At 34.8% G+C, this 124,871-nt stretch overlaps 12 protein-coding genes and 3 long non-coding RNA genes across 33 annotated transcripts in view; 8 read left to right on the forward strand and 7 right to left on the reverse strand.

The window, feature by feature from the left end:
- The window catches only part of LOC131011809 (peroxisomal ATPase PEX1), a 10,061-nt gene extending 9,565 nt beyond the window's left edge, over positions 1-496 (forward strand). For both annotated transcript variants that reach the window (XM_057939654.1, XM_057939657.1), the window contains 2 exons: positions 1-27; positions 124-496. The exon at positions 1-27 is cut by the window's left edge and continues 258 nt beyond it. In XM_057939654.1, coding sequence (XP_057795637.1) covers positions 1-27; positions 124-162 — 66 coding nt within the window. In that variant the 3' untranslated portion in view covers positions 163-496. The remainder of the gene's footprint in view (positions 28-123) is intronic.
- Positions 497-4,014: 3,518 nt separating this feature from the next.
- Positions 4,015-10,642, forward strand: LOC131011810 (UDP-sugar pyrophosphorylase). Its single transcript, XM_057939658.1, has 17 exons — positions 4,015-4,325; positions 4,429-4,533; positions 5,230-5,346; positions 5,667-5,807; positions 6,014-6,113; positions 6,376-6,503; positions 6,585-6,656; positions 6,749-6,813; positions 6,908-6,968; positions 7,080-7,197; positions 7,858-7,982; positions 8,153-8,229; positions 8,842-8,947; positions 9,061-9,120; positions 9,293-9,373; positions 9,753-9,992; positions 10,145-10,642. Exons 1-17 carry the CDS (start codon positions 4,221-4,223, stop codon positions 10,310-10,312), a joined length of 1,869 nt encoding a protein of 622 aa, XP_057795641.1. The 5' UTR covers positions 4,015-4,220; the 3' UTR covers positions 10,313-10,642.
- Positions 10,643-14,640: 3,998 nt separating this feature from the next.
- Positions 14,641-15,424, forward strand: LOC131011811 (probable calcium-binding protein CML44). Its single transcript, XM_057939659.1, has one exon. It carries the CDS (start codon positions 14,875-14,877, stop codon positions 15,319-15,321), a length of 447 nt encoding a protein of 148 aa, XP_057795642.1. The 5' UTR covers positions 14,641-14,874; the 3' UTR covers positions 15,322-15,424.
- A 3,596-nt stretch (positions 15,425-19,020) lies between these two features.
- Positions 19,021-19,933, forward strand: LOC131011812 (probable calcium-binding protein CML44). The gene has a single exon (XM_057939660.1). It carries the CDS (start codon positions 19,305-19,307, stop codon positions 19,788-19,790), a length of 486 nt encoding a protein of 161 aa, XP_057795643.1. The 5' UTR covers positions 19,021-19,304; the 3' UTR covers positions 19,791-19,933.
- Positions 19,934-22,553: 2,620 nt separating this feature from the next.
- On the reverse strand, positions 22,554-22,925 carry LOC131009637 (glycine-rich cell wall structural protein 2-like). The gene has a single exon (XM_057937050.1). It carries the CDS (start codon positions 22,923-22,925, stop codon positions 22,554-22,556), a length of 372 nt encoding a protein of 123 aa, XP_057793033.1.
- Positions 22,926-31,952: 9,027 nt separating this feature from the next.
- On the forward strand, positions 31,953-35,166 carry LOC131011813 (probable methyltransferase PMT10). Of its 2 annotated transcripts, XM_057939662.1 has the most exons (10): positions 31,953-32,462; positions 32,568-32,638; positions 32,818-32,940; positions 33,024-33,294; positions 33,620-33,730; positions 33,814-33,973; positions 34,052-34,309; positions 34,373-34,495; positions 34,564-34,641; positions 34,733-35,166. In XM_057939662.1, exons 1-10 carry the CDS (start codon positions 32,159-32,161, stop codon positions 34,929-34,931), a joined length of 1,698 nt encoding a protein of 565 aa, XP_057795645.1. In that variant the 5' UTR covers positions 31,953-32,158; the 3' UTR covers positions 34,932-35,166. The 2 variants fall into 2 exon arrangements, with proteins under 2 accessions (XP_057795645.1, XP_057795644.1); XM_057939661.1 differs by having other exon boundaries at positions 31,953-32,638.
- Positions 35,167-37,356: 2,190 nt separating this feature from the next.
- On the forward strand, positions 37,357-40,709 carry LOC131011815 (probable methyltransferase PMT10). The gene is made up of 9 exons (XM_057939663.1): positions 37,357-38,178; positions 38,650-38,793; positions 38,871-39,141; positions 39,271-39,381; positions 39,513-39,672; positions 39,761-40,018; positions 40,098-40,220; positions 40,287-40,364; positions 40,431-40,709. Exons 1-9 carry the CDS (start codon positions 37,609-37,611, stop codon positions 40,627-40,629), a joined length of 1,914 nt encoding a protein of 637 aa, XP_057795646.1. The 5' UTR covers positions 37,357-37,608; the 3' UTR covers positions 40,630-40,709.
- Positions 40,710-41,493: 784 nt separating this feature from the next.
- Positions 41,494-44,936, reverse strand: LOC131011816 (uncharacterized). Its single transcript, XM_057939664.1, has 5 exons — positions 44,486-44,936; positions 42,920-43,058; positions 42,662-42,693; positions 42,006-42,092; positions 41,494-41,809 (listed from the first exon to the last, which is right to left on the reverse strand). Exons 1-5 carry the CDS (start codon positions 44,726-44,728, stop codon positions 41,684-41,686), a joined length of 627 nt encoding a protein of 208 aa, XP_057795647.1. The 5' UTR covers positions 44,729-44,936; the 3' UTR covers positions 41,494-41,683.
- Positions 44,937-52,119: 7,183 nt separating this feature from the next.
- On the forward strand, positions 52,120-55,958 carry LOC131011818 (uncharacterized). 12 transcript variants are annotated; one of them, XM_057939679.1, is made up of 6 exons: positions 52,120-53,018; positions 53,324-53,554; positions 53,645-54,360; positions 54,470-54,629; positions 55,033-55,115; positions 55,639-55,958. In XM_057939679.1, exons 2-6 carry the CDS (start codon positions 53,422-53,424, stop codon positions 55,711-55,713), a joined length of 1,167 nt encoding a protein of 388 aa, XP_057795662.1. In that variant the 5' UTR covers positions 52,120-53,018; positions 53,324-53,421; the 3' UTR covers positions 55,714-55,958. The 12 variants fall into 12 exon arrangements, with proteins under 12 accessions (XP_057795662.1, XP_057795661.1, XP_057795665.1 ...); XM_057939678.1 differs by having other exon boundaries at positions 52,120-52,580; XM_057939682.1 differs by having other exon boundaries at positions 52,120-52,580; positions 53,386-53,554.
- Positions 55,959-56,323: 365 nt separating this feature from the next.
- On the reverse strand, positions 56,324-57,384 carry LOC131011820 (NAD(P)H-quinone oxidoreductase subunit M, chloroplastic). The gene is made up of 2 exons (XM_057939683.1): positions 56,684-57,384; positions 56,324-56,603 (listed from the first exon to the last, which is right to left on the reverse strand). Exons 1-2 carry the CDS (start codon positions 57,116-57,118, stop codon positions 56,424-56,426), a joined length of 615 nt encoding a protein of 204 aa, XP_057795666.1. The 5' UTR covers positions 57,119-57,384; the 3' UTR covers positions 56,324-56,423.
- A 24-nt stretch (positions 57,385-57,408) lies between these two features.
- LOC131011817 (uncharacterized) lies at positions 57,409-65,322 on the reverse strand. 4 transcript variants are annotated; one of them, XM_057939669.1, is made up of 9 exons: positions 60,791-65,322; positions 60,510-60,660; positions 60,339-60,432; positions 60,054-60,128; positions 59,118-59,208; positions 58,741-59,011; positions 58,617-58,659; positions 58,440-58,543; positions 57,409-57,965 (listed from the first exon to the last, which is right to left on the reverse strand). In XM_057939669.1, exons 1-9 carry the CDS (start codon positions 65,227-65,229, stop codon positions 57,597-57,599), a joined length of 5,637 nt encoding a protein of 1,878 aa, XP_057795652.1. In that variant the 5' UTR covers positions 65,230-65,322; the 3' UTR covers positions 57,409-57,596. The 4 variants fall into 4 exon arrangements, with proteins under 4 accessions (XP_057795652.1, XP_057795651.1, XP_057795650.1 ...); XM_057939668.1 differs by having other exon boundaries at positions 59,118-59,211; XM_057939667.1 differs by having other exon boundaries at positions 60,306-60,432.
- Positions 65,323-68,318: 2,996 nt separating this feature from the next.
- On the forward strand, positions 68,319-69,976 carry LOC131011821 (uncharacterized). Of its 2 annotated transcripts, XR_009097118.1 has the most exons (3): positions 68,366-69,047; positions 69,561-69,668; positions 69,802-69,976. It is a non-coding gene; the product is annotated as an uncharacterized LOC131011821 (long non-coding RNA). The 2 variants fall into 2 exon arrangements; XR_009097117.1 differs by having other exon boundaries at positions 68,319-69,668.
- Positions 69,977-73,832: 3,856 nt separating this feature from the next.
- On the reverse strand, positions 73,833-78,082 carry LOC131011822 (protein kinase STUNTED). Its single transcript, XM_057939684.1, has 10 exons — positions 77,573-78,082; positions 77,248-77,345; positions 76,511-76,760; positions 75,720-76,406; positions 75,390-75,638; positions 75,140-75,303; positions 74,975-75,054; positions 74,749-74,896; positions 74,506-74,655; positions 73,833-74,429 (listed from the first exon to the last, which is right to left on the reverse strand). The coding sequence occupies exons 1-10, from the start codon at positions 77,727-77,729 to the stop codon at positions 74,151-74,153; spliced, it is 2,262 nt and encodes a 753-aa protein (XP_057795667.1). The 5' UTR covers positions 77,730-78,082; the 3' UTR covers positions 73,833-74,150.
- Positions 78,083-88,221: 10,139 nt separating this feature from the next.
- Positions 88,222-91,353, reverse strand: LOC131011823 (uncharacterized). Of its 2 annotated transcripts, XR_009097120.1 has the most exons (3): positions 91,055-91,353; positions 89,099-89,177; positions 88,222-88,502 (listed from the first exon to the last, which is right to left on the reverse strand). It is a non-coding gene; the product is annotated as an uncharacterized LOC131011823 (long non-coding RNA). The 2 variants fall into 2 exon arrangements; XR_009097119.1 differs by lacking the exon at positions 91,055-91,353 and having other exon boundaries at positions 89,099-89,880.
- Positions 91,354-97,953: 6,600 nt separating this feature from the next.
- On the reverse strand, positions 97,954-99,612 carry LOC131011824 (uncharacterized). Its single transcript, XR_009097121.1, has 2 exons — positions 98,831-99,612; positions 97,954-98,234 (listed from the first exon to the last, which is right to left on the reverse strand). It is a non-coding gene; the product is annotated as an uncharacterized LOC131011824 (long non-coding RNA).
- Between the last annotated feature and the right edge of the window lie 25,259 nt (positions 99,613-124,871).

A 124,871-nucleotide genomic window follows, 5' to 3' on the forward strand; every position in this document is an offset into this window, starting at 1 on the left:
GATTCAAAGAGATCAGCCGCTGCACAGGTCCTCTCCCTCTCTCACCTTCTCCTCTCTCTCTGCCTACATATCTCTAACCATGACATCTGTGTGGTCTTATACATTATTGTAAACTATGTGCAGTCGAGAGATGCGAAAGGTAAACGTGCAACGTTAGCTTAAACTACTTGGAGTTCAGGGGGGAACGAGCTGCTATGGTACATATGCAGAAATCATATGCAGCATTTATACAACTGAGTTCGATTTAGAAAGTGTTTGATGGAATTTGAACTCAATTTCAGTTATAAATTCACTTATTTTAATTTAGCTTCTGAAGAATACCAATGGGAGCAAAAAAAAGTAATTTTATTGGAATGAACACAACAGTATTGACAACGTTGTAGCTTATTGTTTCAGTACTAATTAGATGGAATATTTATCGCTCGAGTTCATACTCACAAATATCATTGTAATAAACTGTTTCACTGTGTATAAATAGAAATAATAGATTGTATTACCACCATCCCCAATAGTATACAATAATGACGATCATAAAAGTATACTACTATTATTTTTCTTTTTTTGGATACAATCTCAATTTCTTTTTTTAACCACAACAATTTATTTTTATATGATTTCATACTCGACGATCATTTATTTTTATATGGTGTGATCCTTTATTCGTATAAAATATATCTATCAGAATTTTTATCAAGTACCCAACCTAAAATAGTACACTACTTGTGATATGCCCAATCATGAATAAATGTATAGAAATGCACTGGAAAAAGACAAAACCATTTAAAATACAGATGTGACTAAAGTTACAACTTGATTGGTTAAATATGATTTATAGTCATTGTCTTTCGATGGGTTTGGCACTGATTGTTTTTCTTTTAGCTTCGATTCCAAGCCACTTTTCTGGTGAAGAATAATAAATAATTTAACGTGGTTTAAAAGGTAAAGAAGGGATGTTCCCAGGAATATGCCAGCTTAGGTGCTTCAAGTGAGTTACAGTCACCAAATTATTGTCTTTTGTCGAGATTTTCTACGTTTATAATCATAAATTATAAAGTTGTATATATTGCATACTCCATTCGTTCCATAAAAACATGTATCATATGAGACGGTATGAATTTTAAAAAATCTTGTAAAATATAGTGAGTGCTGAAAATATTTCATATTAATTGTGATGTTTAGTGCTGAAAAAGGCCATTTTTTATGAAACAAATGAAAAAAGGGAAAATATATATTTTTATGGAACGAACGGAGAATAAGAGAGCATTAACAGAACATGTCAGTAAAGATCCGTGACCTTTTTCTGCATCTTTTACTGTATTCGTGTTACGTCATATTCTATGGTGTAGATAAATGTTTGAAAATAAGTAACTAAATCACTACTCTTTTGGTACACAATTTTTGATTTCTAAGTGACCTTTTATTTTTATATTTATTGCAAATTAATGCCTCGTGGAAATTTCATACCGCCAAATAACAACGCGTCAACGCCTCCATTTTCACGACTCCCCACGAAGAAGATGATGCATGATATGAGCCAATCTAAAGATGATTATATATATATATATATATTCAGTTCAACTATTTCTATACTCTCTCACAAAAAAAAATTAAAATAAATAAATAAAACTATTTCTATACTCTGCGAACATGATACGTGTATGAATTAGGAAATTATGAAGACGTCCACAACTTCTACCGATGCCCCAATTGTCAATGTAATGGCGACAATTAAAACTAAAATCAAGATTGGTTATCATTCTACCGGACTAATGCGCCACGATGCGCTCGGCCGTGCGCTACTGCACCGTTCCGACAGCATTCTGTGGCGTGTCGGTGTGGTGGGAGAGAGAAGGCGGACGTGTGCAGACCACGTTCACTACTAAAAAAATATATTCCCTTCGTCCCATAAGAGTATGCACTCTTTTTCATTTTGGGATGTCCCAGAGTGCGCACTTTCCGTTTTTGGACTCCTTTTTTCACTAATAAAAGTGGGGCCCTTCTTTGGTTCTTCCACTAACAACATACTCACCTAACGTTTATTGAAACTCGTGCCATCAACAATCATGCACACTCTTATGGGACGGGGGAGAGTACTATATACTCCTCCCTCCGTCCCACAAATAGCTTTAAGAAAAAATTGTGAAGTGTATTGATAGTGAAGAAAAAATGTTATAATTATTATTCGAAGTTGTGAAAAAGTGTTATAATTAGTATTGAGAATGGTGAAAAGTGAAAAATAAGAATAAATAAAGTGTTATTAGTGGTGGAGTAGTTGTCCAAAAATGGAAAGAAAGAAAGATGAAGTTATTTGGGGGACGTCCCAAAAAGAAAAAAGAGAAAGTTATTTGTGGGACAGAGGGAGTATATGAATTCGAAATTTGATCGTTTATTGCATCTGTTTTTTTGTTATTTTTTATTTTTTTATTTACTTCTATAAATACCACTTATTTCTACTTTATTTCAGACATCATTTTCTTCTCAATCTTCATACAATCTTCTTCTCTTTAGCAAAACATCTTCCCAATCTTCTTCTGAATCAAGCGGCAATGAGCAACGTGCTATCCAATTCGCTCAATTTGTATCGCAATTTTATGAAATTACAAACATCGTTGGTCCATCGGAAAGCTCTCCTAGGTCCATCGGAAAGCTCTCCTAGGCAAAGAAGGTCGACGAAGAAAGCTTACATTTGTCGTGATTGTAAAACTGACGCTCAACGATTTTATTTTAAGTATTTTATTTTATATAATTAGTGTAATGTTTAATTTTAATATTAATAAAATATTAAATTTTAAAATAAAAGAGTAAAAATAGAATAAAATGGAAATGAGAATTATAGAGCCACTTCATAGAGCCTTCATTAGAGATGTTTTGATAAAACATTCCACTAACGAACCCAAAACAAAAATTACTCAAAAATAACTAAAACAAAGGTATTAAAACAAATCAACAAATAAAAGCACGCCTATTGTCCATCATTTATGGTCGCAAATCCGATTTGCGATACTAACTCACGGTTTTAGTTGATGCTATTTCAACAACCATCTATTCAAAGTTGAAATTTCTCTATGTGGCATACACACGTGTTTTAACGAATGTGTTTTGATTAGTATTACGAGTTGTTATAAATTTTGGTAAAACTCAACTTGAGAGATAGTGAGCTAATTTGCACATGTATTTAAGATTTAATTAATCATGATTATCTTTAATAATCATGATTAATAATAAAAAAAAAGAGTGTGGTAGAGTGGAGAACACGAATTTTAATAAAAAAAAATGTTGACAAATGTAAGGGCCCATCAAATTATAAAAGTAAAATGTGAGTATTTTGTAAATATTGAGTGAAAATGAGGTTTAAAGTACTCCATCTGTCCCATGAAGCAAGACCTAGTTCTTTTCGCCACGGAAATTAAGAAATTGGTATTTTGTGTGTTAAGTGTGGTAGATGAAAAAGTGAAAATGTGAATAAAGAGTAAATTTTTGCTATTTTTAGAAACTGGTCTTGCTTCGTGGGACAGACCAAAAAGAAAACTTTGTCTTGCTTCATGGGACGGAGGGTGTATAAACGAAGTTTTTAAAAAAGAAAAACACACAATTTTTGTGGACGGATACACAATCTTTGTAGACGGAGAGAACAATATTCATTAAATAAGTGAAGTATCTTTTTGAGACATTCCAAAATAGAATAAGGGACTAATTTCATGGGATAAAGGGAGTATTTTTGAAGTGAGATTCTTTCTCCACTCACAGTACAATAATCATTTTTATTAAAATGCGTACCGTCTCTTACTAGAATTATTTTTTATCAAGGTAAGGAGTATATATTTTCATATAATATATAGTATATATGTGCATATTTAAATATTTATTTATATGCTTAATTTAATTTAATATAACTATTCAATTATATATTTAATTTAATTAATCAAATATCACAAAATTGCTATTAAAAAATTATTCTCTATGTCTAAATTCAATACGCTACAAGACTTTGGTACGGATGTTTATCAATGAATAATTTTTAGTAAAAGTTAAATATACATGATTCTAGTAGAGGTTAATAATGTTCGAAACCGACCCGACCCGACCCGGACCGATTCGATTCGCGTCTCCGTGAGTAACTAACTCTCCGCCTGTCTTCTAAATCTGTATATACAAACACTACTCTCTCTGTTTTAGCATAGTACTCTTCGCATCATCTTATCCCACCGGAATCTGACGTCATGGCCACCGCTGCCGCGGCCGCGCTTTCCAAACTCTCCATAGATGATTTGGCCTCCGCCGCCCCCAATCTCCACAAAAATCTCTCCCTCCTCTCGCCTGAACAGGTCCACATTTCTGTCCGGATCGTTGAATTATATGCATATAAGGCTGAATTCAATTGAACTTTCGCCGGATGTGGTTTATAGATGCTGTGTTTTGTATGTACAGGTGGAGTTGGCGAAGATGCTGTTGGATTTGAATCAGGCTCACTTGTTCGAGCATTGGCCCGAGCCCGGGGTTGACGATGATGACAAGCGTGCGTTCTTCGAACAGGTCGTTAACGAGAGTCTTGTATATCTGCGTTTGTATTTTTTTACTTGTTTTGCTTAATCCGCAACGGGAGATGAGCTCAAGTGTGATGATTTTGCGTGAGGGGAGTTTTGTAGTTGGGATCTCGATTTGAGTTGGCTTTTGAACTTCGGGGTGAACCTTAGGTTTGGGTTTAGCTTTTTGTTTCTTCTCCAATGCGGAGATCAGATTTCATCACTTTTAGTTCTTTCTTTAGTTAGCCTCATTCATTCTCTCTCCCATTTGAACTGTGAAAAGACTCGTACTTTTGGTTGAACATGTTTTGGTGGCCAATCTATTGTATCTTTTCAGATTGGAGCTGGATTTTTATTTTGTCTAGATAATTTCATATTTTGATGTAATTAGACTAAAATTTCGATCTTTTCACAGTGTACTATAGTGTTGTTAGTGTGTGTTAAGTCTAACTCTAACATTTGATTGTGCGTATAATTCTTCAAATTTAGATCAAGAAATTGACAACATGAATATTGAACATTTATACTGATATGATTTCTAAATGATGCCTATAGTTCTACATTTTTTTCTAATGTTTTGTTCCTCTTGAAAAATGCTCCATTTCTTATTCTTGAAAAAAAAAATCATGAGAGCTGATCTTTTCGTGTTCGTTGGTTTTGATAAAATTTCTGGCACTTAGTGTTTCGTCTTTTAATGATCTTCTAGGTTTCTCGTCTTAATGCAAGTTACCCTGGTGGCCTAGCCTCTTACATCAAAACTGCTCGGGAACTTTTGGCAGATTCGAAAGCTGGAAAGAACCCCTATGATGGATTTTCTCCTTCAGTAAGTTAGATTTTCCTTGACTAATATGCTATGTTGACTTATGCAGATTCATTTTATTGTCTCTGGAATTTAAGAGGAACCTTTTGTTTTCGTTACTTTTTTAATCTTAACTGGATTTAAATATATTTCCTCTAAACCAACTGCCAGGTTTTTTTGAGAAATCCCTAGAACTGTAGATTTTGTTTTCCTCTTCATTTGGCAATGTGACTTGCTTTATCCCTTAAATCTTGAGAGCATCTGTACTCACTTCATATTGGTTTGTCTTCAGTGTCTTCAACAGAAATTTTCTCATGTCGTGCATGCTACTTTGAAAAATGTAGGTACCATCAGGGGAAATTTTGACTTTCGGTGATGAAAATTTCATTCAATTTGAGAACGCGGGTGTCCGCGAGGCAAGGAAGGCTGCATTTGTCCTTGTTGCTGGGGGCCTTGGAGAGCGTCTTGGCTACAATGGTATAAAGGTAAGACAATAGTGGAAGTAGCACAATAGTTTCCATTGATTTATGCAATGGTTTCGGAGTTAATAATTCAATTTGATGTTCTCATTATGAACTTTTTATTGAATGTAGTGCTTATTTGTATTGTCATTAAGAAACGTTTCATGTTCTTATAACAGGAACTAATCAATTTCAGTTCATTTGACCAACAAATATTCTTCCCCTTGCAGGTGGCTCTGCCGTTAGAATCTACTACAGGGACATGTTTCTTACAGCACTACATTGAATCTATTCTTGCCTTGCAAGAGGCGAGCTGTAGGCTAGGTGAAGGTTCGTGTATGAAAGTTTTATCTAAGGAACTTAAAATGATGGAATATCAATTCTTAAAACATTTTATATTGAATATCTCTTTAACAGTGATGTTCTCACACCATGCTTTTCCACACTTCAATAATATTGTACTATTGTCTATTTCAAGCTTCCTTACAGTTCTCCTGGTGCCAAATTGGTTAGACATATTAGAAATGGTGCCACATAGACATTGCTATGTGTTTCTACCTTTTCATTATTTTCTACCTTCTTATAAATGTAGGTGAAGGACCAACTGAAATTCCTTTGGCCATTATGACATCTGATGATACTCATTCACGTACTACAAAGCTTTTAGAGACGAATGATTATTTTGGGATGAAACCCTCACAAGTAAAATTGCTGAAGCAGGTGATTTTCTGAGAAAATATATAATTTAGTAAGGGTTAAACTGCTTCAAATTGACTTCTATTCCTCCTTTGGATATTCCAGGAGAAAGTTGCTTGTTTAGATGATAATGATGCTAGGCTGGCTGTGGATCCAAATAATAAGTTCAAAATCCAGGTGCCTTTTGCATATCGATATGAACCAAATTAATGGACTTGCTTATTTCAGAAATGTAATTGTTATTGGGTTTTTGTCCTATTTTTCTATAGACAAAGCCTCATGGTCATGGTGATGTTCATTCACTTCTCTATTCTACTGGTCTCCTTAAAGAATGGTATGCTCATGGATTTCTTGTTTTGATGCTAGTGGTTTTTTCCCCGCCATGTTCAAATCTTAAGTTATGGTTCACCCTCTGTTCTAAATTCCAGGCACGCTGCTGGACGGAAATGGGTTTTGTTTTTCCAAGATACTAATGGTCTTCTTTTCAAGGTTCGGATGAAACATCAATTTTTGGCGCTAATTATTCTTGTCATTGTGAATAGTTTTATGAATGTTATCTTCCTGCTTAATTTGTTCCCTTTTTCTGATCTTCCATTACAGGCAATTCCATCTGCATTGGGTGTGAGTTCCATCAAAGAGTACCATGTTAATTCTCTTGCAGTTCCCCGGAAGGCTAAGGAAGCTATTGGAGGAATTACTAGGCTCACCCATGAAGATGGTACACTATTTTGATATTTTATGCTCATGCAGGGTGAGATATATATATAAAAAAAAATTAAAAAAAAAAACATATACTTGCATTGTGAATTAACTTTTCTGCAGCCTGTTTTTGTTGCTATTTCTTCCAATCAAAGAATAGGCAATATTTTGCCAGTTACCATGCACTGTAACACATCATCCACTATTCATGTTACTGGATATTTGATTCCAGATTGTCTTTAGCATTAATTGAGATAATTTTCTTTATGTACCCAGTACCCTTATTATGCTATTGTTATGTGAATGTAAAAATTGTAGATAACATGCCTCTACTAACCACATAAAAGAGAAACTAGAAATTTAATGCATAATCTCAATGAGATTAACCATGAATAAATGCATAGTTCCACAGTTTATTATTTATATCTTATCTTTTGACAATAAAATATTGTTATTTCACCTTCTGTTATACTGTACAGGCAAGTCAGGCAGTTTTAAATTTCATTACTGCTGAACAGTTAAATTCTCTCTTTATAAATGTGAAGAGGATTGTGCTACTGTTTATTATTACTTGACTGCTCTCAAGCACTTCAAATAATTTTGATTTCTACCATAACATTATTTAGAAACTGTGTCTTATACCATTGTATTGATACATTGAAGCATGAATTGTGGTCAGGGAGGTCAATGGTGATCAATGTGGAATACAATCAACTTGATCCATTGCTGAGAGCTTCAGGGTATCCTGATGGTGATGTGAACAATGAAACAGGATATTCTCCATTTCCAGGCAACATAAACCAAGTATATATATCATCTAAAACTATTACCCATGTCTTTGTTATACTATCTCAGATGATCTAGTAGTGTTAGTGTGATGAGTCATATGAAATCATGCAGTTTTCGCTATTGACTATAGTCTACCTTTGGCATATCAAGTAATCTGAATATTTGATTTACTTTTTCTTATGCAGTTGATTTTTGAAATTGGCCCTTATCTGGAAGAACTTTCGAAAACAGGTGGTTCTATCAAGGAGTTTGTTAATCCAAAGTAAGCCATCTATCTCCTATATCGTCTTTATAGTCAATGCGATCTTTAGCAAGGCAGATTAGCTACTAGCCTTAGCAAGCATGGTCAATGCACATTGATTATAGTCTCAGCTTCAAGGGGCCCTTCTGGGCTCTTGTGAACTTATTGGGCATAGCCATGCAGATTGCATTAGGCTGATGGGCTGGGCAACAGGCAATTATTAATTCCATAATTATTAAGTCTAATGTCTTCTAAGGCTAGTAGCTAATATGCTTTGATAAAGGCACATTGACTATAGTCTCTGCGCAAGATAATTTGAATGAATATATTCTACCTCATTCGTGTGTTTCATCTAATGAAATAGGAATACAAAAATCTGATATGAGTTTGCCTAATTTCTTCATTATGTTGGACTCTGTAAATCAGTAATTTTCATAGACACAACTTAAATACGGAGTAATAAATAAGTGTGAACGTGAGACTCATGAATGTTGTTGTCTTATTAATTATTTGATCTTCACTTATCTGCAATTGGTTATCTCGACTGGTCCAGTGATCCACCAAGTGTGGAAATAGTTACGACTTATTTGTGCCCTAGTTTATGAGTTGTTAATGATTTACTGTCTGCTTCAGATACAAAGATTCTACTAAAACTGCTTTCAAATCATCTACTCGGCTTGAATGTATGATGCAAGATTATCCTAAAACACTGCCACCTTCAGCTAGAGTTGGATTTACTGTAAGCATAACTTCAAAATTATATATTTGTCTTTAAATTTTTTCCTTTGTTCTGAGTGCCCTCTGCTGTAAGTTCTGGTTTTGTCATAACAAATACTTGTTCATACCACTCAGGTAATGGAAGCTTGGCTTGCTTATGCACCTGTCAAGAATAATCCTGAGGATGCGGCTAAGGTACGATGCATGAGGATAGGCAATTCTTTCCATTAATTCCCTTTGCTAATTATCAGTTATCTTCAATAATTTTTCTTTGCAGAAACTCTTCTACAAAATGTACTCTTAGGTGTTTCATGCATGATATAACTTGAAATTGTTTTTGGATCTCACTTGTATTTGCGTTTTTAAGGTACCTAAAGGCAATCCATATCACAGTGCTACTTCTGGAGAGATGGCTATATATAGGGCAAACAGCCTTATTTTGAGAAAGGTATTATACTGAAAACTCCTGCATATATGAAGGTTCATATGTAAACTTGTTTCCTCTACCATGGAGCAACAAAGTGCATACTCTTACGATTTCTAGCTGTTACAAATTGCGACAAGCATGAATCACTGTTTCACCAGATGGTCATTGTTTCTTACATCATTTTTTAAACCTCATTTTATCTTAGGCTATTTGTCAGAATTTTTTCTCTAATTTTGTATGCATAAGCAGATGTACCAAGAGAAACAATGTCTTATACATAACTGGATTTGCTATTTAGTTCTGTACCCATAAGTATCTTAGCTGAACCAAAGAATGAAAGCTCTTCTCGTTACCAATGCTTTGTTTGAGCATGCAATTGAACATGTTGTTGCATGAACAGGCTGGCGTCAAGGTAGATGATCCAGTTCAAGATGTATTCAACGGGCAGGAGGTGGACGTATGGCCTCGTATTACATGGAGACCTAAATGGGGGCTTACATTCTCAGATATCAAAAGCAAAGTCAACGGAAACTGTTCCATTACAGGAAGATCTACCATTGCCATAAAGGGCCAAAGCATCTTTCTCCAGGATCTTGCCTTGGATGGAGCTCTAGTTATCGATGCTGTTGATGGTGCTGAGGTATGTTAACAGTAATCTGACAACGGCCAACAACAGCGGCCCTTATTTACAAGATCTATTCACATTTGGGTCTCGAGTTATGAGCATCAATACGTGTTACTTTTTTATGAAATGAGGAACCGGAGTCTGATAACTGGGCATTCTCTCAACAGGTTAAAGTGGGAGGTAATGTCCACAACGTGGGATGGACCCTTGAAAAAGTCGATTTCAAGGATACTTCAGTGCCTGAAGAAGTGAGGATCAGAGGTTTCAAAATTATCAAACAGGAGCAGTTGGAGAAAACATACAAAGAGCCCGGAAAGTATTCATTAAGCGCCTGAGATCTGATTCGGAAACAGAGGTCTGTCCACAACTTTTTGCATGATTCAATCTTACTTTATATGATTTTTGTAACATTATATCAAATAAAATTATTGGTGCTTCTGCAACTTATCATTTGAGTTAAGTGGGATTTAGATGATTCATGCTTTTGAACATTGAATAATGGAAGCAAATTAGACCCTATCTAGGATGACTACAAGAGTTTACATATCATTTCTGTGATATTTCTTGATTTTCGTGTAGCTTAGCTCGGTCCACTTGTTTAAGAAAAAGTCTAATTTTGCAATTGACTTGTATGATATTGAAATGTCTGTGGTGTTTGTGTTTGATTGATTCCGCTTACTAGTTGTGGTACACTCATTTTACTTGTTAAAATTCCATATCGTATTGACTTTACTAGTCTGAGTTAAATATACAAAAATCTCAAGTTTGATTAATTTATTATTCTCGAATTCGAATTTGATTTTCAGAATTCGAGGCTCGGAAGCTTGTCTGAATTTAATCGAATTTAAGTGAGCTTTATAACTCGTTAGAAAAGTAAATAATGTTGTGGGATATCTATAATCTATAAATTAGTGAACAGATGTAAATATTTGGAGTTAGTTCACATCCAATTTAAGTAGCAAGCATATTCACAGGGTTGATTTGTTAGGTGAAATTTCAGTAAAACGAGTTAGAATCATTGAAGCTTCGTATGGCCATTTGGAAATGGAATAATCCCAAAAACATGACTCTTGAATGAAGTACGTAGCTGGGGACAATAAAGATTCAACTATGCAGAAAAACGAGTTGTTTGCTTTTTTGACAATGTTCATGGCCTGAAACTCTCAGGAAAGCACCCTCGACTGTTACATGCAAAATGGTCATAAATTTACGAATTACTCTCTCCGTCCCACGAATCTTGCACGTTTTCCTTTTAGGATCATCCCACAAATCTTGACACGTTTTCATTTTGGGTAATAATTATTACATTCTCTCTCATACTTTATTACTTTTATTACTCTCTCTCTCTCTCCTACTTTATCACTTTTATTACATTTTCTCTTCTACTTTATCACTTTTATATTTTATTAACTACACACTTAAAACACTAATCTACAACTCCTTAATTCCCGTGCCGAATCCAAATGTGTCAAGATTCGTGGGACGGAGGGAGTAATGCTTAATATGTTTGATTAAAAGATGTCATGTACTATCATATACGGTATCGATATAATGTCCGGTTATTAAATGTATTACTCCCTCCATCCCGGCTATTTTGAGATCTTTTTTTTTTTATACGAGAATTAAGAAAGTAATGTTTTGTGTGTAGTTGAAAAAGTGAATAAAGGGTCAAAATTTTTGTCGAATAAGGAAATGTTTCAAGATAGGTGGGACGCCCAATAAAGAACATGTTTCAAGATGGGTGGGACGGATGGAGTATTATATTACCAATAACATATAATGTTCACCATAGATAGTTTTTAGTCCATTAATAAATCAAGGGTTATTGGCCTATAAATACATAAACTTTTAGCCAATTCATGAATTGAACATAAACTTTAATTTTGATTTGATACGTAAAATTTCAAATTGTTATGTACCACAAAACCAAATTCCCCAAATATAAATCCATTTCAAATTCAATTAAGCTAAAACACAACTCAAATTTAAGCTTAAAACAATTCTCTTCAAAAATTTACAAAAAAAAAAAAAAAAATGGAGTTCATATTTCGTGATAAAATCATTACAAATTGAAAATTTGTGCATTGTCATATCCAAATTAAAGTTAGTATGCAATTCATGAATTGGTTGAAATTTTATATCTTTACAGGTCAATAGTATAATTTTGTTTTGTATTACTACCTTAAGAGATGATATTGTAGAATTCCACAAATTTATATAATCTTTATCATAATTCTTATTTTATAAAGAATCGTGTGTTTTAAAATAAACAAGATATCAAAATATATATTATTATAGATATTACACACCTTTATTGTCCATGACAATAGCAAATGACCGTAATATTGTAAGTTGAGTTCCAATGAGTGTCTTTTGTGGATGTTTGTTGATAAATCTAGAGAATTTTCGTCAAATGTAGACAGATTCTATAATTTAGGGTTGCGCGTGACAGATTTTGTAGTCCATGATTTAGAGTGGAAGTTTAAATCGTTGGCGTGACGTGATTTTTTTTTTTTTAGGGATGACATTTAATTAATTATTGAGCGTTGGATGATAAGTTGAACTAACTTGGAGCGTTGATTTTTAATTAATTAGTTGGTCAATTATCAAATATTCAGAATTAGAAGGTTCTCTGTGACATAGTCCACGTTGACTTGTGAATTTCATTAGCACCTTCCATTAGCCCACAGCATATATATATAGGATCCTGTAGATTCTGCTGCCTTTTAATTTTCCATTAACTTATTTGACGGCGTGCCGCCCACTTAACAAGATTTTTTTTTCATTCTTGAGCCTAATTTAATACAGTTTTCCAATTTGCAAGGGAGTCTAATTTATCAATCATATATGGTTATGAACTTATGATGATCTAAAGTTTTAACATATTAAATAATGGGTACACCTACATAGACATTCCTATGACGTTTAACTCTCTATACTCGACAATGGATTAATCAAATTCTCGATGTCTCAATTTCGGTGCAACTAACGCCCGCTTAACTTCGTTAAATATTTTAATTTTTTTCTTCTTCTTTTTTTCGTAAATATGCGTAATGGCCTCGTATAGCCAATTGAATCCATAGATGAAGCTCCATCTCCGATTTCAGCTAATCCATCAATGGAGTAGCATGTTCAGAGGATCCTTAATTAATCGAATCTTCGTCGCCGCCATAACCGCGGCCACACTAATCCTCTTCCTCCTCTCCATCCAAACGCCGCAAGCCTGCTTCGACCCGTCCGACCCAAACCCAAAGCCCTACACTCGTTTCCCCAAATCCACCTGCAACTTCCACCCCTGGGCCTACACCACCATCGAGAAGCGCAACCATCGCGCCTGGTCCACCAAGACTTGGACCGTCACCGTTTCCTCCTACACCTCATTCTTATAAACCCTCCAAGCCCGAAACCACATCGCGTATCTGGATCTGGCTTTGTTCTCGGCTAGGTACTTGGGGTAGATTGAGCGAACGGTGAGGCGCGGTGGCGTCTGCCTGGTGGCCGTGGATGAGTGTGGGGCTAAGGAGGTGGCACAGATTGTGAAATTGTTCCAAAAATCGCAATTTGTCGACGCTGAGAGCGTGGTTTTGGTAGGGGAAAAGGACTAGAATCGTCATGAAAGTTGAGAATTAGCTACTGAAACTCTCTCTCTAATTCTTAATTATTTCTCTGTAAATTGTTGTCGTTTTATCTTTCACACTTGACATAACCTAAATGTCATCTGAGAGCGCGCCAGTGAAGTAATTGTCGTTAAGCTCAAGCATATTCAGCAACGGCAACCGAAAAAATCCCACCGGAAAGGTAGTTCGACAATCCGAGTTGCCGCCTTGCGCCTCGGGGGAGGGATGACGCCCATCACACTCGTACACGAGCGGAAAGAGGCAGAGCATGGTCGCAAGGCATTTTTCGGCGAGCTTGGCGAAGAAGAAATGGTGGAATTTGCATATTAATGTGGTGGGTCCCACCATTTACGAAAAAAAAAATGCTTAACGGAGTTAAACGAGCTTTAGAGGGGAGGGCTTAATTGCACCGAAATTAGGGACATCGGGGGCTTGATTGATTCTATGTTGAGTATAGGGGGCTAAATGCCATAGGGGTGTAATTGCTATTTAACCCTTAAATAATTTATATTCCCTCTGTCGCGATATCGTTTCAACATTTGCCATTTCGGTCTGTCCGCGATATGGTTTCCACTTCCATTTATAGTTGTAGGGTCAACATAACACTTTATTATTTTAACCTTATATTTTCACCTTTATTGTGGGGCCTAAACTCACTACAATATTCATTACTATCTACTATTATCCATCACTTTTCTTAAAAACCTGTATCGTCCACAATGTGGAAACGATATCGCGGACGGAGGGAGTATATCTTTAAGCAAGTAATAGTTTCTTGAAAGCAAAAACTTTATTTTAAACATTTTTAAGTTTCCTTTTTGTCTTAATTAATACTATTATAATTTTTAAATTATGTATATCTATTTATTTTATATAAAAATTATTGATAGGAAATTGTGTAATTAGTATAAAATCAAAATATATTATAATTTATTTTTTAAAAAATATTACTAATTCACCGAGACCTATTCTAATGTTATTAAAAATTAATGAGGAAAACGAGTATGACATTGACACATAAAACGTCGGAACGGAGAAAAGAAAGTTAAATTTTCCAACACATTTCACGCCGCGCGGGGTGATGACTTGATTATTCGAAAAACCAAAAAGTAGAATGAATAAAGGAATTTGTTGTTGGATTTTTCCCAAATATTGAATCCAATATTAGTGCTCTCCACATATACATATTTCCTGAAAATTCTGATTTTCAACGCCGGCCCCCTCCCCTACCCTTTATATAAACTAAACCATCAATCCAGCAATAGATTTCAAATCTCGACATGTCTCCGATCAGCGCAGACGATCTGCACAGAATCTTCAAAAAGTTGGACAAGAAAAACAAGGGCGTAGTCGGCATTGAGGAGCTGCAGCACCTCCTGGAGCAAATCGGGATCCAGACGAGGGCGGAGGAGCTGGAGAAGCTGGTGGGGGCCACCGCCGGCCTCAACTATTTGGACTTCTTCTTCTTCTACGAGGCCAATGTGAAAGCGGAGCATGACGATGATCTACTCAAGGCCTTCGAGGTCTTCGACTTGAACGGCGACGGCCGCATCTCCTGCGACGAGCTGCACAGCGTGCTCTCCAGATTGGGCCTGCTGGAGAAGCGCAGCGCCGACGATTGTAAGGAGATGATCAGCGTCTACGATGCCAACTCCGACGGCGTTTTGGATTTTCACGAGTTCAAGGATATGATGTCTGCTCCCACTTCTCATCAACAACACACATAATTTTTCTACATATATACTTGTTTGAGATTGTTATTCATGGATTTATTGAGATTGGTTGTGTATATTCATTGTTTATTATTATTATTATTATTTTCGCACTACACTGCTATGTTTGATTTTGAGAAAGATAGGATAGCATTAGCAGCGCCAAAGAAGAAAAATTTGTGTTATTCTTTTGGATACCAATTAAGTCATCCTTTTGGTTTGTTTACTACTCCCTCCGTCCCACGAATATTGACACGTTTTTCTTTTTGGGTCGTCCCACGAATCTTGACACGTTTCCTTTTTTGGTAATAATTATTACCTTCTCTCTCCTACTTTATCACCTTTATTATATTCTCTCTCCTACTTTATCACTTTTATTACCTTCTCTATCCTATTTTATCAATTTTATACTTTATTAATTACACACTTAAAACACTAATCTACAACTCCTTAATTTCCGTGCCGAACCCAAACGTGTCAAGACTCGCAGGACGGAGGGTGTATCTTTTTCAACTGCTATATATACAGGCCCGGCCCGGCCCTCAGCCGTCGCCTAGGCTTCCAATTTCCAAAATTTTGGGAGACCAATACACAGGCAACCACACACACACCCCACCTAGTGGTTATTGTGGCCGAGAGTATTCGAACCTGTGACTTCTTGGACAACAGGCAACCATCCCAACCACTAGGCCATCCCAAGGGGACACAGGCAACGCATTCTTATGTTTTGATTTGGTTGATCTAGTACTTCAAACCATTGGCACCAACACTTTTTTCGGTTACAAAACTGCCCCTCTTTTTCTTTTGATATTTATATAATTTATGACCACGCGGATTTCGCACTTGCCATCGTATATAGTGGAAATCAATATTTCTTCCCCCAAACATAGTTTCAATAAATTATAGTCAAATTTTAGTATTTTGAATAAAATTGTCTTTGACGTTGTACGTACAAAACTCGCACTCGATCTCCTTTTTTTTTTTTTCTAAAACTCTCTACGCCTTCTTCTTTTGCACCTCTCTCTTTTTCGTCATCTTCGTCGCATCTTTTTCGTCATCGTCATCCTCTTCTTCAAAATTCAGTGAACTACACTATCGTGCCATCGTTTCCAAATTTAGTTTCAAATTATGACATCTAGTTCCAGATCTATAAGATCTAGTTCCATGAATTTTAGATCGTATCTACGAGAATTAATTATGAGATCCAGATCTGGAACAAAATTAATGGTACAAATGATTTCTTTCATATCATCTGGATGTCCCGTCAAGTAAATGAATGGATGGTGTTAATGTGCCCATTAGCATCATTCATTCCGTCCGTTTCAAGATCTTTCGCGCCAAGTGATGGCACGGATGGTGCACATGACCCTCATTCATACTATTCGTTCCAACCATTACTAGATCTGTCAGACATATGTGCGACACGAATTGTACGAAAAAACTCATTAATACTAGTCGTGTCCACTGAGGGATCCAGTATAGTACCCTCACCCCCCCAAAAAATAGTAGTACTACTAATATTTTATGATTAACATTAATATTTTTGGTATTTTGTACCCCTAAAAATTTAAAAATTTCCTTCAATTGCATGTCCCTTGACTCCCTTTTCGTTTTACCTTTTTCTCATTACAAACACGGGCAGAGAACATATTATCGGTGAAAAACTTCGCGATCTGAATCTCACCTCTTTATAATTATATGCTCATTTATTGCACCCCAAATTTAAAATCCTGGATCCGCCATTGATCGTGTCAAATGCACCGATGGAGACTTATTGGAGTGAGGGAAATAATAATATTCATACATACATACATATATATATATACATATATATATATATATAGGGTGCGGTTATAGTGAGAACCACAATTATCGCGAGAACATAAGAACCAATAAAATTACTGCATCTGCTATACAAATTAATGCATCCGCTACTAAATTTAATGCATCCGAAAAAAATAATTTTTTTGCTCCCTTTAGGATTCGAACCCAGCACCTGCATCCATCCACCAAGATGATGCATCCACCGTAGATCTTGATGATCGAATGGCTTAAAATGGTTCTCCGTTCTTATTTTATTAGTGGTTCTTATTTTAATCTCTCCCTATATATTTATATATATATATATGATTTTTCATTATTGCAAGTGATTGTGTTATATAATGAAGACATAACAAATTAAAAATTACAGATGTTAATATGTTATTAACTAGCATATTAACTAGCGATTGTCCCGGATTCAAACTCCACTGCTCCTCCCCAACTCCCCCAAGTCAAAAAAAAAAAAAAAAACTAGCGATTGTCCGTGGATTTTGAACAGGCTACGAAGTAATTGTTTTCGAGTTTAGTGTTAATGTAACTGTTGATTCCCACGTCAAATAATATAACCTTTCAAGGAGCAAAGAGTCATCTCTCTCTCTCTACGAATTCGGGTGCGCAGCTCCGACGACCTCAATAATTCAAGAGAATTATATTGTGAACTAGTCTCGTCTATTTAATTATTTCCTTTCGAAAATATTCACATATCTAGTTTGATTAATAATTCCTTGCAGTTGCAATGCATCATCCTATATATTTGTACCAAACGTTCAAGTCATGTAATTTCTAGGTATTTCGGCAAGGCAGCCCTTCTTGAAATATAGTAACTTCAGTCTTCATGTATTCTGATTTGCTTCACTATACCAAATTTCATGTTATATTTTCGACTTACATTTCATGTTCCTCTAGTAATGATTTCAGAGGGTAATATAGAGTTTTAGTGGATCTAAAGTTAAATTTTTCGAAACAAAAAATCAAAATTAATTATAAAGTTAAATAAAATTGGTTGGGGGTGCTTAAGCTCCTTTAGCTCCACCCTTGACTCAATTGGCATAATAAATGTCGACTATCGAGTGTAAGCTATAGATATATACTCGTATCCATATTCTTAATTTCCAAACATAATTTACGTTTGGTTAATTCATCAAACATGATTTTAATGCTGCAATAGGAAACGGTGGGCTGAAGAACATACTATAGTTACTATAAATCATTACTCCTACGAGTACGATACCTAACAAAAAAAGCAGAGGAATTTTCCCACATACCACCAATTCTGTACTAAACTCGTGTCTACCATGCATATCATTAAAGGCGTGTACTATAATAAATTATCCAATTGTAAGTTTTTTTTATTCCAATAGTGAATAATATGATTACTATGTATCCCTTAAAAACTAGTTAACATTCATTCCTCTCCTTCTTCTTAAACTTGGGATGTATTTTAGATTTTAAATTTTAAATTTTCATATCCAACACTCAGTCACCAAAATTAAATAAACATAAAATGAAAAATTAAAAAATCTTGAAACTAAGGACTCGTTCATTATTATTTTTTTTTTTTTGGGTCTAGGTTCAAAATTGCACTTGATTTTAAATTATTCTTCTACTTACATCACCAAGGCTTGCGCGATGCCGGCCATATGTCATCACCCACAACCAGAGAAAAAAAAAAAAAAACAATCACAGCCAGAAGCTCTTGTAAAGACAAATTAAATGACAAACCCAGGCACATAAAATCTGGGCTGGTGCATCCTTCAAAAAATAACAATATAATAAAACAAAAAAACGATGATCAGAACATATAAATCTTATTCCAAATATAAATTTAATTAATTTCATGAAGCCTATATATATCCTCTGTTTGGATGAAACCAAAAAATCCATTACCAGAATCTTCCTAACTTTGGTTAGTTTTTGCTACTCTCTTTCCGCGAAGTTTCTTGCAAAGTTGTTTTTGTGGATCTCATTCTCATCTCAAAATTGTGTTAAGAAATATCCGTACGCTAGTACGATATTCAAAGCGTGTCATCTTTAATCATTTAATTTCAAGAATCTCATTCTATACCTCTATATATACATCACACATTCATACAAACTTCTCACACATTACAAAACCTACCAAACATCCCTTTATTTCACATGCACTACCAATTAGTATCCCTCTAAACATAAACATAATGTACCCTCTCACCACATATCACTTGCACCAAATCTTCGACGAGCTAGACCGGAATAAAGACGGCCTAGTGAGCATCGACGAGCTCATGTCGCTCCTCGAGAGGCTCGGCCTGCACGCTAAACGAGCCGAGCTCGAGCTTCTGGTGGGCGATAAGGCCCTCAATTTTTTCGATTTCCTTTTCTTCTACCAAACCTTGAACAATATCATTGTTCAAGAGAATCGAGACCAAATCAAGGAGCGGGACCACCAAATCGCGGAGGATGATCTTAGGAAGGCGTTCGGGGTTTTTGATCTGAACGGCGACGGATTCATCTCCGGCGAGGAGCTGCAGATTGCATTAGGTAGATTAGGGTTATGGGATGATAAGAGCTGTGGCCAAGATTGTATGCAAATGATTGGCGTCTACGACACTAATTCCGATGGCTTGCTAGATTTCGAGGAGTTCAAGGAAATGATGTCCATGGATTTCTTGGAATCTTCTTAGAACTTTTTTTTTTCTTTTTCTTTCAAGACTCCTTCTTCACGAGTGTCTATGTCGAAAAGCATTGTGTGTACGTATGTGCCTATGTATACATAGTTAGGACTAATCTTCGAGGTATATATATGAACTTTCTATTATTATTATTATTATTATTATTATTATTATTATTATTATTATTATTATTATTATTATTATTATTATTATTATTATTATTATTATTATTATTAAGGTATACGAAATGACTCGCACTAGGGGTGTAAATTCGGGTATCCACGGGACAAAATCGTCCGAAACCCTCACCCTCACCCGTCCTGCCTACATGTTGCGGGTACCCGAATACCCGCAGCGGGTATGAGGGTACCCTCATTTCCCGCAAGTTCTTGATTGTTTTTAATTTTGCGGGTTTTTTTGTCCTGCTGGAGGGTATTTTGTCCCGCCGGAGGGTATTCTTGTCCCGCAATGTACGGGTACCCTCTTTACCCACGGGTATTTTAGAAAAAAAATGAAAATATCATTTCTTTTTCATTGATTATCCATAAAATCTGTGACGAAGAAATAATAAATTAATTATTAATTAGAAAAAAATTGAAAATATCCTTTCTATTTCATATTTCCTAAAAATTAATTAATAATTATAAAAAGTATTTATTTAATTAAAAATTATATGCGGGTACCCAATACCCGCAGTTTTTGAGAAAACAACACCCGCACCCGATCCTCTTCCTTAATTTTGCGGGTATCGGGTACCCCGAATTTACACCCCTAACTCGCACACACAGACACACTCCTTTAGGTGATTCGAACTCAACTTATGATGGAGATTGGAGGGTTAGCTTTTTTCTATGGTTTTTTTAATTACTTGTATATATGTAAGTGTGTACGTGGTTTCATGAAGTTAGATACTATGATGTAAGAGACAAATTATCATTTGAATAATTTTGTTAAGTGGTATACGAGTCCTTTTGAGGTTATTGCGATGATTAAATTGTCAATGTTTTTGTTAATTAACGTGTGATGTTGTTTGATTGGAATGTAGACGTATTTGTCCTTCGTTTGACTATTTATAAACATAACTACATAAGTATATATACTTAGTTTTAATTAGTGGTTACAATTTGACAAATCTAGTACTTTTGACCGTGATATTTTAGTACAACAATAACACTAGCTAGGTAATTAAAACTTAAAAACATAGATTTTTTTTTTTATGGTGACTTAAAGATGGAAACTTTTCCTTCTGATCATAATTGATCATATGTATCTCGTGGAATTATTAATGCAAAGACTTCTTACGTTTTCAAATATATGCCGGCTTCTGACTTCTTATAAATTAAGGGGTTATTTACGTGTAAATACACAAAGTTTGTAGTATTTTTTAGTTTTTTATAATTAAATTTTATTTAAATATACAAATTTTATGCTTGTCTGATTTTTCTTAATTTTTTTTTTCAAATTGATGATGATATATCGGTCGGAGTTGCTAACGTGAAAATGACTAGCCGACGATCTTAATTATTTTTATAAGTCATTTGCGTGTAAAAATACACAATTTTTTAGTATTTTCTAGTTTTTCCCTCAAATTTCATACTTTTTTTATTTTTCTCACGAAATTCAATTTATAGTTATTTAATTGCATTAGTTTCTCCTAAAAACTATTATAGAATTAATCTATATCTATACTATATTAAAACAACAGTTTTCAATTAGAAATTGATTTCAAATCAATTTGAAAATTGAATGGCGATTTTGTAGTTAAGACAAAATTGAAGATTTATTTATAAACTCTATTTATTCTTTTCATTTTCTTTTCTTTAACTTCTTATTTTTTTTATTTATTTCTAAAATTATGAAATTCGATTAATTATAAAATATTCAATATGCCTATCAAATTAAAGATCACGATAAGAGCTTTAATTTGATATAGTTTATGTAAATATAAGATTTAAAATGTAAAAATTATATTAGTTTAAATATTAAAATTTTAAAAATTTCTCTCTCCTCTCTCATCTTTTTTTTACTAAATCTATTCTTTAATTCATTTTTCATTATTTTTTAATTTTGTAAACTTTTTTTTTACGATTCATAATTTAAAATAAAATATTAAAATATTTAAGTCAACTAACTCACATTTCTAACAAACGTTTATTTACAGTTCTAGAATCTATAAAAAGGGTTTTATTTTCTTTTTCTTTATCTTTTTATTTCTTTGTTTGTTCCTTTCAAAATTTTTGAAATTCGTTTAATTATAAAATATTTAATATGCATATTAAATTAAAGATTGTGATAAGAACTTTAATTTGATATATTTTATTTATAATATAAAATTTATATTTATTTAAAAATTAAAATTTTTAAAAATTATCTCTCCTCTCATTTTTTTTTGAATAATTTTTTTAATTGTTTAAATTTTTAATTTTTTAACTTATTTTTTTTATTTACATAATATCAATTTTTTTATTATTGTGGATTCTTTTTTTTTTCAATATTCAATAAAATATATTTAATTAGTTAAAGTTAATTTTTTTTATTATATGTATAAATGTGATATTGAGTTGTTATCAATTTTATATAAATTTAGAAATATAAAAATATTTCCCGTGCATTGCACGGGGTGCAAATGCTAGTATAATATAAAATACTAATTTACAACTGTCATAATTTCTTAGTAAAATTCATTTTTTTTGGGTTAAGTATCGAATTTCCCTAATCGATGGCGTCCCTATCGCGTACAGGACCCTATAATCAGGATTAGAGCTGTTTACTACCTCAACGTGGCAAAATCGCACCAAATTCCCCCCACCACTTAACGGAGCTTAACACTGTTAGAAATGAAATTCTCTCTCTAAATAGATCCTTCGCTTCATCTCCTATTCGGAAACTAGAACCACCGCCGCCTTCGTATCCGCCGCCCGAACCATATCCAGCACTACCTTGGCCCATGCCAGAGCCTCCACCACCACCGCTACCCCACCCTCCCCCACTACCTCCCCCAAAATCATACCCACTTCCACCACCACCGCTATTACCAAATCCTCCGCCGCCCAACCTACCCTCACCACCAGAGCCGCCGCCAAACCCGCCGCCGCTGCCATGGCGCATCCCAACCCCTTTTAAGACCAAAACCTTGACCTTTATCATATCCACCAGTCGTCAAGCCCACATCAACATCAGCATTTTCAGAGATTTGTATCCCTTTTTTCCGACGCCAGAAGGCAAAAACCTCCCCTCCATGGCAGCTTCAACACCTCCATAACCACAAGACAAGATCACAACCATAAAAAAGCCACCAAGAAACTACGTAATTATACGCCGATTGGCAAATTAGAAGACAAGAGAATTAAAGAGGTGGTGGTAGTTGGTGGCGGCGCTCCGCCATTATATAGGGCAGCATATTCATGGTGATGGAGTGGAAGGTGTGAAGAAGAGAAAATTAAAATTTAAAATCCAGAACCCTAGATGTATTTTGATTTGGATGAAGGGAAGAAGAGAAGAAGTGAGGGGGAAGGAGAAAAGCCGGCCTCGCTACGCCGAAGGCGGCGAGAACTGGCGACGTTAGCTGGAACAGAGCCGGTGTGTGTCCATGTGCCCTGTATCGAACAGGGAAGGAAAAGGAGACCTGGCGACGCGGGGGGTATTTGGTCCCGTTTCTACCGTTCGATTTTCATATTAATTTTAAAAAAATGGATGTCGTTATCATCTGTTAAGTGGCGGGGGGAATTTGGTGCGATTTTGCCACGTTGAGGTAGTAAACAGCTCAAACCCTTATTATAGGGTCCTGTACGCGATAGGAACGCCATCGATAAGGAGAAATTTGATACTTAACCCTTTTTTTCATCAACTTTTTCGCCAGATTTAAGTTAACAATTATGATGACAGTTGTAGTGTATGTTGAAATACGACAGTTGTCTTTAGTTTTTGGAAAATGTGTACATGTTATTTATTTTTAGCTCTCACTAAATCATTACTAGTTTTACTATATTAGCAAAACGGGTATTGCACATAATCCATGAACTTCACATTAATAAATTGTTAGTTGACATATTATTAAATCTTACTATATATATATATATATATATATATATATATTAATTTTAAAAAAATATTTTGTTCATGGTTAATATAAAACTAAAGATAGATTTTTAATTATTGTAGTGATGAAAGATCAAATCATATAGATTTTTAATTTATATTTAATGTTCTCCACAATAATAGAAAAGTGAAGTGAAAGATCAAATCATATACTAGTATTTTTGGGATCTAATTTTTCTTCTTTAATAAAAAATGAAGTGAAACCACAAATATATTTTTTAATGTGGCAATGGAAGATGAAATCAAATAGAATTTTTATGTAAATCTAATTATTGATATATTCATTTAGATTTCTTTAAAACAAATTGTAAATTAATATATTCTTTTAAATATGTAGCAATATTAAAGATGAACCAAATAGAATTTTAATGTATATCTAATGAATCAATGTATATATTCTTAAAATATTAGATAGAGAAGTTTATTTATAAACCTTAGCTACTATATCAAATATATTTAGTGTAATATCTAATAATTAATATATTCTAATAAGAATATTTAAAAAAATATAACAGATTATCTACATTTTTTGTTCAAGACGATTTTTATATTAGTGTAAAATTTTAATTAAAAATTATAATTGCCATTATAATATTTTAATTGGCATTCGTGAACAACTGTGAAAATTAATATTGAACGCATTTAAATATATAATAAATTTTTTTATAATGCATAACCCCATATTAGTTAGTGCATGGATTGCAGTTATATACAAAACCGGCATGATTGTTCAGTTTGATAAAAGCAAAATTGTATTTATTCGAAGATATGGCGTTCTCAAATCTCAAGTTCAGCAATACAAACGGAACCTTTTCACATGAATGCATTTCTCATGATTAGCGGCTTTCTTTTCATTTTACACTATTCAATTTATTCTTCTACATTACTACCTAACATTAATTAGTTTTATTTTGTTTAGGAAAACTGAGTTCATACAACAATTAGTAATAGACTCAAAGCTATAAGCCTATAACAAAGGATCTGTATGGAAAGCCTATTAAACTTATGGATATTGTGAATGAAGATCTAGAGTAAAATTATTACAAAAATTGCATTTCAATAAAAATGAACAGATAACTTGAACTCCCTTCGTCCCGGTTATAGCGTCCCGAATAAATGGAATATGCAAATTAAGAAATTAATGTAGATAAAGTAAATGAGTTAAAATAAATGAGAAGAGAGATAAAAGGGTAGTGAAAAAGTAAGAGAGAGAGATAGAGAAAGTAGATAAATTAATTTATTTCCCTTTTTGAATTATAACATTATAAATGAGACGTCCCAAAAAAAAATTTGGACGTTATAAAATGGAAGGGAGGAAGTATAATTTAAATAATTTATTTTTATTGTTTTCATTTTCAAGACATTGTCATGTACTTTGTTGGAACATTATGCAGAAACAATATTTAATTACTTATGCAATGAGCCAAATCTGCTTGTATGTATAATCCTCCAATATTGTCGGCCAATTATGTTTTACTGGTAAAATATATGCTAATTTTTGTAGTCAATAATGTTTTATTGTTTACTAAATACTTATTTTTATGTAGATGTGAAGTTTGAATAACAAGTTCATACCATATTACAAATATTATATTCGATGAAAATATTGTTGAGATAAAGAACACGAAGAAAAAATAAAATTTATACAAAATATATATTTCTCAATGTAAATTATTATATATATAAATGCTTACTAAGGTATCTCATCCAAATTGTATTTGTTACTTCCTAAAGCATCTTAATCTACAAGATATCAAAGATCTGTTGGAACATTAGCGGCTTCTTGGCGAGCTTGATTTTAATTAATCATCTAAGCTTTTATTTTGGAAACAAATAATTAGGCAGATTACATCTCAACATTTGTTGCCGAATCATTTTTAACCCTTACTATCTAATTGTATAATTAATCGTGAACGTGGGTTGTTTTCAATTATTGATTTGACATAGCGAAACGCGTGTTATGCCTAACCTTATAAAACATTTAAATTACTAATACCTAATTTGACATGTTAAAAATATGGTAGGGTCTTAAGAGCATCCGCAATGGGGTTACATGATAACCTACATGATAGTTTATTTTATGAGGGGGGACCACATTGAGTAAGGAATTGTCGCATTGGGATTATATGATAATCTACCTGATTTTTTAAAGGAGAAATGGGGGGTTGTAGAACACGCGCCGGTTTTAAAGGCACATCGTGTATACACGATATATCGTGTAATACACGAGTAGGGGGGGGGGGACTGCAACGCCTTACACGATCTCAGTCTTACACGAGTAGGCTGGATCGTGTAAGGCGTTAACGATGCTCTAACAAACCAAAATCGAGTACCCCTAAGCCTCCACTTTACGACTCAAAATATTAAGTCGTCCACTTTAAAAGAAGGGATAATTACCTCTAAATTCATAACGTTTTCTTGAAATTGATTTTTGCTTCAGATCTGAAAAATCGATTTCTAAATCCATAATATTTTTTTTTTGTCTTAAATTTATCCGGTGATCGGTCAATTACCTATGTGGACATTGGAAATGACACAGTGGCGCCGAAAATGACACTTGCATTTTCTTTTTAACAAGTGGAATAAAAAAAATATACAAAAATCCTCCCTTCTTCTTCCCCCTTCCCTCCATCCCCAAACTCCAGCCGCCGCCACCACCACTGGTGCTTGCAGTCGGCACGGAGGCAGATTCAACGACAACAGAGGGTCGTGAACGCCGCCGTCAGAGTCGTCGTTCACGTTTCCCAGGCTCCCAGCAGCCCCAAGAAAGTCGGGGATTTCTACGAGAAATTCGGGAGCAGCGATGACGGCAAGCACTGCGGGAAGGGGAATATGTTGAGCAAATCGGGGACCTCGCCCATGGAAGCTGTAGCGTCATCGGATTGGTTGAAACCCCCCGCCATCTCTTGCCAGTTTGAGGATTCTTACCCCATTTCAGCGGCGTTTTTGGGGGTATGATGGCTCATCCCTTAAGAAGGTGTTGCAGTTTGGTAATTGGGTTTGGGAGAAAGCGTCCTCAGCTTGACGGGGGAGGGTAAGGGGGAGGGCCGACGGGGGTCGGTGGTGGCAAGGGGTGGTGGGCGTCGGCGTGTGGTGGCGGCGTGGGTGGGGGAGGGAAAATTAGGGTTTGAGAGTGGGGGAGGTTGGGAAAATTGATGATGTGGATTTTTTTATTTTTATTTTTATTTTTTTGAATTCTTCATGTCATAAATGTGTCATCGTGTCAATTCTGGCTGCCACTGTTTCAATTACGGCTACCATTGTATCATTTCCGGCACCGGCGTAAGAAAAAATTGGTCACTGGACTAATTTGAGACTAAAAATGAAACATTATGGATTTAGAAGTCAATTTTTCAAATCTGAAGCAAAAATCAACTTTAGAAAAACGTTATGGATTGGCAGGCAATTACCCCTTAAAAAACGCCTATAACAATCGAAATTAATGATTAAAATTTTCAATCATTGAATTAGCAGCTGTAATTAACGAGTGATTTAAGATCGTTTCATATTTATTACTCCCTCCGTCTAGGGGTGTGCAGCGGGTCGGACCCGGACCGACCCGGACCGACCCGCCGGGTTTGTAGACCCGAAATTTTTTTAAAAAAGGGACCGACCCGGACCGAAAGTAGCGAGTGGGCCGACCCGGGACCGGACCGAACCCGAGCAACGGGTCCGGTTCGGTCCGAGTCAGACCCGCTAAAAACCTGATTTTTTTTTCCCCCTATTTTTCAGATCTAAACATTAAAAATATGATACCAAAACACATATCATAGTCTCAAATTCAAGCAATCCACAATCACAAAAAACAAAACATAAATAACAATCAAACTATTACATGTCCAAGCATTGAAGTTCATAAAAAAAAATGAGAAATCTTCAATCCAATCCTAAAGCAACACCGAAATGGGGAAATTCTACTGACCAAATAAAGCAACAACGAAGCAAAGCAATTATATGAAGCAACTTCAATAATTTTCTTCAATAACAAGCAATAGAAGGCCAACAACATGGTTGCACGAATTGAGCATTAATCGAGAATTAACATTGAGCATGAGATTTGAGACTTACCGGAGGAGGCCGTGGCGAGGCGGCGAGGGCCGAGGGGTGGTCGCAGGTCGGCGTCTGGGCAGGGGAACACCGCGTCTGCACGTCAGGGGCGTGGTCGGCAGCGGTGCTGGGCGTCAGGGGCGTGGTCGGACCAGTAGGCGGGGCGGCGGGTTTGAGTGAGGCCGAGGCGTCTGGACTCTGGGCGTGGGCCCGCAGGGGGGGAGACCTCAGACCGCGTCTGCGCGCGGTGCTGGCCTGCTGGGAGTGGGCGTCAGGGCGTGGGCGGTCCGGGCGGCGGGTTAGGGTTAGATTGAGGAGTGGATGATGGGTGTGTGCGGCGCAGAGGAGAGACCGAGAGAGCAGCAACAGTTTTTTAGGGTTAGATTCAAAAGTATAAGTTAGATTAATATTATATTATTATTATAAATATTAAATATTAAATTTTAAATGGCATGGGTCGGTTCCGGGTTCGCCGGGTTTCGACCGGGTTCGACCCGGACCGACCCGAAAATCTCTCGGTCCTGAAAATAGGACCCAACCCGGACCAAACACCTATACTGGGCCGGTTCGGTCCGGGCGGGTTCGGCGGGTCCGGGTTGGGTTTGCACACCCCTACCTCCGTCCCAGCTTTTTGTATCCACTTTTAGTAGTAAATACTACTAAAAGTGGATACAAAAAGCTGGGACGGAGGGAGTACTATTCTCCCTTCATTCTACAAGAGAATATCACATATGAGATGACACGAGTTTTAAAAAAATGTTGGTAAATAATATGTTCACTAGAAATGAGTGATTGTGGTTGAATTGATTGTGAGGTTATACATAATGAGTGATTGTGGTTAAAAAAGAAAGTGAGGCCATGTCTCAAAATGAAATGGATACTTTTTCACGAGATGAGCGAAATTGAAAAATGTGATACTTTCTTATGGGACGAATGAAGTATAGTTTATTATATTTTATTTAAAAAATATATATATTTTTTACTTTTTTAACGACCAAAAATTCAGTCATTAATATTATTTATTTATTTATTTATTTTATTTATATTTTTTTAAAAAAATTAACAACCGAAAGTTTAATTGTTAATATCATTTTTTTTAATATTTTTTTAAAATCGGTTGTTAATACTATTAATTTTTTTTGTATCTTTTACAATTAATCGGTCCTAATTTCAATTGTTAATATTATTTATTTATTTATTTATTTTGAATAATTATTTATATTTTATTCATATTTTAAAATAGTTGAGAATTCTTAACAATAATATATATATTCTTTAAATAATGATAATATTAATTTTCTTAATATTTTAAAATTGATCGTTATTTTTATCGTAACTCTATCGCCGGCACTACAAGTCTTAGTGTAACAGGCCGGCTCCAGATTTGACGGTTGTCCCCACAAAGCAACACGAGTCTTTTCTAGATTGTTTTGTCATCACTCGCACGTTCTCTGAGAAACTTCCCAAGGGTTTTTCCATCTTGAAATTGCTCCAAGTCAAGCACGCTTAACCTTAGAGTTTTTTTCACGTGGGCACAGAAAAGAAGATGCATCTTATTGGTATGAGTAGCCTAATCAAATTCTTTAAGCTCTCCTTGAATATGTCGTCCCATTCCAAAATATTCTCGAAATTCCTCTCGTTCAGATGTGTCCCGGTTCATCCTTGCGTCCATCTGCTTGAAAGTTTTAATTGGAGACACTCTTTGTCCATGCTTCTTTTGCACTGACGATCACTCTGTATTTCATCCCCGGGCGTCACACTTAGATATTCTCTCGACATATTCTAAGGTTATGCATGTTGTATATTAAAAGATATTTTAATTAAATGAATTAATAGGTGCTAGTTATATCAATAATGCGCATCTTCTATATTGTTGACTACTCAAAACAAAGTTCAAGGTTAATTAATCATGCTTGACTTAGAGCACTACTAGGATGAGTGACCCGCAGAAGTTCATTAAGACCTTCTCTAGTAGTAAACCAACTCACATTTTTAATATTTAATTAATTTCTTTCTCTTGCACATCACTAATACTCTATCCAACTCAATCATACTTATGTTTTATTGTTTATCATTGACCACTCCAACCATGCACCCAACCACAACATTTTATATAATTATTTTCTTATTATTTTTAATTGTATTACTTTTAATTATGTTAAATATAAATTAAAATTATAAAAAATTATAAAAATTCAAACATTACAAAAGAGATAGAACCAAATATTTTATATATATATATATATATATATATATATTAAATTATATAATATTTAAAGCATATATTAATATCCAAAAAAATTAATCCACGAATCAAAAGATGACATGTGACATTAATATATCTTAAAATCTAAAATGCTAATAAAATATTACATGTGACATTATCTATAAATTTAATTAATGATATAAATCTAATTAAAAATTTTAATTAATATAATAAAATAAACAAATGATTATTAAAAAGAATAAAATAGTTAAAAGTAATTTAAAAAGTATATAAAACAAAAAGAATGCCTTGGTTGGGGTCGGTTGATATGGAACCGTGGGCAGTCTGCTTATATAAGTTTCAAATGATTTTTTTTAATCGTGGCCACTGACGTGGCGGCCGACCAAACAAGGAAAATGTCATTACTATTCCTGGTCTAAAGCGTATGTGATTCAGTTTAAAATACATTAGAAATATTGAAATATCTGTGAGGCAGAAAAACTAAGTTTTTACACTAGAAAATATTTTTTTAACGATTGAATTTTCAATCGTGAAAAATAGAAAATAACAAAAAAGTACCATCAAAATAGATCGAATTTTCGGTCGTTAATTTTCAAAGAACCGATTAAATTGATCGTTAACCGTGTTAACGGTCTTTTTTACAATTTTAACGACTGAATTTCGTTTGTTAAATCGCTTTTTCGGATAGTGATCACTATCCAAAGTAATTCGAGATGGATAGCCAAATAATAAAATAGAAATGTACAAAGTATACAAATGTCTTTGTTTTATTGATATAAAACATCTTCCTATGAACACTTCAACAAAACATCTTCTTAAGGGTCCATTTACTTTCATAGACAATGAGATAATACATATATTTTCACCATATTTACATATTTATTATGATATGGAGTAATATTTTTTTTTCGAGTTGAATGGAATTCCAATGTTGGATAAATATATTTTCACCATTTTTACATATTTATTTACTTTTATTATGATATAAATTTATTTTTTCGGGCAAATCTTTTTCGCTCATTTTCTCTCCAATGTTGGATAATATTATCTTTAGGTAGTAGTATGAAAATAGTTTTTAATATTTTAATTTTTTAAAAAAAATCACTTTTACCTCTGAAAACCTTTGAGAAATGCTAAGATATGGTTTCAACAATTTATACAATGAGAAAAATATGGTAAAATTTATTTATTTATCTATTCATTTCCAATAAAGTAAATATTAAGTGTATAGGATAAATGTAGTACTCATTTGATAGATGGACATTATGATTTTTTTTGTTATTTCTAATAAACAAATGATAAAAAGGAAAAAAAAATAATATTTTCTCTTTTTTTTTTCTTATTCATTCTTTTTGAGTAAAAATTTTATTATCAAAGTAAATGCACACTTAAGATATAAATAAAGTGAAAATTAGAAATATTATCCCCTAATAAATTTTCTTCGTATTGAGTTTGCTCCTTTTTGACTTTATGTAAATCTCCTCTATTCAACAAAATCGTGCCGTAAACGACTTAGCACCAATTACTCCTCCATTAATCTATTCCTGCAGTGCCTACTTTTATACTGAGGTCGCTAATATTAGTTGTAGTTTGTCGGAGTATTTATAGTTATAACTGGAGAGAACTGGATGGTGAGAACCCTCATATTTCTTGTTTCTCATTTTGGCAAACAATCCCTTCTCGAATCTCAATCTATTGCTTGTAGTAAAAGCATCAATTGCAGATACAAACAAGTTTCCATTTATTTACTTTTATTATCTTATTATATCCTATATGTATATGATTTAACCTAAGTTATCAACATGTAAAATAACCACTGGTCAACATGTCATGTAATTTTGAAAAAAAAAAAACTTATCAATTCAAATGTAAAATGTAATTCAACAAGTTCTACCCCTACGACATGAGCATGCATGCTAGCTACTTCTGGTTTGGAAACTCTGATACTTGTAATTCAGCGGAGAATCTCTGAGAGTACTCTTGCTTCTCTCTCCCTCACACACACACAATGAAAGGCAAGTGCACAAGCTCATCATCCACCATAACATTCATAAACACTGTAGCTTTCCTCTCCCTCCTCTCCTTCTCTCTCTTCTTTCTCTCCAAACATTTCTCTGCACGCACCACATCCCCAGCTGAGCAGCTTTACTTCTTCAACTCCACCCACACAAACACCGCTCCCTCGCCCTCCGCGGCGGGGCCGGTGTTGGAGAGCACAGGGATCATAAATGAGTTCGGAATCATGACCTCTGATTTCATGGTTGGAAATTTTGACGAGGGGCTGTTACAGAGTGTGGCGGCGATCAGTAACGGTGAGAAGGTTAAGAGAGAGAATGATGAAGGAGAGGTGATTAGAGTTGAGAGATTTAGAGTTTGTGATGTGAATATGAGTGATTTTGTTCCTTCTGTTTCTAAAGGATTAGACTGTTTGGTGCCGAGGCCTAAAGGGTACAAGCTTCCCATGCCATGGCCGGAAAGCAGGGATCAGGTACAACTTTCTTTATTGCTATTTGGTGGATTCTTTTCTGGGGTTTGATTATTTTGATTTCTTAGTTTATTTCTTGATTCTGGCTCTATAATGATCATAGCAAGAATTGGAGGGCAAGTAACCAAATTTATTGATTCTTACATTGACATAGTTGGGATGCTAATTGAAATAAATTGCAGGTGTGGTTTGATAACATACATTATACGCCTGAAGATAATGAAGGCAGAAATAGGGTGTCAAAGAAAGATGATAAGCTTATGTTTTCAGGAGATGGGCCTAAATCAGATCAAAACTTGGATCAGGTGGAGGTTTGCTTCATCATATTTTGGCTTGAATGTTGTTTTAAACTTGGACTTGATTTGTGGAAACGAATGAACGTACGTAGATGGTTCCTGAGATTGCATTTGGCCAACGCACACGAGTTGTTCTAGACGTTATTGGTTCCGGGATTGCAAATTTTGGTGCCTACTTGATGGAGAGGAATGTGACAACTCTTTTAATAGCTGGGAAAGATCATGCAAAGCAGGTTCAGCTTGCCCTCGAGAGGGGCATACCTGCTATGGTGACTACATTTGGAACCCGTCGTTTGCCTTTCCCAAGCCAAGCATTCGACTTGATTCGTTGCTCTAGATGTGGAATGAACTGGGCTCTTGATGGTATGCCTCTTTCATTCTCTACTTGTCCTTGACTTTGATGCCATCGCTCATCTTAGCCTTGGGGATAATAAATGTATTTGTAAGACTAGAGCAAAGGAAAATTTTCATTTTTACAAGGCTATATTTCAGCTAATAAGTGCTGCAAGCTTAGTTTGAAAAAGAAAAATGGATGGCATTTGGTCTCCTTTTTCTCCTTATAACTGTCAATGCAAGAAAGTGAGGTGCTAATTCAACATCAATCTGCTAGATTCTCAGATATGTATGTTTTTAAATACAATCTTGATCCATTAATTTGAAATTGTGTTACATTTTCGTGTTTTTGAAGATGGCGTTTTGCTTCTTGAGGCAAATCGGTTTCTTAGAGGTGGAGGATACTTCGTTTGGGAAGCAGAGGCGATTTATAAGTACGAAGGAAAACTAGGAGAGCAATGGAGAGGTTGCTAATCTTGGGGTATATATATATTTTAGTTCATCATGGATCCATTGTTAGGCATTTTAAGTCTTCATTCTTTTCAACAGAAATGGAAGATCTTACTAGAAACCTTTGCTGGGAACTAGTAACTAAGGAAGGCTACATTGCTATTTGGCAGAAGCCTCTAAATAATAGCTGCTATCTCGACCGTGATCCAAATGTGCAGCCTTCACTTTGTGACAACCATGACAATCCAGATGATTTATGGTATTTACTACATTGTTATAACTCTGCATAATCAAGAAACTTTTAACAAGAAACTTGGCTGCATTTGCTTTTGTGCAGGCATGTGAATACGAAGAAATGCATAGCGCGTCTACCTGAGAATGGTAACGGGGCTAATGTTACCAAGTGGCCTGCACGCCTCCATAGTCTACCGGGCAGGCTCTTTAGCATAAAAACGGATTCTGGTGTATCTAGGAAGCAGCTATACAGAGCAGATTCCATATACTGCAATGCCATTGTAGATGGATATGTTTCTGTTTTCAAGATAAATGAGGCGAAGATACGCAATGTGATGGACATGAGAGCTGGATATGGCTGGTAATCAATCATCTTCACCCTCTACAAACGCGTTTGGTTTGAGACATTTTTGTGTTGTTTTAGGTTTGCAGCAGCTTTGCTTGAATCCGGGGCTAATAGTTGGGTTATGAATGTTGTTCCGGTGAGTGGTCCGAATACACTGCCTGTGATATATGACCGTGGCCTTATAGGAGTGATGCACGATTGGTACGTACCTATCTCAGCTCATACGTATTGTATTTTCTTCTATGTAACATTAATATACGCGTGCTTAGGTGTGAGCCATTCGACACTTATCCTAGAACGTATGATCTGTTGAATGCTGCAGGCCTTTTCTCTGTAGAACAGAGAAGGTACATATTTTTGACTTTTGTGTGTGTAAGTCACTATACCAAGAGTTTTGAAGCCATAACTCACTCCCAAGTGTTATTTTGCTATATGCAGATGTAATGTGAGAAGCATTATGGTGGAGATGGATCGAATCCTGAGACCAGAAGGGCGTGTTTACATACGTGACACGACTGCTGTGATCTATGAGCTTCGAGAGATTGCAGAGACAATGGGATGGATGGCACACATGTTCGACACAGAAGAGGGTCCTTATTCGGATTGGAAGCTTTTGATCTGCACCAAACCAGTGTAAGATGCTCGTATGCATAGTGACTTAGTCTTGGAAGATGCATGGGAGATGAGAATCAGAAGCACACAAATACTTTGTATGTTTCTTTCAAGAAGATCATCACATGCTTCATTTGGGATTCTTCAATAATGTTGTACCAACTATCAAACATTCTTCTTCTTCTCTCTCTCTCTTGTAGCACAAAACATTGAGTTTTCTTACCAAGTATTGAAAGAGTTATAGAAATATTAGTTCAGCATGTTGAATGATTGTGATATGCAATGCATTTCAAAAGGAAAAAAACAGTCATTTCTATCTAATTATTGTTACCAATGGTTAGAACTAAAAGCGTATAGATAGTGGTTGTAAAAATAGTAGTGCTTTTGTAATTAAATAAATGATTGAGATTAAAAGATCAATTATTGTTATCAAGGCTAGCTAATATAGCTGGCCATAATTTTATTTTATTTTTGATAAATTACATAAGTAAATAGAAAAAAAAAAAGATCGCATCATGATAGATTCGAACTTATCGCTAGACCAATATTTGTACTAACTAATTTTATATACTCACAAATTAGGGTTTTAGAGGCATAAATAAATCCAGAAATAGTCATAAATTGAGCCCTTCTGGTTTCCCTTATTTTCACTATACAATAGCAATGGTTGAGTGTGTTAAGTTATTTTTGACACCATCAATCCGCTTACTACTTTATTTCACTATTTAAAAATAATAATTGACTTAGCTGGCGTCTCAATTAAATTTACTACTAATTCTTTTTTTAACCCCATTAAGAAATTCAATTAATTCTCTTGTTTCATTATTACATGAGATTTTCGATGCAATTATTATTATTGCAATAAAGTCGTAACGTAAACGGCCCACCCACCATACACCCTTCCAGAAGTCCAGCTATGCAGTACGTCCAGTCATATATAACAGTAGCAACTTGAGCCAAACTTCTCAGAGTATTTTCAGTTGAAACTGTACACAACCGTAGGCTCCGCCAAGGATCCATTTTCCTTTTTCGGCAAACACTTCAAGAACGAATCTCAATTCATTGCTTTAAGTTACAAACAACGTTTCTAATTAGCCATCAAGAAAGTGGCTGCTTCCTATTCTTAATTTCTGGCCACCTAAATAGCTACAAAAACCCATTTACATTTTTAATTCATTCCGAATTTCATATTTCGATTTATATTACTATAAAATAAAATCATATGACAAATGAGTACTTTTGAAGGGTTCCCCAGTACTGTCAATCATGCAATAACAATAATAATCATTTACGAGTGTACATTGAAAAGTAACACCATCATCATTCCAATTAAATACCTCCAACTTTGATACATATCAACTTTTAAATTTGAACGGGGGCTCTCAAAAAAAGAAAAATATGAATTTACAGTTATAACAAATACTCACTCCATCACACTTAAGTTGAGTAATTTTTTTTTCGATACAAGATTTAAAAAATTAATATTTAATGTTTAAAGTGTGTTTGATAATAAAGTGAATAGAATGAATGAAGTGAAAAAGTCATACCATATAAAAAAATTGATCAACTTAATTGGAAAAGCTCAAAAAGAAATACTATTATCAAGTTAATTGGAACGAAAGGAGTACTTTAGTTCGAACTAAGTCCATTGTTTCGATTGTAGTTCAAGTAAAAAAAAATTATCATTATATTAGTATTTTTTTTTGAAACAACCATTATATATATTAGTATTAAAAGAACATACTCTCTCCGTTCCATTTGTATTGACCCCCTTACCATTTTGGACTGTCCCAATTGTATTGGTCCCTTTCTTGAAAAAGCAAAAATAAGGGCTCTTAAGTGGGCAAAAGTAAAATATTCCATAAACTTAATTCATAAATAAAGACTTTCTTAATCTATGTGCCCAAAAATAAGGGGCTAATACAAATGGGATAGAGGGAATATAACATAATTTAGATTATTGGAATTTAATTGAAATACCATCACTCAAATGATAAAATGTTTAGATGTGCTGAACTAGTCATATATTCTAACTCAAACTATAAATTAAATAATGTAAATAAATATATAGTATGTTTATAATAACTAGCAGAGATGACATGCGTTCACATGTAAAAAGAAATTATTTTAATGAATAAATTGTTATGAGTATAAATTTATATTTTATTTCATTTTATAGCAATATTTATTATTTTAATGTATTTTTTGAACCAATTATTGATAAATTTTGTTAAAGTATAATGCTATAGAACTCATAAAATTAAAATAAAAATTTAATTTTATTTAATTAAACATCACCTAATTTTGTCTTCATATTTATTTTATAGGTTTCATCTTTATATAACTAATTTAAATTCCATTATAAAATATACTGAAACATTGAAAATATAATCAATATAAAGTCATCATTTTTACAGAATATAAAGTCATCAAATTGATACTACTAAGTCGGATTATCCAAAATTGGATAATCAATTAGACAGCCCTAATACTGACATAATTACCAGAACATCGTTCGTAATAAAACAACTTAGCGAAACGATTTCAGATTCAGACAAAGAATTTGGTTTCGGGGTTAGGTATCGTCGCTGTAATTCAGCAACGAATCTCAAAACCCCCTATCTCTTTCTCTTTAATCAAAATCTCGCTTTCTCATTCTCTTAATTTTTCTGCATCAGCAAAATCCTTCACACGCAGAAAAAATGAAAGCCATGAACACACTCTCATCATCACCCCACTCCACCAACATCTTAACCTTCACTAAGATCGTATCTTTCTCGCTCCTCTCCTTCTCTCTCTTCTTTATATTCAAATATTTCTCTGCATACACGCCTCCCACAGCCCAGAATCAGCAGCTTTCTTTCTTCAACACCACTCGCGCCGCAACCACCCCTCTAGCGCAGCCGTCGCCGCCGCCGCCGCCGCCGCCGGAGAGGCCACTGCTGGAGAGAACAGGGATCATAAATGAGCTGGGAATCATGACGGAGGATTTCGTAGTTGGGGAATTCGATGAAGGACTGATAGAGAGCATAGTGGTGGTTGCCAATAGCAGTGACGAGAGGGAAAGTGTGGAGAGAGGAGATAGAAAAGTGGTTAAATTTGAGAAATTTAGGATTTGTGAAATGAATATGAGTAATTATGTTCCTTTTTTGGACAATGTGGATAGTGATTTTCAATTTAATTTGTGGGAGAAGGGGAAAGGATTGGATTGTTTGGTGCCGAGGCCTAAAGAGTACAAACTTCACATTCCATGGCCGAAAAGCAGGGATGAGGTGCAACTTTCTTGATTTCTTTTTCAATTTTGTTGGTTTTACTTTTTTTAAAATGCACATTTTTTGGGGTGTTCGGTTTTGAGTTGGTTTCTTGAATTTGACTGTGTAATTACAATTTGATGCATGGGATCACAAGTGACCTCATTCAGATGGGAGAAATGAAATGTGGTTTGAGTTTTATGTTAGATTAGTGATAATATTGTGTGAATGAGTAGATGAGGCTCTTGATGGGATAGATTTAACTAAGGCAAAAAAAAAAGTAGGATCACAACATTGAACGAATTCTTGAAGTAATCATAAGAAAATATAGAATTTGTGAGATTTTGATTCAAGAAATCAAGAAATATTGGTTTGTAGCAGTAGCTAGTGATCAATGAGGTGGAAAGCAGATTGTAATCCTAATTTGGAGGGTTGATGTTCTTCCAATTTATTCAATTTGAGCTAAGTGAAGATACAATAACTTTAGTGCAGGTCTGGTTCGATAATGTACCTCATACACACTTGGATAAGACAAACGAAGATGCAGTATTAAGAAAAGGCGACAAACTTGTATTTCCGGGAGATGGACCTCAATTTATCCCTGGCACGGATAAATACTTAGATCAGATATCCAAGGTTTAATTCTGTCTTTATTCCTCTTTAGGTTTAGGTTCGGTTTGCTTTAGATTAATCTTTGGAGCATGTGATTATAGATGGTTCCTGAGATTGCATTTGGCCGTCATACACGAGTTGCTTTAGATATCAGCTCCGGGCTTGGAAATTTCGGGGCCTACCTGCTGGAACGAAATGTAACAACTCTGTCAATAGCTCCAAAAGATGTCCATCGGAACCAGATCCAACTTGCCCTAGAGAGAGGAGTACCTGCCATGATAGCTACATTTGGAAGGCGCCGGTTGCCTTACCCTAGCCAAGCATTCGATCTGATTCATTGTTCTAGGTGTGGTGTTAATTGGACTGTTGATGGTATGCTTCTCTCTTTGGTACCGACTCTTGTTCTGATATCTTTGCTGTCGAGATTAGAGAAAAAGAGTGAAAGTGAACAATGTTGTATGTTTGTTTTGATCAGAATCTGATGTTTTTGGTCTGATTAAGGTGGGATTTTGCTTCTTGAGGCGAATCGCCTGCTTAGAGGTGGAGGATACTTCGTGTGGGAAGCGGAGCCCGTTTACATGTACGAAGACAAACTTGGAGAACAGTGGAGAGGTAGTTGTCAATCTTGGTTCTAACTTGTCTATTGATTTGTCAATTATTCATTATTGAGGCTTCCGACATATATTCTTTTCCAATGTTATAATGACACTATGCTTTCGAAGATTAATCTTATGTTTTCACAGCAATGGAGGATCTCACCAGCAACATTTGCTGGGAACTAGTAAATAAGGAAGAGTATATCGCCATTTGGCAGAAGCCTCTAAATAATAGTTGCTATCTCAGCCGCGATCCCAATGTACAGCCATCGCTATGCAACACTGACGACAATCCAGAAGATATATGGTATTTTGTAGAAGATTTTGTTGAGATGTCTTTCATTCTAGTTTTAAGTTATGTTCATTATTGAGGGAAATGTTTGTTATATCTACAGGCACGTGGATGTGAAGGCTTGCATCACGCGTTTACCTGAAAATGGCTACGGAACTAATACTAGCGATTGGCCTGCCCGTCTTCACAGCCCACCGGACAGGCTATTCACCATAGAAATGGATGCTGAGAAATCTAGGAAGGAACTGTACAAAGCAGATTCAAGATATAGGAATGATATTGTAAGAGGATACGTTGGTGCTTTCCACCTCAATCAGATGAATCTGCGGAATGTCATGGACATGAAAGCTGGATATGGAGGGTAATCATCTCTCTCTTCCAAGAACTAGGGTTCCATTTGAACTACGATGAAGTTGATTTGGCATTGTTGTGCAATGTAGATATGCAGCAGCTTTGGTCGATTTCCAGTTCAGCAGCTGGGTTATGAATGTCGTCCCAGTTAGCGGTCCTAATACGCTCCCCGTGATATATGACCGTGGTTTTATAGGAGTGATGCACGACTGGTACGTACATTTGATAAATCGAATGCATCTCATCTCCTACATATATATGATTTTCCATCTCCGCAGGTGTGAGCCGTTCAACACCTATCCAAGAACATACGATCTGCTGAATGCAGCAGGCCTCTTCTCTGTAGAACAGAGGAGGTAAGACATTTCACACGACTGACTATCACTCACTTGAATCAATATAATTTATCTGTTTCCATCCAGATGTAACATAACAAACATAATGCTGGAGATGGACCGGATCCTCAGACCAGGCGGCCGTGTTTACATACGCGACATCACTGCTGTAATCGAACAACTCGAAGAAATCGCAAAGGCCGTGGGATGGGTGCCCTTCGTGTTCGACTCCGGGGAGGGGCCTCATTCAAACTGGAAGCTTTTAGCTTGTGAGAAGCGATTGTAAGATAATACACATTTTTTGTGGCAAGGGAATATGCATGACTACCATATTTTAATGGAAATGATGAAAATTCAATTTGATTAGCTCATTATATATTTTGGGAATGATTATCATTTAAGACTAAACTGTTCGCGAAAAATAGTACTCCGCGCACATTCTAAATATCATTTTTTTGGGTAATTAATAAGTCAGAAAAACAAATTTAAAATTTGGGGTTATTCAAAGGAAATATGAAGGTTTGTTTCGACGTGGGTCACTATTAATTTGAAACTCCATTTGAAGTTTAAAATGTTTAGGTAATACTATATCTTTAGTATTAGCAATACCAGTACTACACTTCAAATTTATTGTAATTTCACACACAAAACCCTGAACCTGGCGACATCAGAGTGAACTTGGAACAAAATTACATGTATTAATGTGGAGTGTGTCAATTGGGCTACCTGCTATCATGTTTTCACATCATAGATAACAAAAATTAAAGGCAATTTAATCAATTACACCAGTATAAAATGCAATAGTGGGCATTGCTAAGACGAAAAAAAATAAAATAAGATTTGATCGAAAATGATTAAATATAGTGACTGTTACTTGAGTTTGGGTAGACAGGGTCTCCAGACATGAAGCGTGAAAGTAAAACATACTGCATTAACCTTTTCAAAAAAAAAAAAAAAACATACTGCATTAACCAACCGTATTTTTTAAACCATAAAACCAAACCACATGAATACGGTTTAGTCAAAGGCTTAATCCCTCCCCATACTACCCCACTCACCACATCACTTGAATGTGCGATGTATACACGCATATGTCGAGTCGCACACCCCAAGCACTGTGGGCACAGCCCTTGCCGGTAGCAAAGAGTGATTCCCCAGATTTCTAAGAAATTGATGTAATGTAGAAGTATTATACAAGCCCAGATAAAAAGCTTGTAAAAGACATGGAAACCAATCATGGCTTATGCGATAATCCAAGAAAACACTGTGTAGTGAAAGTAAAGCAAAATCAGAACACATCTACATGTACACGTACGCAGCGGCCACAAGGCCGAAGGCTTTCAGCCTTGATCTCCAACGAGAAAACGATTTTCAGCTGAGCTCAAACCAGTTGAATGAAGCTGTTTTCTCCTCTGCACATGATGTGATGCAGCTTGCCTATCCTCTTTTGCCTCCACAGAATCGGGCTGCATTTTCAGAGGAAAAACTTTAGTAGGCAACGAAGCATCAGTATAGAGGAAATGGTTGGTTGTAATTGTGACTGATTCTTCTGTGTGCAACTTAATCCAATACGTTAAAGAACCTTATTGACATCATCAAGAACCATGTTTAAGACAAACACTGAAGAAGATAAGGTGGTAATAAGAAGTTTCTGAGTTCTACCTTAATATCCAAAGCTTTGTCAAAAGATTCAATGGCGAGATCAGGCTCTCCAAAATTTAACTGGGCTCTTCCGAGAGTAATCCATGCCTATCAAGAACAGAGAGAGAGAGAGAGAGAGAGAACGAGAAGTCTTCAATAACTCATTTTAGTATAGAAAATGAGTCGGACCAAGTTCAAGTCATGACAAAAGTAAATAACTGTGTAACTCAGATAGTTATCCATAGCAAATACCAACATATGCAACTCCAAAAGGTAATGTCACAACTACATCATGTTCACTCGACTAAAAACAATAGATATTCCTACCATCCCTCATATCGGATCTGCGCTTCAAACTGTACTCTTCTATAATTTAATGCTAGATATATCTATCATTTAAGTGCATCATCACACCAATAAACTAGTTGAAATAGACAATTAGACACTTCTAGTGGAAACACAAGCAAGTGCCGTATATCCCATATCTTTGTGGACTTGCACTAATACGGTACCAGGAGATCTTTTGTTCCCATTTTTGCTAAATCGTCACTGAAGATTGAAGAACAAAGTTACTCATGGATGTCTGACAAGTTGTTACATACTATCTTACCTTATTGTCTTGGTGAGACCAATCACAGCAAAATAACAAAGGCAGATCCATAGAGCAGAAACTTTACCTCAGCCCATCCGGGGTCCAATTCCATAGCTCCTTGAACCATGGGCAAAGCACGAGTTAAAATGTGGAGACATGAAATGGATTTAGTATAAGACGATTTTAAGTAAAAGGAGAAACTGATTTGAACTGATGTATCCTATAATGTTCAGTTAATTTGACCAAATGAGGATGCCAAATATTTATATGATAAAATAGGCTCTGGTTGATGATGGAAGAAAAAAGAAGACGTATATGTGCAAGGGTGGAAAAGAGGACGCACGAGTTGCAGCCTTCAAAGCATTCCATGCTTCTCCAAGTTCAAGTAGAACCTGAGCTTTCTGTTCGTGCAAAATAGCTTTCTCAGGCACCAACGTTATCGCAGCTTCCCATTTGACAAGTGCTTCACGATATTTTCCTTCCTTCAGAAAAGGAAAGTGTAAAATAATTCCAATGAGCGACTTAGCCAAATAACCACATACAGAGGTTAACAAGCAGCATGCTCTACAAGCAACATACTTCAACAGGACATCTGTCTAAATCTGCAAGCTTTCTTCCTCTAGTCATGCAATGGATGGAGCAACAGTCAATATGGTTGATACAAAAGAACAAAGCATCGTGCCAAAAAACCATAAAATGGTTGACAGAATCAACCCATTCAAGCAATAACAAAATGAGACTTCCACAAAATTTCTCATTCTACTAAATGATCATTAACCTTTTCCAAGAACACCAAAAAGAAAAAGGAAAGAAAAACGGGAAAAAAAACCCTATCAAACTAGAGAACTCGGTCACAACAATATTAACTCTTTCTCACTTTTTTTCTTTGTCTGGAGAGATGAGCTCTTACGAGTGGCGCGCAGCCCTTTTTTCAGTGGGAGCCAGCCTCTTACCAATCATAGCTTAGTTGTGTATAAGGTGAGACTCCCTCCTCCAGTCACCACAGCCATCCACTGCTCTCATCCAAGTTTTTAAACAATCTTCTTAGTGCCACTGGCTATTTCAATGACATTAGGGGCGTGACTAAGGAAACCATGTGGAAATTATCAGAATGGTTCGCTTCTTATGTTAATCAAGGCATCAACTCCTTTTGGAGCTAACTTGACAGACTATGCCAACCTCCTCACAGAAAATGAAATGTTGAACTCAAGGGTCTGAATGAGAAAGCACAGGATTCTACCGTAACAGCAATCAACTCATTCATACATTTCTAAACAATCAATGAACGCTTCATCTCTTCTACCTAGAAATGAACACATGGCAATACTAAAATGCAACACGTGTACTACAAGGCGCAAATTAATGGAAAGACGTAATAAAGTACGAAGGCCGTGTCAATTATTCTATATAAAGACCTCAAGCTCAATTAGGGTTCAATGAGGCATAACATCAAATAGTTTTCTTTCAATTCCGCCGTCAACAAGGCCTAGGTCTAAGTCTAAGCAGACCACCCGCAAAAAAATTCAACCTATTAACTGATATCCGCCGTCTGCAAGGTAGGACGATCTCAACTCCCTCTTTTGAAAGAACAATCGGACAACGGTCATCCTCAAAACTCTAATTTGTTACAGTAAGTTCTCAGATTATACTCATTCCCTTTGCATATATCAGCCAATTGAATTTTCATACATAGCATCCATAAATTGTACATCTAAATGAAAATTAACCTCAAATCCTTCTCAAATATCATTTTTTTTTTCATCATCCACACATCAATATACTGAATTCAACAATCCTAACATCACAGATGCATCATATTATACCATATACAAACAAAACCACAATCACAAATAACACGAGTATCCACCCCTCTCCCCAAAATACGAATAATAGTAATAATTAAAATTACCTCAGCAAGATTATTTCCTTGAGCTTCAAATTCTCCAGCAAGTTTCCTCCTTTCCTCTGCTTCCTCATCACTAATCCTGATGTTCTTGTCGGGTACGCCGCCTTTTGCGAGCAATTCGCATTCGTTCAGCGGCTCTGCTGCAGGATTAACATCTTCAAACGGAAGGTTTGGATTAGAAGAAATAGGGCGTTTTCGGGTCTTGTTCCTGCTGTCGTTAACGTTTTTCTTCCAGGTCATCTTCATCTTTCACTATTTTGAGCTGAAATTTCTTCTGGGATTTCTGAGTAATACTCCTGTATTACTCTTCAGTTGTTGAATTCGGCCACCGCTTCTTCACGAATTCTTCCTTTCTTACTTTCTTCCCTTTCCACGCTCTTTTTTCGAACATATGATTTTCAAAAAAGTTACTATATGGTTATTACTTATTTACTCTTCAGGAGTAGTTTTTCCTAGTATTTAATTTAATTAATTTAACTACACAAAATACATTATTAAGCACGCTGCATAATTTTATTTTTATTTTCTTCACTTCTTATAGTGCAAATATATATTTATTATACTAGTTTAATGTTAGTTTGATTTTCTTTTTCTCGGGAAAGATAAATAAATAATAATCAAACAAAAAACACACGAACATGATATTCTTGTACTCATTCCACTTTCTATTCTTTTTCCTATTTTCTTTTTATTTGAGACATGCATTTTGCAGAATTATTGATTTCATTTAATATTCTCTTGAGAAATTATCTTGCGGTTCATTTGTGGTGCAATTACAATACATATACGTGCACTCGCACTTAATATGCACAGCAACCGCACACACATTGTGCAATAATTTGCCGTTTCTGTTTGAATTTAAATTCATAATCTCCTTTTCTGCCAATATCATTTTATTGAATTTATATAGGGTTAATAATTTAATTTATCTCCATTAGTGATTGTATCAGCCTTATTTTGACTTTCGAAACTTAACAATTATATTTAGGATAAGTACTCTTATTTTATAAATAAAAAAAATAAAAAAAAGAACGGATATTTAGATTAAATACTTATATGCACATTTTTATTCGAGCTCCAATTTGATTTGTGTTGGTCTTGCTCTTCTTCCTGTCTCTATAGGAAGATCTAACATAAAATTCAATTGAATTTAGTTTTAGCATCAAATCAAAGTATCATCAAGCAATTTAGAGAGCTTGTCTCTTATCTTCTAAGTTTTATTAGACTTAACAGCCTTCTTCTTTGCCATAAGCTCAGCAACACTTTATATATAGTTTGAAGAATGATGGCATTGCCAATTCTGGAAGGTTTATAGTTTGAAGAATGATAGCAGCAGCTACACTATCAATTCTAGAAATTAATGTTTTATAGTTAATCTCAATAATCATACCTTGTTTCCCTCCCTCTCTTCTGAGCAAATGTTCCTTCTTCTTCGACCTAAGCTCACCAACACTTTTCTGTTTCCACACAACAACCGCTCAACACTGCCGGATCCCAAAATATAGTATATTTAAGAGCGCGATAAATAATTATATAAACATATACATAAAAAAAATATTTAATATTAAACTTAAAAATCTCTCTCTCAATCAAAATGATCAAAAAAATATATATATTTAAAAAATGTCCAATCATGATATTTCGCAATTTATTTTTGACATATGTCATTTTCGAAAAATATTCTCTCTATACTTCGAAGAGGTGATCTTGGGTACACCCGGGTGTACCGTACAACCGGGTTATACTTTCACTAAAATTTTGACCCATACCCTGATTTGAATTCATATCCTGACCCAACCCATATAAATAATACTATTATAGATACGGGTCAACCCGGTTGTACGGTACACCCAGGTGTACCCAAGATTTTGTGTACTTCGAATGGCAGTAAGAAAAAGTAACACAAACTTAATGAGTAACAACACCAAAGGATAAATTATATTTGTTTATTTGTTTCAACAATTTTCGTTAGAGGTGAACTAACATCATATTTTAGAGGTGAATTAATTTAAGATATTTAAGGGGGTACAAGTTAAGAATATTGAAATAAATTTTTAATATTTATATATACAAAAAAAAATTAAATAACAAACTCATCTTCCAAATTTCACATTGACCATCATGTGCTACTGAATTACCTATTATTTTATCTCCAAAAATAACGTGTATATTAATATGATTATATTAATATTTCACTATAATATTTCTTCTTTAGAAAGAATTATTACAAAAACAATTGATAAAATTGATATAAATTGGAAAGATGGTTATATACTAATTGATAAGTTGAAAATTTTAAAATAGAATTTGATATATTTCAAATATTGGGATAGAATTTGATGAAATAGCTAAAGTCGGGATAAATTCGATCCTTAAAGCTATAACACACACGCATATATATATATATATATATATATATATATATATATATATATATATATAGGGAAAGGTTCAAGAAAGAACCACTAAATAAAAGAAGACCGGAGAACCATTTTCAGTCATTCGATCATCAAGATCTACGGTGGATGCATCATCTTGTTGGATGAATGCAGATCTTGGGTTCGAATCCTGAATGGAGCAATTTTTTTTATTTTTTTGAGTGCATTAATTTTAACAGCGAATGCATTAATTTTTACAGTGGATGCATTAGATTTGATGGTTCTCACGTTCTCACAAATAATGTAGTTCTCTCTAGAACCACACCCTAGATATATATATATATATATATATATATATATATATATATATATAGAGAGAGAGAGAGAGAGTTCTATGGAGACCATAAAAAATTCGAAGAACGAAGACTAAATCTTGTGCGTCGATCTTGGTATATCCAAGGGTGATGATTCATCTGGTGAAGATTTGATATTTTCGTTAATTGTCATAAATACAGGCAATCAAATCTTTTATTTATGGAATATTAATTTGATGAAGAGTCTGTTACGTGAATAATGCATCCACATATTATGTTCATTGATATGTGAACCATATTTATAGGCAACAAATATGAAATCTAATAGGAAAAGGACTCTTGACTTAGTCCTACTCGGGATAGACCTCTCTCATATTTATCCAAGTGATAATCATTCTTATCTTTGATTTGAAGTCTTCTCGGATCGGGTTCTTCTTCATATTTCAGTAGGATAAGACAATCTCCCCGTATCAGGGTCGTTCGTAGGGTTAACAAGGTCGTTCTGGGTCAAAGTCCTTCTTCTGGGTTAAATCAACCATGTTCTGTCCAAATCAACCCTGTCCTGTCCAAATCAACCCTGTTGAGATTGAATTCGGCCATGTTTTAATCATTGTCACCCTATTAATGGGAAATGCATATTTTTATCCTCATCACCGATGATATTTCATTAACAAATAAAATTTAATCAATCAAACAATTCAAAAACTAATCAACAATTATCTTTGATATTGTTCCCCGAGTTTACTACATTTGCAACATAAAATCCACTCTCCCGATAATATTTCATTAACAGATAAATCAAACAATTGAAAGTAATTTAAAAAATAAACTACATATATACTAAATTGTCCCCAACATCTATGTGAGATTAATTTAAACATTGGAGCCGATCAGAGATAGTGTAGTCTAGTGGGCATGTTCGTTGCCATGTGACCATGTCGTGCAAATCTTGTGCTTGGATTGTGCATATTAGTGCCTTGATTTAAGGTGAAGTAGGATTTGTATTCTAAACTAAAATAATAATTAACAAATCAGAAATGATTATTTTTAATAAGAAGATTAACCTTTGTTATATGTTCCTTCAATTTTCTTATATATATATATATATATATATATATATATATATATATATATATATATTAACAATATTAAATAAAGAAATTTAAAGGTCGCGTTACAGGGGACTCAAATCCAACACCTTTGACCTTGTGCATTAACCCCTTACCGCATGGTCAACACACGTACAAATTTTGTTATATTTCTTTGTTTTGTAAATGACATCTCAATTTCAAAAAACAGATGTTGAAATTGTTTATAGTGCAGGACGAGAAGACATAAGAAACATAGTCCATGAGATATTAAGTTAAATTTAAAGTTATATTTAACATTTTATCCTTTTTAAAATTATTAATGAATATTAATAATAATTTGCCAGTCAATAGGATTAATTGCTAGACTTTCATTACAATTTGATGTTAAATTAGTGTGAGCAGGCGTTTCTTTTTCACACGTACCATTCTTGGTAATAAACCCAAGACAACAATTGTCTTGGACATTGTTCCCCAAATTTATTATATTTGCAACGTGAAATCCATTTATCTGATGATATTTCATTAATAGATAAAATTTCATCAGTCAAACGATTCTAAACTAATCAATAATTAATTTTGACATTGTTCTTTGAGTTTACTGCATATGTAACATGGAATCCACAACCCCGATGACATTCCATTAATATAAAATCTCACCAATCAAACAATCTAAAACCCAATCAATAATTGTTTTTAACATTGTTATCTAAGTTTATTACATTTGCCACATAGAAGCCACTTCCCCGGTGACATTCCATTAGCAGATAAAATTTCACAAATCAAACAATCCAAAAACCAATCAATGATTGTCTTCAACATTGTTTCTTGGATTTACTACATTTGCCACATGGAATCTACTCCCCCGATGACATTCCATTAGCAAATAAAATTTCACCAATCAAACAATTCAAAACCAATCAACAATTGTCTTTGATATGGTTTCCTGGGTTTACTGCATTTGCAACATGGAATCCACTCCCCCTATGACATTCCATTAGAAATTTCACCTATCAAACAATTCAAACTAATCAATAATTGCTTTTGACATTGTTGTCTAAGTTTATTACATTTGCCATATGAAATCCAATCATCCCATTACATTCCATTAGCAGATAAAATTTCACCAATTAACAATTATCTTTGACATTGTCCCTTAGTTTACTACATTTGCATTTGCAACATGGAATTCACTCCTTGACGAAATTTCATTAGTAGATAAATTTCACAAATTAAACAATTCAAAAAATAATCAATAATTGTCTTGGACATTATTCCTTGAATTTGCTACATTTGTAATACTCCCTCCGTCCCATTGATCTTGTCTCGTATTCCTTTTTTGTTTGTCCCATTGATCTTATCCCATTTCTATAAATAACACTACTACTTTATCACTTTTTCACTTTCTCTCTCCTACTTTATCACCTTCTCTCTCCTACTTTATCTACACACTTAACACTACTAATACTCTCCTTAATAACCGTGCCGAAACCAAATGGGACAAGTCCAATGGGACGGAGGGAGTATAAACTCATTCCTCCGATGACATTTCATTAACAAATAAAATTTTATCAATCAAACAGTTCAAAAACTAATCAACAATTATCTTTGATATTGTTCCCTGAGTTTAGTGCATTTGCAACATAAAACTAACTCAATCGAAAAGCAATGTGTCATAAATAATGGGACGGAAAGAGTAATTTTTAATTTCAAAATTTAATGGTAATTTTATGTTTTTATTTTATTTTTTAATATTATAAAATTTAATTCATTATAAAATACTCCCTCCGTCCACTAATTGTTGGCCTAAGAGGCAAAACACGGGTTTTAAGAAAAAATGTATTTTTATTAGTTGAGTGGAGAAAGGGACCCACAATTTATTAAAGTCAATGCAATTAGGCCATAATTTATTAAAGGAACCCACAATTTTGATTAAAATATGAATATAAACATACCCAAAATAGATAGGACATAAATTGGTGGACGGACCAAAAATACAAGTAGGCCAACAATTAGTGGACGGATGGAGTATTTGACATGTATATCAAAATAAAGATCACGATAAAAAATTATAATTTGATATATTTAAATTTTCTTTCTAATTAAAAAGTTGGATTGATACGAGTGCTTGATTAAAGTTCAAAATCAGTATCTCGCTTTCCCAATTAGACGAAAAAAAAAATTACTACTATATAATGACATTCACATTAAATTCACGAAAAATGTTAGTAATATTCTTTATTTTATTTGCAACTAGTACGTCCGCCCCGTGCGATGCACGGCGAGTACCGAAATTAAATGGACGTTTAAATAAATATAAATATAAATATAATCAAAATATAAGAAAACGAAAAATACACTTTAAAACATAAAATAAAATAATTAAAAGCGTAACTTTATAACTTTGTATAAAGTGTAAAGATAATTATAGCTATTAAACCACTCACTAAAACCTTGAATTTAAAAGCGTAACTTTATAACTTTGTATAAAGTGTAAAGATAATTATAGCTATTAAATAATTAAAAGTTATTTAATAATAAAAATTAACATTGTACATTATTATTGCTTATTTAATAAATCAATAAATATAAATTTTCATATACAAACATAAATAAAAACTCATACTATTTGAAATTTATTTCTAATATTATAACTAATTGTTCACAAACATAGATGTTTTATTTATTTATAATATTATAGAATGTAATAGAGGTGAAGGAATATTGGTTCATTTTATAACTCTTTTTTTTTAAATTGATATAAAAATAAAATAAAATAAATATAAAAGACTTAAAGGAAAAAATTATAGTATGTTCAACATTAAGAAAAAAAACGTAGTCGGTCTAAATTTAGTTTTGATTATTTGTACATTAAATTAAAGATTTTGTCATAATATTTACATATAGATATAGATTATGAACTCATATTGGAGTATTAAATTGAATAAGTATTGTATATTAATAGTTAAAGTATAAACAAAAGGTATCACATATTTTATTTTTAATATATATAAATGTGAAAGTAAAATTAAATTTAATTGAGAAAAGATAATAGCGAATATGTTTATATAAATAAAATACAAACACAACTATAAAAAATAAACTTCAACCAAATAAAATATTTTAAATTTTATTTTTTTTCATAACTTATTCGTTTTAACAATATTTTTTGTGATATTTATACATATTTAAATTTTTTCATGAACTTAAATTTAAGATGCATATTGAATATATTTTTTTTCATGAATGAAAATTGACGATATGTTTAGAAAAAAAATCATAATACTACATAGACATTTGTTGATAATTTTATTGACACATATTCGTAAATTTTAAGCGATCTTTTATATAATCATAATTTATTCGTTCCAAGTTTATTTTTATATATTTTATATTAGTATATGCAAATTTGTGAGTTAATATTTTCAAATTAATGCATACAACAATTGAAAATGTAAACATTAATTATAACTTCAGTGTGTTTTTTATAAGCATTAATTATACTTCTTCAATCATTATATATATATTTCAAATTATACATTCAACTCAAAAAAATTTCAATTACTAATATTATATAAAAATAAATATTATACCTAAATTTAATTATTAATAAATAAAAAGTATTAAATCTATTATTATATATTAAATAAGTAAAAAAAAATCAGACAACTTAAAAAATAAAATACATCAAACATATGAACGAACACATAAATCTAAAGTATTAATTTGGCCCAAAAAGAATGAATACAATCAAAAACCCAACAATTAAAGAATGCAACAATTAGTTGAAGCCTGCAATTAAAAAAAAAAAAAAAAAAACAATTAGTTGAAGGCCAAGTTATAAAAACACAAGAATAAGAAAAAATGAATAATTGAAGTCCAATGTTGACGCCCATTTCTCCTTCTTTTCTTCACCTCCTTTTCTTGCGGTCATCTGGCCGCCGTACGGACAGATCCGCCCCGCCTTCTCTGCCAAAGTCTCCGTTTTTCGTCGCTCTCTCCGCCTCTCTTTCACTCTGTCTTTTCCGTAGCCTCGCATATCACTCATCGCCGTGCGGATCATCCTGCCGCAATACCACTCAGGTACACACAAGTCTGCCTCTCCGGCCTGCATATGGCCTAAAAATAGCAGCCAACACGTAATTCGTGTATGCCTTCAAGCATCCTTTTTTCTTCTCATTCTCCTTCTCCGTCCATGAATTTTGTATACTTAGAAGCTGTGACCCTATGGGTTCGTGAATTTTGAGTTTTTTCTGCTGCAATTCCTTGAGAAAACCGATTCAGTGGAGCAATCTTTGATACATTGAGAAATAAAATGGTGGGTTGCTTTGAATTTTGTAATTTTTTCAGAAAATGAGTGTAGAGAGAAGTGGGAAATGATAAATGAAAATGATGATATGGTATTTATAAATTGTAAATCTGAACGTGTTTTTTTTTTGTAGCAGTTTTGTTATTGCTTTTCGATAGTGGGTTGCTGCAGTTTATTTGCTAATTGGTGTAGTGGGTTGTTGCTTTAGAACTGTGTTTTCATATAGATATAGATATAGATATAGATTATGCGTGAGAGAAAACAATCCATCACTCTTCTACACTTGCAAATTGTAGTCGCTCAGACAAATTCAACAATCGGAAACGGAATTTCTCAAAGCAAAAACTAACAATGGGAAACTGAAAGAATGAAAACTCCAGCCATTCTTGAATTGCTCAAAGATTTGGAGAAACTTTTTTCTTGGGTATAGAAAAGCCATTTTCTCAGGTGCCGGTGGTTTTATTGTTATTTATTATTATTATTGCAAAATGGCAAATACATCACATGCCATTTCTCTTCCATTCTATCTGTTGTTGTTTTTTATTGTTTTGTTAGTAAAATTGCACATTTTTTTACAGGTCCAGTAATTATTAACATATATATATACGTGTGTGTGTGAATTTGGCGTAACCGTAACGCTAGTCTGAATGCAATTGTTCTTTACTTATTTTGAATGATCGATTGTTCAGTATTTGTAATATGCTTGGCACAATTTTTTGATTTGATCTTTTTTCCTTGCATATGTGTTCCAGATGTTAATTCTGGAAGAGATATTGAATATCTTTAAGGTTGGTTGCTGAGTTATTGTTGTTAGATTTGTGAGGCGTAGGGAGCATTCTTTTGAGTGAGTATGGCACTTAAACCCTATGCCAGACATCAACATTTAGTTCCCAGTGATGTTAAATCCGAGTTAAGACATGCTAGAGCGAGAGCAGGGAGCAAATACGATGGCATGAAGTTGTTAACACTCATGGAGCGAAAAGGTAGCATAGATGAGGTCTACAAGAACATGTTATTAAGCCTTCTAACTATGTACGACAAGCCTGATCCATGCAGGGTGAAAACTGATACAGATGATGTCGTTGAGCTGGTGGAGAGGCCCGTGCCACTTAAGAATAGGAAAAGAAAATGCAGTATCATAGACCAACATGATGGTCGTGGTAGAGCTCGAACTAGTGAGAATGGCAAGGCACTGCTGCCATTAGGCAATGATCGTTTGCATCACCTAAACAATGAAGAAAATAAGCAGCTGATACCATTTCAAACTCGAGCTCAACCAGTCAAGACCTATAGGGGAAATATAGGTGGAAAATTGAAGGGGGTGGTGAAAGAAGAGTATGAGGCCAACGAGAAGACAGAGGTGAAAAAAGAAAATGAGAAGACTTATCAGGGTCGTGGCTCAAGGAAAAATTTGGGGACAAGAAATTATTTTCTAGATGTTCGTCAAGTTCGATTAGGTGAGAAACATGCGGTACGTGGCCAAACACAATTGACAAAAGCAGCTCGAGGAGATAGTAGGCTTTCAACTATGAAGACTGCTTTTAGCAATTGTGCTGTCAAGAAGGAGCCCTATCATTGTGTGGAAACTCGTCTACCTGTAAAAGGAGTCCATAGCCGAACTAGAAATGTCAAGTGTGCTAAATGCTCGTTCGCATATGATAGCAAAAGATATTTGGAAGGACAAGGTAGCAGTAAAACTGTTCCAGAAGTGATCATCCTAGATAGTGATAAGGTTGTTAAGAAAGAAATCTCGAACCCTTTTGTTTGTTCAAAGAAATATTATAGCAGCGTACGTCTTTTCTTAACACAACTTCCTCCCTTTTGATTGGGTTTGTGTTTCTGTTTTTTGTTATTTCGTTCCCTTCTGATTGAAAGTTCTGCCTTATGACGTGGAACAGATGGATGATGAAGAGTCCCAGAAAGTTGGTGTTCGAAGTGCAAGTGATAGTGAATTTAGGAAGGAGCTCTTAAAGGTTCTCAGAAAACCATTTGACAAAGAGGAGCTTCAAAAGGCTCGGATGGCATTCCGGGCTGGATCCTACCTCGTTTACCATCCAGGTCAGTTAAAGATTCTGTATGGTCTGATAAAGCAAGGCGTAACGTAACTACTCACTTTTCGGAAAATGTTCATAATATTCTGTTTTATCTTTCCATAAATCATTTATGCATAATGTTCATCTTTACATAGCATTCCAACTATATCAAGAACAAGATTTGTCTTGACGGCTTGGATGACATTATTTCTAATTCATTTGGATGTAAAATTTTGATGCTGTCATCAATATTCATGAATTTCCTTCCTCTTTTTCTCTATTTGTGGAACGTGGTTATCTCCTTAGCTCAATTTGCAATTTAGCTCCGTAATCCTAATGCGCTACTAAAATACATGATATTGTGCTAGCCTTATGTCAATCCATATATTCTTGTGCGCGTTATCTAATGTATACTTCAATGCATGCAGATGTGCAAAGAAAACTCACAAAATACCGATATAAGCGGGAAAAATGTTTGATCATCCTTCGTGGATTTCTGTTTTGGCTTCAGGTTGGTGAATATATATATTTTGCTAACAAATACTGTGATAGTCTCATATATTATATTTTGTTAGATTTGTGATTGCCATTTTAGTTCATATTAAAGCCACTGGAAATCTCTGGTAGACTGGTACACATAAATAAATATACACGAGGGTAAATACAACAGCCTTTGTAGCTTAGTATTAATCAATATTTGAGGACAAAATGGCAATATGCATGTACTTTGCATGTGTAGATAGACCTCAGCTTATTAATGTAGATAGGCCTTTGTTAAAATGGTTTTGAGACTCCTTGTTCGATTATCTGGTTCTAGCACTACTCGAATTAGCTTTATGTTCTTCGTACCTAATTAGAGCCTCAGACGTATGTTTAATTCAGGAAACAAAAGGATCAATTGATTGCTGTGATTATGCAAATTTCTATATTAATGTGTATTTTTTTTTTTACATAGCTTCGTCGTTGTGGGAGTTGGTTTTTACTCCATTTTGATCATAGTATATTCTGAATTTGAGTTGGTGCATATCTTCCAGAATTTGAGCCATGAAGGAGTGTTTAAGCCTTGGAAAGACAAGCAATGCCTTGAGTTGGAGCTACGGTCTCGCTAATCAAGATTATCCAGTGTGGGCCCTTTTTAATGTGTAAATATATCTCAAAACTACATGTGACAATCTATGAGATTGTAAAACCTTGAGGTTGTAATCTTGGCTCACTTTTCGGCCTCCATCTTAGTTATAAACTTGACATTCTGCATTCATGTTGTATTGGCTTACACTTACTTGGTCTTATATAGTCATGTGTAATAGCATAAGTGATGGAGCATATTATATATAAGCTTGTTCTCTTTCATCCACATGAATTAGATCTCATAAATTTCTAATTTTATTTCAGTCCAGCATTGGGTGGTCTATAGAAAAGGGTGGGATCATATAATGTCCATACTCATCTTATGATTTTGTTTATCCAATGGTTGAGAACTTGAGATTTCTTGCCCTTTTTTAATGATAAAATGGTATAAGTGCATTTTTAGACTTAATGTTAAACGCAAAAAGGCATATAGTTAAATAAAAATATGCACAAAGCAAATTGATTGACTGCATTTTTATGATAATGGGAAAGCGAGATCCATGCAGCTATGCAAAGATGCATTTGGATCGTCCAAATTTTCACAATTAATGGTCAAAATTGAGTATGGTGCAATCCCAAAGAAAAACATGATTTGGAATGGGAAAGAGATTGTTAAAACAAAACATGAAACAGTAGAAGGCTATTGACAATGAAATAATAGTGTGATTAGAATATTGTAAGATAAGAAGTATCAATAGGCATCGGGAAGTTGGCCGTCGTAACTGAATCCAACGCGCGGCTTCCCCATGCTGAAGTTCAACACTCTTGCATCCATGTTGTATTTGATCTCTCCTTGGAACAGCAGCTTCCTTATGTAATGTTCTATGTCCGAACCTATCAAACGCAGCGTGTATTCCGTCAACGGAGCTCCCTGTTCCGTTCACCCCGCAAACTCAGTCACTACAACGACTTCTTTCAGATAGATAGATAGATAGACAGATAGATGGATACCTCGTAATGGTCAACGAGCTCTTGGAAGTAGGAGTAGACTTTGGTGCAGGTTTCGTCTGTCCACACAAACTCATCGGTGGGATCGAGGATGAGGGTCAGCTTATCCATCTGTGTTTGGTCGAACTCACACGTCTCCGGATCGATGTAGGCTGCAAAGATTCTGACATGTCTGGTGGTGCTGCTCAGCCACTGCCCGCCGTATTCCTTCCCCATGTTCTTGCTCTGAACGTTCACCTGCTTCTCCGCTGGCCGCGGCGTGGTCATGCCCGGCTGCTTCGTCGTTGTGCTCTCCGTTTCTAATTTCGTCTCTGTTTGCTCTACCTCTGCTTGCTGGGCTGAAACTGACAAGGCGCTGCTCTTTCTCAGTTTCTGGCTCCTGCTGCTTCTCCATGGCCGCATCGAGAAGCCGGCGTAGGCTGAGGAGGCAGCAGCCATGCTTAATTTTTGTGGATGTTTTCTCCTCACTTGGTTTTCTCAACTCCGTGCTGGATTTCTGTCCTCATTTTGTTGTTTGTGGATAAGGGTTTTTGTTATCTTGCGTTAGAAGAATACCAAAATATAATTCTATTACTATTATCTCCATAAATATTTACCTTCAATTGTCAATGCTCAGGTCAATACATGAGTTAAGAGCCGAGTAAATTTGGGTTTTACCCTCTTTTTGCCATGAAAAAAATTACTTGTGGCAAATAAACCTACACAGCAACTTACAAAAGACAAATAGCTTGAACTAAATTCAAATTTCATTTCTTAATTTGTTCTTACAAAATCCTATACTAAACCTTAGATACATAAAAAACCTACAAGTATAGATCACAAATCACAATTCACAAATATTGACTGTACCTTTACAACTATGTTGTTCATCTCCCAGCTGCCAATGGCTGGAGACGATATGTACGACACACTATATCTATTCAACACCATGATCTTTTTGTGCATCTGGCAGAATTTCATCGCATACTTTTTCCAAGACCAGTGCTTCATCCGTTTCATCATCACTGACTTCTAAGCTAATATAATCCGGGAATTGTCCTTCATGCACAACTATGTCATCCTTACCTTTCGAGGAGAGCTTCTCTATCGGTGCTGCTGCTGCTGTGCTCCAGTCATCAGCTCCAACTAGTCCACCATCAAAGTAGCGGCCTCTTACAACCTTTTGCTCAATTGTTGGTTTCTTTTCTATCTTCTTTTTCGGATGGTGTAGCTTGCATGTTGATGCTTGAGGACACACTCCAGTTGCTTCAAAAGCAGGGCAGACATAGGTGTGTTTCTTCAGGCACTGCAAGTTCAGAAACATGATCACTAGCGCATGAAGCGAGTTGCATCTTAAAATATCTTGTGCCCATGAACGGAATATGTCGGTGTCTTTATCTGTGCTTCAACATCCAGCTCTCTAGCTTGAGGATGTGCGTGCAGCATATGGGGGGTGGGGTGGGGTGGACTTTTTGAAAGGCAAGCAGTTATTCTTCAAAACATAGTTCAACAACTCATCTAATGATCCAATCAAATAGAAAGTTCATGGTTCAATTCAAGGAGAGGAGAAGATCTTCAGGGGAAGGATGTTGGGAGACGCAACAAGGAGACAAAAGGGATAGAAGTAGAACTTAGAGGAGAAACTATATCTGAAACTGATGCAATAAGCTAGGCTGTCATTTCCATGTTTTCTGAAAAGAAGACCCTTGTAGAATAGCAAAACCCAAAAGAAATCGGCATCATTCAAACTTGAGAACATAGAAGCCAAAACAACCAATACCTCATTGCCATCAGCACAGTAGCCTCTGAGGAAATTGTCACAAACACTTGAATCAGGATTGACATGTACATGTCTATAAGGACAATTGTCATTGGAGCACGACCCTGTGAAAAAAAGAATGAGATACTAGATTGTCGATCTTAATCCAACACAACCAAAATATGCACCACTCAGCACCTTTCAGAAAATATGAACAATCTTGCATCCTCTCGGGGATAACCTACATCACAAATAGTGTCATTGCATAAATACACAGAGATACCATACACTGAGAACCATAAGACAAAAAATCACTTATTACCTTGTGGGTCAATTTGCAGTTGATATTGGTGCATGAACCAGTTAGGAATTTTGTACAGACTACTATTTTAGAGGGATCATGGATGTACGGACACTTCCCATCATCCTTGTTGCATTTTCCGAATCTAGTGAAGAACTGACAATATTTTCTCTTTCTAGCCAATCGCAGCCGGGCAGTTCGCAAACTCCAGCGAACTTTCTCGCTTGCAAGGACACGGACACGTTTCTTTGGATCTCTAATAAGCTGGTTACCATTTCCAATTCGAACATATCTAAACAAAATGCAAGGCATCAAACCTTAAAATATGCTCAAAGTCTGTCTCTGAAATTGTATCCATTGCTAGAATAAGAAATTTGTTTCATTTATAGAGAACTTACTCTTCATTGCCAATAAATAATCTCCTGGGAATATAAGATCTCTTAACATTCTTTTTAGATTGAAGAGCCACTGATGATGATGATTCTTTATCTGCTGGATATGCATGAAGAGACAAGATCAGTTGATTAGATTTCTATAGATAGTGACTTGTCACTAAAAAACTGAATTAGCTCTTATATTCAATGGAAGAAGAACCAAAACTCACAGATATATGAATCTCTAGAGGCAGTTGAACAGAAATAGTTGCTTCATGTTACAGTAAATTATACATAGCATTTGAACTATATAAGTGCTCATACAAAATATCACTCATCAACAGCATTACCCACTAAATTTGGCAAGTAAGAGAACTCAGACAAATCATGCCTTTAAATCAGGATGAAATCAACATTCAACATAAAGGAATAGAACTCCATTAATAAAAAATCGCAAAGATAGAGGCCAAGATGCTATGCCTGTATAATATATGTGTTTGTATATATATATATATATATATATATATATATATAGGAAAGAGTTATACTAAGAATGCTATCTTTCGTGAGAACTGAGAATGGTTGAATAAGCCAGTATATAGTGTTGAATAAGCTGCTTGTAATGACTAAATAACAAAATTCAATTAATTAGATATAATTTTCGCTCCCTCCAGGATTCGAACCCAAGTAAAAATGTTATTCAAACATTACAAACAGCTTATGCAACAATATATACTGGCTTATCAATCATTCTCATTTCTCACGAAAGATAGCATTCTTAGTATAACTCATCCCTATATATATATATATAACACATACATATAAATACTTTCATGAAATAACTGCAAATATATTTGCGAAAATGTTAAAATTATGCTGGTTAATCTACACAATCTAGAAGTAAATGACAAATTGGCCAACGGAAATGGCACAGAAGCAAATGAGGGTACATAAAGCCACCTGTGATCCTCTGAAGAGTCCTCCTTGTTGGATCCATTCTGTAGCGTTCTGAACCAATACGAAATATTCGTTCTCCTGTTTATGTGATCCAAAAATGCACATGAAGTGTTATATACACTGAGGGAGTATGAAACTGAATCAATATAAAAATAACAAGCATTTTACATCTTGTATATTTTAATTATCTAAAAACGTATTTTTTTAAATTACTGCACATTTGAAATGCCACACCAGGATTGCAGAGCGGCGTACCTGGACGCAGCTTTACACTAAGAACCCACTTACGAGAAACATGATTTCTGCTCTTTGAAGCAATGTGAACAGCACCCTTTTCCTCTTTTTTCCTCTTCTCAGCAGCAGCAACAGCTCTTGTAGCTTCCTATTAATAAAACATATATAGCATACTCACTTACATGATTTAAGCTGTATATCCATGAGTTCTTGAGCTCAACAAACCTCATTGGCTTTCTTCGAGCTCCTTTCAATTGATTTCGACCACTTTAAACTAGAGCCACCAACACTTAAGACTTTCGACATCCTAAGAGAATACCCATGACTTGATCTAGTGTAAAGTGCACCTCTCTTTCTTGACACCAGCAGTTTTTGGCTACACAACTCAGAGAGAGAGAGAGAAGCAACATATTCATCATTAGTTTAGATCCAACCAGCTCAGAAAGAATAAAAAAGGCATTGCAGTTACAGCAATGAACAAAAAGATGCAGAAGATAACCACATACCTGATGTTGGAATGGGACGGTTTTATACCCAGTATAAGATTTCTCCAATAAGCAGCTCTTTTAGGAGAAAACAAATGTGGCCAGACTTTCCGAGGTCCCAAAGAATTCTTATGCTTTTCTGAAGACTGCGTATCATGCAATTTCCACACAAATGAAAATTTCGAATGTCTGCAAGTCTTGGCAAAACCAGATTGCTTCCTTGTAGAAGTTTTAGGAATAACTGAGTGAGGCACCAGTCCAGATGCAATAGCATTTTCATTCCCTCGTTTGACATGATTTTCTGGTGATGCTCTTAAAAGCTGATTTTCCCTACTCTTGAAGTAACCATCAGATAATCGTGATTGGGTATTATCCACCCCTAATGAAGATATATCATCAGAATTAGAAGTCGCAACCAATTGATAAGATCTCCTCTTGACATAAATAATCTTCTTTTCTGAGTTCCCTTCTACGGCTGTACTTTGGCTATCTGAGTTGACGACTGAATCAGTTCGGCATTCAGGAACAGGAGAAGAATTTATCATCTCCTCCATGACATCTAAAGTCTTAGAAGTACAACCATTGCTGTGAGGATTACTTACGGGCAAAAGCTCCTCCAAGTTGCAAGGAGTTAAACTTAATGAGTTCACACTACGATTTTTGGTCAGTGCTTTTGTCATTTCAGAAGTGTTTACTTGCCCTGTTCTCTTCAGAGTTAGTGCATCAGCATCACCAGTCTTGCAGTCAGATGCTAGGTCATTCTTTATAGTGTTGGAGCAAGGACTTAGCCGATAAACTGAGCAACTTGAACCAGGGAATCCATGTGAAGTGTCATCTGACAGGGGTTTCCTCAATAGACTATTACCTTTTCGTATATATGAACTCTGTATAGGTCTGGCTGCCTTTGTTGCATTACTCTGAGGAATGGGAGGTTTTACTTTAGGTTCCACAACTGCAGCAGTGGAGTCAACAGTGCGACACCACGTCCTTGATTTTGTAGCATGAGAAGAATATGATTTCCGCGTATTACTAAAATTTAAAGGAGGATGCTGCACAGGAAAAACTTTAGTAACAGCAGAAGGAACTTGGTCCTTACTCCAAGTTAGTTTACCATGTACTGGATAAAGTTTCTTGACCACTTGACTGGTATCCTTAAGTAGAAATTGTGGAATGCCAGGATTAGTTTGTGATTTTTTAACAGCTGCCTCGAAACATCTCCCAAGAGAACTGGTATTTGGATCAGCAAACACATGCTTTTTGTTGGATATTTTGTCACTCCGACAAATCATTTCAGTATCTGATAGGCAGGCATCAGTCTTAGTGTTTCCCAAAAAACATGAATCAGAGTAAACATGCAGCCCTTCAGGAGAAGACATGCAAGATCGCATGTCAAAGCTAGACGCTAACGATTCATCCCCAGAATCAGAAGCACTGGGACAATTTCTGTCAGAACACGATATACCACTAGCAATTAAAGCAAGATCATCATTCCCTAGTGATCCGTCACCATCTACCAGATCCTCATCCTGATTTGCGACATTTAAGTCATTAATACCAACTTCACCTCGCACATCAGTGGTTCGGCATTGTGTGGTGGTTATGGATGCTGATGAAGTATTCCCACTTCGCTCAGCTCCCAATTCAGATGGCCTGGTGGAATGCTGCTCAAGAATTGGGGGATTACTGAACCCATCTGCAAGTGTATCATCTTCGGAAAGAGATGAGAGACTCGATCTTGGGCTGGAAAGTTTCTGCTTCTTCTGGTAGCCTGGGAATGAGCCATTTGCAGTGAAATCAACCTCTAGGACTGAATCTTCAACTCCAGAGGGACCTTCTTGTAAGCAGTTAACCACCTTGCATCTATCTTTCTCATCAGCAAAGTCGCCATCCATTGCAGGATCAATATCCTTTGCCAAACACCTTGTAACTCCACCATCAATGAATCTAACTGTTTCGACATTCACATTGGTCTTTGTACCAGAAAGACCCATCTGAGCACCTCCACGTTTCCTCTTCCTAATATCCTTGGATGAGTGGCCAACAGATACACAAGTTTCTTCGTCAGTTATCACCTTGGAGGATGAATTATCAATAGATAAGCAAGTTTCTCCGCCACTTAGCATCTCGGGAGATCCTTCCACAGAGTAAACATTATGTGAGAGAACAGTTCCCACATTATCAGAAAAAGATGCTTCAAACTCAGGTAAAGTCTCCTTATTATTTGCCGAAAGAATGCAAGAACTGACAGAAATGTCAAAAGCAACATTTGGACAAACTGTAACAGCAGCACCTTCTAAACTTCTGAAATGCTTTGCATCTAACATAACTTGGGGCGTATCAGGCTGATTTGGGAAAAAGTCCTCTGAGTTAGCATCTTTAAATGCTACATCAGAGATGATAGCATCCTCTTTCATTTGCATTGCCTCACCCAGATTAGGATGTTCACTAACTTCATCTTCTGTATCACTACCAAACTTAATATATCGGCTAACGGGCTTAATTGCATCCATATCTGCATCACATACAGAAGCTTTATCATGTACATTTTTGTTGGAAATGTTCACATCCAGATTGATGTTCAAACTGTCCCCATAACCACAATTCTCTTTAGGTAAAAAGTTCTCATGTGCCTGATGTGCGACCCCATCAGCTCTCAACTGGTGCACACGATCAGCATCCTCCGTAGTAGTTACCAATCCCCCTGCATGATCAGAACACTTAGTAATTACACTATGGACCACATATGACAAAGCAGGTCTTGTGTTCAAATTGCTCCTTTTCCTCTTCAGCTTAGGAACCAAGGGATTACAAGCATCAACTTTGAAGGTATGATTATCTCTTTCCATCTGCAGATCAGCTCCAAGCAAAGGCTGCCTTGTACTGGTGTGCTCTTTTGAAGCTTCCTGTGAATCAAATTGGAAATCTGAAACAACATTCTGTTTGGCTGCAGGCAAAGCAGACGCACTACACCCTATTCTTTCTTCCACTGAATTTGACCTTACACTTAATTCAGTAGCTGGATGAGATGGCACCTGAATAGCCTTCGCCACAAGTGCATTTGACTTAAATGAAATAGCAAGCTCCATAGGACTCTGCTCCCTCTCTCTCTTGACTTCCATTCTTGTCTGCATCTTCGCAGATCCTTTTTCCTTGACCTTGAAACTACCTCTACTAGTGTTGTTTGCAAAGTGTTGAGACTTAAAACCTCCACTGTGCCTACTACGACTTCCTAATTGGGTCCTAAGTAATGTATTCTTTTTCTGCAATTTCTTCTTCTTATCAGGCCACATTAACTCCCCCTTACTAACCCCGGTCCCTAACCTACCACTAAATCTACCCAAACTTGGATTATCGGCAGAAAATTCTGGTTGCCTGTTTCCCAATCGAGACAAAACTCCACCCAAACTCAAATCATCCTCAGCAAATTCCGGTTGCCTGTTTCCCCGTCGAGACAAAACCCCACCTAACCTTAGATCATTCTCAGAAAGTTCTCGCTGCCTGTTTCCCAGTCGAGACAAAACTCCAGCAGACCTGCTAGAATCCCGTCTCCTCTCATCATCATCCACCACCTGAATACACAACTCGCGTCCCTGATTGTTTATACCACTATCCCATCTCCTCCCATCAAAACTAGGCTCCCTGTACAAGTCAGGGCTCCGGTCATTCATACCACTATCCCATCTTCTTTCATCATAATCACACTCCCTATACAAGTCACGACTCCGATCATTCCTACCACTATCCCATCTCCTCTCATCATAGTCCCTACCACTATCCCATCTCCTCTCATCATAGTCCCTCCTTCTGTCCAAGTCAGAACCCCAATCACTAAGTTCACTATCCCATCTCCTGCCATCATCCCTCTTTCTATACAACTCAAGACTCTCAGGAATTACATCACGGTATCTATCACGACGCCCTCTATCAATCTCGGGAACCCTGCTATGAACTCCCGTGGCACCCCAACGCAAATCTCGATCCCAATTTTCAGGCAATTCACGTATATCATCAATACGACCCCGAGAATAATTTTCATATTCGAAGAAAGGATTTCTCTTGGGATAATCAGGAACAATTTGCAAGGGCATGTCTTCTCTCGGAGGTGGGGGCGGTGGAGGCGGAAGACGAGTGGGGCGGAAATAGGGTTTTGGTGGTGGATCGAATTCGTAATGATGGGATCGCTCAATAATAGGGTACCGCGGCGGAGAGAAAGCAAAACGCCGAGGATGAGGGGTTGGCGACATGTGACGCATTGGTAGGGGTGGAGGAGGGGGAGGCGGCGGCGACGGTGGTGGAAGAAGAATATTCGACGAACGGGTTTGTGGTGGAGGCGGTGGTGGGGGGAGGTGGTGGGGATAGGGTGGGGGAAGGAAATCAGGAGGGCGGAGGACGTTTTCGTACCTGAGGTGGTGGTGGTGGTGGCGGCGGCCGAAGCTAGGCGGCGGCGGCGGGAGATCCATTGCGCGTCGGCGATTCGTCGGATTTTGCGTGAGCTAGAATTATGCGTATTCTTTTCTTTGTTGAGTTTTTCCAATTAGCCGGCGGAAAAAGAAAATGGTTTAATTTTTGTGTATATCCACTTAATTTTTAGGTGTGGACTCTGGAGTCAGCATGACGTCATAATTACAGTATTAAGATAACCCTAATCCAAACCAAAAAACTAATTACTTATACAAAAAAAAGTCATAAGAAGGAGAACTAACTGAATGTTTGATTGGTGTTAATTCAAGTTCGCATTGGTTTAGTATTTTTTGTGAGAATCGTTTAGGATTTTGTTTTTATTTTATATACCTATTTTAATTTTAATATATTAAAAATTATTATTAATGTTATTACTTTATAAATTACATAAAAATTAAAATTTAACTTGTTCTTTTAGTTATTTATTTAACGTTAAATATATAAATAACAAACTGATCTTTAATTTTTTTTTATGTAATTTTTGAAATTACTGATATCAACATCAATTTATCATGTATTAATAAACGCATAAAGTTACTGATATTAACATTAATTTACCATGTACTAATAAACATACAAAAAAGGACTACTGTAATGATCTCAATCTTGTGAAGGTTTTCATGGACTTGCTCCTTGCTTCTCACATTCTACATGATAGCTATAAGAGCTCGAATTCTCTGTATGATGATCTATGAAAAGTCTTTCGAACAAGCTCGTTAAAAAGTGATTGTTGATTTTTTCCACATCTGACGGGAAGCGAATAGAGCGGGAGATGAGTTGGCCGCTTTAAGTAGTGACTAGTATTATACCCGTGCTTCGCACGATCCAATTTTTCACACGACATGAATATTCATACGTATTTAATAAAAGTAATATATAAAATAAGAGTAACGTACCCATGATACGACATGAATATTCATACGTATCTGTGAAGTATAGTATTGGTACATAATACAATATTAATCATGTATATTACATAATACAAAAAATAGGAATTAAAATAATAAATGACTTTCATATCATACAGTTCATATTAAACCATATTACAGTTCATATTAAATAAGTAACTTATGTATTAAAAATATTAAAAATACATAAAAAAATCTGTGTGCATATAAAGTAATTCTACATATGGACAAAAAATCACATTTTTTTATTATTATTTTAATTTGTCCCACAAAAAAATATGAAGGCCCAAGAGCAAGTAATTAATCGGACTAAAAGCATTAAATAAGTATTGGGCTTATGAAAAAAAAAGTTAGTTCAATGTAAATTTCTATGTATATCATAGAAATTATTTATTTAAATAATAAAAAAACGAAAAGTTTCAGTTTTAACAATAAATTGTATATCTAATATATATTTTCTTTTAACAATAATTGAAGAATGACGCTGACATCAAAGCCCAACATTTGTAAAATGTTGATGTCTATTATATATTTTGTTGTATATTTGACTATTGAAAAACATAAAAATCGTTAACTTTATATTTATTTTCATAAAAAACACATAAGATATTTTCTTTCATTAATTTAAAAGTAACTATTATATATATACAAACGAAATGTTTCATATTTATTTCCAATATCTTAAATACATATTATTAATTGACTAATCATATTTGTTTTTTACCATAACAAATTCTGGTTTTTCCTATAACCTTTAAAATTTGAAAAAAAAATACAAAACCTTTCGATTTTTTTTTTTTCATAGGCATAAAACACTCTCAAATAGAAATTGATTTTTGGAGTTTTGACTTAGATTTTTTAATTACTATAATTTCGAAAATGTTAGTTAGGTAAATGTAAATCATCTTTTTATGTAACCGTTTATTAGTGTTTGGGTTTGACCGAATCTTTTTTAATTTTGGATAGTTTTAATCATATCTTTGTAATACCTTGTTTAAGTATTATATCTCGATTTTTTTTTTTTTGTATCTACGTTTCTTAGAGTGATAGAAAATTAATTCTTTAATTAATATTCTGCAATCGTTGGTATATGTGAAGATGGAATGATGGATAAAGGTAATTATTTTTTTATATATAGTTTTAACATTTTTATTATATTTTTTATTATGCTTTTTTCTATTCATAATTATGTTTTTGTTATTGAAATATGTAGTTTTCTGAAACATTAATGTTCTTCGTGTTATATGTTTTTATTTTTTATGATTTTAATACGCCTTGTTATTTATTTCATTTATTGTAAGTAAAATATATTATACAAGTATCAAATTTTGTAGAATTTAGGAAAATTGTTCTCTCTTTTACGCTTATTTAAAATATTTTATGTCAATAAGAAAAATTCGAATATTTTGTTTAGATGTTTCTACTTTTGTTACGCTTATTCGAAAAGTTCTACTATATTTAATATTTTTTGTGAGAAAAAAAAATTAAAAATTTTATTTAGATGTTCGTAATTTTTTTGCGTTTGTTGAAAATATTTTATATTAAATATTTAATGTAAGCAAGTAAAATTCAAACATTTTATTTAGATATTCGTAACATTTTGCACGCTTGTTCGAAATGTTGTATGTTAAGTATTTTTACAATTGTCAATTAGATATTGTATATTCGAAATGTTGTATGTTAGTATTTTTTGCGTTTGTTGAAAATATTTTATGTTAAATATTTAATGTAAGCAAGTAAAATTCAAACATTTTATTTAGATATTCGTAACATTTTGCACGCTTGTTCGAAATGTTGTATATTAAGTATTTTTACAATTCTCAATCAGATATTAATAAATTCAAATATTTTATTTAGATGTTCATAATTTTGTTAAGCTTATTCGAAAAGTTTTACATTAAATATATGAAAATTTCAATCAAATATAATGAACAAAACATTATCAAGTAATATTTTATGTCATATAACTTGTAATTTTGGAACCCAGGTCATTTGACTCGTAAATAAATATATTATATGTTCATCATAGTTTATTTTTTTTAATTGTATGCATCATAGTTTATTTATTGTAATTTTTTTTGATACAAGAAATAAGTATATTATATCATGAAGTTGAATATATATTGCAATAAAATAAGCAAACCATTTATTGTAAAATTAAAATTAATTAACGTAGTCATCCTGCTTTCTACAAATTAACTCAAAACTGATTTCAAAGAATTGGGCCGACGAAACCCCATTTCACTACCATTCCAAAGGTTTTGTGGGAAAAGTGGAAGCGTCAAAAAATCGGAGATGAAAGATGTTTTCAGATTTACCGTATTTACTAATACAGCCTAATAAATTAAATACAGTCCATCTACACTTTTCAACCCTAAAATACAGCTTAAATACTCAGCTCATCTAATTTTAGGGTTCAGCGCCGCTTCTTCTCGCTCATTTCTTCTCCCAGTCTAAACCTTCCACTTTCTTCCACCTTTCGCCGCTGCCGGCGAGAAGCTCATACGTGCTCTCCCTTGTCTTCTCTCTCCCTCTGCCTCACCCTCTGCCGACTTTCTTCCACTTTTCGCCGCCGCCGCTGCCGGCGAGAAGCTCAAACGTACTCTCTATTGTCTTCTCTCTCCCTCTGCCGGAGAAAAACCTGCAACCGAATCACGGTAAAGCCGCGGTCCAAAACCCTTAGATCCCTAAACTACCAACTCCGGCCTCATATCTAGACGACGATCCACGCGGTGTCGCCTCTCTCCTCGACGACGATAAATGAGCCGCTGCCTCCCTCTGCTCAGCCCGTATCCAGCCGCCGCCGTCCGAGATTCAAACTACGGCGTCGCCCAGCCCTAGCCTCCAGATCCAGCCTCCAGATCTCGGCCTCCTCCCTCGACTGCATCTTTAATTCTTGCGATCTCCATGTATATTTTTTCTTGCTGAATGGATTATTTTTTTCATTTAGCCATAAATTTTGAAACAACAGCTTGTTTAATACAGTAAGATATTTTGGGCATCTAATTTTTGTCTATCTGTTTTGGTCATCTGATTTTTTGAAAAATCTATAAACAAAAAAAATGTTTTTCGCAGATCTGATTTCAGCACTATTTTTTGGCATCTGATTCAGTAGATCTATGAATATCTTTGCTCTTGTTCGCAGTCTGTTTTTCGCATTTGATTTTTGTAGATCTATGAACATCTTTATTTTCTTTCGCATGTAGATCTAAGAACATCCACACAAATTCATCCTTGTTGATTTATACAAACTTTTCAACTTGTTGATTTATACAACCTTGTTGATTTTCTTTCGCTACTGATATACATCCTTGTTGATTTATACAACCTTTTCGACTTCATAAGCCTGCGAAGTAAACTTTCTTGTGTAAACACAATTGATATGGGTTACATTTGCGTTGTTTGATATCTTTATTTTGTAGGTGCTGCTTGTATGAATATGCTTTCTCTCCAAAGCCTTTGGGTGAAGTCAAATCCACTATCAGTCTATCACTGTTGGTCTCAATCAAGCACTCATTCTCTTGATAAAGGTATCATCAATATCCAACAATTTAGATCATACTTCTTATGGTAATGTTATCATATTTCAACATATATAATTTCTCTTATAAAAATGATATAATATAAATTTTCTATGCTAACTTTTACTTGTGCCTTTTGCAGATCTCAGTGGTAATACTTTCACGGAAAGATTCAGTCTTAATCTTCTGCGGTCTTGATCTGCTTCTGCTGTCTTGATCTGCTGCAAAAATTCAGAAATATTAGCTACATTTTTTCAGACTTTGTGTGTAAAGTAGAAAAAAGTGTATAAATTTGTATCTTATAATTGAAACTAATACTCCCTCCGTCCCATTATTTATGGGACAACACTGTTGAGCACGGAGATTAAGAAGAGTAGAATTAAGGGAATTAGATGTGTAGTGTTATTTTAATTAACATGTCACACACGCACAGTCACTCCTCTCTCGGCCTGGCTCTCTCTAGCCGGCCTGGCTCTCTGTCGCCGGACTGGTACACGGCGCCGCCGCCGGCGAGCACCTCTGTCGTCAGCCCCTCTCCGTCCTCCCCCTGTCACCTCTCTCTCCCTTCCCTCTTCCCTCTCTCCATCTCTCTCTCTCCGCCTCTCGTTCGGAACAGGGCGTACGCCCTTTGTGCCGGAGACAGAGAACGGCCGCCGCCGCCTCCTTCATCCTCCAGCGCCGCCGGGCTCTCGGTGGAGAGTCGCCACCGCCGATGCCTCCGTCGTCGGCCAGCTCGATTCACCAGCATAACCCACAAACAATATGCAAAATCGACGAACAAAAATCCACAAATCCAAATCCACAAACAAAAATCAAAATCCACAAGTTCACAAGTATCGAAACCAAAATCGAAACAAATATCAAAACCAGATCTACCCACAAACATTGAAACCCAAGGGGCTACGCTGAGGGTGGAGGCGGACCGCGCCGCTGCTGCGTCTCCTGGCGGTGGGGCTGAAGATTTCGTCGACGACGGAGGAGGCGCGATGGAGTGATCAGAGAGGGAGGCAGGGGCTTGGGCGCGGCGGAGGTTGGCTGTCGTCACCGGGAATCGAGCGGAAAAAATTGGCGAGAGAGGGGAGAGCGAAGCCGGCGGTGGTGGTCGGCAGATCGACGGGCGGTGGTGGCGGTGGAGGCGGCAGATCGACGGGCGGTGGTGGCCGAGAATTTTAGAAGAGAAGGGAGGCGGCTGGTAGGTGGGGGAAGGAGAGAGAGAAGAAGAAGTAGGAAATGAGTTTTAGGTGGATAATTAGTGATTAGGTGGATAATTAGCGAATATATTAATGCTTAAATGCCCCCTGATTTTTTCCAAAAAAGGAAATGTGTCATGTAGGTTGGGACAGCCCAAAAAGGAATACGTGTCATGAATAATGGGACGGAGGAAGTAATAAACAGCAAAAAAACTAAACAGAATAAAAAGAAAAATACGAACAGTAAAATTAAAATAGCATAAAGCTGAAATAAAGAAACTAAGATTAGAGAGAGAAAGATTGCAAGCTGAAAATATCAGCTGAAATAATCTCAGTCCCTATTTATAGAAAGAAGCTCACATTTATCAGCCATAAATTTGGGCTCCAAAAAATTTTGAATTTGAATTTGGACTCCATATTTTGGAGCCAAGAATGCAGAATTGGTTAATGTCCAACATGCATAAAATAAAGGCAGAAATACACACTGGATAAAGAGGGTGATGCTCTTGGCGGGAATCACATTCCCCCAAGTTTCTATGCTTTAATATATGTATAGATAGATAGATTCTATGAATGTAATGATTGGAGTGGTTTTTGGCTCAAAGATATTATACGTTTCGATATTTTCCTAATAATATGGCTCTGTCTTCTAACTCAAAAAAAAAATAAAAAAATTATCGGGGACTATTATAGTAATCGTGAACTCTTATGACAGAAGGTGGGTGGCATACCACTTCGAGATACGTTTTCATAAATTGGCCCAATTATAATTACACAGCTAAAGAGGGTAGGCAAATTTGGACCAAAATGTTAATTGGGCTTATTTAATTTGGCCCAAAAGGTCAAAATGATTTAAAACATTTATTGGATAGTTTGAACGTGGAGTTGTATATGAATCTTCACTTATAAATTATAATCGCAAACTAACTTTTTTTTTTTTTTTTGAAAGCAATTTCCAGTGGGGATAGTCAGTAGTCACACTATTACTACCAATTATTTTTTCCAATCTAAACCCAACATTTTTTTCAAGACTCTGAGAGTTGACTTTGTAAATCGAAATCTACATTGATAATGAAATATAATATATATATATATATATATATATATATATATAGGGTGCGGTTATAGTGAGAACATAAGAACCAATAAAATTATTGCATCTGCTATACAAATTAATGCATCCACTATTAAATTTAATGCATCCGAAAAAAATAATTTTTTTGCTGCCTTCAGGATTCGAACCCAGCACCTGCATCCATCCACCAAGATGATGCATCCACCGTAAATCTTGATGATCGAATGGCTTAAAATGGTTCTCCGTTCTTATTTTATTAGTGGTTCTTATTTGAACCTCTCCCTATATATATATATATATATGCGCGCGCATAAAAAACAACGTGATTGTTCCCCATTTTCGAATTAATAAAAAAAATCAGGAAAAAAGACAAATTACAAAAGGAATTAAGCCAATGAATGGCCTATATTATTCTTCACGATAATTGTTGCAGCTTGCAAGAAGAAAATGGAGATATGAAATAATTGCCTTTAGGAAACAATTTGGAAGAACCTAGGCTGCTGGACCCAAGTTTCAATGGATGCCACTGAAAATTACAAATTCTCAAAATAATGGCAAACCCACAAATTGCTTCGTCATCACTCCAACGTTGATTAATTAACATCAACATATATTTATGTTTTTTCACATCAAATCATCAATAATACACTTCAACTTATGATATCTGTTGGAATATTATTTTATTTTAGAAAAATAGTCAACTATGATATTTGTCATGGCGTGACATCGCATAGTTTCTCGAAGTAATACATAAATTTCTTAACGAAGTCAATAATAAATTTGTTAAAAAAATAATAATAATCGATGATTAATAGCAAATACCTTTTGGATTTAGTAATCGTTATACGGTCTCATGTATATTGTTATAAAATTTTATTTGATGGGACAAAAAAACAAGTCACATGGATTTCCAACTCCAAGAGTCAATTATAAAATTACAAAAGGAAAAATGTTAGATGCACTTTTATATGGATTGTGGTGTATGATTTAAAGAAAAGGTCTCTCCATGAAAAGAAAATAAGCATGAAGATATCTGATTTAGAACGTGAGGTGGTGGAGTTTTGCATCTAAAGCCTAAAAGTTCGCCACCATCACCATAACATGAGCATCATGATATGTTACAATCATTCACAAATTCATGAAATAGAAACATACTATTATCACTACAACAAATTAAAGGAGAGAGGGGGGTGGCTCTAGCCTCTAGGTAAGGATTGAGGATGGAAGGGATCCAAAAATAAATCAGTGTTATATTGTTAAAAGAAAATTAAATGTATCATTTTTTCTATTTTCGGCCGGGCTAGAAGGGGTCAAACAAATATGATTTGATTAAATAAGTTTTCCCTTCGTCCCATTCTAGTAAACTCGTTTTTATTGTTGAGAATTTGAGATATCCCACTAGAATAAACTCGTTTTCCATTTTGAGTAAAAAATATGTACTTAATTGGTGTGGACCACACAACTTTCTTTCTAAAAAGTAAGTTTCTTAATTTTCATGTCCAAAATAAATGAGCCTATTAGAGTGAGACATAAGAAGTAGTTATTAAGAATTCTCTTAGCTCTTTCAACGATCAATTAGCTTTTTACTCCTAAGAATGCTTAAATGGAATCAATATCGATTATTTAACTGTTTGACCTAATAGCTGTTGGTATTGAGTAATTGATACCGAATCCAATTGTATGCGGTTCGATTATATAGATTACTCTTTTTGAATTTTTGGAACCATTATACCCGATTTACTGAAAATTCGAAAAAATTGATATATGATTTATTAATTTTAAAATTTCTTGATTTTAATTTTAATTCTCTCTTCTTCTCTTCTTTAAAAAAAAGAATACATAATGAATAAAAAAAAAGGGAGGGAAGGAAGACTAGAAGATGAGCATGATCCCTCAAAAAATAGAAGATGAGCATGAATATGATAACATTATTATTTATAATGTAATCACTATATAAGTACAATTTGATGGGAGGCTTTAATAACCAAAATACATCAATTTTTCTGAATCAAATCCTAAACATTCTGAAAAAACAACCAGACAAAAAGAATGGCTTCACTCTCACAACTACTAAGGGAAGGAGGAGGACAAGACCTACAAACAAACCTCACATCCAAACCCACATTCACTGTGAGTAGTAACAAATGCCAACATACAACCATCAAACAAAACACACACAACACCTACTAGAGCTCCTTTCCCCTTTTCTGGTTGCATTTTGCAAGTCTAGTCGAAGCTAGAAGAGCGGCTCCACCTACCTCGTAGATAATCTTCCAAGGAAACGCTTTGCTCGATGCTGCTTAGGGAGAGCGAGTCCTCCTCCACGCCAAGCATTGCAAGGTTGAGATGGGATTGCAGATTGGATTGTGAGATGAGTTCATCGTCTATTGCATCAGACCCTTCCACGGAGTTGTTAACTTCCACGTGGACCGACCCCTCAGAGGCGTTTACTTGCACTCTTGCCCACTTCACGACCTCAGGGTCTCCCCGGAGAAGCTTCAAAACCTGTCAACAAGAGTGTTGAGTTGAAATCCTTTCTTGGAGTGAGACAAATGAATGGCTGTGATGAGAAAGAACTTACATGGCTCATTTGGGGTCGAGCTCGTGGTGCACGTCTGATGCAAAGCGATGCAGCTAGAAGCATCCTCTCTACTTGATCATCATCATACTTGCTTCCCAGGTTCGGATCAAGCAACATAGTGAACTTGCCCGAAGCTAGAATCGGCTTCGCCTGTCAAAATCATCAAGAAGAATCTTTACATTTGCTGTCAAAGTTAAATAAAACTGTCCGTCCATCACATCCAAACAAGCACAAAGAACATACCCACATAACAAGGCTCTCTTGTCCTTTCAGACAGTTGCTGCTTATCGGCTTCCTCCCCGAGAGAAGCTCGAGAAGAACCACTCCATAGGCGTAAACATCTATCTTCTCGTTGACCTTCCCATACATGAAATACTCAGGAGCCAAATATCTGAGCAGAAAAAACATGTTGAGTTGAGTCTCACTGTTTTCTAATCCAAGAATGCTTTTGAGCAGAAAAGCTACTAACCCGAAAGTGCCAGCGACGTCAGTGCACGTTATGTGAGTCGAATTTGGTGATGCCCATTTAGCAAGCCCAAAGTCTGAAAGCTGCAAATGCAATCAAATAGAATTGTATCAGTGTTGAATCCATAAGTAGGAAATGAAATATCTAGCTGCTCACTATTACTATCACCTGAGGCTCGAAATCATCGAATAGAAGTATGTTTGATGACTTAACATCCCTGTGGATCACAGCTTGCCCTTCTCTGTTGTGAAGATAATCCAAAGCCTCGGCTACGCCTATAGCGACCCTATATCTCTCGTTCCACCCAAATAAGAGTGGATCCTTTTTATCGCCTAGTTTGTGAAAGACAATTCTATTAGGTAACAAAGTGGCAACAAGAAACCAAGATTCATATACATTTTGGTGGATGGAAATTTACCGTGAAGATTCTCTTCAAGGCTTCCTCTTGATAGAAAATCATACACCAAGAGAAGATGATTGTCCTCAAAACAGAATCCAAAGAGTGAGATGATGTTTTTGTGATGTATCGCGGTGATGATCTCGATTTCAAGGACAAACTCCTTTAAAGCATTCTCGGATGGCTTTAAGATCTTCACGGCAAGCTCCTTCCCGTCGGGAAGGCAGCCTCGATAGACCTGACTACTCCCTCCTTTTCCTATCATATTCCCTAGAATTTCACAGATATAACAATGTAAGTCAATAAAAGTGAAATACAAGACTTGTCCAAATAAAATTCAGCCAAAAATACCTTGTCTGAAGCAGGAGGTGGCTAGCTCAAGCTCCCTGAACTTAAACAGTCTGCACGTGGCGGAGTACTTCTCGTGAAGGCCCTCAAGTTCCTCCGGCAAGGACCTTGACACGCAGTCGGGGCTCGATGGAATAGACACAGCTTCATTCCCAACAGGAACAATTGCACCAGTTTCTCCATCTAGTTGATGGTCTTGATCATGATTTGAGGAGTCACAGTCTTTCCTAGTCGAATTCTCAATGTACAAACAATACCTACTCGGTAGCCTCATTGCCCATTGAACCACAGAGATCTGCCTTACTTGCTGAATCTGTGAAGAACTCGTGTTACAAACCATGGCACGACGAAGAAGCGGCCAACCGGGCTTCACTTCAGACAATTCCCTCAGCAACAGTGAAACCGAAACGGATGCAACCTCCACCTTCTCCACTGGAACAATCGCCATCGAAGAATCCCTCTCGCCTTCATCCTTTGCAGGCTCCTCAGCTGCCCCCCTGCACGCCTTATGCCACGTCACCGAGTCTGGAGTACAAATCGAGCATTTTTCCTCTGATTTACCACATCCACCACCGTCTTCCCATGTCAGCATTGGCTTAATGGGATCACCATCGTTGAGCACTTTGATGTTCTTGCTGAATGATCTTTGCAGAGCAGTAAGTAAACCATTCCTACGATTATGCTCGAGTTCTGCTCAAGTCAAGACATCAAAGGCAAACAAATAAGCAAAGGTGACTGATGAAAGCTCTTGCAAGATTTCTTATAGCATACAATCATGAACCAGAGAAAACTACCTTTGACACTAACACGAGACGCCAAACTGGATTCGCGGTGAAACACAATTTTCCCATTATTCACAGCCAACACAGAGCACTCCTTTGACAGTTTCTTTGCACAGTATTTAGCAACAGATGCTGAAGAACGAATCGTGTGATGTGTTTGAGCAGTTCCTACTATAACCTCGGACGCATAGTAAGATTTAGCCTCACGAACGAGGATCTTTTGAATCGATGAGCCTCTGCATATCTTTAGTTTGAGATCAACCTACAGTATTAGCAACAGATTACCAACTTTTAGTTCAACCAATGCAAGGGGAAATAGTAATTTTTTGTGTCCAAATTTCTCTTCTTGTCATCAAATAAACATCAGCTGAATTAGACTAATATAATTCGAACTATTTCTGATTGTCTGAAAATAGAATAAGATTGGTCACTGAAGTTTATGGAAGTCATAGTTGTCATAAATGAAACTGTAATAAATTCTTGAGGCTAGCAGCTTAGATCCACCGACAGTTTTTGAGATATTATTCTACCTATTTTATAGCAACAGCTAAAGTCTAATTTATGTGAAACATCACCAAAATGAGATAGGTCACCTCACCGCTACAGTTTTCTCATCATATTAAATATAACTGCATTCAGTTTGTACCATGAATTTCAGTCATTTTTTTAACAAACGAAACGAGTGTGTAATAATGAAGTACGGCATTTCAAGAATTACATAAAAAAAGAAATATTGATAAACAGTTTACCTGCTTTAAATTACAGAATCCTTCGTAAACTTCAAGAATCGAATCAAAAGCTTTAACCAGGGAGAGAAGGGATGATTTTCCATCGCGATCAACAATTTCTGCACAATCACATTTCACCAAATCAAATAAAATCACAAACTATAAGAAAAAAAGGGAAAGCAGACTTCAATTCAAGAATGCATTTTTATGCTCCTTTGATCTCCCAATTTCACATAATATTCAATAAAGAATGATCCCACTAAAACAGGAGCAAAAAACAGAGAGCAAGAATTTTCAGACAACAATCAAGAACAATACAACATTAAAATTTCAGAAAAACACACACCGTTGTTCTTGAGAACATGAAGCGCGATGACGCGATCACCAGCTTGAGCAACTTTGACGAGAGCCCACGTGAGCAGCTCTCTGCTGTACAAGTCCAGCTTCACCCCCACCACCACCGTGCGCCCGCCGGAGCTCTCTTCGCCGCCGGCAACCACCATTTCTGAAAGAGGCTATAGTTTATCTGTCAGCCACCGGCAGGAATCCTAAGAGGCATGTAGAGAGAGAAGGGGCTTATATATAATTATAAAGGTGGGTTCTTGCGGTGGTTAATTGTATGTAACTGAATCCTGGAGTAGTTTTCTTGGTTTGCTTTTCAAGAATTCAGCAGACGTTGGATGTCAGGAACTCATATGCTTCTCTCCTAACAAAAAGAAATTAGTTTGTAAACTATTGGAATTGGTGCACTGCTTGGGTAAGTTATTACGAGTTACAATGACCTACACTTTGCTAGTTTGCTTTTCGGCCTTCAAATGGGCCACTCTCTCTCTCTCTCTCCTTTTTTCTTTTGTTTAGGGTGGTGGGGTGGGGTGGGGTGGTACCGTGGTAGGAGTAATGAGTATGACTAGGGAGCAAGTGGAATATGAGTATGGTGACGATAATATTTATTTGGTATGATTATAGCGAACTACTCATGTGGGTATTATAGTTTTTTTTATCTATAATTAAGTGTGTCGAATCAAGAATACGAGGGGTTGACGTAGAAAAAAAATGGTGGAAATTATATTAGTATGTTTGATCAATAACATTCATCTTCATCGCATTCGTAACCAAGCTGCTATCCAATTTGAGAATTACTCGAGTAAAGCCCGAATCTTTTTAATTGGTTGTTTGAGATTAAAAATATACTTTTTTATGATTTAATTTGGTGATGAGTATTTTTGTACAAAATATTGATAATTTTAATAGATTTATGAAATTACAAAAGAACTTTTTTATTTTGTGGGAGACCTCATCGACTCTTCTTGTGTCCGCTAATGATCCCGAGCTTTGCAACTTAGTGAGCTTTTTCTATTTTTATAAGGTGATAGACAAGATTATAAATTTCAATATCACATTTTTCTTTGTAAAAAACAAAATAAAAAAAGTAATTTGAATGTGTCGAATAGTTTATATTATTTGAGAAGGGGTGAAAAAGAAAAGGGACACGTTAACTTATGTACAGTTGGGGTGATTAAATTTTGTTTAATATATACGTGACGTAGACATATATATACTTTTGAAATTGGAAAACCTTTTTTCTGGTAGCAAAACGCCGTGGCGGGCGTAGATTTTGAACATATTATATTAATTTGAGGAAAAAAAAGGTGCAGAAGGAATAAATAAGTGAAATATAAAGAAAATTAGAAGGATTTTGAAATTTAAAGGTAATTTGAAAAGTGGAATAGTGCTGCATGAAACCGGAGTGGCTAAATCTCTCAAGTTATTATATACTCCTATGGAAAGTAGCCAACAAGAATTTTTTTTAACATGTTATATAGTTTGAATTATTAATTAATACAAGTCATATATAGATTGGATGTTGTTTTACATATGTATATAATTACTAATATATCCATATATATATATATATATATATATATATATATGCATGTAGCTTTCACTAACTATCGTGAAGGGGGGAAAAAACGTAACAAGAAATAAATTAGAGATTTGAAGTGGATATTGTGAGGGATTTTGAATTAGACATATATAACAGTTAGTACTTAGTACTATACTCTAAAAAAAAGGTTTGTGAGGTTACTTATTGCTGCATAGTAAATTATACAATCAACTGTAATATTTCTCTGCAGATTGACAACTTAGTTATGACTAAAACTTGTAGAATTATTTTTTCAAATCAGAGTAGCTGTTTAAAGTCAAAGTAAGTTTTTTTTTTTTTTGAAGTCAAAGTAAGTTATTACCACAATTATTTTCAGTTTGATAACTTCGTGTGTTGATTATAGGTTTGAAAAGTTTAAACAAATGCACATTATGTCTAGTAACTCTTGTAACAAGGCTTAGGGTTGAACAAGAGACTACAAAAAAACTCAAAAATAAAGATTACATGATAGTAAACCGCGTGACAATATACGCACACAATAATTACAATAATATAAATAATACACTGTTTAAAAATCAATTTGTATTTACGATTAATACATCTAAAAAAAATTAATCAATAACTATAATATATATATAGGGTTAGGTTCAATTGAAATTTCTAAATATTAAACGTTGAACAAATCAATAATTGTGATAAACATGTTACTAATTTTGATAAAGACGAGTTCGAATTCTGGAGTGAACATATTAAATAAAATATATTGCGTTCATCAAAATTATATACATGTTCATCAAAAAAATTCAGCGAAATATATATATAAAAGATGTTTTTTATCTCTAAATTTTCTTCTTCTTATTTTTTTTTAATTGTTAACTTCAATTCATGAAAAAATATTCAATATAAATATTTACTGAAAGATTACAAAAAGATCTTTAATTCGATATAAAAATTATAAAAACTAAATTTTAAATCAATAAGTTATGATTGTTAAAAATGTCAAAATTAATTATTTTTTTTCCCGGTCATCTCTAATGTTGAACATCATACTCTTTTTCCATTTTATTTTCATTTGTTGGTGAAAAAATGAGTAGATGCTATTTTTTTCCTTTCAAAAAAATTTGCATGGTTGTTTAATTATAATTTTAAATTTAATATTTTTAAATTATAGTATTTAATGCAATTAAGGAGAAAGAAATTTGTATTAATTTCAATATGAATTTGCATATAAAAAATTAGTTACATATCTTAAAATTAGAATTTAAAATATTATATAGATTTATTTAATTATGTATATGAATTATTTATTTATATAAACATATTTGTTGTTATATTTTACTCTTTATATTATTTGTATCTTTCCAGGTTTTTTTATTAGTTTTGGGTTGTTACATATGAACTTTTAATAATAATACAGTTTGAATATTAAGAGCCCAAAATTGTTATATTAAATGATTATTAATTTTGTGATATTGATGGTTTATTGTTATTTGGTCGAAATGAGATTGACTTAAATTATTTGCTTTACAATTCTCAACAACAACAACAACAACAACAACAATAATAATAATAATAATAATAATAATATATTATTATTATTATTATTATTATTATTATTATTATTATTATTATTATTATTATTATTATTATTATTATGAAGGCGACGCCTAGAGAGAGGACAGAGAAGTAGAGGACGGGGATGTAAAGGAAGGCTGGGGAGAGGATGAAGGCGACGTCGTTGGAGATGAGAGGTTTTAGGGAGGTGGAGAGGGAGGCGACTTGGCAGAGGAAGGCGGAGTAGCCGAGTAGGTGAGATGGCGGGAGGTGGCGGCGTCGATGAGGAAGGGGGTGTCGTGGTTGGTGTGAGATGGCGTATTGGAGGATTGAGATGCGGGAGAGGGATGGTAGTGGTTTGTGGGATTTTTTTAATTTAGCCTTTGGAGTGGGGCCCACTCTAATTAAATTTAAAAAAAAACTAAAATCAAACGGCGTTAACGTCCGTTAAGTTGCGGGGGGAATTTGGTGCATTTTGCAACGTTGAGGTAGTAAATAGCTCTAACCCTGACTATAGGGTGCTGTACGCGATAGGAACGCCATCAATAGGAGGAATTTGGTACTTAACCCGTATTATTATTATTATTATTATTATTATTATTATTATTATTATTATTATTATTATTATTATTATTATACTCGTAGAATGTAATTTACTCATTAAGTTGATAATAATGTTATTATACACTAATTTAAATAAAATATTAATATTTAATTAATATTTCATCCGTCTCATTACAAATGTCCCATTATTTTTTGGCACAGAGATTAAGAAATGTGTAGAAGGTAGATTAAGTGGGTTGGTGAAAATTATTTAAATATTAGGTATAGAGAGAGAATATATTGTCAAAAAAGGAATGAGACATTTGTTATGACTTATGAGACATCTCACTATGGAAAGTGGGACATTTGTAATGGGTCGGATGGAGCATAATTTATCTGTTCTTAATTATCTAACTCATTAATAATGATATTCTAATTGTTAGGTCCGGAGGGTCTCGAATAGGTGTATGGGGGGGGGGGGAATACACCTATAAGCTATTTTTAAAATAAAACTTGAAACACAAACTGACACAATCTTTTAGAGAAAGGAGTTTAGTAAAGTTTAGGTTGATGACTAATACTGAATACTCTTCAGTAAGGAGTTATCAGTTAAGTCTGAGACTTTAACTGATACACGTAAAGCTTCAGTCAAGTTTGTTGAACAGAAAGATGTTATGAATCTTATTGACTATCCGAAGATTAATCAGTTAGACTAATAACACACGCAGCAGAAAACTTTTGTTTCGAAATAGCCTGTGAGATTAATCACGTTGTCAGAAATTAAGTTTCTCTTTGCAGTTAATCAGTTTTCAGTTGGAGAAGGTTTGAACACAAGTAAGAAGGTAAAAACTGAAAGCTGTAAATGACACAGAGATTTTTACGTGGTTCGAAAAACACTTCCTACATCCACGGTCAGTTGATCAGACTGACAACTTCACTGGGCATGTGCTTATGGGTGCATAGCAAATCTAGACAACTGGAGATCCTATCTTTAGTACCAACACACTAGGTTGGATTTCTCACTCTTAGCTTTACTGAGACAAAACTATGCCTTTCCGCAAAGACTAAGATCTCTTGGAGTCAGAACATTGGTTTGAACTCCTTACAACTCAAACTCTCAATTCAGTCGGTTGAAAAGAGGTCCGAAAACTTGCCAACTACATTACAAAGAACAGGTTCTCTGTAATCAGTTATACATAGGCTTTGGATAAATAATATTTGTCTAAGTTCTAAGAGAATGTATGTAATCAGCAGTGACTGATTTTTGGCCTTGTGATTCTCTTCTTCGATTCAAACTTTGGAATGGCTTTGAATGCCGAGTGACGAATTCGGCAGCGTTTCAGCTTATGTAGTTGAATCGGTGAAGATTGAAGTGAACCTCGAGCTCTATTTATAGGAGACGTCTTGAATAGATCCGTTGGCTGAAATGGTCTTCAAGAATTCTTCCGTTAGAGAGTAATTTGAACTTGGGCTGAGGCTTCAATTTTCGAGGTCCCTTTGTTTGGTGAGAACGGCTACTAAGGAGCAAGAGATAGGACATCTCTGAAAAGGTAATCACCAAAAAGGAAAGGCCTCTGCAGCGAAAAGAACGATCCTGAGATCTCTGCATTTAATGCGGCTGTACTTCTGGAGTGCGTGGCTTCCTTTAAGCTTTGGAGCTTCAGTCTGAGGAAGAATGTTTAACTGATACTTGACTTTAGTATCAGTTCGCTGAATCCACGTGGCTCGCATTAAGTAATCAGTCGTAACTGATTCTTGGACTGGTTAGTCAAATATCAGTATTTGACTCTGCCTTAATTCGTCAACAGTCGGCAACTTCAGTCTTCAGTCCTCCGGCTTCAGTCTTCAGTCTTCAGAACAGCAACTAAACTAGAAAAAGAACTCTAATACTTGAGTTCGAACAGTTCTAGTCTATTACAAGTGAAACTTATTGATTTTGGTATCATCAAAACTAGGATTAGGATATTTCATTAAGTTCCCAACACTAATATTCTTACATAATTTAAAATTATAAAATAATAAATATATCGTGGTCTGTGCATCATCGTCTTCTAATTTGACCACCAAATTCATCAATTTTTAATTTGTTCAGAATTTTTCCACAACGAGGGTCCCCGATGAAATTAAAGTTGATGTGTCACTTACGTGGTTAAATTGAAATTGATATGTCAAGTTTTTATACGAAACGACGTCGTTTCATCAAGAATTAAAACAAAATATATTGTAATTAAAAATAAGAACCCTAAAATTCTACTCTCATCTCTCTCATGGTGGAGGCGTGGTCGAAGGGTTTGGGTGTTTGATTTGGAGGGTTTGCCGGGGATAGACGACGGAGGAGGAGGAGGGTTTGTTGGGGGGAGGGGGTGTTTGGTTTGGAGGGTTTGCTGTGTGGAGATAACGGAGGATGAGGGTTTTCCAGGGGGAGGCGGCGGAGATTGTGGCGATGGAGGATCTGACTCTCTCATTTCTCTCTGCATCATGGGCTTACGAAAATTGGAGTTGGAGTTATTCGAAATTGAGATAGGGCTCGATCTAGGAGGGTCTGCAGGCTGGGGAGGGTTTGTTGCGGTAGGGGAAGGGTATGTCGGGGTGAGGAAGGGTGTGACGCGCGCCCGTTGGCGATTCCGACTGCCACGTTGGTATTCCAACTGCCAAATCAGATTTGATTTGGGCGAATTTGTAATTTGTGGGGCAAAGACGAATAAATTATAATTGGTATATTTTAGGGTCAAATTAAAAGGTGACGATATAAACCAAAAAATAAAAAAAATCTTGTGTATTTTACGGTTATTACCCCGAAAATTTGTGCATTTTAGCGTTATTGCTCCTTATTAAGACACGCGTTACTCTCTCTTAAGATTATTTTTACATTGTGATAATGTATAAGGATGAGACTGGTTGGGTTATATTTCTATAATCACAAATTCTCCTGTGAGATTGAGTATATGGGTGAGACTGGACAAGTCAGGGCTGGGGTGCAGATTTGGGCGCAACTGGACGGACCAGGGCCCAGGTTGGGGCGGATCTATCATAGGTTGCGGGTCAGGGTTGAATAATTCAATGTCATTATTATTGTGATGAAAAGTACTAATCGACATGAAGAAAAATAATGTTTTGAAAGATTACTTTTCTTTATATCAATAATTACTTTTTGTTATAATAATAATTATTTGACCAAAATAACTACACCGCAGTCGTGCCCGCACCCTCCGCTGCTCTGCCAGTCAGAATTGGTTAAAAAAAATGAATTATTCAAAGTAATTTTATTGTGATGAAAAGTAAAAATCGACATTAAAAAAAGGTACTATTTTTGAAACATTACTTTTCTTTTTATCAATATTTTTTTTTTATTATAACAATAATTACTCGACCAAAATAAGTACATCATTGTCGCGCCCTCCACTTCGCGCCCGCGCCCGCGCCCGTGCCCGTGCCCTCGCTGCTCTGCTAGTCCAGCGCTTGCCCCTCACCAACATCGTGCTCACGTCCGCGCTTTCAATCGGGTCAGATCAAAATTAATCTCCCATACACTCAATTTTACATAAGATCAGAAGATGAACTCTTATATAATTGATCATAATAATTAGCAATGGAAACTACATGAAAGCGAAATACAATACTAATACAAAAGGCGAACTTAATCAAGTGAAAAAAAAAATATTTAATATTAATAATTAGCAATCGAAACTACATGAAAGCGAAATAAAATACTAGTAATACAAAAGGAGAGCTTAATCGAGTGAAGAAAAAATAATACTGAATTAAAAAAAATGACTGAAAACATATGCAATTCAGCAGCTGATGCGGATGTAGAATTTAATTTTATAATAATTAATTCGAGGTCAAATATGGCTCTTCATTAATGGAGTAGTATATTATGACACGAAATCCGAGTGGCCATTTATAAGAATTTAAATCTAATGGAGAGTTACATTTTGATTAAATTTTATGTTGCTTGACCACACCCAGCATTATTCATTCTGCACCTAATTAACTTGGATTAAATCACTTAATAGTACTATCATTTATCAAATCCGTAGAAATCAGAGCCGAACACTTTGGAGCGTCTTAAATAACGTGTGGATGCGTTTATGCTGACAGAAATAATACCTTTAATTGTTTACTTTGACGATTGGTATTGATACATAAAAATATTAAAATTAATATTTTTAGGGTAAAGTACCAAATTCATCGATAAGGTAAGCATTGTTTACTACCTCAACGTGGCAAAATCGAACTAATTTCTCCTCTGTCACTTAACAGACGTTAACACCGTTAGATTAAATAATTTTTTTTATTTTTAATTAAGGTGGACCCCTATCGATAGGAGGGAATTTGGTCCTGGGTGCGGTGGCTGGCCTCAGGCGGCGCTTCCTTCTTCTTCTTCTTCTTCACCGGCGACAACGACTGTCGTCGGTCGCCGCCTCTTCTCTCTCTGACCTTCTTCGCCAGAGATAAACGTCGTCGCTTGCCCAGCTCCCCCGACGAATGGAGAGCCACTGCCGGATTTCCCTTTTCCCTCTCTGAAAACCCTAGCCCCAAACCATGACAGCTCACCCACCTCTCTCTCTCTGGCTCAGCGGCAGACACTGCTGCCCGATTTACAGACGACGACGCTGCCTCACTCCGGTGTTCGTGCCACCGTCGTCGACGCCTCAACAGTTGGACGGACTGGACGACCATCGCCAACCATTTCTTTCCCTCCGCCGGACGGACAACAAGGTCGTGCCACCGCCGGCGATGGAGGTCAAAGAGAGAAGAGGCGGTGACCGACGGCGGTCGCTGTCGCCAGTGAAGAAGAAGAATAAGAAGGAAACGCCGCCTGAGGCCAACCACAGCACCCATATTTTTATTATTATTATTATTATTATTATTATTATTATTATTATTATTATTATTATTATTATTATTATTATTATTGTTTAGGTAGATTAGAATTTTAAAATATCTCAAGTCTATGCATTATTTTATGATTTGAGCTAGTTTTGTTTTTATTTATATCAGATTGAAATAATATGATTGGAGAAATCTTGGTGTTGAAAATAAAAATATGCAATCATACATATCTTGTCTATCATACAAAGTAAATTTCGCCTGCGTGCAAGTAGTTTCAACACGTTTGTGTGGTAGTGTTCTCATCTTTATATGGGTAGTGATCTCTCGCTTGCGTGCAAGTTACTTATTTGATTATACTTCCTCCGTCTCGTAAGAAAGTATCAGATTTTTCATTTTCGGTCGTCTCATAAAAGTGCATCACTTCCATTTTGAGACATAGCCCCACATTCTCCTTTTAACCACAACCACTCATTTCTACATAATCACACAATCAATTCAACCACAACCACTCATTTTCATTCAACACATTATCTACCAACTTTTTCTTAAAACCCGAACCATTCCATATGTGATACACTCTTACGGGACGGAGGTATTATATTAGATACCTTGTAATTCTAAAAAAAATAGATATATCCAAACCTTTTCGCCGATTGAAAAAAAATGATGTAACGTAGTAATCCCTCCGTCCCAATAGTAATGTCCCACTTTCCTTAATGGGACGTCCCAATACAAATGTCTCATTCCCTTTTTAATTTTCTTAAAATGTTAATTTTGGTGGGAAATTGAGTGTTTAATAATTACTTTGTGCTTAAATTATTTTATCTTATGAAATGTGATATTTTCTCGTATTTGATGGAATTTTCAAAAATATTAAAACTGAATTAGATAAAATTATTTGAATGAAAGTTGAATTCATCTCGATATAAGTTCGTATGTGTAAACGAATTGAAAATCAGAGTTCAAACAAAAAGATATGATTAAAACAAGAAACTCGCGCATGCACAAAAACGGCGACATGTCCCAGCATGTAGCTGTTTCTGCAAAGAAAAAAATGACGAAAACAACGAGCGTCTTTTTTGAACAGAAGAAAAGTATTTGTTTTGGAAAAATTGATGAAAATGGCAACTGGAACAATGGCCGCCATTTTTTTCACTATTTTGAGGACGAAAATGGCGGTTGATGGGAATATTGGTCATCGATTATGTCCAATTTTTAGTTCAACTAGTGTTTTACCCGTGCTATGCACGGGGTTACATATATTGTTAAAATTTTATCTGTTTTATTAATTATTTAAAAGAAATATGAGTATATTTTTGTTGAAAGTTATTAAAATTAAAATAAAAGTATAAAATAATAAAAAAAATATCATAACTTATTTTAAAATACCCCATTTTTACATAAAAGATCATAGGATATCTATACTCAGACATCGAACAATATAGGCATTTTATTGTAACATTTTGAAGGACAATTTTGTATAATCTTTAATGTAAATATACTAAAATATTTTATCATACAACTGTTATACCAATTATATTACTGTTAAAATATATTTAAGACTAACATTTTAAATTACTTGAAAATAAATATGAAAATAATAATACATGAAAAGACAATTGCGAGCTTGTCATCTTATTATTATAAATTTTGAAACACTTTTTTATATACAACATTTTTCAGACTCCTTCGACTTGTAACTCTAGAAATAACTACATAAACTGACTGTGACTAAAAACATATCTCTTCAAAAACAAACTCATATGAGAGAGTGATTGACCTTGACTTTTGTTTATAGTCATTGCATAATAAACAATAATAGGAAACTGTCGCCGTTGAAACTTGAAAGTATTGGATCAACTGGTGTCAATTCAAAGGACTGAAGACTGAAGACTGAAGTTACCAACTGAAGTATCAGTTGAAGAATCAGTCCGGAACTGATTACTTAATGCGTGCCACGTGGATTCAACGGACTGATACTAAAGTCAAGTATCAGTTAAATATTCTTCCTCGGACTGAACCTCCAATGTTCAAAGGAAGCCACGTACTCCAAAAGTACAGTCGCATTAAATGCAGAGATCTCAGGATCATCCTTTGTCACAGCCCACTATCCCAATGACGGGTTAACAGGGGTTATGACTTGGGATGAACAATAAGAAATGGAAATGGACAATTACTTAACATTAAAGTATATGAAAATATCACTTATAGATAAAAAGCTAGGATCATATATGATCATTTGGATACTTATAAAACATACACATAAAAGAGAACTGATTAAGGTGGTTTACCCAATAACACGTGTAACAACTTCATAATATAGAGTTATCCTAATCAAAGTGTTTTGCAGCGGAAAACGTGTGAGATATACATATGAAGATGTATACTCAAGGTTACATTTCTTGAAATGTCAAAGGAACACCCGCTCAACATCATTCCATTCCATCAACTGCTCAACCTGCACATTTAGAAATACATGCAGGGCTGAGTATAAAAATACTCAGTGGGCATAGCCGAAAATACAACATGCATACATATATATAAATTGAACTGCCAACAGTAACACACAGGGGTTTTCTTGAAAGTCCTGCGCTTACTAAAATATTTCTTTCATTTTCATAAAGTCGATCGGCCGATCATTTTCCTTCATATGATCCATATCTGTTCCTTTCTGTCACGCGCCGGGAAGGAGGCCTCCTTACCACGGACGCCAAGACCGGTCGCAAGCGACTCGCGGTCTCCATAAGTGTACACGTTAACCCTAGCTAGCGACCTTTGTCTAGCATAGGATCCCAATTGGATTTCCTTTAAAGTTGGCGAACCAACACAGATAGGATACATATAAAAACATAAACATTTTTGGCAGTCAATCATTTCATAAACATTTCATTTCATTTCATGAACATTTCATTTTCATTTCATAAGAATCATTTATCATTTAGGCATAATAATAAACTGAAATTAACAGTTAAAATCATCTCATGCATATATTCGTATAAGAGGCCTACGGCACGCAGGGGATCTCTATATACGTATAGTAAAAGTAATGCCCACCTGGATAGGCAAAGCCTGAAGATCATAATCACATAACCTGTCTTGGGAAAGCAGTGCTAATCCCCTTGGTCCACAAAGCCTACAAGAAATTCTATTCTTAATAGGTCTCCTTGAATCTAATCTTAAGTCATGGTGTAGTGCTTAACATTCTATGATTCACTTAGCCGGGTTTTTAATGAATAAATAATTAAAAACATTTCTCTTGAGTTAAGAACACCAACAATATTCTTACTCATCTTTCTTTAATAATTGGAATTATAAATAAAACCAATTGAATCATAAATACTTTTTATTTCATGATGCAAATGAAATGTCATGTCATGCTTAGCATATGATAAGTAATTACTTAAAATATGCACTTAATAATAATTTAATATTATTATAAAAATTATCCTTTAAATAAATTAATCAAACTAATAATAGTTCAATTAATTAAAAATAAGAAAGCCTAATTTAATTAATTGAAGGCAATCCAAAGTCTTTAAAAATAATTAATCAAACTAATTAATAGTCTAATTAAATAAAATAGGGAAGCCATTTAAATAGATGAAATAGAGCTCATGCTTAAATAAATAATAGCCCATATAATTTTAAAAGATGAGGCCCAACTCAATAAAATATGAATGGCCCAGACTGAATAAAATAAATCGGGCCCAGCTAAATAAAATTAAAATCGACCCAAGTTTTTTTTTAAAAAAAAATCGCAGCCCAAATCTATTTAAAAATCGAAGCCCATCACTCATAACAATCGGCCCAAATACTCGGCCCAAATTCAAAGCCCAAAACCTCTTTAAAATCGGTCCAACTGTTTTAATTAAATAAAGGGCCCAACACCTTAATAGAATACTGCAGCCCATCTTTTAAATAAAAGAGACCCAACTGAAAAAAAATAAAGCAAGGCCCATCAGCCAATTAAATTAAAATCGGCCCACTTCCTCATCACAGCCCAATCCTCAAACCCAAAATCTTACTCAGCCCAAGTGAAATTAAAGTATAGCCCATCTGCAAAACCCAACTCCCAAGCCCAACCCTAGCCCAATATCCCCACCCCCCTTTTCTTCCCCCATCGGTCACAGACTCACACTCACACATCTCTCTTCCTCACAGCCGCTCACTCTCTCTCGCTCTCTGCCTCTCCCGCCGCCACCACCGGACGGCAGCACCGTCCCCGGAGGCCGGCGGCTCCGCCTCCTCTCTCCTTCCCTTCGACCTCAAGTCTCCCTCTCACTCTTCCCCCACCTCACAAACCAACACACGCCGCGCCATCCCCCTTCTTCCTTTTTCCCGGCGAAGAGCGCCGGCTTCCCAAGCAGCAGCAACCGCGGAGAACCCACGGCCGCCGCAGTCAGAAACAGCCACCGCCGCCTGACCTAGCTTCCCTGAAACCACCGATTCCCTCCTCCTTCCGACGACAACAGCTCGCTGCCGCCGCCAGTCTCTCTCCCTCTCGACTGCTCTCACGGCCGCTGGAGCTCGCTGGAGCAACGGCGACCACGACAGGCTCCACCTCCGCTGCTACTCCATCGTGCCCGGACCAGACCACCTCTCCCTCACTCCCGACTGATCGGCTACAACAGCGACGAGCCGCTGCTGCGCCTGAACCCTAGCTCCCTCTCTCTCACCGTGGCCGGGCGACAGCAGCGCCGCTGCCGTGCCGTGCCTCCGTCCACCTCCCGACTCAACACAACAAGTTCGAACAGAGAAAGTTAAAGCTTCAAGACTTTTTTTTTTTTTTACTCTTCTTTTCATTTTTAAAACAAATCATGCTTTCATTGATGTATATGCACAGATTATGTATACATATCTATTTTCATAGTAAAGTTCATTTTTTTGGGAGACTCAATGAATGGGTGTATGCTTGTGATTTTTGCTTGGTGAAGTTTGCACAGATAAGGCGAAATGTGTGTTTAAATCATACTGTAAAATGAAATATCAAAGTGAGTTCAAAGCTGAAACCTTGAATGAGATGGTGGTGTCTGTTTGTTTCTGGATTGTTGAAGGAGATGAGCTTGGAATATATTTTGTATAGACTTATGAATCTGAGTTTCTTTCTTGCGAAGTGATATGTGGTGAGTGATCAATTAATTTGTGCCTAATGGAAAAAGGCAGAAACTTGGTTGATGTATAGTTGTATTGCAGATGAGGAGTCTGACTGTAAAGGCATGGCTTGAATGCCTGTAAAGCAGGCATGGCTTGAATGCCTGTAAAGGAGTAGGTGTAGTGGGTGTATTGCAGTAGGGAAGTTGGTGATGTGCAGTAGAGGAGTTAGTGGTGGGAGTAGGTGTAGGAATAAAAATAAAATAAAATAAGATAAAATAAAATAAAAAGTCTTCCAGGTTGTACTATGAAAACTGTAATAATCGTTCAGGGTTCGCTAAATAAATAGCTCGTGAAAATACTTGAATGCTAAATTAAATAAATATGCAATGCATATAATTTATTTACTAAATTTACAAATGCTTTTGTAAATCATTTTTGTTGGAATTAAAATAAATTCTTTTTTTTATATCCGGCGTGAATCATCTTACTTCTAAATTTCGAAAATAAATTCTAAATTTAACTCAGGGAAACGGGGTATTACATTCCTCCCTCCTTATAAAAATTCCGTCCTCGGAATTGCATATCTGGTATTCTATCTTGTGATACTAGTCATTCGTTTCATTCATCTCTTTTGTGGCCTTTTCCATCCTGTGATGGTTCCACTACATGACGAAAACAATATTATTGCCTCGTAAAACTTGAATCTTGCGATCAAGTATCTGGACTGATTTCTCATCACAACTTAGGTCCTGACTAGGACTACTTCATCTTGCTTAATCACATGCTTTCTTAATTGCGAGGTGCTATACATATTGTATACATCCACAATGCTTGGTGGCAGAGCCAACTTATAGGCTACAAAGACCTAACTTATCTAGGATCTCAAAAGGTCCTATATAACGGGGTCGTAACTTGCCCTTCTTTCCGAAACGTATAACTCCCTTTGAGGGAGAGACTTCGAGGAAAACTCGATCCCCAACATTAAATTCTAATTCCGATCGGCGTTTATCGGCGTAAGACTTTTGTCTATCTTGAGTTTCTTTGTTTCTTTGCTTGATGTGGTCGACTTTCTCAATCATCTATTGGACCAGTTTAGGACCTAACAACATTCTTTCACCCACTTCATCTTAGTAAAGTGGTGAACTACCTTAATTGTTTCCTTCGTCCTAAGTCACCTTCTCAGATTTGACTAGGAAATTCTAACATCAAACTTTTCTCATCATCTTGGTAACTTTCACTTAAAGATTAATGGCACTCCTTCTGCCATGTAAACTCATTTTCTCATTTCCAAATGATTATTTAATGGGGTTTCTAAGTTTCCATTGTGGTGGCGTTCCAACTTTATTCTTGCTGTAGCTTCTGGCACTTTAGCCAAAGCATTCACTCTCTTACCTTGAGCCTACTAGCCTTGGGGTTGGGTTATACCTTAAGTTTAGTTCTAGTGCTTTCCTTCCATTTCCTTTTTCTTTACCTCCATCTTGAGGTGGTATACATATCTTGTTTGTGCGTGAACTTTTTCCTTCTCCAATTGTTGTAGTGACTCGGTGGTGAGAATCTCGTTCATTGCTTGTTCATTCATAATATCTCCCTAGTTTACTAGGGAAATTGAAAATCTCATGCCGCGATTCATTTACGAACTTCTTTACGCATTTCTCATTATTCATTTATAAATGACTTAAATAAGCATTTTAAACTCCATTAAAAATGAATTGATTTAAAACATTTTAATCCTTTTAAAATCCATTTTCATAAAGCCTTAACTCATGCTCTATCTCATATTCTATCTCTTTACTCATCTCTATATAAACTCTCCACTCATCTCAAATCCTTAAGTTCAAGGATAAGTTTCAAGAAAATCATGGTACTAAGTCTCGATTTATCTCTCATATAAGGCTCGTTCAATCTCGTTCAACACATAGACAACACAATTACATAAGGCATATAAGAAAACACAATCAAACATTATCAAAACATGCTCTGTTTTTACACTGACTCAACTTTCAAATCTAACCTGTTCTTACTCCGACACCTCCTGGACTCGAGACTCATACCAAAAGAAAGGTCTTCGAGTCTATTTTCATATAAAAAAAGTAGAGTCAAAAACTCCAAGTATTGTAGGAGATATGACTGTTTTACTACAGTCTACCATATTCGGCAGTTTTGAGCAATCGAAAACTTGGATTTTTGAAAAATAGTAAATGTTGTCAAACTGAGCTCAAATTTTGTGGATATCTAGCTAACACAATAAGGTTAATACCATAAAATTTTGGAAAGCTAGATCACACAGGAAGCTACTGAAATGAATGACTCTTTCCCCTGCTCTCTGAAACTCTCGGTAGTAATATGCAATTTCAGTTTTGTATTTTATAAAAATAGTAAATGAAGTCCAAATGACTTGAAATTTTACCGATGTTCTCAAGACTTATGTAGAGACTTGGTATAAAATTTTCAAAGCTTTTTGACATTGAAAAACCGTCGATCACAGTAGGTCAGTAGGCCTACGAAATTCACCAAAATCTCATCTCAAACTCTTAAAATACTCAACCCAACATTCCTTAAAGGAAACTCATCAAAGCTCATTTTAAACACATATAACACTCACAAACATTCAAGCACATTATAATGCTCATCATACTCAAATCTTGACTCTCTTCTTACATCATAACCTCAAATCTCTAGTAAAACGTTTCAATGAACGCATCATTAAAATTCTCTTCTCATTTTCATGATCAAAATTACTCAATTATTCAAACATGATCTCATTCATCATATAAATCATTATACACATATAGATTCCCTTTTATCATGTACTAAACTCTAATGAAACTTCATGTATCATCATAAAACTCTTAATAAAACATGACAAACTTTCACATAATGGTCATAAAGCAACTAGACCTCATTTCATCAATCATCGACTTCTCAAAATATGAAAACTCAAAAACTCATACAAACTAAACTAAGTCAAAAATTTTCTTAGCCAACAAAAGACTTACTCAAATATAATTATACACTAATATCATGCTCAAATACATATATCTTAAGCCAAAATCACTTTAATAACACATAGGCAAAAAGTCCTAATTTTTATTAAACTAAACTCTTTTGAAAATATCACTAATCATGTATAACCTATTGATCAAATCATAGATCTAACATCCTAGGTTACCAATTAGCACAAATCAACATCATAAAACAAGATCACATATAGATACATATGTATGTCATCTTCTTCCTCAAACTAACACTTTTCATTTTTCATTTCTCAACCTCAAGCTTCAATCTCATCCATCATTAATCATCTAGATCATCTCATAAACTCAAATCCATCATCAATACATCAATTGATTCATAGGATCTCAACATCCTAATTTTAGGTAAACTAACCTAATAGAAAAATCTATATCTCATGGCTAATCATCAAGATATTCATATATATATTAACTCAATAATCATCAATCATCATATAAATCATCGACTCACAATTTCCCAATTTTTTTTGTAAACTAAACTCAATCGACTTTCACATCTCAAAGCATATACTTTCACAACACACATCAATCATCAACAAACACCACATAGATCTCATTTTTTTCCCCCAAATCAAGGAAAGAAAAAGAAAATTTTTGAAGGGTAAAGACCCATTTTTTTTGAAAATTTTAAGAACAAGGGAGAGGTGATTTTCTTTCTTCATACAACATCATTCAAGCAAGATTTATGGAATACATGACCACTTACCCAAATTTCTCACCAAAACTCACATTTTCTCACTCTAGCTTGGAAGCCTTTCTTCAATGATTCTCTTGAATATAAGTAGCTAGGATGTGTTTATGGAAGATTTTAGAGTGGATTGAGGTGTTTTGTAAAGTTTTTTTTTTTTTTTTTTTTTTTTTTTTTGGAAGCTTCGAAGGTCTCTTCAGTGGAGGAAAATGGAGGAAAGTGAGAGAAAGAGGGAGAGAGGTGTTGGTCGAAAATGATGAGTGAGTAGTGAGAGATGATTTTGCAAGATTGTAAATGATCTTGTGATCTTTAAAGAGGATTTTGTAATCTTAAGGAAATATTGGCAATTAATGCCTTGATCTCTCTCTCTCTAATCTCTACACTCTCTCAATAATCTCTACACTTGGCAAATTGTGGTATTTAGTCACATGGTAGGGAAATTAAAGTAATAGTGTGAGAAGGGTGATCAAAAATAAATCACAAAAACTATGGAAATGTACTAATTAATAAAATACCAATACATAATTATTCATGTGACCACATAAAATAATTATAGCACTAATATTAGTGCACTCACTCAATTATAATATTCCTCTCTTAGGAAAAATAATTTTAAAACAAAATATATGCTTGGAAATATTTTCATTAACCGGCATTCTTTGATTTCTCGATAAAAATAAACTGTACTTGCTTTAGAAACTTAATTAAAATTCCAAGTGCTAATATCCTCATATAAAAATCATAATAACTTGCTCACAATGACATACGTAACAAAACTCACATAATCAATCAGTCACGTAATTTCACATAATATCACGTCAAAGCAGTCGGCAAACACAGACAAACTAGACGTCTCTCCGACCGATTTTTTTTTTTATCAATGTTTTTCACTCTTTCTTTCTCGACTCTATTTCCAACTCATTATTCCTATTTTCTTAATAGGACAGTCAATCTCTCTGACATCTCAGTATTCTCAATAGTGTTAAGACACTATCTCACAACATAGGGAAAAGTACGGGGTGTTACATGTACTTATCAAATTTAGATAAAATTCATGACTTCATGCATAATTTAAAATTCATGTGGCTCATATAAATACACTTAACTCACCAATTAAAACTTATGCACCACATTTATAAAAATTTTCCTTTAACTAAGCACATTAAAACACATATATAATGATTAAATCATATCAGATAAATCAAACCAGTTTTTATTATAAATGGATGCCGAATCCTAATTATTAATAATTAAGCCCTTAATCAGGGATTAAAAGTCGGGGTATGACATACTATCCACTTTAAAAGAAGTTTCGTCACGAAATTTGTACCACAGAAAATAATTCTGGGTACTTCTCATTCATGCTAGAATCGAGTTCCCACATCGCCTTTTCTTGATCATAGTGCTTCCAAAGAACTATTACTAAGGGTATCGACTTATTCCTTAGTACTTTAACTTTCCGATCTAGAATAGATTCGGGTCTCTCCTCATATCAATTGGATTCCTAATTCCAATTTATATACACGAGATTTACTTGAGAATAAGTTCCCTCGTCCTTTTTCGGCGGTTCATTTTGCTCCTACCTCATTCCTAGGGCTCATCTACGGAGTATCCTATTTTCCAAAGACCAAAATGGTCATCAACCCATTTCTTGTTACCTATCACATGCATAACACTTTTTTTTATGAATATATCTTAAAACTATCATAGACCAATTAACTTAAGTCCTCGTACTCGAACACTATATTACAGTCTTAGCTAGAACTCTGAATTTCTATCATAATGAGTGGTCGATATCATTTATAGGACAAAAACTAATCTCAACCAATCACAATGAGACACAATTATATGAAGTCATAGTTTGGGTAGTATACTACATCGGTAGACTAACATTTCTTGGTCTTATCAAACAAGGGGATCTATTATGACAACTCACGAGTTGCAAGGCTCAAACTCAACACAATATCAAAGCAAGGTGTTGTAGAAATTGTTCAAGAGAGTCAAAAGAATGACCAGAGGGTATGAAATGATTAACTACTAGGTCGAACAAAATGACCTCGAGTAAGAACCCATCTGGTTTTTCAACCGAAAGTTGAAACACATGGGTTTTCAACCCAAAAGACGTCTACTGAGATTTGGATCATGTGGACTGGCCAGGTCCAACATCATCACCTCCCAGTCACACGGGAAACATCGTCCCGAACTTGGAGAGCCATGAACATACTATACATAACATAGCATAAGTTCATCATGACAACTAAACTTATCTTAAGGTTCCCTATCCTATTGATCTCAAACCCCAAACCTCTCTTGAGACATATACACACAGACATACGTACACAGGCAAAATACTCTATTCATAAAATCTATCCTGTAACAAAAGTCGATTTGATATTCCGTCGTACTTGAACATTTGAACGTAGAGACTATGGTTCAACCTTTGATGCAACGTTTACCTTGAATTCGTCGCGTATCGTCATTCTGTGTTTTTCCTTTACCTCGTACATATCTTTCCATTCATCTTTGTAGTTCAAAAGAACCATCATTTTCTTAAGGGAGCTGAGACGTTCTAAGTTCTCTTTCATTCTTCTAAATCATTACCTTAAGAATCTAGATTGTAGAGATATCCTACTAATCTAGTAGTCTATGTTCTTTTGAAATTGTGATCATGCATCTTATAGCAATCTATGTTCTCTGGGAAAACATATGTCACTTTTCTATCATTCATCTGATCATAACATCATAGACTGCGAAAATATGCCATGAAAGGCAAAACATTCAACATTTCATCATAACATGCTCTTCACATAAACATATTCATGAAGCATTTTAGAACATTAACATCTTTAAAACGTTGAAACCGCAGTTACCTTCTTTCCTTGATTGAGCACGATGCAATGGAGTGTTGAGCGGTGCCATATGAACCCATGTAAGTATAAAGAATCAAACTAAACTCAACTCTTTAGAATAAGGTTTCTAGGGCCAGAGCGAACGAACCGCTCTGATACCACTCTGTCACAGCCCACTATCCCAATGACGGGTTAACAGGGGTTATGACTTGGGATGAACAATAAGAAATGGAAATGGACAATTACTTAACATTAAAGTATATGAAAATATCACTTATAGATAAAAAGCTAGGATCATATATGATCATTTGGATACTTATAAAACATACACATAAAAGAGAACTGATTAAGGTGGTTTACCCAATAACACGTGTAACAACTTCATAATATAGAGTTATCCTAATCAAAGTGTTTTGCAGCGGAAAACGTGTGAGATATACATATGAAGATGTATACTCAAGGTTACATTTCTTGAAATGTCAAAGGAACACCCGCTCAACATCATTCCATTCCATCAACTGCTCAACCTGCACATTTAGAAATACATGCAGGGCTGAGTATAAAAATACTCAGTGGGCATAGCCGAAAATACAACATGCATACATATATATAAATTGAACTGCCAACAGTAACACACAGGGGTTTTCTTGAAAGTCCTGCGCTTACTAAAATATTTCTTTCATTTTCATAAAGTCGATCGGCCGATCATTTTCCTTCATATGATCCATATCTGTTCCTTTCTGTCACGCGCCGGGAAGGAGGCCTCCTTACCACGGACGCCAAGACCGGTCGCAAGCGACTCGCGGTCTCCATAAGTGTACACGTTAACCCTAGCTAGCGACCTTTGTCTAGCATAGGATCCCAATTGGATTTCCTTTAAAGTTGGCGAACCAACACAGATAGGATACATATAAAAACATAAACATTTTTGGCAGTCAATCATTTCATAAACATTTCATTTCATTTCATGAACATTTCATTTTCATTTCATAAGAATCATTTATCATTTAGGCATAATAATAAACTGAAATTAACAGTTAAAATCATCTCATGCATATATTCGTATAAGAGGCCTACGGCACGCAGGGGATCTCTATATACGTATAGTAAAAGTAATGCCCACCTGGATAGGCAAAGCCTGAAGATCATAATCACATAACCTGTCTTGGGAAAGCAGTGCTAATCCCCTTGGTCCACAAAGCCTACAAGAAATTCTATTCTTAATAGGTCTCCTTGAATCTAATCTTAAGTCATGGTGTAGTGCTTAACATTCTATGATTCACTTAGCCGGGTTTTTAATGAATAAATAATTAAAAACATTTCTCTTGAGTTAAGAACACCAACAATATTCTTACTCATCTTTCTTTAATAATTGGAATTATAAATAAAACCAATTGAATCATAAATACTTTTTATTTCATGATGCAAATGAAATGTCATGTCATGCTTAGCATATGATAAGTAATTACTTAAAATATGCACTTAATAATAATTTAATATTATTATAAAAATTATCCTTTAAATAAATTAATCAAACTAATAATAGTTCAATTAATTAAAAATAAGAAAGCCTAATTTAATTAATTGAAGGCAATCCAAAGTCTTTAAAAATAATTAATCAAACTAATTAATAGTCTAATTAAATAAAATAGGGAAGCCATTTAAATAGATGAAATAGAGCTCATGCTTAAATAAATAATAGCCCATATAATTTTAAAAGATGAGGCCCAACTCAATAAAATATGAATGGCCCAGACTGAATAAAATAAATCGGGCCCAGCTAAATAAAATTAAAATCGACCCAAGTTTTTTTTTAAAAAAAAATCGCAGCCCAAATCTATTTAAAAATCGAAGCCCATCACTCATAACAATCGGCCCAAATACTCGGCCCAAATTCAAAGCCCAAAACCTCTTTAAAATCGGTCCAACTGTTTTAATTAAATAAAGGGCCCAACACCTTAATAGAATACTGCAGCCCATCTTTTAAATAAAAGAGACCCAACTGAAAAAAAATAAAGCAAGGCCCATCAGCCAATTAAATTAAAATCGGCCCACTTCCTCATCACAGCCCAATCCTCAAACCCAAAATCTTACTCAGCCCAAGTGAAATTAAAGTATAGCCCATCTGCAAAACCCAACTCCCAAGCCCAACCCTAGCCCAATATCCCCACCCCCCTTTTCTTCCCCCATCGGTCACAGACTCACACTCACACATCTCTCTTCCTCACAGCCGCTCACTCTCTCTCGCTCTCTGCCTCTCCCGCCGCCACCACCGGACGGCAGCACCGTCCCCGGAGGCCGGCGGCTCCGCCTCCTCTCTCCTTCCCTTCGACCTCAAGTCTCCCTCTCACTCTTCCCCCACCTCACAAACCAACACACGCCGCGCCATCCCCCTTCTTCCTTTTTCCCGGCGAAGAGCGCCGGCTTCCCAAGCAGCAGCAACCGCGGAGAACCCACGGCCGCCGCAGTCAGAAACAGCCACCGCCGCCTGACCTAGCTTCCCTGAAACCACCGATTCCCTCCTCCTTCCGACGACAACAGCTCGCTGCCGCCGCCAGTCTCTCTCCCTCTCGACTGCTCTCACGGCCGCTGGAGCTCGCTGGAGCAACGGCGACCACGACAGGCTCCACCTCCGCTGCTACTCCATCGTGCCCGGACCAGACCACCTCTCCCTCACTCCCGACTGATCGGCTACAACAGCGACGAGCCGCTGCTGCGCCTGAACCCTAGCTCCCTCTCTCTCACCGTGGCCGGGCGACAGCAGCGCCGCTGCCGTGCCGTGCCTCCGTCCACCTCCCGACTCAACACAACAAGTTCGAACAGAGAAAGTTAAAGCTTCAAGACTTTTTTTTTTTTTTACTCTTCTTTTCATTTTTAAAACAAATCATGCTTTCATTGATGTATATGCACAGATTATGTATACATATCTATTTTCATAGTAAAGTTCATTTTTTTGGGAGACTCAATGAATGGGTGTATGCTTGTGATTTTTGCTTGGTGAAGTTTGCACAGATAAGGCGAAATGTGTGTTTAAATCATACTGTAAAATGAAATATCAAAGTGAGTTCAAAGCTGAAACCTTGAATGAGATGGTGGTGTCTGTTTGTTTCTGGATTGTTGAAGGAGATGAGCTTGGAATATATTTTGTATAGACTTATGAATCTGAGTTTCTTTCTTGCGAAGTGATATGTGGTGAGTGATCAATTAATTTGTGCCTAATGGAAAAAGGCAGAAACTTGGTTGATGTATAGTTGTATTGCAGATGAGGAGTCTGACTGTAAAGGCATGGCTTGAATGCCTGTAAAGCAGGCATGGCTTGAATGCCTGTAAAGGAGTAGGTGTAGTGGGTGTATTGCAGTAGGGAAGTTGGTGATGTGCAGTAGAGGAGTTAGTGGTGGGAGTAGGTGTAGGAATAAAAATAAAATAAAATAAGATAAAATAAAATAAAAAGTCTTCCAGGTTGTACTATGAAAACTGTAATAATCGTTCAGGGTTCGCTAAATAAATAGCTCGTGAAAATACTTGAATGCTAAATTAAATAAATATGCAATGCATATAATTTATTTACTAAATTTACAAATGCTTTTGTAAATCATTTTTGTTGGAATTAAAATAAATTCTTTTTTTTATATCCGGCGTGAATCATCTTACTTCTAAATTTCGAAAATAAATTCTAAATTTAACTCAGGGAAACGGGGTATTACATCCTTTCTCTGCAGAGGTCATTCGTGGTGGCTACTTTATCAGAGACGTCGCATCTCCTGCTCTTCAATATAGCCGTTCTCACCAAACAAGGAACCTCGAAGATTGAAGCCTCAACCCAAATTAAAAAAGCTCTCCAACGGAAGAAATCTTGAAGACGTTCTTCGCCAACGGATCTACTCAAGACCTCTCCTATAAATAGCGCTCGAGGATCACTTCAATCTTCACCGATTCAACAACATAAGTTGAAACTCTGCCAAAATTGTTTTTCAGCCAAAAGCTTAAATCTCTCCAAAACTTGAATCGAAGAAGAGAATACCAAAGCCAAATATCAGTCACTGCTGATTACATACATTCTCTTAGACTTTAGGCAAACCCCTGCTTACCTAGAGCCTAGGTCAAAACTAACTCCAAAGAACTTGTTCTTTGAAGTTTAGTTGGCAAGATTTCAAACCTCCCTTCGACCGATAGAATCGAGTGTTTGAGTTGAAAAGGAGTTCAGGAAGGTACTCTGACTCCGTGAGATCCTAGTGCCAGTTCGTGCTAGGAGTGGGAAATCCAACGCGAGTGAAGTGTTAGTACTAAAGATTGGATCTTCAGTTGATTCAGTGGTGTGCACCAGGCTAAGCACACAGTTTCGGTTTGCAGTGCACCCGGCTAAGCACTTGCGGAGTAAAGTTATTGGTCAGATCAACCGACCGTGGATATAGGAAGTGTTTTTCGAACCACGTAAAAATCTCTGTGTTATTTACAGTTTTCAGTTTTACTTTCCTACTTGTGCTCTTACATTTGATAAACTGAATACTGATTAAATGCAAAGAGAAACCTAAGATTAACAACGTGCTCAACACAGGCTATTTCGAAACATAGTTTTTCCGCTGCGTATGTTATCAGTCTGACTGATCTATCCTCTGATAGTCAGGAAGACTTGTAACATCTCTGTTTTTGCAAACTCGATTGAAGCCTTAACGTGCATCAGTTAAGTTCCAGTGACTTAACTGATAACTCTTTACTGAAGAGTATTTCAGTATCAGTCGTCAACCCTATTTGGTCAAAACTCCTTTCAGTTAACAGGCGTCTAAGTTTGCGTGTAAAGTTTCGTTTTGATCTCTATCTTGAGATCCCTCTGATTTTGATTAAAAATAGCCTATAGGTGTTCCCCCCTCCCATACACCTATTCGAGACCCTCCGGACCTAACACATGTCATCCTTGCATTATGGTCTGTGAGAACTTTCTTTTCCAAAACATGTGTACCGAGTCTTGTAATGATCAATCTTGTACCATTGCACAATCCATTGGAATGATCTATGTTTCTCATCAACATAACATGAATGCCAACCTTCAAAACTAATTCATGATTTGGAATGTCAGAACACTTTAATGTATTCAAGAACTCAGGAGTGTTAGGTCACTGCTTGAGTCTGATTTGCATATGCTATCTGAACTGAGATATCTTCGCTCCCCCGAAGAATTTAGAGACACCATGTATTGATTTATGAGTTCTACTACATCCAAAGTAAGAGCAAGTATTGCTCGATCTTTGAAATAAGAAAGGTCATGAATGTTGGTATTGAACAGATAAGTACTTGAAACGATGTCCTTTATTGGATCTTCAGATAATTTAATCACACAAGTTATAATCTCTATCAAATCTAATTAAACAAAGAGCATACCTCATCCTAAATCACTAAAAACCACGAAAAACTAAAACTTCCAAAATCAAATTATACAATAATATATGAATTATACTATGAATTTTGACAACTATTGACACCAAAATTATCATGATTCATATTTATAACTTTCGAATTTAACTGCATAAATATTGAAACTTTTATTAAACTTTTCTTTTCGGACTTTGAAAGTCGTTTCAATGCATCTTAGGTGCCACTTAAATGTCTATTACTCATCCTCTTTTTGTGTGATCGTGCATCTATTTTTTAACAAAATACAATGAAGATTTACTAAAATCTAATTAAGTTGTGTATTCAGATGCATCTGATATTTTCGAATTTGTGTGATTTGTTGGGTAATGGGGCAAAGTCAACTTATGAAAATATTGAGCAGTCGTGCTTCACTATTTCATAGTCCTAATAGCCAAATTAGTCCAATCGTATATTATTGTTTATATTTTAGTCTTTTTTTTAAACCATAACTTAGTCCATAATACAAAATATATATTGGCTATCATTTCAGATAATAGCTAAATTGATAATTTCATAAAGAGTTTCTAAATAGCTCGGATGATGGTTTTTTTTTTTTTTTAATATGAGGCTATTTTATAGTTCTTGACTTGCTTGTTCATTGAAAATATTAATGGAGGCCACTTCTTCAAATCTTTTAAAGTTGAATAGTTGGCGTGAAAAATCTTCTTCATATATTTCAGTTATATGACTACTATTAACAAATTTAATACAGTAGACATTTGTCGTTGTTCTATACTTTTTGTTTCTATCATGCATCACCGAATTTTTTTTTATCGCATAAACACTATCTTCTTTCAAAATATATTTGAATTTGGGGATCAACATGCGATCAAGTGTAGCATGGATGCTGTCACCCTATATGAAAAGTACAACTAAATTAGAAAAACGGAATAATGTTGTAAGAATATCTAAATACGTAATAGTTTAGTGAATAGAGAATTTTTACCTCACGATCACGAAAAATACACTCATAGCTGAAAACATTAAGGTGTTTTGCGATGAACGGCTATATGCACGCACGAGTTTCACTTTCATTGTGAATCTGACATTATTTGATTGCAGATTTTTTACTAAAGACCACATGATCTACATGGTTGTGATTATCAATTATGAATATCAAAAGAAGAAGTGAGCTTGAGTAAAATTTTCACACAAAAACTTAGTTTATATAGGCCACGGGGATGCACGTTTCATGGGAGAAATATATGAAACTTATATATTTAATATATTGTATTGAATAAGATTATTTGACAATGGAGATTAATTTTGATCTAATGAGAATAAATAATTGCTGCATTTTTTCAGATATATATGGAATGTTGTCAAATTACTCATTTCACGAAACATTCATTACTCCTTAGATAATTTTTTCCTTAATTCAAATGCCGCAAATTAGGATAATCGGAATATATGCATTTTTGTATATAGATTATAGATTTTTTGTTTAAATACATGTAATTATACTATATTATGACTATAAAAGAATGATTTTTATCCCATTAAGATTTTGAAAAAAGAGCCTCCACCCCCTAGTTTATTTCCACGTGGAACAAGAGGTGGTATACATATCTCACCCCATTTAAGATTTTTTATAAATCATGTACATTTTAATTAATCAAATTTGTGCCCATGCAATTTATATGTATTTATATTATGAATTGTATTTATTGAGCGACTATTTTTCACCAAAGATTGAAATTGGTGATCTACAAGTTTTTACATATAAATTTAATTCCATATATAGGAATAAATGACGTTCAGTTTAATGTAAATTTAATTAAGAGTAAGAATTATACTATATATATAAATCATTCTATAAGTTAGTCAAACCTTCCAAATATAAATTGAGTAAAAAGGCGGGAAAATTTTATGCCTAAACGGACCAGCTTTTATATATGTATAGATGAGTTTTTCAGTATATTTTTTAATTTTACATTATGTTTTTTCCATGCGTCTATATATAGGTATTTTTTTTTCACTTTTTAAGGGTTTCAGATCATATTCTTAAGTTTTAGTTTTTATTGTTTTTAATTTTAGAGCTTAGATTTATTTTCTACAATAATTTCTTCTAGATTCAAGTTATTCATCGTAGATTCGTCTCTGGGTTTTATTTATTTAATTTCATTGTTTTTTTTTTCAATTTTATCTGTGTTTATTTAATTATGTCTAGCTGGTTTAATTTCTAATTTTTCTAGTTTGTATGTTTTATTGAATTTATGTGTTTGATTTATTAATTCCATTTGTCTTCCAGTTTATGATTTAGGATTTCTGATGTTTGTTCCTTGTGAAGTACTTGATCGCTATTTTGTACGTGTAGTTGTTCGATTTGAAACTTTGTTGTGATAATTGTTCAATTGATTCAGGAATAAATGATATAATTATACCAAAGTCCTAATAATAGATGGGTGTGTTATAGGAAGCAATTCATTGTGTGCCCTTTGGAGTTGATATATTTTCTCGAGTCTTCATAGGAGATAGAGAATTTACTAATCAACTTTCATAAACTGCTAGTGAGAGAATGTATGGATATAATTGAGTGATATTTAATTAGAGTTTGATTAAATTGGTAATTGGATTAATATGCTGACTACATATATAGATTTAATTGACGTCATTATATTCCCGTGAGTCAGTCTTTTTTTCTTAAGTTTTATCTCTTTGTTTTTATTTAGTTGTTTGTTTAGTGTTTAGAGAACTACCTTCTTTGTGTGCCTGAATATTAATTGGGTCTCTATGTGGAATTATTCGTTATGTTTTTGTTTCATCAATCTCAATGAATATGATACTCTGCTTGTTATATTATATATGCTACAATTACACTGTTTTAATTAATATTTAATATTGCATGCATTTTAGTGATCATTCGTACTAATCGTATTATCACCCATGAAACACAATATAAGTATTAAGGTCTAACGCCTTTCGAACTAGTAATTAAGCATTCTTCGTAATAATGTTATTCTAAATGATATTATTAAGATTTCAATATACATATAAGAGTATTCATACCGATAATGGGGGACGCGAGACGCGGTGTGGAGCTGTGCGCGAGGAGAGAGGGTGTGGTGCATGTAGGCGACGCATCAATTAAAAATTAAAAACCTATAATTTACTTTTAGTGACTTAAATTGAGGGATTCATTTTATTTTTTTTGAAGGAGTCCTTTGGCTGAAATGGTCACATGATTTTTTCTTAATCTATTTTTTAATCTATTTTATTTTTAATACTCCATATTTTTAATCATTCTTTATTATTGTATTTTTTTTAAATTAATGTAAGATTTAATTTTAATTTTAATAAAAAATTTGTTGTTAAATTTAATATTTAATTTAATCTATAAATGCATTTAAATTAAAGATAACAAAAAATTAGAGAGTTTGATTTGAAAGAGCACCAATATGAGGAAGTGGCTCTTAAGGAATGAGGACCACCTAAGAGCCCCTTTAGCTGTGAATGCTCTAATGTTGTTTTGTTAGCGATATCACTTATATGTGATGAATATGTGTCAAATATTTAGCCACGTGAAAAATAAATCATGCCAAGTTAATTTTTGATTGTTGAATGAAATTGAACATGCATATTTGACTATAAATTAAAAATTAATGTTAATAAGTATAACAATTCATCAAACGTTTCAAAAAACCAAATTGAGTCCAAGTTCCTAAATTTTTAATAATTAACCCCTTAAAAAATTGAAAAGTTAAGTTTAATAGTATTCCTCTTATTTTAAAAATTTAACGACAGGAATTCTAATCTCCAGTTTCTCAACTGGGAAAAAAATGACCTTTTGTATTTAAAAAAGAAAATAAAGCTTCCATTGCAAATATGATACCCCCTCCGTCATAAAATATATCCGATTCGCTATTTTCGTACGTTATCATAAAATGTATCCAGTCTATTTTTTATAAGTTTTTCATTTACAATAAAGTAAGATTCTTACTTCGCTCATAGCTCATTCAATTATTTTATTAAAATTCGTGTCATTTAAAAATTGATATTTTTTATAAAGACGAGAGGAGTACTACTAATACATAAAAGTAGTACTCCCTCCATCTCATTACAAATGTCTCACTTTCTATAATGTGACGTATCATTATAAATATCTCATTTCTTTTTTGACAATATATTATCTCTCTACATAATATTTAAATAATTTTCACTAATTCATTTTATCTACTTTTAACATATTTATTAATTTTCGTGTCTAAAAGTAACAAGACATTTATAATGAAACGGAGTAGTAATACATGCAAATGTGGACCAAGGAAGATAAATGAGAGCACCGACCACCACATACTCCTCACGACTCACGTGACTACCAACCAAATACACACGCGTGGCATTGCTGCCTTTACACGTCAACCAGCTGGTTTCATCCCTTTTTCTAAACCTAACTTCTATAATCCCCACCCCTAAAAAAAAAACTTCTATAATCCCCAAACCAAAAAAAATGACATTAATTTCGGATAAAAGCATTGGAATAAGGGTTGATTAGTTATAAATTTATACATTATTAGTTAACTTTGATTATTTCATATTTTAAAAAATTGATGAATAAATATTTGAATTTTGATAATCTTCAAATTTTACTTCGTTTCCAGCTAAATCGAAATTGACGTGGCTTTAGAATTTTTAGATATCATAGCTCCAATTTTTCGGATTTCCGAAACCACATCGTTTGTTTAGATTTGACACAAATATTATTCATTGATAAATTCTAAAAATCATCAAAATTCATAAATTTATTTACCAACCTCATAAAATTCATAAAATATAGGAAACATATTCAACCCTTGAAATTATTAATTTAAGATTATAAATACAAAAGACCTACTAGGAATATATAGGAGCATAAATAAGTTTTACTACAACTACTTAGTTTGCCATGTGCGACTATCAACACATAATTATTAATACTCCATCCGTCCACTAATTCAAGGCCTACTTTCTTTTTTGGTCCGTCCACCAACTCAAGGCCTATCTATTTTTAGTAAGTTTTTATTCCTATTTTAATTGGTGGGACCCAATAAACAATACATTTTTTCTCCATTTAACTAATAAACAATATACTTTGTGAGTCACTTTCTACACTCAACCAATAAATAATATATTTTGTGGGTCCCTTTCTCCACCCAACTAATAAAAGTATACTTTTTCTTAAAACCCGTGTTTTGCCTCATAGGCCTTGAATTAGTGGACGTAGGGAGTATTTGTTTAAAAAGAAGCGCTTTGACAATGTCATATTCTTGGAGCATCCGTAGTAGAGAAACCTCATCCACAACAGGGGCTACCTCCATGAATTTACCATATTATGTTTAAAAATTGAATTTTAAATAAAATAAATATTAAATTTTAAAATCGAATTAAAAGTTCATTAAATATAAATTTGGGAATTACAATAATCAAAATAAAAAAAAATTACATTACAAATTGAAGATTATATAAATTGCATCTATGGCTCGATATGACCGAATCGGTCAAATATATACTCGATCAAATCTTGTTTCAATCTCAAGTGGATTCCTTAATTTTATTGCGGATGCTTGTATCTCGAGCTACACTTGGAAGCTGAATCGAAATATTACATAAATTGCATCTACGGTTGTATTATAAAAAGTCTATATTTAAATATCTCAAAATTAATAAAAAAATTTAAAAAAAGCAATACAAAAATAAAAGATAACAATAAATATATTTATACAAATAAATAAATAAATAATTCATACAAAAATATAACTAAAAATTAAATAAATCTATATAATTTGCTAAACTTTAATTGCATTAAAAGAATATTATTATTAAAAATCATTCAAATAAAAAACAAAAGAAATAAACACAAACAAAATGAAAATGAAAACAAAGCAAAAAAAAGGTGAACATGGGAAGAAGGAAAATCAGTTCCTTTTTTTTTAATTTAAAACCTTTAAATGATTATAGTTTTCTATTTCAAATTTATTTGTTATTTTACATCAAATTAAAGATCTTGTTATAATATTTCATTTAAGATGCATATTAAATCTTTTTCATAAATTAATTTAATACATTTTTTAAAGACTTAAAATAGAATAAAGAGAATAAAAGAGATGGAAGAGAATTTCGGCTACACAAATAAATAAAGAAATTTAAATACCGCAACACGATGGACTCGAACCCAGAATCTCAAGCTTTGGCATTAATCACCTACTGCACACGCCAACACACCCACGCTGTATTGTGTGTATTTTAGTTTAATGGTAGTGTAGTTAATAGTAATATGTAAAGGTCAAATATATTAGGTTCGAGTTTATTATAACATGATTTTTAAAATATTTGTTCATTAATTCAAAAAAAAAGTTTGATTTAATATTGCAGATCAATTGAAAACACCTAACTAGTCATATTAGCACCCCTCCCCCCGTATGCATCATAAATTATGATCAAAATCATCAAAATTTATAAATTAGAATCCCATTATTAGATGGATATGAACATCATGAGTTGTCTAGTAATAAAAGCCAATTATTATTGATACCTTCTTCTTTAGTTGCATCTTTCATTATCTAAGCTTGGGGAAGGAAGAGATAAGAGGATGTTATAGAGAATGTGGTCAGAAGTCTATAATGGAGTTTGATCACAACAATAGTCTCTATCTCTATTCTAAAAAGTGGTTTACGCACTTCGATTCACTGTATGCACCAAAATCCAATTACTGTGTTGCGCATGTAGTTGTGTTTTCATTTAAAATTGTTTAAAACAAAAGGAAAGGCTCTTCCACCTTTATCACTACAAAAAACACGCTGATTATAATTGCCGCCAGTAATCACCCATATACCTTCGGAAATAACATCACCGGCGGCGGCTCACCGCCGATATTTCGCTAGTCGGTGACTCAAATACCAACGGCAAAAGACAGCCGCCGCTAACAGTTGTCGACGATCAGCGATCTATTGCCAGAGATTTACCAGCAGCTGGGGCTGCCGGTGATTAGAGGCAGCGCTCCCGCCGCCGGTAATGTTGACCGGACGGCGGTGGCGTTGTTGCCAGGACGGAGGCAGACGGAGACGACAACAGCGGCGGCGAGCGGCGACAGCGGCGGAGGCGAGAAAGAAAGAGAGGGGGCTGGGGTGGCGTGTGCTGCTAGGACAGCAACTGCCGATTTTGAGCATTAAAATTACTGAGGGAAAATGCCCTTGGTATTCGGCGACCCGCGTTCAAATTACTGGCGACAATTGTGCCCTCGGTAATCACCAGCGGCATTAAAAAGAATAATTAACCATTTTATATATTATAGCGGCGGCGGACTTGTTCACCGGCGGCAGCTGCCACCGGTATTTTGTAGGTATTCAAAAAATATGACCCGACTTCGCCGTCATCGGTATACGGCCAGTAATCTCCGGCGGCGCCGTTACCGCCGGTAAATTTGTGACTTTGTTCATTACTACGGAATATTTTATTTGGTGAAAAAACTTATGCTTTAATAATATACATACCAATTAAGATAGTAAAAAAAATGAAATATACTTAAAATCCTAAATCCTAATAATTGAATTATCAACAAATATTACAGAACAAAATTAACATAAAATAAATTTAATGCACTGCAAAAATATATAACTATTCTTAAAAATAAATATTCTGGAAAAAAAAGTAAGAATTACAAAATTAAATAACTATGAACACAAATCATAATATTCATGAAATAAACAACAGTATTAAACTAAATAAGTTTTTTTTGAAGCAATTAAACTAAATAAATTGATTACAGAAGATTTAACCAAAGAATTAAATTGCGTGAATACTCATATTAAATTGTGAAAAAGTTATTGCGTGAATGATTAAAGTTTTCAATATAAAAGGAAACAAAATCTTCAATTGAAACAATAAAAAAGAAATAAGTCACATCTACCGAAAATAAAAGATTTGGTCAACTAAGATATAAAAGAAAACGGTTACATTACCTAAATAATCTTAATGATTTTTAAGAGATTAATTAACTGAAATAATCACAACCGTGAGATTTACAAGATCAAACGCATATCTTCAATTCTTCATTTTCAATTATTTTCAAATTATTTGTCATACTCCCTCCGTCCCTGAAATAGCTTCCTCTTTAGGGAAGGCATGAGTTTTAAGAAAAAATTGTAAAGTGTATTGATAGTGGAGAAATGAGCCCACATGTGATGATGTGTTGTTGTAATTAAAGTTTTCTAATTGATAACTTAATTAAAACCAAAATTCTTCAATTATTTAACATTTCTTATTATTTGAATATCTGAAACATTTTTTAATTTAATTAAAGTAAAACTCTGAATTCTTTTTAAATGAATTTAAATTCTGACACTTTCATTTTTAAATCGAGATGGGAGGAGGCAGTACACCATTTTTATTGTTTTAAACTTCCAAATTTTCGAGAAGTGGGGCAGTACACCATTTTAGTGGAGACAACCAATTACAAATTGAATTTGTAGGAAATTAAATTCAGAATGCAGTACACCATTTTCGAGGAAAGAGATAATTGCACTTAATTGAGATTTCCCACCAAATTTTCGATAATGGAGGAAATTTTACAGCATTGTCTTTAAATACGTAAAGGTATAGCAAACTGTAATGGATAAAATTCCTATAAGACAAAACTATATGGCCCAATCAGAGCAGCTCTGGAAGATCAGAGCAGAGCAGAGCAGACAGCTCGGATGACCAGAGCAGAGCAGCTCTGGCAGATCAGCTCGGAAGCTAAACCAGACAGCTCGGATGACCAGAGTAGAGCAGCTCTGGAAGACCAGAGCAGAGCAAACTGCTCGGAAGACCAGAGCAGAGCAGGCAGCTCGAATGACCAAAGCAGAGCAGCTCTGGAAGACCAGAGCAAAGCAGCTCGGAAGCTAGAGCAGACAGCTCGGATGACCAGAGCAGAGCAGCTTTGGAAGACCAGAGCAGATCAGATCGGAAGCTAGACCAGACAGCTCAGATGACCAGAGCTGCTCAGCTCTGGAACCAGAGCTGAGCATCTCTGAAAGACCAGAGCAGAGCAGATAGCCCGGATAACCAGAGCAGAGTAGCTCTGGAAGACTAGAGCAGAATAGCTCGGAGGCACGTACGTCGGCGTAGCCTTGTCCGACAGCGCTCGACTGCCCAACACAACCCTGAGGCACGCGTAACAACGCAGCCTTACGGCGTATGCCGCACCCTATCCTTGTAATGGGTAAAATACGTATAAGCCGAAATTATACGGCCCAACGGGCCAGCCCGGTAAAACGATCCATACCACATTCATAGTATAAGGTCCAAAGTGGGCCCATATGAGGGAAATACGTAAACTTACTAAGAAAAATCCCTAAACTCAGCAGTTACTTGGCGACTAGGTCAGACGAGAGTCGCGGAAGATCGTTTCCTAAGAAATCGAAACCGCTAGGGTTTCAAGGAGCATTCCAGCAACCGTAACCCTAGTCGCCTCACTGCAGACCCGTAACCTATATATACTAATTCATTAACGCAATCATGGGATGCGCAGTCACTCATATTAATTCTGGCACTTACACACGATCTCTCACTCCCATTATCTCCCGCTCTTCCCGCTCTTCCGTTCCGCCTCCACGCTTACAACTCTCAAGGGTCCCGATCGCTCGACTAGCCCCGCTAGCCCGGACGTCCGTCGCCCCTTATTCCACATCGCTCATTAGCTATAATTCAACTTTGGGACACCCCGATCTTCTGGATACATTACTTATTACTGTCTTCTTTTTACCATTTATTTATTTTCGTTACGTTACTTACGCTTAATACTTCTATCAGTTCACTGACTTGAGCGTCGGAGGCTCCTCCATCGACACCCCCACCGGTGCTTTTCGGAGGGCTCTAACGTTGCTTGTGGTTTCAGGTTGCTAGTTCCCGTCGATCCAGACGTGACTGACGTCACTTCCGTAATTGTCGGATTCACCCCCTACACAAACGCTTACAGACAACACATTCAATTCAAAAAAAATCCTACCAACTCAAGAGTTGTCTGCATTCAATACCAAAAAAAAAAGTCTTCAATTTTGGATGAAACAGGAACATCTCTTGTCTTCAAAATGTTGGCAGCCCACAGGAAGCTCACCATGGATCAAAAAAACTGCCTTGCTCAATGGTTAATGAAAGAACAACAACCAAATGGATGAATTAGGCGAGGGGCTCACATAGAAGCTGCAGAGAATTATGGAGTATCAAAGAGAACAATTAGAAGCATCCAACATGAAATTTGCATTCAACAACAACAAGGTATTCCAGTCCATTTCACGAATAAAAGGCAAGGAATCACATGCAAAGATAAACTAAAAATCGATGAAGATAAGGTGAGGAACTTATCTGTGCTTGAAAGCTCAACCATAAGGAAAATGGCACCGGAATTACAAGTTAGTAAATCAACTGTTGGCAGATGGATTAAGGATAAATGGCTCAAAGCTCACACAAATGCAATCAAACCATCACTTTCTGAGGCAAACAAGTTATCCAGGATGAGATTTGCATTGAGTCACTTGGCATTTAAAGGTGAATCAATTAAATTTCAGCCCATGAAAAATGTTATACACATTGATGAGAAATGATTTTTCATGACCAAGACCAACGACCGATACTACTTGTTACCAGATGAGATTGAACCACACAGGTCATGTCAATCCAAGAGGTTTACAACAAAGGTTATGTTTATGTCAGTGGTTGGAAGACCACACTTCTCAAGTGAAGGGGAAGTGTTATTTGATGGGAAATATGGAATCTTCCTCTTCACTGTACATGAACCAGCCAAAAGAAACTCAAAAAATAGAACCAAATGGACTTTGGAAACGAAACCCATCCAATCAATCACTAAAGGTGAAAGGAGGAAATGACTACAAGATACCACATATGAACAAGGGCAGACTCCAAAAGATGGGGGAACTACCGGAGTCCATTGAAGTGGACCCACAACTTGTGAGAGACAGTTTGGAGTATGTAACTATGGCAGAAAATGATGCAGGCCAGTTATGGCTATGACCTAACCCTACTTAAGGTTCATTTTGGTATGTGAAGAATGTTAGAAACAACACAAACCACACTTTTGTTTCAAGTACTAGTTCAGATAGGTTTAATTTCTTTTTGGTGTGTCATTGAACCTGTACATTAACTAGTAGATACCACTTCTGTTTAGGAGTTGCTATAAATGTAGTGTTCAATTAAAGTCTCAGAATCTGTTTCATCATAGACCACAACACAACTTAATTATAGCATCCAACCCAACAAGAGTAGTATCTGTTTCATTGACTCTCCATAATTAATCACACATAACACATCATAGGTCACAGACCTCAGCAAAGGTATAGCAAACAACATTCAATGTATTCATCACATAGCACATAGCGCAACATCCAACCCAACAAGAGTAGTATATGTTTCATTGACACTCCATAATTAATCACACATAACACATCATAGGTCACAGACCTCAGCAAAGGTATAGCAAACAACATTCAATGTATTCATCACATAGCACATAGCGCAACATCCAACCCAACAAGAGTAGTATCTGTTTCATTGACTCAGAATTAATCACACACAACACATCATAGGTCACAGGCCTCAGAAATAACATCCCACATAGGTCACAGACCTCAAACAATGGATCTCACAAGCCACGGCAAAGGTAAATCATCCAGACAACACACAATGCAAGAATTAGGTTTTACTTTACTCAGATCTCATCAAAGGTAACTTCATTCAGATCTCACCAATTTACTCATCGAAGAGTAATTTTATCATATCATGAGGAGATGCCCATGGACCACAAGTCACCACTTCTTCCCTTGTTAGGTCATCCCAAGCATATTGAGGATGGTCGAAAGTTAGGGGCCACGGTGGGCGCACTCCACCGTTGGACAACGCCATAAAATGAGATGGCTGGAAATCACCCCATCGACGCAGAGAAGGAGCAGCCGACGGTACAACAAGAGCGGTCGGTGGTGGCGCATCCAAAGCCACCACGAGGCGAGAAGCTTCATCGGCCGATTCGATTTGTGTCTCGGTGACTACTGTGTTCTCCGACGAAATTGGGAGCGTAGTCACCGCTTGGGTTGTACCCGACGTAGAGATCAACCAATCGGCGATGGAAAGCCCCAACCCGCGGCGGCGGTTGTGCAACCTCTTCCAAATTCGATTTGTATCTCGGGGACGATAGTGTCCTCCTCGTACAAATCAAATTGTGTCTCGGGGATAATAGTCTCCTCTTCACTTCCTGTGGGAGATTCAACCATAGATCTCGAATTTGGGGAGAAGATGAAGATAGGAAGAAGAGAGAAGAAGAGAGGTAGGGTATGGGATGAGCGACACGTTTGAGAAGAAGGAGACTATGGTTTGTTCTATTTACAAATTCATGAATTTAATGTTTTAATTAGAGTTGTTAGGTTAATCGAATTAGAAGTTTAATTAAGTTAGTAATTAGTATTTTCAGAATTTAAAATGGTGGGCCATAGTTGGTTTTATTTAGGGCTGACAATTTTCGACACGACACGAAAGCATGATACGAAATCGCACGAAATTAATGGATTAGTGACACGCACGATAAGGTTCGGGTCCTTATTAGGTCGACCTGATAAGGACCTGATAATTTCGTGTCGGGTTCGTGTCGGGTTCAGGTAACCCAATAGAATTAATTTTTTATTAAATATTTATTTTTAATTTTTTATTCATGATTTCTTTCTACATTTTAGTTTAGCCTTTATTAAATATTTACTTGTATTTTTTATTATTATTATTGATGTGAATGAACTTGGGGAAAATTAGATCAGGTTGTTATCAGATCAGCTCCAAATTCGTGTTGTTATCAGGTTGTAATCAGAACGTGTCGCTATCGTGTCGTGTCAACACGCTTTGAATCGTGCTGTTATCAGGTTCGTGTCGGGTTCGGGTTTAGGTAAATTGATCGGGTTCGTGTCGGGTTCGGGCATTCCCTTAACAGGTCGTGTTCGGGTTTGGCCATATTAGGTCGGGTCGATATCAGGTCGACCTGATAACGATCCGACCCGCACGATTTGCCAGCCCTAGTTTTATTGTAGATATGTTTTAAAAATAAGAGTAAAAGGGTAATTAATGTAGTCTAAAACTGGAAAGAAAAAAAGAGGAGGTTATTTGAGGGACGTCCCAAAATGAAAAAAGAGGAAGTTATTTCAGGGACGAATGAAGTATTATATAGGGAGGGACTAGAATAAAAACACATTTTTTTGTATAAAATATGAACAATTTTCGGCCCTTAGATCATCAAGATCTACAGTTGATTCATTATCTTGTAGGATGAATTCAGGTCCTGAGTTTGAATCCCAAATGTAGCCAAAAATCATACAGTTACACATCCAATTCATACGTGTTTTACATAGAATTCATACATTTTAATTCGTTTATAATTTATACAAAAAAATGTGTTTTTATTCTAGCCCTCCCCATATATATATATAGGGGTGGGATCATGTAGTATCCCCTCCCCCCATAATATATAGGTCCAAATCTAGACCACACAATGGGGCCACGAGGCGCACTAGGAGCGCGCCACACGGCAGCAGCCCCCAAAGGGCTTCCAAAACCAAAAATACAGAGAGGTAAAATGGTCATTTCGAAAAAAAATTAATTTTTTTTTTATTTTTTTTTACCGAAAATCCATTTTTTTTCCGCGGCCGTCGTCAAAATTATGCATATGATTGTACACCAATATGTATAAACATAAACCCAAATATGCATGACGCTGGATAGAAATATGCATGACAAACCCTCTGGTGTCTCTCGCTGTCGAAAAATGCTATGCATATTTGTGTGTAACGTTATGCATATTTCTGTTTTTCTTTATGCATATTCGTATTGAACTATATATGCATAGTATTATGCGACATCGTCAGGTTGCTCTCGTCGTTGGCCACTTGACGAGTCACATACTGATAGTTTCCCGTGCATATTTCTATCTGTGTCATGCATATTTGTGTTTACTTTTATACATATTGGTGTTCAATTATATGCATAATTTTAACGATGACCCCGAAAAAAAAAAAATTCGATAAAAATAATAATAATAATAATAATTAAAAAAATTTCAAAATGACCATTTTACCCCTCTGCGTTTTTTGCCTTGAAAGGCATTGGAAGGGCTTTGGAGGCTGCTGTCATGTGGCATACGTGCTCCTAACTCGCCACATTGGCCACATTATGTGATAACCCGTTAGGAACTATATACTAGTATAAGTGGGCGAATCTACATGATCCACTCCCTATATATATATTATTCGACTGAATTTGTTCTCGTTTTTGCTTGATTACGTGGACTACACATTAGTAGTGTTTACGATGATTACTCATAAATAATGTGTGACATATTAATCTTCTAGGGTTGGAAACTTGGTAAAAACTTATTATGTTAATTGTGAACAAATTCATTATTATAATATATAAAAAACAATAGTTTATGGTCGGAAAAAAAACCATTATCATAAAGAAAGCATTAGCTAATTATGTGTGAAAAAGTATAATCATTGAAAAAATAGTATTATTTTATGTGTAAAAAATATATATAATCCCATTTCAAAATCAATCTTGAATCCTTCGTCAATCAAAATTTATAACTAGACTGATTTCTACTTAAGATAATAATTAAGAACCGTTTTCATACTATCATACAGGGGCGGGGCTGGGGAAACATAGTCCCTGTGCGAATTCTTAAATTTGGGCCCTCTATTCATAATTAAAAAAAAATGTATTATAAAAATATTTGATTAAATAATATATTTTTTTGTCAAATTATTTAACAAATATATAAAAAAAAACTATGTCATTCACACTTTTAAAGAAATTTGCTCTACTTACAAGTTTTAAAGAAATTACCTTGATAATCTCTAGAATTGAAAAATCGTTGAAAGAAAAGATAATTAAGATGAAAGAAAAATATTTGATTAAACAATACTTTCTCCGTCCCACGAATTCACTTAATAAATAAAAAATTATGTCATTCAATTCACTAACAAAGTGTTGATCTACTTAAAATTTTTAAAGAAATTACCTTGCTGTTAATCTTTAGAAATGAAAAATCGTTAAAAGAAAAAAGAAGCTGAAAAAAAAAACGTTTCAGAAAATAATAGTGTCCCTCGTACTGCCATGATAAATAAATCGCAAAAATAATTAGAAATGAAAAATCCCTAAAGAAAAAAAGAAGCTGAAAAAAAAATCGCAAAAGTTTGCTACAAGTAAGATTCAATCACAGATAAACAAAGTCCAGAAAATGGCCCTTCCCAACTGCGCTACCTTACACAATTTAATAATTCTATAGGTTTTATGTAATATATACATAATATATATATATATATATATATATATATATATATATATATGGATCTATATTTTTGGGGACCCTATTTTTTCGGGGCCCTGTGCGATCGACCACCTCGCACGCCCCCAGAACTGCCCCTGCTATCATAAGAGTATTAGGTTATAAACCACTCTTAGAGTATAAAATAGAAATAGATTTATACAATTGATCTACGTATACTTATAATCTAACGTATGAGATTTAATCTTTAAAAAATTATGTGTAAATATCTGAATTCCATGTCAAATACGACTGAATTCGCTATATAAATGTCTTAACTTTGAAAATTAAAATTTTCGCTCCTTTTGGAATTCGAACCCAATACCTTGAATTTATTCAATAAAATAATGAATCAATCGTAAATTGTGATAATCTAAGAATTGAAAATTATTCATATTTTATATTTTAAAAATAATTTTTATTTTAGCGCATCATCTACTCTCTCTCTCTCTCTATATCTATATATATATATATATATATATATATATATATATATTATCTACATCTATAATTACACGTTTTATATTTATGAAGTTAGTCGTATCAAGAAATAGCTGCTACAATTATCATTGGTGGCCCATCTACACAACAACTTTACATTACAAACTCAATACCCAATAACATAAATTGCAAGAAAATAAGTATCCTAATTGCATTCCATTAACTTTCATTTGATTAAAGAAGAGATAGTAATCTATATATGACATTAGAACTTTGTGAATCCATACTGGAATAAAATAAAGACCACCCAGATTCTAGAGATGATGAAAATCTGCATGAAATTATTTATTCCAGAGTTTGTGGGACCTTGTTAATTTTGAATTGCATGTGTTTTTTATTTAAATTGATATTTTTGGCCTACATGAGTCTTTCATAATTTTTAGATGTGGCCCTTTGATGTATAATGTCGGTTCCATTAGTCTTATTCACGTGCAAGGTAGGTAACATAGATACCCAATCTAATTTCCTATTTTACTTTTTTCCTTTTTTTATTTTTGAGGTCGAGATTTCGTACCCATAGTAATTTAAATTAGGAGTATTATTTAAATTCATATGTTTTGGAAATATTTTTCTTCCCTTTTTAGTAAGGCATTTAATACTAACTCGTCGTAGGCTCGTAGCTAATCAAACTTGATAGACAAAAACTCCCGCACGCACTGACATACAATACGCGCGGGTTTGGTAAGCCCAAATTAATCGGACCTAACTCAACCCAAAATCAGACATAAATTCTGATTCATGATCCGTTATATAAAAAATAATAACTGTTATAAATATACTACTCCCTTCATCCCACGAATCTTGACATGTTGAGTTTCGACACGAAAATTAAGAAATTGTAGATTAATGTTTTAAGTGTTAAGGTAATAAAGTATAAAAATGATAAAGTAGGAAATAGAAGGTAATAAAGTGATAAAGTAGGAGAAAGAATGTAATTAAGGCCTCTTATTTTTGGACTAATTATTTAGAAATGTGTCAAGATTCGTGGGACGGTTCAAAAAAAAATACGTGTTAAGGTTCGTGGGACGAAAGAAGTAGCTTTTATGAATAAAAGTAATTTTATATTTTAAACAAAAGTAACATTTTTATGCTTAAAAATAAAAGTAGTATAAGTTACATTTTTTATAAATAAAAGTAACAATGTTTCAAATAAAAGTGACACTTCTTATGGTTAAAAATGACAATTACAAAAATGATAATTGTTCTAAATAAAAGGGATAATTTGTGTGTGTGTGTATATATATATATATATATATATATATATATATATATATATATATATATATATATATATATATGGTGTGATTCTAGAGAGAACTATATTATTTGTGAGAACGTGAGAATCATCAAATCTGATGCATCCACTGTAAAAATTAATGCATTCGCTGTTAAATTAATGCACTAAAAAAATAAAAAAAATTGCTCCCTTCAGGATTCGAACCCAGGATCTGCATTCATCCAACAAGATGATGCATCCATCGTAGATCTTGATGATCGAATGGCTGAAAATGGTTCTTTGTTCTTCTTTTATTTAATGGGTCTTTCTTGAACCTCTCCCAATATATATATATATATATATAGGGTGCGGTTATAGTGAGAACCCCACTTATCGTAAGAACATAAGAACCATTAAAATCAATGCATCTACTATATAAATTAATGCATTCGCTATTAAATTTAATGCATCCGAAAATAAAATTTTTTTTGCTCCCTTCAGGATTCGAACCCAGGATCTGCATTCATCCACCAAGATGATGCATCCACCGTAGATCTTGATGATCGAATGGTTTAAAATGGTTCTCTGTTCTAATTTTATTTAGTGATTCTTATTTGAACCTCTCCCTATATATATATATATATATATATATATATATATATATATAGGGAAGAGTTCAATGGAGACCACTCCCCTATATAGAGAATGAAGACCAAATCAGAGCCATTGATCTCACCAAAATCAATGAATCAGATTCATCCGAATTCTTCAAGTTTAGGAAATCCCGTAAATTCCTCATTTTCCAATTTTGGGAACCAACGAACATTATTATGAACTTACGAACCTAAGTATGTTTATTTGTATGTTCATTTGTTTTTATACGAACATATCGACGAACATTAGTATGTTCATTTGTTTTTTATACGAACACATCAACGAACATGTTCGTAAGTTCATAATAATGTTCGTTGATTCCCAAAATTGAAAAATGAGGAATTTACAGGATTTTCTAAACTTGAAGAATTCGGATTAATCTGATTCATTGATTTTGGTGAGATCAATGGCTCTGATTTGGTCTCTATTCTCTATATAGGGAAGTGGTCTCCGTGAAAATACTTTTTAAAATAAAAATAAAAACTTTTTTCAATGTATAAATTTTATGTAGAACACATATGAATTCATCCAACAAGGTTATGAATTGTGAAAAATAAATTTTTGCTACATTTGAGATTCGAACTCAGGACAACGAATTCATCTAATAGGGTTACGAATCAATCGTAGATCTTGATGATCTAAGGGCTGAAAATTGTTTATACTTTATATTTTTAGAAGCGTTTTTATTTTAGTCATTCCCTATATATATAAATTAAATCCGAATATAGTAAAATAAATCGTATTCAGCCCGTTTTTAATTTCTTGTTACACAACATTTAAAGTATAAAAATAATAGATATAACAACAGAGTGAAAAATTAATTAATTTGATCGAAATTTTAGTTCTAATTTTCTTATATGGTACTAATACTATAAGTGTTTGTTTGATATGCGATACGGGAATTGGAATGTCTTTTATTATTCTATCTGTTCCTCAAATATCTTCCTCTCTTTCTATTTTAGGCCGTCTCCAAATCATCTTCTTAACCTACTTTTGAAAATAATTGCATTAACTATTACTCTTATAATCTTCACCTTTTGCGGAATCTATTATCCACTCATCAAATACACACTAACTTTTATTAAAACCCTTGTCATCCTCACTTAGGAAGATGTTTGGGGGACGGATGGAGTATATGTTACTCCATCCATCCACGAAAAAGTGTCCCATTTGGGTGTCGGCACAAATATTAAGAAAGCTGATAAAGTTGTTTTGAGTGGGATATAAGTTAGAGAATAGGGGTAGTGCTAATTGCATGTGTTAAATAAATTGGTGGGTTAATTAATGGCATAAGTTGTAAATAAATTGAAAAACAAAGGGTATGAATGTACAAAAAGGTAAACATGACATTTTATTATGGACAAAAAAGAGTAAGTAGGACACTTTTTTGTGAACAGAGCGATTATATTAATATCATGTTTGGTAAAATACAATAAAATATTTGTAAAATATAATACTCCCATCTTACCTCAAACATCTTCATCTCTTTCCATTTTGGTCCGTTCCCAAAACATCTTTATAACCTACTTTTGGAAATAATTTCACTCACTATTACTCTTACAATCTTCACTTTTTGTAAGACTCATTCTCCACTCATCTAATACACAATTAACTTTTATTAAAACTCGTGTCAACCTCCCTTAAGAAGATGTTTGAGGGACGAAGAAAGTATGTTGTTTGATATAATGTATTAAGATTATATAAAATTAAATAATAATTATAATTATAATTATAATTTGTATTACATATACCACCCTTGTAGGTGGTATATAGAATCCTTTATCAGTATAATATTTTCGGACATTTGATTTATAAAGGACCATGTGTTCTGTATTACTTTTTATCAAACAAAATATTAGAGTGTTATAGATATATTACACACCCTAATGATACGTACCAAATCAGTCTTCAAAATAGATATCTTTAATCTCACTCCTATGTGAAAAAACAAAAAAATCTCCTATGTGACATTATATAATCTCGCCATTCTCATAGCAAATTATCTTTATAAAGTTGATTGAATAATTATTATTTGAAAAAAACTGGATAACAATAATCAATTATACACTGTAATGTTTGATCAATTTTATTGATACAAATAAATCAATTAGCACAACAACTTATATTTTGTTATTTAGATATATTATAAATGGCTTTGAATAATTATTGGATATTACAACAAAGGTTTGAGACGAAAAGGTGCAGTAAAATATTTTCTTTGTCCATAAAAAAGAATCTTTAGAAGAGGACAACGCGAGTTTAATAAAAACTATTGAGTGTACTGACAGTGGAGAAACGATCTCACTTAAACAGTATTGTTAATGATAATAATTAATTGTATTGTGAATTGAGAAATTGGTCCACCATATGATAGATAAGGTAAATAAATAGATGTATTGAGTGAAATAAATTGTAGGGTATTGTCCATAAATGGAAAGTGACTAATTTTTGTCAAAAAAATACATGAACTTTAGCTCATTTTGTTTGTTTTTTTTTGTTTTTTTTTTTTTTTACTATGAACTTTGAGAATTGTCAAAAAATACACAAACTTAAATTTTATTGTAATTTTTCCATAATTCAAATTTCAGTCAAAATCGAATCTGACATTATGTCAACGTGACATAACTCTAATCAAAACGACGTCGTTTTAATTACAAAATATATCTTAAATTTTTTTAAAAATCCACGTCACCCACTTCTCTTCTTCATCTCTCTTATCAAACGAAGAACCTAACTTGTGATGTGCATCTATGGAGTGATTACGAAATATATATATATATATATATTAAAATCTATATCACCCACTTCTCTTTCTTTATTTCTCAAATCAAATGAAAAACCTAGCTTGTGACGTACATTCATGGAGTAAAACAATGTTATTTTGATTAGAGTTGTGTCACGTCGACGTCATTTTAGATTCAATTTTGACTGAAATTTGAAATACGAAAAAAGTAAAAGAATGTTTAAGTTTGTGTATTTATTGACAATTCTCAAAATTTATGAAAATAAAATAAAATGAGTCAAAGTTCATGTACTTTTGACAATTTTTAAAATTTGTGGGAAAAATCAAAATGAGCCCAAAGTTCGTGTATTTAAGCGTCAATAATCCTTTATTCTATTAATTAGTGTCAATGTTTACTTTGTATATATGGTCCATTTTGTTATCATGACACATATTCAATTAGTAGAACAAATAATATTTATAAATTCAAAGAGGTCGAGTAGTTAGCAAGTATTAATTAATATACGTATTTGAGATTAGAACGAGTAATAAAATTAATTTTTAATTAAATTTGTGAGGTTTTTTTTTTACTTAGGAGAGTTGGAGAGGGGGAGCAGAGGGATTTGAACCCGAGACCTCACTGTTCACACACAGGATGCCTTTAAGTTTGTGAGGTTAAATAGTAATAATCTCATTATTTTGGTTCGACGTCATCATCCACCATGAACAACAATTACATATAGTTGAATTATATCCAAGTATGATTTTATTTTTGTTTAATTTCTACACATAAATTGCAACATAAATAATTTCCTGTCAAAATTTGATGGGTTGCATACTAATAATTCCTCTGTCCACTAACATTCTTCCACAGTTGGACACAAGTTTACAAGAAAATTAATTGTCTATTTAATGAGTAAAGAAGATATTCTACCGTTTAAAAAAAAATGTGATAGTGGATTTATATGAATCTATTAATAATAATATGTATAAATACGCAAGAATTTTAATAATAATAACAATAATTAATAAAAATATTTTCAAAAAAAGATTACAAAATATTTTATACACAAACAAAGAAAGAAAATTAGAAATAATTTTTAGGGAGGAAGGGGAATATTATTCACTCAGGCGACTATGCGCGCCCGTACGTTTCTCTATCAAACATTATCTAATAAGATGGTAGTTCTTCAAAAAAATATTATATTCGCCTTGATTAACATGAAAAATACATGTCGCCTGTAATAATATTCTATTGTATTTTTTTAGTACAATCTAATAATTAATGAACGGAAAAAAGTCAGTAAACGACCATATAATCAGAGCAATCATGA

The sequence above is a fragment of the Salvia miltiorrhiza genome, chromosome 2 (genome assembly GCF_028751815.1).
Source record: "Salvia miltiorrhiza cultivar Shanhuang (shh) chromosome 2, IMPLAD_Smil_shh, whole genome shotgun sequence".
NCBI classification, from domain to species: domain Eukaryota; kingdom Viridiplantae; phylum Streptophyta; class Magnoliopsida; order Lamiales; family Lamiaceae; genus Salvia; species Salvia miltiorrhiza.

What these genes read in the sequence shown, in the direction of transcription:
- LOC131011810 (XM_057939658.1), top strand. Translation starts at nt 4,221, where the DNA reads ATGGCCACCGCTGCCGCGGCCGCGCTTTCCAAACTCTCCATAGATGAT. An exon ending in ATGATGGATTTTCTCCTTCA is followed by an intron (nt 5,347 to 5,666) that starts GTAAGTTAGATT and finishes TGAAAAATGTAG; the next exon opens with GTACCATCAGGGGAAATTTT. An exon ending in AAGGAGTTTGTTAATCCAAA is followed by an intron (nt 8,230 to 8,841) that starts GTAAGCCATCTA and finishes TGTCTGCTTCAG; the next exon opens with ATACAAAGATTCTACTAAAA.
- LOC131011811 (XM_057939659.1), top strand. Translation starts at nt 14,875, where the DNA reads ATGTCTCCGATCAGCGCAGACGATCTGCACAGAATCTTCAAAAAGTTG.
- LOC131011812 (XM_057939660.1), top strand. Translation starts at nt 19,305, where the DNA reads ATGTACCCTCTCACCACATATCACTTGCACCAAATCTTCGACGAGCTA.
- LOC131009637 (XM_057937050.1), bottom strand. Translation starts at nt 22,925, where the DNA reads ATGATAAAGGTCAAGGTTTTGGTCTTAAAAGGGGTTGGGATGCGCCAT.
- LOC131011813 (XM_057939661.1), top strand. Translation starts at nt 32,159, where the DNA reads ATGAAAGGCAAGTGCACAAGCTCATCATCCACCATAACATTCATAAAC. An exon ending in ATAGGAGTGATGCACGATTG is followed by an intron (nt 34,496 to 34,563) that starts GTACGTACCTAT and finishes ACGCGTGCTTAG; the next exon opens with GTGTGAGCCATTCGACACTT. An exon ending in TTCTCTGTAGAACAGAGAAG is followed by an intron (nt 34,642 to 34,732) that starts GTACATATTTTT and finishes TGCTATATGCAG; the next exon opens with ATGTAATGTGAGAAGCATTA.
- LOC131011815 (XM_057939663.1), top strand. Translation starts at nt 37,609, where the DNA reads ATGAAAGCCATGAACACACTCTCATCATCACCCCACTCCACCAACATC. An exon ending in GACAATCCAGAAGATATATG is followed by an intron (nt 39,673 to 39,760) that starts GTATTTTGTAGA and finishes TTATATCTACAG; the next exon opens with GCACGTGGATGTGAAGGCTT. An exon ending in TTCTCTGTAGAACAGAGGAG is followed by an intron (nt 40,365 to 40,430) that starts GTAAGACATTTC and finishes GTTTCCATCCAG; the next exon opens with ATGTAACATAACAAACATAA.
- LOC131011816 (XM_057939664.1), bottom strand. Translation starts at nt 44,728, where the DNA reads ATGAAGATGACCTGGAAGAAAAACGTTAACGACAGCAGGAACAAGACC. An exon ending in TGGACCCCGGATGGGCTGAG is followed by an intron (nt 42,093 to 42,661) that starts GTAAAGTTTCTG and finishes TGTTCTTGATAG; the next exon opens with GCATGGATTACTCTCGGAAG. An exon ending in ACAAAGCTTTGGATATTAAG is followed by an intron (nt 41,810 to 42,005) that starts GTAGAACTCAGA and finishes CTGAAAATGCAG; the next exon opens with CCCGATTCTGTGGAGGCAAA.
- LOC131011818 (XM_057939673.1), top strand. Translation starts at nt 53,422, where the DNA reads ATGGCACTTAAACCCTATGCCAGACATCAACATTTAGTTCCCAGTGAT. An exon ending in CAAAGAAATATTATAGCAGC is followed by an intron (nt 54,361 to 54,469) that starts GTACGTCTTTTC and finishes GACGTGGAACAG; the next exon opens with ATGGATGATGAAGAGTCCCA. An exon ending in GATTTCTGTTTTGGCTTCAG is followed by an intron (nt 55,116 to 55,638) that starts GTTGGTGAATAT and finishes CATATCTTCCAG; the next exon opens with AATTTGAGCCATGAAGGAGT.
- LOC131011820 (XM_057939683.1), bottom strand. Translation starts at nt 57,118, where the DNA reads ATGGCTGCTGCCTCCTCAGCCTACGCCGGCTTCTCGATGCGGCCATGG. An exon ending in AGCTCGTTGACCATTACGAG is followed by an intron (nt 56,604 to 56,683) that starts GTATCCATCTAT and finishes TGAACGGAACAG; the next exon opens with GGAGCTCCGTTGACGGAATA.
- LOC131011817 (XM_057939665.1), bottom strand. Translation starts at nt 65,229, where the DNA reads ATGGATCTCCCGCCGCCGCCGCCTAGCTTCGGCCGCCGCCACCACCAC. An exon ending in GACTCTTCAGAGGATCACAG is followed by an intron (nt 59,212 to 60,053) that starts GTGGCTTTATGT and finishes ATGCATATCCAG; the next exon opens with CAGATAAAGAATCATCATCA. An exon ending in ACTGCAAATTGACCCACAAG is followed by an intron (nt 58,660 to 58,740) that starts GTAATAAGTGAT and finishes TTTGTGATGTAG; the next exon opens with GTTATCCCCGAGAGGATGCA.
- LOC131011822 (XM_057939684.1), bottom strand. Translation starts at nt 77,729, where the DNA reads ATGGTGGTTGCCGGCGGCGAAGAGAGCTCCGGCGGGCGCACGGTGGTG. An exon ending in GTCTCGTGTTAGTGTCAAAG is followed by an intron (nt 76,407 to 76,510) that starts GTAGTTTTCTCT and finishes TGACTTGAGCAG; the next exon opens with AACTCGAGCATAATCGTAGG. An exon ending in GACGTCGCTGGCACTTTCGG is followed by an intron (nt 74,897 to 74,974) that starts GTTAGTAGCTTT and finishes TTTTCTGCTCAG; the next exon opens with ATATTTGGCTCCTGAGTATT.